This window comes from Balaenoptera ricei, chromosome 10 (assembly GCF_028023285.1).
Source record: "Balaenoptera ricei isolate mBalRic1 chromosome 10, mBalRic1.hap2, whole genome shotgun sequence".
In the NCBI taxonomy this organism is placed as follows: domain Eukaryota; kingdom Metazoa; phylum Chordata; class Mammalia; order Artiodactyla; family Balaenopteridae; genus Balaenoptera; species Balaenoptera ricei.
The window spans coordinates 46,823,034-46,957,179 of NC_082648.1; the positions used below are offsets into that span (position 1 = coordinate 46,823,034).

General features: G+C 49.2%; 10 protein-coding genes, 1 long non-coding RNA gene and 1 other non-coding gene across 37 annotated transcripts in view; 9 read left to right on the plus strand and 3 right to left on the minus strand.

Annotated features, from left to right (window-relative positions):
* The first annotated feature begins 2,481 nt into the window (after positions 1-2,481).
* ERBB3 (erb-b2 receptor tyrosine kinase 3) lies at positions 2,482-19,956 on the plus strand. 2 transcript variants are annotated; one of them, XM_059936146.1, is made up of 28 exons: positions 2,482-2,958; positions 6,434-6,585; positions 7,105-7,291; positions 8,011-8,136; positions 8,764-8,829; positions 9,003-9,121; positions 9,230-9,371; positions 9,744-9,857; positions 9,966-10,086; positions 11,692-11,765; positions 11,905-11,995; positions 12,242-12,447; positions 12,652-12,784; positions 12,993-13,083; positions 13,308-13,462; positions 13,866-13,919; positions 14,263-14,404; positions 15,006-15,125; positions 15,251-15,349; positions 15,540-15,725; positions 15,887-16,042; positions 16,289-16,364; positions 16,547-16,693; positions 17,006-17,103; positions 17,200-17,388; positions 17,549-17,620; positions 17,830-18,124; positions 18,311-19,956. In XM_059936146.1, exons 1-28 carry the CDS (start codon positions 2,877-2,879, stop codon positions 18,832-18,834), a joined length of 4,017 nt encoding a protein of 1,338 aa, XP_059792129.1. In that variant the 5' UTR covers positions 2,482-2,876; the 3' UTR covers positions 18,835-19,956. The 2 variants fall into 2 exon arrangements, with proteins under 2 accessions (XP_059792129.1, XP_059792130.1); XM_059936147.1 differs by lacking the exon at positions 6,434-6,585 and having other exon boundaries at positions 2,882-2,958.
* Positions 19,957-20,939: 983 nt separating this feature from the next.
* On the plus strand, positions 20,940-28,909 carry PA2G4 (proliferation-associated 2G4). Of its 2 annotated transcripts, none has more exons than XM_059936148.1 (14): positions 20,940-21,220; positions 23,022-23,150; positions 23,412-23,517; positions 23,611-23,680; positions 23,928-24,020; positions 25,506-25,569; positions 25,814-25,892; positions 26,045-26,123; positions 26,206-26,339; positions 27,003-27,097; positions 27,223-27,350; positions 27,513-27,566; positions 27,786-27,852; positions 28,689-28,909. In XM_059936148.1, the coding sequence occupies exons 1-13, from the start codon at positions 21,133-21,135 to the stop codon at positions 27,849-27,851; spliced, it is 1,185 nt and encodes a 394-aa protein (XP_059792131.1). In that variant the 5' UTR covers positions 20,940-21,132; the 3' UTR covers position 27,852; positions 28,689-28,909. The 2 variants fall into 2 exon arrangements, with proteins under 2 accessions (XP_059792131.1, XP_059792132.1); XM_059936149.1 differs by having other exon boundaries at positions 28,693-28,909.
* Positions 28,910-32,199: 3,290 nt separating this feature from the next.
* On the plus strand, positions 32,200-36,579 carry ZC3H10 (zinc finger CCCH-type containing 10). Of its 2 annotated transcripts, none has more exons than XM_059936155.1 (3): positions 32,200-32,282; positions 33,067-33,130; positions 34,589-36,579. In XM_059936155.1, the coding sequence occupies exon 3, from the start codon at positions 34,644-34,646 to the stop codon at positions 35,940-35,942; it is 1,299 nt and encodes a 432-aa protein (XP_059792138.1). In that variant the 5' UTR covers positions 32,200-32,282; positions 33,067-33,130; positions 34,589-34,643; the 3' UTR covers positions 35,943-36,579. The 2 variants fall into 2 exon arrangements, with proteins under 2 accessions (XP_059792138.1, XP_059792139.1); XM_059936156.1 differs by having other exon boundaries at positions 34,592-36,579.
* Positions 32,265-55,969, plus strand: ESYT1 (extended synaptotagmin 1). Of its 4 annotated transcripts, XM_059936152.1 has the most exons (34): positions 32,265-32,282; positions 33,067-33,130; positions 40,954-41,035; positions 41,365-41,768; positions 43,371-43,412; positions 43,583-43,717; positions 43,807-43,895; positions 44,012-44,084; positions 44,241-44,330; positions 44,502-44,557; positions 44,985-45,108; positions 45,193-45,369; positions 45,487-45,569; positions 45,864-45,912; positions 46,047-46,133; positions 46,236-46,328; positions 47,755-47,826; positions 48,007-48,093; positions 49,400-49,549; positions 49,873-50,028; positions 50,158-50,334; positions 50,488-50,570; positions 50,685-50,733; positions 50,841-50,930; positions 51,063-51,158; positions 51,430-51,501; positions 51,594-51,680; positions 53,653-53,793; positions 53,903-54,057; positions 54,164-54,262; positions 54,342-54,473; positions 54,551-54,656; positions 54,895-54,944; positions 55,140-55,969. In XM_059936152.1, the coding sequence occupies exons 4-34, from the start codon at positions 41,385-41,387 to the stop codon at positions 55,177-55,179; spliced, it is 3,324 nt and encodes a 1,107-aa protein (XP_059792135.1). In that variant the 5' UTR covers positions 32,265-32,282; positions 33,067-33,130; positions 40,954-41,035; positions 41,365-41,384; the 3' UTR covers positions 55,180-55,969. The 4 variants fall into 4 exon arrangements, with proteins under 4 accessions (XP_059792135.1, XP_059792136.1, XP_059792134.1 ...); XM_059936153.1 differs by lacking the exons at positions 32,265-32,282; positions 40,954-41,035 and adding an exon at positions 40,757-40,953; XM_059936151.1 differs by lacking the exons at positions 32,265-32,282; positions 33,067-33,130; positions 40,954-41,035 and having other exon boundaries at positions 41,278-41,768.
* Positions 47,224-61,562, minus strand: LOC132373291 (uncharacterized). Of its 5 annotated transcripts, none has more exons than XR_009505400.1 (6): positions 61,444-61,562; positions 60,036-60,099; positions 58,487-58,604; positions 50,143-50,445; positions 47,981-48,606; positions 47,224-47,698 (listed from the first exon to the last, which is right to left on the minus strand). It is a non-coding gene; the product is annotated as an uncharacterized LOC132373291 (long non-coding RNA). The 5 variants fall into 5 exon arrangements; XR_009505404.1 differs by lacking the exon at positions 60,036-60,099 and adding an exon at positions 60,704-60,870; XR_009505402.1 differs by lacking the exon at positions 61,444-61,562 and adding an exon at positions 61,290-61,430.
* Positions 61,563-63,100: 1,538 nt separating this feature from the next.
* Positions 63,101-65,897, plus strand: MYL6B (myosin light chain 6B). Its single transcript, XM_059936157.1, has 7 exons — positions 63,101-63,344; positions 64,063-64,090; positions 64,303-64,446; positions 64,676-64,849; positions 65,380-65,457; positions 65,612-65,649; positions 65,788-65,897. Exons 1-6 carry the CDS (start codon positions 63,147-63,149, stop codon positions 65,638-65,640), a joined length of 651 nt encoding a protein of 216 aa, XP_059792140.1. The 5' UTR covers positions 63,101-63,146; the 3' UTR covers positions 65,641-65,649; positions 65,788-65,897.
* A 298-nt stretch (positions 65,898-66,195) lies between these two features.
* Positions 66,196-69,374, plus strand: MYL6 (myosin light chain 6). Of its 2 annotated transcripts, XM_059936167.1 has the most exons (7): positions 66,196-66,273; positions 66,544-66,571; positions 67,428-67,571; positions 67,778-67,951; positions 68,049-68,126; positions 68,433-68,477; positions 69,183-69,274. In XM_059936167.1, the coding sequence occupies exons 1-6, from the start codon at positions 66,271-66,273 to the stop codon at positions 68,459-68,461; spliced, it is 456 nt and encodes a 151-aa protein (XP_059792150.1). In that variant the 5' UTR covers positions 66,196-66,270; the 3' UTR covers positions 68,462-68,477; positions 69,183-69,274. The 2 variants fall into 2 exon arrangements, with proteins under 2 accessions (XP_059792150.1, XP_059792149.1); XM_059936166.1 differs by lacking the exon at positions 68,433-68,477 and having other exon boundaries at positions 69,183-69,374.
* A 1,360-nt stretch (positions 69,375-70,734) lies between these two features.
* SMARCC2 (SWI/SNF related, matrix associated, actin dependent regulator of chromatin subfamily c member 2) lies at positions 70,735-89,241 on the minus strand. 7 transcript variants are annotated; one of them, XM_059936164.1, is made up of 30 exons: positions 89,072-89,241; positions 86,868-86,987; positions 86,165-86,250; positions 85,631-85,712; positions 85,443-85,535; positions 84,776-84,845; positions 84,476-84,545; positions 83,702-83,777; positions 83,401-83,532; positions 83,180-83,295; positions 82,389-82,513; positions 81,322-81,381; positions 81,127-81,164; positions 80,727-80,857; positions 80,371-80,442; positions 78,513-78,626; positions 77,921-78,074; positions 77,154-77,246; positions 76,801-76,917; positions 76,647-76,709; positions 76,056-76,314; positions 75,656-75,817; positions 75,319-75,383; positions 74,992-75,127; positions 74,749-74,915; positions 74,216-74,350; positions 72,829-73,210; positions 72,419-72,502; positions 72,080-72,145; positions 70,735-71,523 (listed from the first exon to the last, which is right to left on the minus strand). In XM_059936164.1, the coding sequence occupies exons 1-30, from the start codon at positions 89,180-89,182 to the stop codon at positions 71,447-71,449; spliced, it is 3,456 nt and encodes a 1,151-aa protein (XP_059792147.1). In that variant the 5' UTR covers positions 89,183-89,241; the 3' UTR covers positions 70,735-71,446. The 7 variants fall into 7 exon arrangements, with proteins under 7 accessions (XP_059792147.1, XP_059792146.1, XP_059792142.1 ...); XM_059936163.1 differs by having other exon boundaries at positions 76,801-76,920; XM_059936159.1 differs by having other exon boundaries at positions 72,080-72,502.
* Positions 89,242-90,096: 855 nt separating this feature from the next.
* Positions 90,097-90,178, plus strand: TRNAS-CGA (transfer RNA serine (anticodon CGA)). The gene has a single exon. It is a non-coding gene; the product is annotated as a tRNA-Ser (tRNA).
* An 8,482-nt stretch (positions 90,179-98,660) lies between these two features.
* On the minus strand, positions 98,661-125,051 carry RNF41 (ring finger protein 41). 6 transcript variants are annotated; one of them, XR_009505405.1, is made up of 8 exons: positions 124,481-125,051; positions 121,295-121,478; positions 106,931-107,043; positions 103,141-103,412; positions 102,306-102,441; positions 101,792-101,895; positions 100,465-100,990; positions 98,661-99,509 (listed from the first exon to the last, which is right to left on the minus strand). XR_009505405.1 is itself a non-coding variant. In XM_059936169.1 (8 exons), exons 4-8 carry the CDS (start codon positions 107,018-107,020, stop codon positions 100,639-100,641), a joined length of 954 nt encoding a protein of 317 aa, XP_059792152.1. In that variant the 5' UTR covers positions 107,021-107,043; positions 109,297-109,392; positions 121,295-121,478; positions 124,481-125,051; the 3' UTR covers positions 99,614-100,638. The 6 variants fall into 6 exon arrangements, 5 of the variants coding, with proteins under 5 accessions (XP_059792152.1, XP_059792153.1, XP_059792151.1 ...); XM_059936169.1 differs by lacking the exon at positions 98,661-99,509 and adding an exon at positions 109,297-109,392 and having other exon boundaries at positions 99,614-100,990; XM_059936170.1 differs by lacking the exon at positions 98,661-99,509 and having other exon boundaries at positions 99,614-100,990; positions 124,511-125,051.
* Positions 124,753-130,655, plus strand: NABP2 (nucleic acid binding protein 2). 3 transcript variants are annotated; one of them, XM_059936173.1, is made up of 7 exons: positions 124,753-125,035; positions 126,756-126,857; positions 127,264-127,402; positions 127,503-127,574; positions 127,751-127,832; positions 127,927-127,990; positions 130,127-130,655. In XM_059936173.1, the coding sequence occupies exons 2-7, from the start codon at positions 126,779-126,781 to the stop codon at positions 130,324-130,326; spliced, it is 636 nt and encodes a 211-aa protein (XP_059792156.1). In that variant the 5' UTR covers positions 124,753-125,035; positions 126,756-126,778; the 3' UTR covers positions 130,327-130,655. The 3 variants fall into 3 exon arrangements, with proteins under 3 accessions (XP_059792156.1, XP_059792159.1, XP_059792157.1); XM_059936176.1 differs by lacking the exon at positions 124,753-125,035 and adding an exon at positions 125,066-125,382; XM_059936174.1 differs by lacking the exon at positions 124,753-125,035 and adding an exon at positions 126,262-126,362.
* A 192-nt stretch (positions 130,656-130,847) lies between these two features.
* The window catches only part of SLC39A5 (solute carrier family 39 member 5), a 5,406-nt gene continuing 2,107 nt past the window's right edge, over positions 130,848-134,146 (plus strand). The window contains exons 1-6 of one of the 2 annotated variants that reach the window (XM_059936178.1): positions 130,853-130,916; positions 131,615-131,683; positions 131,985-132,339; positions 132,545-132,728; positions 133,545-133,707; positions 133,864-134,033. In XM_059936178.1, coding sequence (XP_059792161.1) covers positions 132,056-132,339; positions 132,545-132,728; positions 133,545-133,707; positions 133,864-134,033 — 801 coding nt within the window. In that variant the 5' untranslated portion in view covers positions 130,853-130,916; positions 131,615-131,683; positions 131,985-132,055. Of the gene's footprint in view, positions 130,917-131,614; positions 131,684-131,984; positions 132,340-132,544; positions 132,729-133,544; positions 133,708-133,863; positions 134,034-134,146 lie in introns of both variants that reach the window. The other variant, XM_059936179.1, reaches the window with a different exon arrangement.

A 134,146-nucleotide genomic window follows, 5' to 3' on the forward strand; every position in this document is an offset into this window, starting at 1 on the left:
AGATGGTAGATATTACAGCACACTTGTATGCTAATAGGAATTATCTAGTAGAGAGAAAAATTGATAATACAGGAGAAAGGGGATAATACAGGAAAAAAACAAGAAGAAATGGACTGACGGGGCTTCCCTGGTGGCGCAGTGGTTAAGAATCCGCCTGCCAGTGCAGGGGACACGGGTTTGAGCTCTGGTCCCGGAAGATCCCACATGCCGCGGAGCAACTAAGCCTGTGCGCCACCACTACTGATCCTGCGCTCTAGAGCCTGCGTGCCATAACTACTGAGCCCACGTGCCACAACTACTGAAGCCTGCGTGCCTAGAGCCCAAGCTCCGGAACAAGAGAAGCCGCCGCAATGAGAAGCCCGCGCACCGCAACAAAGAGTAGCCCCCGCTCGCCACAACTAAAGAAGGCCACGTGCAGCAACGAAGACCCAATGCAGCCAAAAATAAATAAATAAATTAATTAATTAATTTAAAAAAAAAGAAATGGACTGAGGTGTAGAACTGGAGGGTGGGGGTGAGGGTGGGGTGAGGGATGGGAATGGGAGAGTGACAGTTAGCTTAAATAGCAGCAATGACAATTCACTGAAACAAGATGGAAGTCAGAATACGTAAGTGAGGAGGGAGGTAATTTGGCCAGATTGGTGTTAGATAGATAAGAATGTTTTCTTTTGATTACTTTCACAGTAAAACAAGAATCAAAGTTATCATCTAAGAGTAAGGAAAAATAAAGGGATGCTGGATAACTGCAGAGAGCGTTCGTAAATAAAGCGTCCCTTCCTTCATTTATTGAGTCAGGGCAGCACCCAACAGAGGTGGCCCCTTACTTGTCAGCTTTATCCAGTGTTTACGTCCCTGCTGTTTAGCATAATGTATTGAAGAATGGATATCAGCAAGCACACCTGGGTATCTAGTTGGGGAGGGTAGGGTTATGGTTGGTGATAATAGGAAGAAATACAGCTAGCTTTCAGTAATGAAGACCTCCCTGTCTTTTCTCAGTAAATACAGATGACAACCTTTAAGTAAATATGACTGCTCTACAAACAAAGAAACTAAGGAGGGTTTCCTCCTTCAGAACCAGAGCCTGAAGACTAACTAGGTCAAGGTGGATGAGCGATAAAATGAAAGGTCCCTTAAGTGGTATTAGCTCAGTTATCACGGGAGTTTGATTCTGAGCAGGTGATGCTCCAGTCTCGGAGTGACATACGAAATCCTAGGCAGAAACCGGAGTCCCTCCTTCTGGTCACCTGATCATCTCAGCATTGTCACCGGGTGGATGACCTTGGAGTAGTCCCACATTTCCAGTTCTGTAAACTAGAGTGATGTCCCCAGCTCACATAATTTTTATGTTAAGTGAAACATTCTCTAAGTTGAGGAAGCACTTGAAAACGACGTGGTATATGTATGTATATGTTAATGTTGCTATTACTATTATGACTGTTATGTAAGTGGTCAGGGCAAGATCAACGCCCAGAGGGCAAAGGTAGCCTCCAGAGAGGTAGCCTCCCCAGAGAATGGGCCCTCTAGGATGCAGATCAATACAAAGCAAGTTTAAAGAATTTTAGCCAGTAATCTTTGCTCGGAGTGAGAGGCGGGATTTTTCTTAATCAAAGTTCAAATGTTCTTGAAGTCTTCAGGCTTGAAACTCCGGGGAAGATACTTAGGCTCTCTGGGCAAGATCCGGAATGCAACGCCGTGTGGGGCCTCACTGCCGCCGGTTGGGCACCAGGGGGTGCCCGTCGGATCCACTTGGAGTCTGGCTGGGTTTGGGGCAGCCCCTCGCGGTGCGCCCCAACGCCTCTGGCCAGAATCCCGGAGCTGGTGCTGGAGGTGCCCAGGGTTCATGCCTTTCGGGGACGCAGTCTCTAGTGCCCTCTCCGCGTCCCCCTCCTTCTCCTCTCCAGCGAGAGCCCGGGCCCGGAAGGCCTGGGAAAGTGAGCGCCTGTGGTGGGAACGCTGGCCGCCCCGACGGCGCGGTCCGACCCCAGTGTGCAAGGGGAGGCAGCTGTTCTCCCAGGCGGCCTTGGGGGGCAGCAGAGGGGACGGCGACAGGTGCGGGAGCCCCTCCCGGAGTGGAAGTGAAAAGGCGGGCTTCGGGGTCTGTTCCCAGGCTGGAAGCCACCCCCGCCCCCCAACCAAATCCCCGGGAGAGGCCGGGCCGGCGCCGGGTCTGGAGGAGGAAGCGGCCGGAGACACTGCAATTTCACGCGGCCTCTGGGGCTCGGGTTCCTCGGCAGGGTGCATGAGTTATGGGGTTTCGAGGCGGTTCCGGGGAAACTGAGGTGGCCTGAGCGGGCGGCAAAAACACCCTCCCCCTCAAAAACACACTCGGAGAGAAACATTCACATTCAGACGGAAAATCCCCCAAGTGACCCAACCGGCTAGGGGAGTTGAGTGATTTGGTTAGTGGGCGAGGCCAGCTTGCAGGGGGTCGGGCTTTGGAGCGCTCTCCCCACCCCCATTACCTTTCTCCTTTGGAAGCATTTGGGGGCGTTTGGAATCTTGGCCTCCCCTTACTTCAGCTCCCGGAGAAAAATTAGGGCGAGACCCGTCCTGGATCTGCGCGGCCAAGTTGCCGGGCACTGGGGCGTGGGGCGCGCTCGGGGCGGGCCGCCTAGGCTCCAGCAATCGCTACTCCAGCCTCGCGCCCGAGGGGGCGCGGCCGAGACTCACCCCCTCCCCCTGCGCTCCCTTGCAGACTACACCCCTCCCCTGCCATTCCGCCCCAAACTCCGGCTCCGGCTCCGGTTGCAGTTTGCAGCCTCCTCTGCCGCCGCTACCAAGTCTCCGGCGGCTCAGGTGGCTCCGCTTAGATGTCCTAGCCCAGGGCCGCCCCCCGGCCGGATTGGGCTGGGCTCCCCTCACTCTCCGCTGGAGTCATGAGAGCGAACGGGGCTCTGCAGGTGCTGGGCTTCCTCCTCAGCCTGGCCCGGGGCTCCGAGGTGGGCAACTCGCAGGCAGGTAAGCGGCGCGGGAGCACCGGCAGGCTCGGAACCTGGGATTCCGAGCCAAATTCGCGGGGTGCCGGAGGCCAGGGGCAGGAGCTCGGGCTGTGCGAGGCTGGCGGTGCGGAGCCCCGGCGCGCTGGGGCCCCCTGGGCGGAGACCGTCAGGATCAGGTTCTCGGCGTGGTCCGGGCGGGGACGGGATTCCCGGACCACTACCTTGCCCCGGCCACCTCCTCCCTGCCGTGTCGCGGACCCTCTGATTTGTCTCTCCAGATAGGGCTGATGCTGAAACAGTTCACTCTTCTGAGGGGCCCTGCAGGGAGGGGAGCTGGGACCTCCATTCTGTAAACGTGAGGGGATGATTGGAGGTGGAGATCTTGGAAAGAGCGGGGCAGGGAAGGGGGGGGTCTCGGTTTGCTCCCAACCTCCTGCCCCCAGGGGCTCAAAAACCTCCAGTTTTGTTGTTTTGCCGGCAGGGCGGAGCTGTGGAAGGGGGGAGGTTGTTGTTGTCTAGTGTTGGAAAACAAGAGAGGCACCTCCTCTTCCGTGAGTGGGCCTGCCCTGTGGAGAGCTGAGATTAACCCAAGGGCCAAGTCCAGGTGACAGCAGGGTGAGAGGCCCTGCAGAGGCTGACTGGCCTCTTTCTCTCAAAATAATAAAGTTAGCTGGTCCCCGACTTGACCAAACTTTTATTGTCAAGACCCAGATCAATTCAACTAATACTTATTGAGCATCTACTATGTACAAAGCACTGAGCCAGGAGCTATAGGGTCAAGGACTTCCAGATGCTATTTCTCTGTCTTTTCTCTCCCCAACCTGAGGGCCAACAGAACACCTGTCCTGTCTTCTGAGCCCCCTGTCCTTGGGGGGGGGTCCTTCTTAGGCCCAGCGTCACCCCCACCCCCATTCTGTTTATTGTCTGGCTGTCTCTAGCAGTCTAGACGAGAGTCAGATTGCTCCTCTGTTCCTCCTCCCACTCCCATGCCAGCTGAGCCCACCTCTTTGGGGTGTCTCTGGGACCATGGACACCTGAGGGGTGCTGGGGTTGCTGGCATTGGAGGAACCCTGTTGATTTCCTCCCCTCCCCCCAGATCTCAGCTTGGGGTTTGGCACAGTCAGGGCCCCTTCCCCAGGGTGGGAGTGGGAGAAACACCTGTGCTTCCCTCACAGTTGCTGGGCCTAAATTTAGACCCTGGGATCTTGAGATGTGAACACTCCCAGCTGGTGGAGGGCGGGGGTCTGGGGATTGGAGTGGGAGAGACTGAGTAAAGTGACTGTATCACTGTCCCATCCAGACCCCTGGAATCTTCAGCTGGGAACCCAGGAGTCCCAGATCCTGGCCACCTTCCCTGAGGGAGACAGGAGGCAGGCATGGTTGGGTCTCTTTACCCTTTATCTGGATCCTGCAGCCTCTGGGCATCCGGCCCTGTCTCAGTCCTTCTATAGCCCCTTTGTCCTGGCTGTGATGGGGGGTGGGGGACTTTGGAGAGGAGGCCTCTGGTTAAGGAGGGGCTGGAGATTCTTGCTGTGACCCACCCCAGTGCTCTTTACCAAAGGGGGGTCTGTGCCACAGGCCCTCCCTGTGCCCCTAATCCCTGCGTATAGCAGGGACTTTCTAATTCCCCTACCCCTCCTCTCCTCCCCAGGCTGCCTGGTTCCTCCTCAGAGGTGTTGTTCATACTCTCTTCCCACCCAGCCCTTTGCTCCTATTTGTGTAATATGGACTTTACCCTCAGGGTGGCAGGGAACTGGGACCTCGAGCACTGTAGCCTCCCAAGCACAGACACAAAGTTTGCACAAACACATATGGGCAGGTGGAATGGATGGGGCCACCTGAAATACTTCCAAATAAGGAAACCCAAGGACAGAACCAGTGTAGATTTCTGGGCCAGTAGGGGAGCTGTGTACGTGTACGAGTACGTGTGTGTGTGTGTGTGTGTGTGTGTGTGTGTGTGTACACGCACACACCCCACTTCCCTGTGCAGAAATCTTGGCTCCTCCCTTATCTGGGGAGAAGGGTTGGCGCCTTGACTTGGAAGAGGGGGTGTCCTGCCAGGAAGGGGGTTGGGGTGGCGCTGTTCCAGAAACGACTAACCTCCTAGTCGTTTCGTTTTCAACCCAAGGACCCTAGAGTTCCCAGGCTCCTCTGGGAGCTCCCAGCCTGTTTACCCCTCTGCTGGGTCTAGCTCACCCCTTTCCCTTCATGGGGTGTGATAGGGAATGGGAGCCCTTCAAAGGTCAGGTGGTCAGACTAGGGGTGCATCTAGGAGGAGGGGTTGGGGCCTCACCAATCTCCCTCCCTCCATTCACTCCTGCCTCCCACTAGGCTGCCACTGCCTCAGGGAAGGGTGGCTGGGACAGGTGGTATCTACCCCCCCTCCCCGCAGTCTTTCACTGAGCCAGAGGAGAGACAGGGGTAGGGCTTCAGGGTCCAACATTTCCCATGGCCCCTATGTCCTCCATACTTACAAAGTAAAGTGAACCCCCAAGACTGACATGCCTCATGTACCTCGAGTCTAGGCTCTCCCTAATGTGAGTGAGAGTGCCATGTTGGAAGGCTTCTTAATGAATCTCCTCTGACAATGAAATTGGGTAGAAGGCTTAGAATGGAGGCAGTCGGCTGCTGTTTCCATCCGGCTTCTCTGTATTTGCTGAAAAATACTCTAGGGCTGGAAAGTGTGATGCTGAGGGAGCTGGAGTGGGCTGGGATGGGGAAAGGAGTGAGAGGAAAGCCAGAGTTTAGGAAGGGGGTGCGAGGTGGGCAGTCAGCTCCCTATCTTCCAGCTTTAAAGACAGAGCTCACACTGAGCCCCCCACACCACCACCAGAGGCCCCCTGCCAGTGAGGTCACTCGTCTGAGCCCAAGGCTTGAGGCGAGAGGGGGGCTGCGGCTGAGGACAGGGTGTCTGGGGACAGGGTGGGGCAGCCCCCTCCTCCTAAATAGAATCGCCTCATTGTGGGCTGGACCGTGGCCCCAGGCACTGCCCCCGCCCTCTGCCCCCATCCCACCCTCAGTAGACACAATAGGGGCTGTGTGCTGCCCCAAAGAGATATTTATTCCAGGACCTAGAGAGGCAGGATGGGGGTAGAGAAGTGCCCTGGTTGGAGCGGGGGAAGGGAAGAGGAGGGTAACCAAGCTGTGGTCCTTTTCTAACTTCTTTCTAGGGAGGGGAAAACAACCCCTCATCCTCCTTGATTAACTCCTTAGCACCTAAAGTAGTACCCAGTAGAGGCACAGAGGAGGCCCAGGTGGGAAAAGGAAATCTCTTCACCTTCCTGTTCAGGGGGCCAGTGAAGGGATTCTGGGAAAAGAGGAAGTTTAGGCTCTCAGTCCGGCCTTGGCATCTGCCTCTAGGGCGGAGGGTTGGAGGCAGCTGCCTCTGATCGTGCTAAATGTTACCGGAAGAGGGCAACCAAGGGGTGGTCTTGGGGGATGGGGCTGGAAACTTGTGTCCAGGCCTCTGCCATTCTTACCTCCACTTGGAACAGTGTGCCCTGGGACTCTGAATGGGCTGAGTGTGACCGGCGATGCCGAGAACCAGTACCAGACACTGTACAAGCTCTACGAGAGGTGTGAGGTGGTGATGGGGAACCTGGAGATCGTGCTTACAGGACATAATGCTGACCTCTCCTTCCTGCAGGTTAGAGTGCAGACCTCCTTCCTCGACCTCTTCCCCCTTGTCCTCCCTACAGAAGCGTCTTTCCTGTCCTCAGGGCTGGAGTTGAGCATTCCTAAGACTCCACGGTTCCTAAGATCCAAGCCAGTGTGTTTATGGGGCAATGATTGGAGTCTGGGGCCTGTGGACTGGTCGCTGTAGCCGGGGATGCACAGGGTCTGGCCCTGAGAAGGAGGCAGGGGCAGGGTGGGGTTCTGCACCAGGGACCAAGAGGCACCTGGGGAGGTGAGGAAGGGATAAGCAAGGACCCTCCTGGCCTGAGGAGCCCTGAGAAGGAAAGGCTAGGAGCCTAGAATTCCTCGGTCATTTCTGCAGCTTGTCTTCACTTGCAGAAGTCGTGTGGCACCTGCTACTCCCTACTCCAAAACAGGACTTGGTAAAAATTAGAGCAGTTAGAGCTTCCTCAGTGCCTTAGGGAGGGAAAGGGGATTGAGACTTCTTGCCCCGCTCTCCCTCTCACCCACACGATCTGCTCCATCACAGTGGATCCGAGAAGTGACCGGCTACGTCCTTGTGGCCATGAATGAGTTCTCTACGCTGCCACTGCCCAACCTCCGAGTGGTGCGGGGGACCCAGGTCTACGATGGGAAGTTTGCCATCTTTGTCATGTTGAACTACAACACCAACTCCAGCCATGCTCTGCGCCAGCTCCGCTTTACTCAGCTCACTGGTCAGTTCCTGGTGATTCCTTCCAGGCCTGCCCCTCAGCCAACCTGCTGACAGGTGCCTCTTTGATGATGACCCAAGACTGCTCCCTCCAAGTACCCCCGTTCAAGGTGCCCACCACCTTGACCACCACGGTCTAAAGGTCCACTCCTCCTTAAATGATAGAGGGCCCTAACAGGGAGCTGAGGCATCTGTCCCCGGGGAGGGTCCTTATGTCCTGGTGGGGCTGCATTTGGAGCTGAGGCTGTTACACATTCCTCTGACTTCCCAGTGCAGTGTCCCTTGATGTCCCTCCTTCCCTGGGGATGGGAATCCTCCCTCCCGCCCTCACAAGTCGCCCCAAGCTGGAGGACTAGAGGGGTTAAATACCGCCTGGCCACCGTCTAATTCTGCCTGCCCCAGTCAGTTGAAAAACACACAGGTAGGGCACGCGGGGGTGGGGAGGTGTGGATTTGAGTCAGGGATCTACTCTCCTTTCCCGTCCCCTCCCCCACTCGCTAAACCGGATCTGGACAGGTGTCTGAGGAGGCAGGACTTTCTTTTGGCCTGCTCCTCCTCTTACGAGGCGCGCCTCCTCTGCAGTTTGGATTTAATTGGACATATCCGTCTGCCCCTTGTCCTCTGCTCCTGACTCGGGTGGCCTTTCAGACTGGTGGAGAGGCAGGGAAAAGGAGGACTTCCCTGACTAGCCCTTGACCCTGGCACTTCTCTTCCCTACCTCAGAGATTCTGTCAGGGGGCGTTTACATTGAGAAGAATGATAAACTTTGTCACATGGACACAGTTGACTGGAGGGACATCGTGCGGGACCGAGACGCCGAGATAGTGGTGAAGGACAATGGCAGGACCTGTGAGTGGCCGTGATCAAGACTGCCCCCCTGCCCCCACCCAACCAGAGTGGCTCCTTTCCCCTCATCAATATGTCCCTAATGTGAACCCAGCTGCCACTGAACAAACCTCAGGCTCTAACCCAAGCAGCCTGCCAGGAGGGAGCAGATCAGTCCCCTAGAACGCGAACCGCAGAAGCAGCGTGCGAAGGAAAGGGGCTAAAGAGCGCTGTGCTCTGAGTGGGAAGCCAGGTCTCTGGACTCCACATCCACTTCTCTTTCCACTCCAACATCCTTCTTTCTTGGAACCTACCTAGCCCTGACCGCAGTCTGCCGCTCCCTATCCTCTCACTCACACATATTCCTACTGGGTTTAATTTGCCAAGAACCAAATTCCTGGGTTGGGACTGGGCTGAGTGAGGCATGTGCCCCGGGCCCTCCCCTCAGCTGCCCTGTGGGTGGTTTGGAGGCGCGGCTCCACCCCTTGCTGACAGGTTCACTTGAGCCCAGCCCAGCTCCGCTGGGGCAAGGAGGGATGCTGCCCTGGCTCTTCGCTTCCCGGGACTGGGTGCCTGTGTGCTGACATCATACCCTGTTGATTTGAGCAAGGCTTTTTGACAGCCGCTTGTGCTACTTTCCCTCCCAACCAGGTCCCCCCTGTCATGAGGTCTGCAAGGGGCGATGCTGGGGTCCTGGACCAGAAGACTGCCAGACACGTGGGTTTACTTCATTTTAAAGACTTCAAACTCATATACACTTTCATATCCTTGCCCACCCCAGCCTGTGTCGACACGGGGGTAGCGATGAGCCTATAAGGCAAGAGGGTGAGAGATAGCGTCAGAATACAGTCCCGTGAGCCCTGACAGCTGTGCTTTCTCTCCGTCCGTAGTGACCAAGACCATCTGTGCCCCTCAGTGTAATGGTCACTGCTTCGGGCCGAACCCCAACCAGTGCTGCCACGACGAGTGTGCAGGGGGCTGCTCAGGCCCTCAGGACACAGACTGCTTTGTACGTACTGTTACCACCGCTTGCCTGTTCTGAAATGGGATGTGGGCTTTGGGGAGGAAGTAGGGGTCCATATGTAACATGAGTCTTATGAGCCTTCTGTGTTCCTAGGCCTGCCGGCTCTTCAATGACAGTGGAGCCTGTGTACGCCAGTGTCCACAGCCTCTTGTCTACAACAAGCTAACTTTCCAGCTGGAACCCAATCCCCACACCAAGTATCAGTATGGAGGAGTTTGTGTAGCCAGCTGTCCCCGTAAGTGTCTGAAGGGAAGGAACAATGGTAGTGGAACCAGGATTTTAGATGAAATTTTAGGAGGCAAAATGGATCAAGTTGGGTGGTTAATAGAGGATATAGAGGGCAATTGGTTGTGATCATCTAGTCACCCCTAATGAATGACCCCTATGTCCTGTTCCCGCATCTATCTCCCCATGACTTCCAGCAATTGCTCCTAGTTCTGCTTTTTGGATCCAAAGAGCAAAGGGCCTTTCTAATCCATGAGACAGCACTTAAGGAACCTCGGGTGGTCGATTGGAACAAATGCAGTGCAGAGCAGGAGGAAGGAGGTTCAGTTGGTAGTTGGCAGTGTTCCTCCCTCATCTCTAATGGTGCCCTCCTCCCTCCTAGATAACTTTGTGGTGGATCAAACATCTTGTGTCAGGGCTTGTCCTCCTGACAAGATGGAAGTAGATAAAAATGGACTCAAGATGTGTGAACCTTGTGGGGGTCTGTGCCCCAAAGGTGAGTAAGAGATGGTAAGGAGTTGGTGAAGAGATACCCTTTCCCCTGAGACTACTCAGACTCCACTCGCCACACCCCCTCCCCAGTGAGCCTCTTCTGTGTTTACAGCTTGTGAGGGGACGGGCTCTGGGAGCCGCTTCCAGACTGTGGACTCAAGCAACATTGATGGATTTGTGAACTGCACCAAGATCCTGGGCAACCTGGACTTTCTTATCACTGGCCTCAATGGGTTAGAGATTCTGCTTTCATCCCCTGACCCCCCCACCCCATCCACCTGCTCACGGTTCATTGCATTGGTTCAAGCCTTCGTATGTGGAGCTGATCAGGAATCTAGATCATAAAATCTTAGAGGTCACAAAGGACCTGACAGTGCTGAACTCCCCAGCCAGGGCTTGAATCCCCTCAGAGATACCCGTAAGCAATCCAGCCAGCTGAGTGGCAAGGGACAGGGACACTGTGTCCTCCTTCTTAAAGGTTTCTAAATGTTCTTACTTAAATTAGATAAAAATCTCTCATGACTTCCAGCTGTTTCCCCTAGTTCTGCTTCTTGGTTTGGAGCCACAAAGAGCAAAGGGACATTCTAATCCATAGGACAGCATTTACAGTGAGTGAGTGAGTGTGTGTGTGGGTGTGGGTGTGAGTGTGTGAAACGTTAGGGCCACCTGTCTACTTTGGACAAAATTTTAGATCTAAAGTTGCAAAAAATGGTATAAAGATTTCCCATACACTCTTTATTCAGATCCCCCAAATGTTACCAATGTACCACATGCTTTATCATTTGTCTCTACACACCACACACACTATACATGCTCTTGTTTTTCTGAACCACTTGAAGGTAAATTTCCAGACATGGTGTCCCCTCACCCCAGTTGCATTTCAGTGTGTATTCCTTGAAAACAAGAACATTTTCTTACAAAACCATAGTACAATTGTTTAAATCGGGAAATTAGCATTGATATAAAATGTTATCTAATCTACAGACCTTAATCAGATTTCGATAATTGTCTTGCTCATGTCCTGGATCATACATTTACATTTGGTGTCTCTTCAGTCTCCTTTAATCTGTCACAGTTCATGACCTTGACATTGCTGATGAGTATAGGTCAGGTGATTGGTAGTATGTTCCTCAGTTGGGGTTTATCTAATGTTGCCTCACACTTAGATTCAAGTTATGCATTTTTGATAGGAATACTATAGATGTATTTATTCTCAGTGCATCGTGTCAAGGAGGCACATGATGTTGATTTGTTCCATCATTGGTGATGATACCTCTGGTCACTTGGTTAAGGTAGCATCTGCCAGCTTTTCTACTGTAAAGTTACTATTTTCCCTTTGCAAATTAATAAGTATCTTGTGGGGAGATATTTGCCTGAAGCAGTTTTTATGAGAATTGCCAAATGATGATTTTCTAACTCCATTATTCCTCCTGTATTTATTTGTTGGCATTCTCGTGTTAGGGAGAGCCTTCCCTTCCTGTTTATTTACTTACTTGTTTGTGTGTTTAATCTGTGTGGATACTTGTTTTAGTCAACATTTCAGAGTCTCTTACAATCGTTATTCTAGTTGTCCTTGGTCTGCTCATTGTGGGGCCCCTTCATGATGGCTCCTGTGTTCTTTGGGCTTATACCCCTCATGCTTTGAGCATTTCCTTACTTTTTTGCACAGGATGCTGTAGGCTCATGTTATATTTCTCCTGCCTCAGCCATTTCTCCCAAGAGTCCTGTTTCCTTTTAGTGGAGAACGCTATTTGGAAACAAAGTTCTGAGGCTAGGCGTGCTCACTGCTACTTGGTTATGCCTCTACCTTGTTGACTGGTTTTTACTGTTCTCCTCAGAGACCCCTGGCACAAGATCCCTGCTCTGGACCCTGAGAAGCTCAGTGTCTTCCGGACAGTGCGGGAGATCACAGGTGAATGGGAGGAGAGGCTGCCCTTACTGAGTATACCACTTGAGAAAATCATGTGCCAGGCATCAGGGGAGGGACCAGGCAAACCTGAGGAAGGAAGGAGAGAGGCTTCCCACTCATATGCCCCTCTCCAACCCCTCAGGTTACCTGAACATCCAGTCCTGGCCTCCCCACATGCACAACTTCAGTGTCTTTTCCAACCTGACGACCATTGGGGGCCGAAGCCTCTACAAGTGAGTAAGGGGTGTGGAGGTCGTCACACCTCCGGCCAAAGAACCCAGTTTCTCAGGCATCCTTGAGTGAAATACAAGGCATGGTCTCATACAGTGGGAGTTTGATGGGGCAAAGGCTAAAGGAGGGGGGAGTCCCTCTGAGTGGGTTGATTAGCCCAGAGCAAATTTGTTGAATGGAAATGAATCCACTGTGTGCTCAGTTTTTCCTCTGTAGTCTCCCCTCTCATCCAGTCTCCTTGTTCTCAGCCGGGGCTTCTCACTGTTGATCATGAAGAACTTGAATGTAACATCTCTGGGCCTCCGATCCTTGAAAGAAATTAGTGCTGGGCGTATCTACATAAGTGCCAATCGACAGCTCTGCTACCACCATTCTTTGAACTGGACCAGGCTGCTTCGGGGGCCTTCGGAAGAGAGACTGGACATCAAGCATAATCGGCCCCGCAGAGACTGCGGTGAGGGAAAGGGCCCACGGACGGGGCGGTGGAATCAGGCAGGAGAAGGGTATAAGGGCTGCTCTGCCCTGCAAGTGGGAGTAGGGATGGGGGACAGAGCCAAGGAGAGGGGGACATTAGGCTGGAAGCAGTAACGAGCAAGAGTTCAGGAAAAGGCTTGTTAGGAGACCTCAGACTCCTCCTAACCCACCCCTTCCTTTCCAGTGGCAGAAGGCAAAGTGTGTGACCCACTGTGCTCCTCTGGGGGATGCTGGGGCCCAGGCCCCAGTCAGTGCCTATCTTGCCGAAACTACAGCCGAGGAGGTGTCTGTGTGACCCACTGCAACTTTCTGAATGGGTACAGTGAGGGGGGAGAGTCAAGAAGGGGTTGGGGGAATGGACCCGAGGGATGGAGCTGTTCAGGTGGCACCCGAAAGCCTTTAGACAACTTTCTGTATATGCTTTGGTGGGAATTAGGTAGGAGGCCCTGTGGTTGGGGGATCAGAGCATAAAGGTCAGGCCTTGGAAGTGACCCCCCTCCCTTTACCCCCGGCCCCCCACTGCAGGGAGCCTCGTGAGTTTGCCCATGAAGCTGAATGCTTTTCCTGCCACCCGGAATGCCAACCCTTGGAGGGCACTGCCACGTGCAATGGCTCGGTACAGTAGCAGCACCAGGATCTCTAAGGGAGAGAGGGTGGGGCAACACTGGAGGGTCTAGGGAATGATATGGCCAAATTTCAAGGCCATAGAGAGGCACAGGGAGGCCAGATAATGCTAGGGTCTGTGAGTGGAGGATCCTAAATGGCTGGGCTAGTTCTTGTTGGGAAGTATGGAATTGATCTTGGAATACCATACTTCCTGACCTTCTCTCTTCCACCCAGGGCTCTGATGCTTGTGCCCAGTGTGCCCATTTTCGAGATGGGCCCCACTGTGTGAGCAGCTGCCCCTTTGGAGTCCTCGGTGCCAAGGGCCCCATCTACAAGTACCCAGATGCTCAGAATGAATGTCGGCCCTGTCATGAGAACTGCACCCAGGGGTCAGTGATGGGATGATAAAAGGGTGTTGGTGGAGGGGTAAGAGTACAGACTAGAGGGAAAGAAGAGGGTGAGGGGAGCAGAAAGAAAAAAGGAACTACGACTTAAGAACCACTCCCAGCTGTGTAGCGAAGGATTGGAGAAAGGGAAACTCAGTAACAGCACAAAATGACGCTACAATTTGGGGAACCTGGAATAACCTCAGCTCAGGGGAGTTTCATTCAAGAGAGGGACGCAGGGAGGATTGGTGAGCCAGAGATGGGAGCCATGTCTTGGGATATGCTTTGGGCTTCATGATGGGATGCCATGGTAGGGTCAGAAACAATGTACGTTGAGACTGTTGGAATTGAGCTTCCCGTGGAAGTCTACCAAGCTCCCATTTAAGGAGGTGACTTTCTTTTCCAGGTGTAAGGGACCAGAGCTACAAGACTGTTTAGGCCAAACACTGGCACTGATCAGGTATGGTGGGCTTGGAGATTTAGGGAGCTGGGAATATTTGGGGAAGGGCCGTTACCTCCTGGGAAGAGTTAAGTCTCTATTCGTTCTGGCCTTCTATATACAGGCTACTGTCACTGGACTTGGGGACACAAGAATACAGGCTTCTGGTCTTCCCTTCCTAAGATTAACTTGCAGTAGTCTTGGGGTGGAGATTGAGGTTAACCCCTTCGTTGCTCAAGGATATATGTAGATGTGAATGTTAACTTCTTGCCCCAGATCTGCGCTATACCTTTAGTACAGGTGTAAATGACATTTGTAAGGGAAGTGTAGACCCAGGATAATTCTGGGCTTCTCTGTCCCACAGCAAAACCCATCTGGCAATGGCTTTAACAGTGGTGGTAGGATTGGCAGTGATTTTCCTGATCCTGGGCAGCACTTTTCTCTATTGGCGTGGGCGCCGGATTCAGAAAAAGAGGGCTATGAGGCGCTACTTGGAACGGGGTGAGGTTAGTGCCTAGCTTACCCTTGAAACATACCCTATACCATCACCCTTTTAAGATCCTCTTCCTTCCCCAGAGCTTTGATCCCTTTCTTCAAGGAGGTAGTATGGTCCATCAGAAAGGACTCTGGCCAGAGAAATGGGAGACATGAATTCTAGTCCTGATTTTGCCATTAATTTGCCGTATGACTTTGAATAAGTTAGCTTCCTTCTCTGTGCCTCAGTTTATGCATGTATACAGAGGAAATAATAACATTCATCCTTACAAGATGGCTGTAAGGGTGAAAGGGGATGATGTATGTGAAAGTGCTTTGAAAAACAGAGAGAACTGTATAAAAGTACTCAAGGTGATAGTACTACCATCTCTCTCCCATCAAAGGGAAAACCTGACCCTCTTGATTTCTGGTCTCATGAACACAAACGACTTCCTCAATCCTCAGGTCTTTTATTCCCCCATATGCCTGCAATGCTTTCCAAGACTAGAGACATTCCTCTTCCTGCTCCCACCCCTTTGGGCTTTGCTGCTCTTGGCATCCACCTATGGGGAGGGGGTTGGAGAGGGACATGGGAGTGGGCTTTCCTGAGTACCTCCTTCCCATCTGTTCCAGAGCGTAGAGCCTCTGGATCCCAGTGAGAAGGCTAACAAAGTCTCGGCCAGAATCTTCAAAGAAACAGAGCTGAAGAAGCTTAAAGTGCTGGGCTCGGGCGTCTTCGGAACTGTGCACAAAGTGAGTGGCCCACAGGAAGTCTGGGGAGGTGGGAAAAGGATCTAGGGCAAAGGAGAGAAAGACTCAGAGACAGGACTAGCCTGGGGAGAATGACCTTAGGCTGACTCCTACCCAAAATTTCCCAGGGTGTGTGGATTCCTGAGGGTGAGTCGATCAAGATTCCAGTCTGCATTAAAGTCATCGAGGACAAGAGTGGACGGCAAAGCTTTCAAGCTGTGACGGACGTAAGTGAAGGCAGGGTGTTCTGTGTGCCACTAGGAGAGGGTTGATATTAGATACAATTATGTAGAAGCACAGTCTTGTGTTAGCAGATACTGTGTTAGCCACGTTGATGTCTTCGAATGTTGAGGGAGCCCTGGTCTGGTTTTATGTGACCCTGTTTGTTCCCAGGATGACCTTTCTTGTGTCTCTTAGCATATGCTGGCCATTGGCAGCCTCGACCATGCCCACATTGTACGGCTGCTGGGACTGTGCCCAGGGTCATCTCTGCAGCTCATCACTCAGTACCTGCCTCTGGGCTCCCTGCTGGATCATGTGAGACAACACCGTGGGGCACTGGGGCCACAGCTGCTGCTCAACTGGGGAGTACAAATTGCCAAGGTGAGTGAGAGGAGAGTGGAGGAGTTCTAAGATGAAACTGCCTGCGGGCCCACAGGGAGGGACCAGGAGGTTCAAGTGTTGAGAGGTGCCTTAGGGTTTGAGGTGATTCTGAAGCTCAATGACCAATTTCCCCAACCTTGAGAATACTTCCTTCCCTATAGGGAATGTACTACCTTGAGGAACATGGTATGGTGCACAGGAACCTGGCTGCCCGAAATGTGCTACTGAAGTCACCCAGTCAAGTTCAGGTGGCAGATTTTGGGGTTGCTGACTTGCTGCCCCCTGATGATAAGCAGCTACTGCACAGTGAGGCCAAGGTAAGGTGACACAAAGGCTGGGTAAGGAGGCAGGGGTGGAGTGAAGCATGGGGACGGGAAGCACTCTGTGGTCTCTTTGAGAGGCCAGCAGATGCTGCAGGATTAGTCCAAGGAGAAGAACCTGGAGATGCCAGAAATAAAAGTTTAGAGAGCAACAAAGAAAAGAACGATGGAGAACATGGGTTTAGAAATGCTAAGAAAATGTGTGGAAATCAGCTGGTGACGCCTTTGTCTTTAATCCCCCAGACTCCAATTAAGTGGATGGCCCTCGAGAGTATCCACTTTGGGAAATACACACACCAGAGTGACGTCTGGAGCTATGGTCAGTCCATCTGGATGCCCACCATACCATCACTGGCCCAAATTCCAAAGATGCCTTTTGAGACCCTTTCTTAGAATCTCTAAGCCCTTCAGATCCTGGGTCAGATCAAGTTCTGCCTTCCCTTCATCTGCATGCCCATGTCTACTATTTTGCCATCAACTAGTCATGTCTTCCTATACCAGGAGTGACAGTTTGGGAGCTGATGACCTTTGGGGCAGAGCCCTATGCAGGGCTGCGACTGGCTGAAGTACCAGATCTGCTGGAGAAGGGGGAGCGGTTGGCACAGCCCCAGATCTGTACCATTGACGTCTACATGGTCATGGTCAAGTGTGAGTTACCTGCTGATCTCAGCCTTTTTTTTTTTACTCCATTATTGCTTCATTGGACTGAAAACCTAAAAGGCATGGATAAACAATGCTCAGTGATGAAAAGTGAATAGCCAGAACAGCGGTGCATGCCCCAAATGGTCTCCGCCCAATAAACACTAAGCACTCTCCACATCATTTATGCCGTTGGCATCTACGTGGATGTCAGGCTCCCCACACAAAGATGAGGGAACAAAGCGTCAGCTATTTTCTAAGTAGCTTCCCTCCCTACTCCACTCCCCTCTTATCGCTCTCCTTCCTACATCTTACCCCCAGGTTGGATGATTGATGAGAACATTCGCCCAACCTTTAAAGAACTAGCCAATGAGTTCACCAGGATGGCCCGAGACCCACCACGGTACCTGGTCATAAAGGTGAGTGGGGATTAGGAGGTGCCAAGGAGATCTAGAGAAAAGGGAACTTGGCTGGAACCAGGATATACCTTAACAATCAACCACCTGCCCTCACAGAGAGAGAGTGGGCCTGGAATTCCGCCTGGGGCAGAGCCCCCTGCTCTAACAAACAAGGAACTGGAGGAAGTAGAACTGGAGCCAGAACTAGACCTAGACCTGGAGTTGGAGGCAGAGGAGGAGAACTTGGCAACCACACTAGGCTCTGCCCTTAGCCTGCCACTTGGAACACTTACTCGGCCACGTGGGGTAAGATTTTCCAGTTTTCCAAGACTTTCTGCACCCTAAGCCCTCTGTACACCTGCGCCCTCACGAATCCCACAGATGTCCATATTAACTGTTCAAAGGCTGCTGTGGTGAGTAGATTTCTCTCTTAATCTAAACTTCTTCCTCACTTTTTTCATCCTAGAGCCAGAGCCTTGTAAGTCCATCATCGGGATATATGCCTATGAACCAGGGGAATCTTGGGGAGGCTGCCCAGGTAAGGTCTGTCTCTTTAAGAGGATGCCAAGAGGCTGGGTGGCAGTGTCTTAGGATTGATAGGGGTAGTGTGGGAGACTTTAAAAACCTCTGAGGTTTAATCAGTGTCCTACAAAACAGAAGGCACTGAACAACCCAAGCTCCTTCTAAACAAATCTCTCTTCTTCCCTCATTTCTGTATAAATCTCCATGTATTATTTTCCTCCTTAGAAGTCTGCAGTTCGTGGGTGTAGTGAACGGTGCCACCATCCAGCCTCTCTGCACCCAGTGCCACGGGGACGCCTGGCATCAGAGTCATCGGAGGGCCATGTGACAGGCTCTGAGGCCGAGCTCCAGGAGAAGGTATCCATGTGTAGAAGCCGGAGCCGGAGCCCACGGCCACGAGGAGACAGTGCCTACCATTCCCAGCGCCACAGCCTGCTTACTCCTGTCACCCCACAGTCCCCACCAGGGTTAGAGGAAGAGGATGTCAATGGTTATGTCATGCCAGATGCACACCTCAAAGGTGCCTGACTTTCTGTAGCGCTTTCCTCAATCTTTCTCTAATCCTCCTTCCACAGGCTCCTCTTAATCCTTCTGTCTTCTCTGATCATACCCCTCCCTATTCATTTTTTCCTAAGACTCCCCCACTCCTCACTGCCTATTACAATGAAGTAATACCACATACCTAGCCTCTCTTCTCAACCCTCAGGTACCTCCTCCCGGGAAGGCACCCTTTCTTCAGTGGGTCTCAGTTCTGTCCTGGGTACTGAAGAAGATGACGACGATGAGGAGTATGAATACATGAACCGGAGGAGAAAGTGCAGTCCATCTCGTCCCCCTAGGCCAAGTTCCCTTGAGGAGCTGGGTTATGAGTACATGGATGTGGGATCAGACCTCAGTGCTTCCCTGGGCAGCACACAGAGTTGCCCGCTCAACCCCGTGCCCACCATGCCCAACGCCAGCACAACTCCAGATGAAGATTATGAATATATGAATCGGCGACGTGGTGGAGGAGGTCCTGGGGGGGATTATGCAGCCATGGAGGCCTGCCCAGCAGCTGAGCAAGGGTATGAAGAAATGAGAGCTTTCCAGGGGCCTGTACACCATGGCCCCCAAGTCCATTATGCCCGCCTCAAAACTCTACGTAGTTTAGAAGCCACTGACTCTGCCTTTGATAACCCCGATTACTGGCATAGCCGGCTTTTCCCCAAGGCTAATGCCCAGAGAACATAACCCCTGCTCACTGAGGTACTCAGGGAGCATTTGATGGCAGCTAGTGCCTCTGGAGGGTACCCCTCTTCTCCTTAGTCCCTCTCCCTCACAGATCTCAGCCCCATTTCCCTAGTCCTAGACAATTCCAATCAACCTTTGGAGGCCTTAAACACTTGGACACAAAATTCTTGTGGTATTAGCCAGCTTTGCACTTTTTCTCTTTCCCAAACCCAGGAAAGGAGATGGTTTTCCCTATTTTATGTGCTTTCCCAATCCCATTCCTCAACTTCCTTGGGGGAACTCCCTGGCGATATGAAGGATTACTCCCCATGTCCCTTTCTCTTAGACTCTGACTTGTTGAGACTAGGCTTTAAAGTGTGACTTTGTTTCCCATCAGACTTTTAAGGAAGAGGAAAGGCAGGAACCTGGCAGGGGAAAGCAAAATTCTGGCTTGTGACCCTTAACCCCCTAGAAAAAATGAGAAGCTTAAAATCTTGTGAAGAGGTTGGGAGTAGATATTAATGATTACTATTAACTGAGCATTTACTATGTGCTGAGCATCATGCTAAACTTTACCAACATTATCTAACTTAATCCTTGACACCAATTCTGTATGCTAGGTATTATCCCATTTTACAAATAAGGAAACTGAGCCTTAAAGAGATTAAGTAAATCAAGTAGCAGGTCCAGATTCAAGATCTTCCAATGCATGTGCTCTTACTGTAAAGTATCAAGGAAAACTGATATAAGTCAGAGCCCCTGAAGGGGCATTGTCTTCTTGTTTTTGCACTGAATCAAGTCTAACTCCAGCAACTACAGCCTTCTCCTACACCCAGACTTCTTATCTCAGGAGGTGGGAGTAGGGGGTGGTCAGAAGGAAAAATAACTGGGCATCTCTGTGTAAACCATAACCTGCATGTGCTGTATATGATCTCCACCCAAGGGACGGATTCACAGTGGTCCCAAGAGCCACTTTTAGGAGCTATTCTCATCCAGTAGTGGGAAGCTTCCAGTTGGCATAGAAAGAGGACCCAGCTTCAGACCTCCGTCCCCATGGATGGGAAACTGGGGGTATCTGTTGTTATCCCTGAAGTTTTTTTGTTTTGTTTTTATACGTCTGAATAAAAACGCCAAAGTTTTGCAGCTTCCTGTCTGTCAAATAAAAACCTTTATAGTGTGTGAGGTAGACCACCCCTTTTCTCTGTCCCTCAGCGGTGGATAGCTACCACTGTATGCTGCTTTCTCTGTCTCCTGATAGTCCTACTCGGCCCCATGTAGCTTTCTCCAGCCCTACTTTTCCTTATTCCCTTAAGACAAGTATAGGGCACAGTCCTTTTCATTTAAGGGTTTTACTAGTAATCTCTACCGGGCAACCAACTGGGAATAACAAAACAAGCAAAAACAACACGTTTAGGGAAGTTAGAAAAAGCCCTAAGAGGTGGAATACTGAAAACGCAAATGTTTTAGAACTCTCATTCTCTTAAATCTCTGTGAACACTTCCCCAGGTGCCATCAAAGCCTGTTGTTAAACAATAGTGCCATCTTCAGTGGGAGTCCGGTCTCTAGATTGGGAGGCTGTAAACGGATAATCCTTCATAAGTCTGGCTGCTCAGTTAGCCCCTGCTCCACAGACTCCTGATCTCCTTCCACACCCGCTCTGCCCCTCCCGGTTCTCCCAGCACCTGAGGACGAGCGGACTGGCCGGGCCGGTCCCTCCTGCCGCTCCAGGGATCCGGGGAAGGGCGTACCCAGCCTCCCCGCCCTTAACGCAATCTCCCCGACTCGCCTCAGCTCCACCCTGCCCCGCAGCCTCCAAACACATTTCCCCGCCGTAGGTCCGCCCCTTCTCCCTTAGCCCGTCCCTCTCTCTTACGGGTTCTCGCTCAGCGCTCCTGGTAATTGTGGTTTTTCCGGGAGAGACCACGCTTCCCCTCACGCTCTCCAACGGCTCCGCCTTCCCGCCGGAGCCTGACCCTTCCCAGCGTGCTCGGCGATTCCAGCGTGCGAGGCCCTCAGAGGGCAAGGCCCCAGGGCCTGGCTTAGGGATGCGAAAGGCAGGCTGGGAATGGTAGTTTGATAGCCCGCGAGGGGGGCTAGAGGCTGGCGGTAGGAGGGACTCGTTGTCCCAGCGTGCCCTGCACCTCAGCCCGCGCGCTCGCAGTTTCTCGCTCTCGCCCGCCCTCCGCTCCTTAGCTTGCTCGCGCTTTTGCTCGCGCTCTCCTCGCGGATCGAAGGGACTGTGGCTACAGCCTGTGGCTGGGAAGGGCGACAGAGGCGGCGGTTCAGGAGAAACGAAGCTGCAGTGGTGGTGGTGGGAAGATGTCGGGCGAGGACGAGCAGCAGGAGCAAACTATCGCCGAGGACCTGGTCGTGACCAAGTATAAGATGGGGGGCGACATTGCCAACCGTGAGTGCGGCCTCAGGGGTCCGGAGATCGAGGCTGGGAGGGAGAGGCAAGGGGGACGGTGTTGGGCTGGCCCCCGAGGGCCTGGAGCGGTGGGGTCATACAGTGTGGGCTAGTGAGGGCCCCGCGCAGGTCTGCTGGAGGTGGCGTGGTGGGGAGGCTCCGTGTCACGCCTGGGACCTGAGAGGCTAGGCCTGGGCTGGAGTCTCGAGATGCAGGCGGCCGGGAGGGGCGGAGAGCTGGGCCTTCGGCCGGCTCCAACCCTAGGCGGTTGGTAAGGAGGCGAGGCGTATCTCCTGCTCCTCATCCTTCAGTCCGGATCTCTGTCTCTGATTTTGGCAGCAGCGAAGCCACCTCGAAAAGGAAGCGCCCCTCTATTTTGTCGCGGCTCTCCGCCGTCAGGAGCCTAGCCGGCACGTGTTGCCAGGTCCCCTGCGGATCGCCGGCTCCCTCCGCCGTGGTCCCTGACACCAGCTTCCCTACCACGTGCTTTGTTGTAGTTTTTCGTTCTTTACTTCAGCTCCTTCCTTGGTGGGGGCCGCCTTCTACTCTTGGGCCAGCTCAGGGACCGTTGGAGGGCACCCCATAACTCTTGGAGATGTATCTCACTGTTCTCAAAGTTATTCATCACTACCCTCAATCTGCGCAGATGGCTTTAGTTAGTCGTCAAATTTGATTGTTCTCAAGGGTTTCACAACTTTAGGAGTGTTTTGAGGTCCTTCTCACCCCAACTAGGCAAACCTGTGAATAGTACTGTTAAAGGGGGGGACTGATGTTAGAATATTAGGACTGTGCTCTGACTTACTCAGCTGCCACTTACTCAGTGGCAGCTGCCTGCCACTCTGGACAGATGTCTCACTTTCTGTCTTCTCTCTTTCCAATTTAAAACCCAGTTAGGGGGACAGAAAGTGCTTGTCTTTGGGCTTTTAAATGGTTTTGACAGTAAAGATAGGCATTTAGGATGCCTTTGATCCTATGGCTGAAAACCTGAGTTTTCAGACTTCCAAAGAATCACCAAAACTTGATCACAAAAATCAAATCTGAAGTCCAGGATGGGCCATGGAGAGGGTATCCGGTGAACAAAACAGTGCTTTATAACATAATTGACATGTAGTGGTTTGAATCAGAAAAAAAATTTTTTCCCTCTTGCAGTTTATAACTTCTGAGGCACTTGTGATTCCAGATACCAGTTTGAAACTCTTTTGGGTCACATACCTCTTTGAAATCTGCTAAGAGCAGAGCTTGCTGAAGCCCAGGGACCTTAGTTTAAGTCTCCTTGACTTGTTATTTGAAGAAATAAGTCTACATAAATTGGGATTACTAACATCTAATTGGGGTGTCTGGGAAGGGAAGAAGGTAGCATTTAACAATGCATCAGCTTGGAGTCAGCAATTGTATGTCTACCTCTCTGTTGTCCCTGACACCGACAAATTTCCTCCAGTCTGCTTTGCATGTATGTTGGATACCTTGGTGAGAACCCCCTTGAAGTTCATAATCCTGTCCTACCACACCACAGATATCATCTTTGGAAAGTCTCCCTTGCCTAAGGAGACAGATGGTGCATACCCAGTTGTCACACTATATAAGGGAGGAAAGGGAGTGTTGGCTTTTTTATTTCAGGAAAGGAAGGTAGAGATTTAGAGATTATAGGGAGGTACATTGCAAGAGACAAAACTTATTCCCTCTTTCATCCTTTGAGCAATGGCACTAGGGAATATTAGAAACTCTAAGTCCAACTTCTAGGTGTTTCTTGGACGGTAACTTAGACAACACATGCAGGACTGATACGGGGTTCTGTTCCCAGGGGTACTTCGGTCTTTGGTGGAAGCATCCTGTTCAGGTGTGTCGGTACTGAGCCTGTGTGAGAAAGGTGATGCCATGATAATGGAAGAGACAGGGAAGATTTTCAAAAAAGAAAAAGAAATGAAGAAAGGTAAAAACAATCCCCCATGAATTTCCTAAGTTTGACCCTTATTCAGTCCTGTTTGTTTTATTGTAATGATGCAACCCCTACCCTAGCACTCGTTGAGATATTTGGAAATTTGGAATGGCAAGGGGGATTCAAGTAGTTTCCCACCCAATCCAAACTGATCAAACTTAAGCAAGACCCTGAAGAAAATCCACTCATCTTTCTGAGGGGCAGCAGGGCTCCAAGAGAGTGAGCAAGGCAGTAAGGCTGATTGTCTCTTTACAGGTATTGCCTTTCCCACCAGCATTTCAGTAAATAACTGTGTATGTCACTTCTCCCCTTTGAAGAGCGACCAGGACTATATTCTCAAGGAAGGTGACTTGGTAAAAATGTAAGCTTAAAACTATTTTAGAGCACTTGTCTTTTTCCTAAGCATTCACAGTAGTGCCAGTTGCTAATGCTGTACTCTGCTCTTGCCTTTCAGCGACCTTGGGGTCCATGTGGATGGCTTCATCGCTAATGTGGCTCACACTTTTGTGGTTGATGTAGCTCTGGTAGGTGGACCACTTTGAACTCTGTTCAGCCGGTGGGGAGTGGGGGAGGGCGCACTGCTGCTCGCTTCTTATCCCCAGCCCCACCACCACGCAAGTTTTGAGAGAGTATCTAGAGAAATGAAAGGGGAAAGGGTGTTTTCTCTCCTCACCACTGGCTGCATAATGGACGCAAACAGATACTAACTGAAAGACCTGCTGAGTTAAAGAGCTTTCCAGGAAGGCACTCACTGCATTTCCTTATCTACAGGGGACCCAAGTAACAGGGCGGAAAGCAGATGTCATTAAGGCAGCTCACCTTTGTGCTGAAGCTGCCCTACGCCTGGTCAAACCTGGAAACCAGGTAAGCTGTTGAGTCCAACTCCAAAGCTTGATAGAGCCAAAGATACATTAGGCATCTACAGCTATTCTGTGCTGAAAGAGAAGAGGCAGGAATTAAAGAGTAATACCAAAGAGCAGTTAAATCTGAGTGCCTACCTTAGGTGGTATCATGCTAGGTGTAAGGGGATATGTGGTCCCTTTCTCGTGGAGCCTATAGAGATCCTTTTTCATGTTTTGGATGTGCATCTTTCCCCAAAATAATTTGAGATAGATAGCTTACAAATAAAACACAGATACCACAGTTTTAAAACTCAATTTTAAAAGCTTATAAAACAAAAATCTTAATAGTACCAGTAAATTGGTGACAAAGAGGCCAAAGCCCCTTGCAAGACAATATTAGGAAGCCCAGGGATCATAAACTGCTCATGAATTAATACAATTTAGTGTGTTAGACTATTAGTGGAGATTTTTCTCAAACACTTAGATTTCAGAGACCTGTTCAATACTTAAAGCATCCTCTTTTTTTCTGTGCTGTCTTCTTTACACTTTTCATCAGTTTGTCCCCATTGTTACTTAACTGCATCATTTTTACTTAAAGCTCTGTTGTAGGTTTCTTACAGCGGTACCTACTTCATAGAGCTACCATAAAGTATTTTGAACAGTACTTGGCACATAGTAAGCCCTTGTGTCAGCTATTATTATTTTGCACATTAATTATTTTTAGTATTTATGTACTTACTATTGTGTCTTTTCACTGGAAGGTACTGTTAATATAGTGGCTATTGTCTAGCTATGACATTAGACTTTCTGGATTCTTACCCTGTTGCCACCCCCTCCTGATTTTAAATAACTTCAAGTTCAAATTTCCTCATCTGTAAAGTGGGAAAAATTAAATTGTGCCTTATTATCACATGGCTGTGAAGATCGAGATCATCCATGTAAAGTGATTATCACAGTATGTGGCACAGTTTAATAATAGCGTGATTGGTAATTCACTTTCCTTTTTTTCTTAAGAACTGTAGTTTAGGTGAGGATCAGATCATGTTTGAAAGAGGTAAGAAGTGAAAAATAAAAGTTTCTATACCCTTTCAACAGGTTAGAATTCCAGGTATAATGGACTAAACACTATGGTCAGAAAACCTGGGTTTATACCACGTTCTTTTGGTTAACTGGTTTAACCCTGGGCAAATCATGTAACCTTCCTGAGCCTCAGTTTCCTCCTCTAGATTGGGATGTAGATCTGCACTATCCACCTTACAGAATCGTTATCTAAGTAGACCATCTTCGTGAAAGTGCTTTGTAAAATGGTATGCAAATGTAATTTCTAGGTTGTAGGGATGATAGGGCCTATGAAATGAAAAACCAATGAGAATCATTGCACTTGCTTGAGGATATTAGATCTCTCAGTTCTTTTTTTTTTTTCTCAGTTCTTTTATGCTTCTTGTTCTCATAGTAGACAACTCCCTAGTCCCTGTATCTTATCTTTTATTTGATCTTGTACTTCTAGAACACACAAGTGACAGAAGCCTGGAACAAAGTTGCCCACTCATTTAATTGCACACCAATAGAAGGTGAGACCTCAGATAGTAGGGTTGGGGGTCTAAGTATGAGTGGTTTTGCAGAATTAAGACTTTTGCTCCCTTGAGGATCCATCTTGGCTCTGACATAATCCAAGCCAAAAACCTCAGTGCTCTGTGTTTCCATAGCCAGGCACTTTGCTCTCATTGTCTGCTCCATGATTCTACTTGGGTGGGTGGGTTGAAAACCTTTTGGGATTCTAGGTGAGTGGTACCATAGACTTTGTCCTATCTGCAGGTATGCTGTCACACCAATTGAAGCAGCATGTCATCGATGGAGAGAAAACCATTATCCAAAATCCCACAGACCAGCAGAAGTAGGTGCCCTGTATCCCACCCTGTACCTTCTGTCATACCAGACTAGTCATGAACTTATCCTTCCATATTCCAGGCTAATCTTATCTACTTTCTACTCTAAACTCCAGGAACTACTTATTGCTCTTTATGGTTTCCTTTCTGTTCCTTTTAGGAAGGACCATGAGAAAGTTGAATTTGAGGTACATGAAGTATATGCTGTGGATGTTCTCGTCAGCTCAGGAGAGGGCAAGGTGAGGAATGTAACAGAGCTAGCAGGGGGGGCGGCTGAGGGTGTGTTCCAAGAGCACCAGACCAAAATGTGATCTTTTTTAGGCCAAGGATGCAGGACAGAGGACCACCATTTACAAAAGAGACCCTTCTAAGCAGTATGGCCTGAAAATGAAAACTTCTCGTGCCTTCTTCAGTGAGGTTGAAAGGCGTTTTGATGCCATGCCCTTTACTTTAAGGTACTACTGCACTTAGCAAGGAAAGGGCTTGGAACCATTCGGACCCATATACCACACACCCAGAAGCACTCTTTTTTTTTTTTTTTTTTTTTTTTTATTTATTTATTTAATTTATTTATTTTTGGCTGCGTTGGGTCTTCCTTGCGTGCGTGCTTTCTCTAGTTGCAGCGAGCGGGGGCTACTCTTCGTTGTGGTGCACGGGCTTCTCATTGCGGTGGCTTCTCTTGTTGCAGAGCACGGGCTCTAGGCGCGCGGGCTTCAGTAGTTGTGGCTCGCAGGCTCTAGAGCACAGGCTCAGTAGTTGTGGCGCACGGGCTTAGTTGCTCCATGGCATGTGGGAACTTCCCGGACCAGGGCTCGAACCCGTGTCCCCTGCATTGGCAGGCGGATTCTTAACCACTGCGCCACCAGGGAAGCCCCCAGGGGCACTCTTCCTTCCCCCACCTTTCTCTCCCTCTCTCTCCTCTCCTGCCTAGACTTGTAGCTCCAGCCTGCGTGCATGCCTTCTCTCCCTCTCGCCATCTCCCTCTCATAGAAGGTAGTGTAAAAAAGCAATCCTACGCGTGATTTCTGCCTGAGGGTAGGAGTTATTTAAAAACATGAGCAAAATGGTAAGACATGATAAGGAGATAAGGATACCTGAATTTGTCTCTCTCTCCCCAGAGCATTTGAAGATGAGAAGAAGGCCCGCATGGGTGTGGTGGAGTGCGCCAAACACGAACTGCTACAACCATTTAATGTTCTCTATGAGAAGGAGGGTGAGTTCTAAGAAGAGAGTTGTACTTTGGAGCCCCTGATTATGGTCCCCTCCTCCCTATAGCTCACAGAAAAGAGGATGGATGACAAGGGAACATTTTATCAAAATACTTTGTTTCTCTCATAGGTGAATTTGTTGCCCAGTTTAAATTTACAGTTTTGCTTATGCCCAATGGCCCCATGCGGATAACCAGTGGTCCCTTTGAGCCTGACCTTTATAAGTCTGAGATGGAGGTCCAGGATGCAGAGCTCAAGGTTAGTGTGGGATGGAAAGGGGCAGGCACGTGGCACTTGTCTTGGGAGTGAGGAATAAGTGATGGGAAAGTCCTGAAGAGAGCTACAGTGCTGAGAGTAGCACTTGGTGTTTGCTCCACATTCCTCAAAATTTGTTTTCCTTCTTCCTTCTATATGTTCCAGGCCCTCCTCCAGAGTTCGGCAAGTCGGAAAACCCAGAAAAAGAAAAAAAAGAAGGTTCGTTAACAATCATCCCTCTCTGGCAGGGTGAACTTGATCCCTCTTTATTCCACCTTCCTGGGTCATGGTGGTTGTATAGATTTCTGTATGTCCTTATTTCTCCCCATCTCAGCCCTGACCTAGAGAATTAGGATATTTTTGTCCTTGGTCCCCCAGACACTACCCTAAGTTGTTGGAAACTGACATGTCTTCTCCCTCTCCTTTCCATGAATGTAGGCCTCTAAGACTGCAGAGAATGCCACCAGTGGGGAAACTTTAGAAGAAAATGAAGCTGGGGACTGAGGTGGGTCCCATCCCCCCAGCTTGCCACTCCTGCCTCATCCCCTTCCCACCACACCCCAGGCTCTGTGAAGTGCAGTTCGTCTTCTCCACCCAGGACCACCAGCAGAGCGGGGTCTCCCTGTCCTCATCCCAGTCCCCCAACCCAGCCCCCTTCCAACAACAACCAGCTCCAACTGACTCTGGTCTTGGGAGGCCAGGCTTCCTAGCCATCGAAGACTACTTTAAATAGAAAAGAGAAATTGAATAATAAAATCAGGAGTCAAAATCCATCGTCTTCAAGCCCCTCTTTCTAGCCTTTTTCTACTATTCTCTGCTTGGTCAAGGTTTATGACCCTACAACAGAACGGGGAAGAGGCTAAAGTAGCCACCACCACTAAAAACTCAGCTGAAATTTTTTTATACCGCTCCAGTGTCAGCATTTTCCCATCTGTTGGGGCTTGTTCCTCTCTCTTTTCCCACTCTCCCCAAGTATTTTATCAGGCCTCAAAATAGAGGAGCTATTCTTCAGACTGTTTTTCTTCACATGTGGCAGATTCCTTTTATGATCCAGGCTGTCTAGTCAGGCCCCTCCCATTTTTAGGAGCTGGAGCCTGCGTTTACCAAGGGATTCTCATCTATCAAATGGATCCTCATTTGTAAATCTTTGTAGTCCATTTTGTTCTGCAGGACATTTTTTTCCCCCTCCACAAGGCTGTAAAGAAGTAATCCATCTCAACCATGTCCATTTCTTTGGAGTCAGTGGGATTCTTCCCTTGCTCTATCTTAGAAACCTGAGTTGGAAGCTCCACTGTGGTTTTGTTCCCTGTTTGAAATATTTTGACCTCCCTTTCTTGAAAGAAAGACCTGGAACCAGAGGAGCAGACTGATTGAAGAGACAAAACTCCTGGCTTTCTGAAGCTGTGGACTTGGATGAATTGCTAGGGGTTTGGAGAGAAAGGTGACGAATTTCAGTACCTCTGGCATGCTGTCCCAGGGAACTAGGGCTCCCGCTAACTTACAAGGTTTTTAAACATATTGAAAATGACATGGCATTAAAATAAATTTGGATTTGCTCATAATCATGTGTCTTTGTTTGCTGCTCTTAATTGATGGCGGAGGGAGAGTGTGAGTTGAAGTGATGATCATTTGGAACCTGTTTTGTTGTGTTTTGTTTTTTTTGGCATGCAGAATCTTAGTTCCCGGACCAGGGATTGAACCCATGTGGAATCTTAACCACTGGACTGCCAGGGAAGTCCCTGGAACCAGTTTTCTATAGCCATATTTTACCTTTCTAAAACAAGGAATACCTTGGGTTGGGGAGACATAAATCTTGGGTTCTCTGAAAAGAGTACCTTTTCTATGGGAGTTTGTGATTTAGTTTTCTGAAGTTAAAAACATACACCTTGCTGCTGACACTGTTCAGGACATTAATGTTTACTGCAAAAAATAAGAACACTGTATGCAAGTGATTATCTTGATTTAGGAAGCAAGGAAGAATGCATTTAGTGTTATGCAATTTTTCAGGGCCAGCCTGAGATTGGATGGGTAATTTGTATTAGAGCATCTTACATATGAGGCATTGCTGACCTGAAGATACTATGCTGAACGAAACTGAACACATCCCTTCATGAGAACTTATAGACAGTGGGCAATCAACAGGTGAGATCCCAGTGGATTTGATATAAAAATAATCCTAGGGTTTTTTGTTTTCAAACACATTACCTTCTGCTGGTGACAGTACTAGAACTGCTTAAGCACTTGGAATAAGGGCCCTAAATTTAGAAACCTTGTTTTTCCAGAGCTAAAAAAGGTGAAATTTTATAAAGGGAAACCACTAAAAAAGGGATTATAACAAGCTGTACTGTATCTTACAGTGAATAAGGTGAAGTCTGTATGATGAAGGGTTCTCTTTCATACTTCATAACTGTAGCCAAATATTTGGGTGTCTTTTCCGGGTACTTCTGACCTAACCATACCGTGAGACTGGGAAGTTGTCTTGCCACCAAATACCATTCTTGCCCTAAAGAAATGTGTAGCTCATCTTGCTTCCCCTCTATCCATTGATTTGATCTTCGCCCTATGCAGAAGGAGAATCACTTAAGTTTCTGAACAAGATGCATCGTGGCCAGGAATATAGTGACATTCTGCCTCATGCATTGTAGAGAAAGACCGGACTTGGCTAGGAAAAGAGTTTATCTTCGATAGTGACAAAGTTCTCTGTAGTATGACAGCTTTCTCAACTCCTCACTTTACATCCTTTCAATGTTCTGAAATCTTAGGACCTTTCTAAGTTCCAAGATCGAATCTCCCTGCAGCAATTTAGTTTAGAAAATAAGGTAAACCAGTAAAACAAATCAGGAGTTTTTGTTCAATCTGCACCTATCCATAGTAAAATGGAGGATATCGCCAGGCAACTGCAACTCCCATGAAGCAATGAGAGGGAAGGCGGAAGTAGCTGTCCTTTGCTCGTTTGCACCTCTAGGTCTCTTATTGTAAATATGTGCTCATATTTAAAGAATACAGTATCCTCATAATAAAACTGGGGGAAGGGGAATTTTATAACTCAAACTCAAAATAGTGTTTTCCAACAGAACTTTCCTAATTCAATCACGTCTCAGGTACCTAAGGCCGAAAGCTATTGTTACTCCCCTCGGGCAGCCCCGCCCCTAGGGGCAGGGCGAGACAGCGGAAATGACGGCAATGAGCGTTCCATTAAATATCCGTAGGCGGGCCTCTACCCCTCTCTCGGCCTTAGCGCCATCTTCGGAGGTGAGTGTCTGAGTTGCTGTGTTCGGATTCCGAGTACAATCCATTAACATCTGATCTCTGCACTTACCATCGTTATAGCAAACTAACTGCAGACTTTTTTTCTTTCCCCGTAGAAACCTCCGCGCCATGAGAGCGAAGGTAAGCAGTCCCTGGCAGTGAGCTGAGGCTGTTAAGAATTGGCGATTGTTGGGGTAGACCTTGGCAAGGGAAGTCCGCCATCGTTCCGGGATCGCTGGGTTCTCAAGGGTGCCCAAGAGATGTTGGGAGAGGAAGGATAGTTTGGGGAGAAGCAAAGGAAGTGGTGGGTAAGTGCTGTGGTGAGAGAGGCTGGGAGTGCGAGAGAGGGCGGGAGTAGAAGAGCGCATGCGGGCTTCGGGGTTTTACGTCTGGGATCCGGGTGGGAGTCCAAATTGTTGATGTGGTTACTCATATAGTGCTCTTCATATCCCTGCCTAAACTTGTTACTAAAACTAATGATACCTTGTTTTATTCTCTGCCTCTGGTTATGATCGGTTGCCAGTGGAGGAAGAAGCGAATGCGCAGGTATGCTGATAAGTTTCCAGTACAGGAGGGGGGAAGTGGAGCGCGCCTTGGATAAAACTTGGGAGGAACATTTGGTTTAGAAATCTAAAACAACTTTAGGTGAAAAACGTTATGAGCATTGACTGGCCAAAGCCAGGAGTTGGGACACAAGACGGTAGCATCGTATTGTTCGTTGATTTTACCCGTCCCTTGTATTGTGTCTAGATGTAAAATGGGAGGGAAAGACTGAACTCGGGTTTGTGGGCAGGAGGTGTATTCTTATGTCTGGTTTTCAGGCTGAAGCGCAAAAGAAGAAAGATGAGGCAGAGGTCCAAGTAAACTTGTACACCCATGGAAGCCACAGGAGCAGAAACAAGGGAAGGCAGAGGACAGGGACGCTGGTACAAATTGTTGGACTGCTTGCCTACTGTCTAGAACTTGTCTCAGTGGATCTGGAACATCGATGGCCATTCTGATCGCCTCGACCGCCTTTGAGAGACCCACCTTACTCGTATCAAAACGGTCCCTTTTGGTCCTTTGCCCTGGACCTTTGACATACTGGACTAGTTCTATTCTCAGTTGTGGCTGAATGTAACGTGTAACAATAAATCATCTCTTTTGCTGTCTTAGCTGAAGAAAAAAATTCGTCTTGTGTGTTATGTGGTTTTTATGGTTCCATTGGCTGGGGATTCTGTACCAGTACAGTCGACCTCTCTACCCCGTGATGTAGAGGAAGTCAAGCAAGCTACTTAGGCTGCAAGTCGGGTGTGGGGGTTCCGGCCCTCGGAGCTGCTGGAGCATTGGGTGGCCCTTACTTGCTGGAAAGGGTGTTACACACGCCAGGGACAGTTTTCAAGTTGATCTCGCGGGCATAGGGGCAAAAAGTGGTTCCCCTCCTCCCTTGTCTAGGCCTGCATTACAAAGTCTCGCTTTGGGGACTCTTTGCTGTTGGGTCGGGTTGCCATGGTGACACGCAAAGCTTGCTGGGAACTTCCTGCGGCTTGTCGCGCAAGTACTTCACACACCATAGAGTGTGGTTCCGGGTCTGGTGGCTAGAGTGTCCTTTCTTCCGCAGGAAGCGGAAGGGCGATAGGATAGGCGGCTCTTTGTCGAAGCTAGAGGACCGGCAGGCGGCAGCAGCAACTACGGCGGCGGCAGCAGGTGAGGGAGGCGGGAGACTTAGGTGGAGGCCGCGCCCGGAGGGGAGGAGTCGGGGCCGGCCCAGCGGCTGGGCTCGGCCGGGCTACACAAGGCCCCCCAGGACCGACTTGGCTCTTCCTCACGTATCAGGGCCGAATCCCTTTTCTGACTGACCCCGCTTCGCGAGCAAACGCCAGCTCCGTGACGTCACAGCCCTGCCCATCCCCTCTGCTTGATGTCACCCGGAGTCCCCTTCCTCGCTTCACTAAGTGCTCCCTTTAGTGTCCTGTTCACCTGGTCCCCGGCTGAGCTCCGGCGGCACTGCACAGAACCTGCCAGGCTAGAGACATGCTGCGGTAAACTCCTAGGACTTTTTTCGCAAACTCTGGGGTGTTGCGAAGCGTCACAATCACCGCTCTCAAGTCTAATCCGCCATCCCATTGCGCTGTCAGTCGCTGCCCTTGCACGGCTCCCTGTTCGGAGTTCCTAACCCCAACCCTAGGCCGGGCTTTGATCCCCACATCCTCCTTCACCTTGAGACAGGGTGCCCCTCACCCTTTGTTCACTCAGGGCTGGTTTTCCAACCCGTCCTCCTAGGCTCTCCAAATTAGTTCTGTTCCTTACTACTCTCTTCTTACTGGCGGCTTCTCCCTTTGACAGGGGAAGTTCAATTTGAATCCTAAGGAAATCTTGACGTGCCCAGAGCTCTTGCCATTTTGTCAGACTTCATTCTTATAACAACCACCCCGTAGTTCTCCATTCTTACCCCTTCTCACACCCAAGTCTCTGTTTTTCTCCTGTTCAGAACCCAGCAGTGATGTGGAGGTGGAGACCCACAGGAGCCCCGGACTTCACCTGAGCTACCTCAGGTATCAAACAATCCTGGGAAAGTTGGGTGGGGAGGAATATCAGATCTGATTATCAGCTTCTGGTGGGACTTGTAACACGGGTCAGGCTTGGATAGATGCCATTTATTTTTCACCAGGTCATTTCCCTTTTATTGAAAATTTGTGTCTTCTCTTTTCCCACTCTTTTTTCCTTGATTGTTTCTGTCTTTCTGAGACTACCTCCCTTTGGAGGAAGATGACCCCTCTTTTACAGATTTTCTTGCAACTCTGGCCTGTGACCTAGTCGGTTCATTTTAGGGTTCATTTTGCCTTGAAGACAAAGTCAAGGCAATGGACCGGGTGGTTGGGGGCCGTCAAGGCCAAAGAAATTGGAAAGATTCCCTTATACTCAAGGGGAAACAATATGAAGTTTTCCTATATGAACAGCAGGGGGAGCCTGGAAAGGCTTAGGAGGTCAGACACGTGGTAGCAGGGACTCCTAGTCTTGTTGGCGGTGGGGAGAGGAGAGTGCTAGAACCAGGGCAGTGGACTGACGTTCTTGAGCTCTTTGGGGAAAGAGGAGATTTTAAAAGCTTTTATAGAGTCTGTAAGTAAAGAGTATCTTTATAGGGCGAGGAATGGTGTGGTTTGATGTCAGTGGGATCTTCCCATGGAGGGGTAGGAGGGGTATAGAATGGGGAAAGAAAGATCACTTGTTCCTGTGAAAGTAACTCCTTCCTATTGCCTTGATCTTGCCACAAATGGTTTTGTCCTTTTGAGGTCTATAAGTAGAGATTCCAGCTGTAGAACTCTTCCCCTGAAATGGAGGGGGAGGGGGCTGACCACCCTAGAGTTGACAATAGTGGTAATCCGGGAGAGAATACCAAAAAATGACAGGTTTAGGTATTGCTCTCAAGCTGGTGATACCAGTCTTTTTACTCAGGATTTCCTGGGGTCTAGAGATCTGATACTTCACAGAGTCCTCACCTGAGATCCCATGGAAGAGGGGGTCAGGGAAGTAATGTCACCAGTGCTCCATTTTCCACAGCCCTTAGTAGCTCACCAGCTTATCTTAGCCACTGTTCCCAGTCTCCTCTTAGCCTAATCAGACACCAACAGCAGTTTTAATTTTGATTCCACAACTTTAATAAGGTAGTTCAGAAGGGGAAATAAAATCCAACACTGTTCTCTCCCTGCTCCTTCCTTGGCGTATCATCGTTAGTGAGATGAGGTAGCTTCACCCCAGCTCCCTCCCTCCGACAGGCAGGCAAGTGTGAATCATGCTGACCTAGACCGGGTGCACAGGGCCTGGGCAGGACTTCTGACAAGCCAGCCAGTCCAGGCAGAATTCTCATCCGTTAGATTCTCCATCTCCAGAGCCATTGTGCCTCTGGCCTGCCTCTTGCTGGCCTGCCTCTTGCTGGACTGCCTGCCATATAGTCAGCAAGAGTTTGGCCCCTCTGGAGGACTCCTGTTTGACACAGCTCTCCTCTTTCCTAGCAGTCACCAAGGGTGGCAAGAAAAGGAAGAAAGCCCTGAGTTGGGGGGGACCAGGATGCCTGACCGGGACAGCTATGCCAACGGCACTGGGAGCAGCGGTGGAGGCCCTGGAGGCGGTGGCAGCGAGGAGGCCAGTGGGACAGGGGCAGGCAGTGGCGGGGCCAGCTCAGATGCTATCTGTAGAGACTTCCTGAGGAATGTGTGCAAGCGAGGCAAGCGTTGCCGCTATCGCCATCCGGACATGAGTGAGGTGTCCAACTTGGGGGTGAGCAAAAATGAGTTCATCTTCTGCCATGACTTCCAGAACAAGGAGTGTAGCCGCCCAAACTGCCGATTCATCCATGGCTCCAAGGAGGATGAGGATGGCTATAAAAAGACAGGAGAGCTTCCCCCTCGGCTGAGGCAGAAAGTGGCAGCCGGCCTGGGCCTTTCACCAGCTGACCTACCAAATGGGAAGGAGGAGGTCCCTATCTGCCGTGACTTTCTCAAGGGTGATTGCCAGAGAGGCGCCAAGTGCAAGTTCCGTCACCTGCAGCGGGATTTTGAGTTTGATGCCCGGGGTGGAGGAGGTGCTGGTGGTGGGGGCTCAACAGGCCCAGTTCCCCCAGGACGACGTCATGACCTCTATGATATCTACGACCTCCCTGACAGGGGCTTTGAGGACCATGAGCCAGGCCCCAAGCGCCGGCGAGGTGGATGCTGCCCCCCAGATGGCCCCCATTTTGAATCATATGAATACAGCCTGGCTCCACCCCGAGGGGTGGAGTGCAGGCTGCTAGAGGAAGAGAATGCCATGCTCAGGAAGCGGGTAGAGGAGCTAAAGAAGCAGGTCAGCAACCTTCTGGCCACCAACGAGGTACTGCTGGAACAAAATGCCCAGTTCCGCAATCAGGCCAAGGTCATGACCCTGAGCTCCACTGCACCAGCAACTGAGCAGACTCTGGCCCCCACCGTGGGCACTGTCACCACTTTTAACCATGGCATCGCCCAGACTCACACTACTCTCAGCAGCCAGGCTCTACAGCCTCGCCCCGTGTCCCAGCAAGAACTGGTGGCCCCTGCGGGAGCTCCAGCTGCTCCCCCAGCTAACGCTGCACCGCCTGCCGCTCCACCACCCCCACCCCCACACTTGAACCCAGAGATCACGCCACTGTCGGCTGCTCTGGCTCAAACAATTGCCCAGGGAATGGCACCCCCACCTGTTTCCATGGCTCCTGTGGCTGTATCTGTGGCTCCTGTGGCTGTATCGATGGCCCAGCCCTTGGCAGGAATCACAATGAGCCACACCACCACTCCCATGGTGACTTACCCCATCGCCTCCCAGAGCATGCGTATCACAGCCATGCCACACTGATGGGGCTAATGGACACTCCCCTGGTATAGCCTCCCAGGGCTGGGGTCGAGGGGCCCTTACCTACCCACTCGCCTAGCCCTCCCAGGCCCTGTCCGAAGGGCTCACTCATGAACTAGGACAAGAGAGACTACAAGGAGTTTGCTTCTGAGCAGGGGTTGGGTTGGTGTGTTTTCTCTCACCTCCCTTTTATGAGGGTCCTCTTGTCCATCTTCCTTCCAGCCTCACAGAGGGGGCTTGCATAGGAGTGCAGACTGAAGCCAGCAGAGGAAGGACTGACTGAGGGGCTATGTGTTCTCTGATGGGAATTTGGGGGACATCGTTGGTCTTGTCCTCTCTTCTGCATGGCACAGGTTCCAGCACTGGCTTTGGAAGAAAAAAATACCCTGCCCAGAGGGGAAGCCAGGAAAGATTGGGAAGTGGGTGGCCAGGAGAGAAGGCCTGATAGAAGCCATCAGACAATTTGGGGCCTAGCTGAGTTGGACAATACAGGAACTGCTCCTGGGCCCATGGGAAGGCGGGGACCATAGTACTCCAGCCCAAAGACTAGGGGAGCATTCATTACCTTGGCTTGGCCTGGACATCCATAGGGCAGGGCCCACCATGTTCCAAAGAAATAAAAAAATATATTTTTAACAAATGGAGGCAGTGAAAACTTGCTTAGATATTCTGCGTGGAAGATGGGAGCAGTAAATAGATCTGCCAAAATGAAATAAAGACCCCACTCTCACATAGTAGTAAGGATGGATGGAGGCCAGTGAAGAAGGGTAGGGACCCAGAACAAGATCAGATGGGGCTTTGGGGAAGGTACTTTGTGAGGTAAAAACATTGGAGCCACCTAGTCTTGTTTAAAAATAGTCCCATTTGTTTTGGTTTCTATCTGCACATACTATTCCCAGGTTGCCTTAGTAACCAGGGCTCCTAGGGTCATTTAGGGGGCAGGTACTAAGAAGGGTGGATGTGCTGGGAAATGGGAATGGGATATGTATCAACAGATCCTTCCCTTATTCAAACAGAGCAGGGCAGGTGGCAGTTGCTCTCTGAGTTGACAGCAGTTGATGTAACTCCTACCCCATCCCTTCCTCAGTCACCAGTGCCTTAAGCCTTCAAGGCTTAAGAGGTGCTGGGGAAAGGAGAGGAGTTCCGGGGACACAAGCCTCAGGGTTCGTCCCTTTCTTCCCTCTGCCTCCACATAGAACCACAGAGGTTTTAAATCCAATTAAGAGTCAGTAAGGCCAAGGGTCCCAGTAGCCAAACCTCAGTTCCTCCTCACCTCATGGCTGATGGAGGGGAAACAACTCAGGTGTCTAGTCTATGGGACAGTGGATTTGGGGGTAGAGAGAGTGATCCTGGTTTGTTCTTTCCCCATCATATCTCCTGCTACCTCTTACTCTCTTGTCTGGTTGATCACTCAGGTTACACCTGGGGTTGGAGATGGTGGGCTAGGTCAAGGCCAGTCATTTAAAAAAAAGGGGGGGGGGTTGCGGCACGAATGACTAAAAATGGGCAAATACTGAAATATTGTTTGTGGATTCTAGAAACCACACATTGATAAGCCTAATGTTGATTTTCTGGCACAATTCTGGTTTATTAAAAGAGATGGTTTATGAGCATTTAGACAAATGTGATCATAGATATCAACATGAATTAATCCTAGCCAAACCCTGACAAGCTAACTTTATTATTTTTTTGCCAAGTATCTCTAAAGAGGTAGATTTGGGAAACTGTGGAGGTCGTATGTACTTTATTAACGTGCTCTAGCCAAAGACCACCAGGAATACACCTGCAGTTGAACAAGTTGGGTTTAATGCTCATTGCAGTGATGGAGAGAGGATGCCATTTGGAACCACGGTGTGTCTTGCAAGAGGGTGTTAGAAAGGACCCTACAGGACTTGAACTTCATTAAGTGAGTTGGGGGAAGGTTCAAGGAAGTGGAGCTTCACTCTAAATTGAGTGCTGTCAGGGGAGCAGGGAAAATTCTATAATTGCGTATCTTTATCTTATCTAGAAAAAGGGCAGTCTAAAGTGAAGCTGAAGCTGCATTAGCTGGGAGAGGGGGATGTTTGGTGTTTTGTGGTTTGCACACTGACCTTGTCTAGTGCTTAAACAAAATTGTGAAGTGATCTTGTTTTTTGCCTCACTTCATCACAGTCACTGAGTACTCTTGTCTGATATTGGTGTTTTGTGAGATTGTTTGTGTTCAACAGTACCTGTGAGCCCAGGTCAGCTCCTAATAATTCCAAAGCCTAGCTGTGTCAGGCCAGTTCCCAGATGTCAGGAACTGCTTTCCTCTTTCTCACCTGCTAAGTCATTGCAGATAAGAGAATAATTATGAGTCAGTTAATAGTAGAGTTTGATGGAATCAAAACTGAACATTTGTGCCTAGTAAATGTTGATTAGCACATTGATGTTAGAGAAATCTCTAGTCTCTAGTGATATACCCAAGGGCTATGTTTTTTTTTTTAATTGTATAAAAATATGAAAAGCCCAGTTACCAACAGTAACACAAGGAAACACTAAGTAATATGGAAATTGTCTGTAACTTGTATTGACTAAATTAATCCAAAGGGTCCATTTGGATTGACCGACCTTCCCTCTAAAAATTGCTTGAGCCTGTCTGAGAAACAAATGCAGAGATCTATATTAGCAATAATTCATGTGAGAACAACATGGGACTTCCAATTGGCTGCAAAAATTAAAATCTTATTCTTCATAATATGTCAGTTAATAAATATCAAGAGGCTGCTATGTTCTAGGCACCTTTCTAGAAACTCCATAAGGGTAAAAGAACCATAGTTGTGCATTGTAAATATAGTAGTTCTACCACGTCTATCTGAGTGGAACCAGTTCTAAAGTATTTTGTGTTCTTCTAAATAGTTTTTGCAGAGGGCCATTGACAAACCAGTGGGGTATCTGAAAAAAACTGGCAAGAGAAGACTGAGGGTAGACCCAATAGATGTCTTCAGATATATGAAGGGCTACCTAATGGAGAAAAAGGTCCTGTGTTGCTGCATAGGAAATAAGCAGAGAGTTCTAGAAAAATTGCTAACATGTGAGTACTTACTATAAACCAAGGTACTGTGCTAGGCACTTTACATGCAATATTTCACTGACACAATGGGCATTATTATTATACTTGTTTTGCAGAGGAGAAAGACTTAAAGAGGGTAATCAACCCAAGTCTCCACAACTAGTAAGGAATGGAACTAGGAATCTCTTCAGGCAGTCTGACTCCAGACTTGGCATAAGAAAGTTCTAATGATAGCCATCCAGCAATGGGACCACTACTTTCCAGTAACTTACAAGGAATAATACAGAGGAAGTTTCCTCAAATCCCGTTGCCCCTTCCATCTTGGAGAGTAGGCTGGGACCAGATTACCACATCCAACCCTGGGAGGCAACTGTAGTTTACATATAAATGCAGATTGCAAAACCAGGAAGTCTAAGTGCTCTCCTCTAACAAATGGCCATCCTTTTTCGTGTTACCCATTTACTGCTTATCACCACCAGGTGGCACCTCGGCAACAGAATTGTCAATGGGCGGGGACCCATCTTGTTTACTTGTTCCGGTGCCTTGCAGCTGCTGATTCTGTGGCTCCTGGGCCCCAGCTGGGAAGAGACCTTCCTGGGGATGAGCTTTTGTCCTCCATACACCATCTTCAGTAGGAGGATCTGATGATCTAGATAGGATGAGAAAGGGGAAAAGTTTGAAAAGGAACTTCCATAGGTCACCCTCTTCATCCCCCAGCCTAAGGGATCCCTTCCCCTACTCCAGTGTTTGGCAAATTTCAGTTTATAGGGAGGTTTCCCTCTGAGGATGTTCATCCATTTTCCTGCTGTAGTTCTGGTTCGTCAAGTTGGTGGGCACTCACCTCCTCCAAACTCCTTGAGCTTTTTTACCTGTTCATCTCTCAGAATACAGAGAACATAGGAGGCAGATGGAAAACTGTTCCTTACACAGTTCTGCAAACTGAAAGAAGCAGTTTAGATACTGTTTCAGAGAAGTAGAGAAAGGGAAGTGAGAAAATTTAAGATTAAGGGAGGGAACCTGGGCAGGGATAAGTTTTAAACAGCTTTGATGAAACACAGCCTGATGAAATCTATGCCCTGCAGAGCCAGATAAAATTTAACAGCTGTAAACCAAACAGAATAACACTAGCCCCACATACATCGCATTAGAAGGTAATCATGACCAATCTGTCCCTCCTGGGCTTCCGATCAGTCCAGTTTCTAAGTCCCTGGACAACACTACACCTCTAAGTCCAGTTAACTGGTAACGAGAGTCATCATCAATATACCCTGCATTTTTTCCTTCCTAAACCTACACAGTGCGATGTAGAACTTAGTTCTACATCTGACTGTATTTTAAACCTTCCTTATAACCCAGGCAAATGAGAAACAGAATTGTCTCATTACTCTTGATTTCCCATTTTAGTGTCCTAGCAGTTCCTCAGGGTCAGGAATTCTTGGAAAATGTAATCATTTCGGCTGCAGCTGAGACCCCACCCCCCTTGGAGCCAATTTAGTTTTAATGTGCTCTTTAAAATAGAGATGACTAATTCTTGGAGATAGAATGAACTAACTTGGAGATTTCTAAAGAGAAATAAAGCCTCACTTCCTATTCGCTCTGCTTTTTCCCCCCTCCCGCTTGCCTGAAGGCTAGATTATCTCAATTCTGTAATTTTCGGGTTCTCCAGTTTTCTCTAGAGTCTGTCGTTACACTGCATAGACAAAGTAGAGGACTGGGAACAGGATAAACAGGGTCGGTCATCGAACACTTTCATTCCAAATAGGGTAATTTCCTTTCCTTTTGTAAGGACAACCAGCAAGAAAAAAAGTGGAAGGATAAGGAATGTGCTTAAAGTATGAAAACGTGGGAAAGGAGACAAATGAACATGTAGGAATCGCAGACCAAATTCTGCCAAACCGTCTGAAGGGAGTGGAAGGAAATCCCGACGCTCCACAACCCCTCAACTTCGCAACTCCAGCTCTCTCTAAAACAGAGTAATTGCAGGTGCGGCTCTGCATGACGTCATACCATAGGCACTCCAATCCCACGTGGGGGAGCTCCTGGTCCCGCCTCTCCTCTTGAAATGGTACGCCGCTCCTCCTCCTCTTTCTGGCTAATCACATGCTGCTCTTTAGCCTTTTTCCTCCTTTTCCCGCCATCCCAGACCGCCCATCTTGGCACTCCGGTCCAATCAGGAAGGTTCTGCCTCTCCCGAGCCCTTTCCTCTCCCCGAGGCAGGGGGCGGGGTTTCGGTCTTTTGATTCCACCTTCATCTATGCGGCACGGACCAACCCGAACCGTCAGAACGAAGGGGCGTGGCTTTAAGTCCCCTCCCCCATTCTGGGGTTTTGGTTTGTAGAGGGGGAATCTGGTCGCCGAACTAGGCAACCTCTAGCTGGTCTCTGGGTCGGGCAGGTCCTCCCAGAGGTGGCAGCATGGACCGCTCTCCTGGAGACCGCCCCAGCGCAGTGGACCAGCCCTACGCTCCCTCCGACCCCCCTGACCAGCCCCCCACGGCTCACGCAAAGCTGGACCAGAGTTCTGGGAACCAACCTGCCGGCCCAGGCGCCGCGGGTGAGGCCTTGGCGGTGCTGACTTCGTTCGGGCGGCGGTTGCTGGTGCTGGTGCCGGTGTACCTGGCTGGGGCAATAGGACTCAGCGTGGGTTTTGTGCTCTTCGGCCTCGCCCTCTACCTGGGCTGGCGCCGGGTCCGCGAGGAGAAAGAACGGAGCCTTCGAGTAGCGCGACAGCTGCTGGATGATGAGGAGCGGCTCACGGCGAAAACTCTTTACATGAGCCATCAAGAACTACCTGCCTGGGTGAGCGACCATCTTCAATCCTCAGTGCAGCATAGTTCCCTTCTTGCCCGTTAGTTCTCGGGCTCTCCCTCCCTATCCTTAAAGTCAGCTCCCCATCTTGGGACGATGGGCCCCAGACTTTCCCCTTTGGCCCGCTAGCCTCCTGCCTGCAGGGACGCGCCACTCTTGGGACCGACTATCCACTACCCGCCCCCCTTCCCCACGCCCAGATCCCGATTCTTCCACAGAATCAGGACTTCTTCATCTACGCTTGGGCAAGAGCAATGATAACATCTGGGGAGCCCGTCTCAGCCGTGGCTCTTCCTCCAACCAAACCGCTCGAACGCCCCTCCTCGTTTCTGGTGCCACTCACACTGCTCCTGGGCGTCCCTGTTCCCGTTGCCGCTCAGTGGGTTCCCTCCATTTTCCTGTCCTCCCCAAGACTTCTTTTTTTTTTTTTTTAAACCTCTTTAAGGCCATAAGTTTCTTCTCCCTTTTCCCGCTCTTATCCCGAGACCCTCCCCGGGAGCATTGCCCAGTCGAGCCCCCGCACCCAGACGGACCCTCCGGCCCTAGCCTTCCAGCCTCAGGCGGCCTGGCCGCAGCTCAGCGGAGGCGGCTGCTGGACAAAGGGCGGGGGTACTGGGGGGAGGGTAGTGTTACTGCTGCAGTGCCCGCTGCCCGCACTCCACCGCCCCTGGCCGGCCCCACCCTTTTCCGGACTGCGGGCTGCGCCTGCTGGGTTGGGGCCAGGACCCTATTTCTACGCCCCCTCTCTTGTGGTAAGGGGCCCCGATGGCTTCTCTCAGGCCTTGCAGATGCCGAGCCCGTTACCCGGCCCTTCCCGGCCCCTCCCTTCCTGCTCCTCCCAGCAGAGGTGCCTGTCTGGGGGAATCAAAGTTGACGCTAGGCAAACACAGCTATGCTTCCCCGACCCTGGACTGGGGAGGAGAAACGGGGAGAAATGGTCCCATGGGACTTGTAGCCCAGGCAGCAAGAGTCTCTGTTCTTCCTACTTCTCATCATGGAAAATTATTTTCCTCCTAAAGCAACTACCCCTTCTCCTCCCCCAGTACAAAGCACAGGTGTCCTTCCTTCCCATCAAAAGAGTCACACCGATTAAAAAGAAAGAAAGAAAACACCAGCCTGGGCCTGTATAGCTCTTCTGGCCCCTCCCTAACACAGGAGCCACGTCCTGCTTCACCTTTTGGTGTAGAAGCCCCAGTTCGAGGGGCAGAGGGAAGGCTGGTAAAAGGAACCAGGACTTATCCAATCCCAGGATTTCCTCCTCAAACTCTGATTTGTCAGGACCTCCCCCTCCGGAAAGAATGTGCCCTTCTCTTCCCTCCTCCTCCTCTCTGCCCCAGCAGCTGTCATCATTTCACATCCCTGAGCTATCCGCAAAGCAACTTTGTGTGGCTGACACTGTCAGCTCCCTTTGCCGAAGAGACCTCAGGGCCCCAAACCCTCTGGAGGAATGAATCCTCAGGACATCCCGGCCCCTCCCCTCAACCCCTGGGTGTCACACTTAGGTTTCCTTAGTGAGTATCCACCTGGCATCTTAGTAGGAAGCTACGGGCGGAGGATAGTGCTCCTCACTGTCTCCATGTTCTCCACCTCCAGGTCAGCTTCCCAGATGTGGAAAAAGCTGAGTGGCTAAATAAGGTGAGGGTTGCTTGTCTTGGGTTTTGTTTTTCCTGAGGGGGAATGGGGTTCGCTCTCTTGCCAGACCCTGCCACGCTTCAAATCTAGCCTCCCCATGGGGAGGAGTCTGAAAGAACTTGCCTTTAGAGGGAAGGCAGCACTCTCCTATGACAAGCTCCCTTTCCTCCCAGATTATGGCCCAGGTCTGGCCGTTCCTGGGCCAGTATATGGAGAAGCTTTTGGCCGAAACTGTGGCCCCAGCTGTTCGAGGATCTAACCCCCACCTGCAAACATTTACATTTACACGAGTGGAATTGGGTGAAAAGGTACGTGTGTAGGAGGGAAAGTAATGACAGGGAAGAGATGGGGCAGGGGAGATGGGTGGCCCAAAGGGGCCTTTCCCTCCCCTCTCAAGCATTCATCTCTGCAGCCACTGCGCATCATAGGAGTCAGGGTTCACCCTGGTCAGAGGAAAGACCAGATCCTGCTGGACTTGAACATCAGGTAATGCCACTCACCACTCTTCCCGATTCCCTTTCCTGGTCACTCTGACTACTTCACTCCCCTTACCCACGTCAGCCTAGTGCTAACCCTCTGTTCTCTTCCTCACTAACTCCCAGCTATGTAGGTGATGTACAGATCGATGTGGAAGTGAAGAAATATTTCTGCAAAGCAGGAGTCAAGGGCATGCAGGTGGGGCAGATGTCAGGGGCCTCCATAAGAAGCCTTTGCCCTAAGTTTCATTAGATATGGGGAAGTGGGAGGTTGGGAAAACCAAGGCTGGGGAGGTCTGGGAGGGAAAGAAGACTGTTTCTGAAGAAAGGCTTTGTTCGTCTCTTCCTGCCCCAGCTGCAGGGTGTCTTACGAGTGATTCTTGAACCACTCATTGGGAACCTTCCTATTGTGGGGGCTGTGTCGATGTTCTTTATCCGACGCCCGGTAAGGGAAAACGTTGAGGAGGGGTAGGGAAGCGGGGGAAGCAGAGAGGATTGGAAGCTATGGGGAATGGGGGAGGGAACTGACAAGTAGGCTGAGGGTCTGGCAACTGTTGGATGGGCGTAACCATGCCACCATATGCTCTGTCCCGATCCCCCTGCTCTTTGCTTCCAGACCCTAGATATCAACTGGACAGGGATGACCAACCTGCTGGATATCCCAGGACTCAGGTATGAAGGATTTATCGAGCACCTGTTAAGTGTTCCAGCCCTGGTTTGGGGGTTTAAGGGATACAGAGCAGTAAAAAATGCAGCTGGTGCCCTCCAAGAGCCTTGACCCTAGTTGGGGAGATCAGACAAATACCCCTGAAAAGTTTCATACTGTGATTTTTCTTCTGTTGGGGGACTGTGCATTTTGGTAGAGAATGAAGTGGGCTACGGACTCCTCAGCCGGGGCAAAGGGAGAAGGAAGAGATGCGATGGCAGTGAGGAAGGGACAGAGCAGTAGGTGGGAAATCAGGGTAGAAGAGAAGCAAAAAGGTATTTTCAAGAAAGGACTTCCCTCTAGCTTTAGGTCTCTCTTGGTTGTGGGAAACATACTTGGCGGTGGGGAAATATTGACACTCACACTCACCTCCTTTTCCACTCCCCCATTCAGCTCCCTCTCTGACACCATGATCATGGATTCCATCGCTGCCTTTCTTGTGTTGCCCAACCGATTATTGGTGCCCCTTGTGCCTGACCTTCAAGATGTGGCCCAGTTGCGTTCCCCTCTTCCCAGGGTATGGTCTCTCCCCTATTAGATCCATCTCTTGGGAACCCTGTGGTGGGTCTTTAATTTCTCAGGATCTGATTCCTACCCTCAGGGCATTATTCGGATTCACCTGCTGGCCGCTCGAGGGCTGAGCTCCAAGGACAAATACGTAAAGGGCCTGATTGAGGGCAAGTCAGACCCCTACGCACTTGTGCGAGTGGGCACCCAGACATTCTGCAGTCGTGTCATTGATGAGGAACTCAACCCCCAGTGGGGAGAGACTTATGAGGTGGGAGAGCCAACGAGTGGGGCTGTGTCAGATGGGGAGGCTCCAGGAGGTTTTGAGAGAATATGCTGATTGGATGATCTTCACACCTGCGGACCCTTATCCCTCTGTGTTCTTCAGGTTATGGTACATGAGGTCCCAGGACAGGAAATTGAGGTGGAGGTGTTTGACAAGGATCCAGACAAAGATGACTTTCTGGGCAGGTGAGACTCTGCCTGTGTTAGGATTCTAAATCCCCAGGGCCACCAAGGTCTCAGAGGTAATTATAATCCTTTTCCAGGCCTGGGAATCATATTATCATTTTCCTTCCCAGCCTTCCCACCCCTCATACCCACCACGCACACATGCATATATATCTCCCGAGGGTAAGAAGGGAGTCTGAGATGTGCCAGTTATTTCTGTGTGGATGAGAAGCGGGCCAATGAATGACATGTTGCTAATTATAACACTCCCCTCTTTTTCCTTTCACTGCCATCATCACCACCACCACCCCCCAGAATGAAGCTGGATGTAGGGAAAGTACTACAGGCTGGAGTAATGGATGAAGTAAGCTGAGAGAAGAGGAAGGTGGAGGGTGCTGTCCCCCATTGTGTAGACGGTGGTTGCTACATTGGTGGGGAAGAGATTGGGTGTGTATATGATGTCTACTATACCTCACTTTCTTCTTCCTCTTCCTCCAGTGGTTCCCTCTACAAAGTGGGCAAGGCCAAGTTCACTTAAGGCTAGAATGGCTTTCACTTTTGCCAGATGCAGAAAAACTGGAGCAGGTAACTAACACTGAAAACAGGAAGCTAGCAGGGGAGAAACAGGTAGCTAGAAGTATGGGGGGCTGGAGGGATGATGGTCTGACTACTACCACCCCACACCAGGTTCTACAGTGGAACCGAGGAGTCTCCTCCCGACCGGAGCCCCCATCAGCTGCCATCTTAGTTGTCTATCTGGATCGGGCCCAGGATCTTCCTGTGAGTGTGGCTTCTGAGGGCAGGTGAACAGGAAGCCATGGGTGCAGCATTCCCACACCCTCCCTTGCCCCAGCCCGCTCTGCTTCCGTAGCAACAACATGTAACACAAGGGTTCCAAAGAGGGGATCACAGTCACCTCAGGGGAAAGATTCTTTTTTTTTTTTTTTAATTAATTAATTAATTTTTGGCTGCGTTGGGTCTTCATTGCTGTGTGCAGCCTTTCTCTAGTTACAGCGAGCGGGGGCTACTCTTCGTTGTGGTGCGCGGGCTTCTCATTGTCGTGGCTTCTCGTTGTGAAGCACGGGCTCTAGGCGTGTGGGCTTCGGTAGTTGTGGCACGCAGGCTCAGTAGTTGTGGCACGTTGGGCTTCAGTAGTTGTGGCTCGCAGGCTCTAGAGCACAGGCTCAGCAGCTGTGGAGCACGGGCTTAGTTGCTCCGCGGCATGTGGGATCTTCCCGGACCAGGGCTCAGACCCGTGTCTCCTGCACTGGCAGGCGGATTCTTTTTTTTTTTTTTTAATCTCACTAAAATTCTTGAATTGGTTTTAGTGAGTTGTATTTTTTTTTTTTTTTTTTTTTTTTTAAATTTTTTATTTATTTTATTTATTATTATTATTATCATTTTTTGGTTGTGTTGGGTCTTCGTTTCTGTGCAAGGGCTTTTCTCTAGCTGTGGCAAGTGGGGACCACTCTTCATCGCGGTGCACGGGCCTCTCACTGTCGCGGCCTCTCTTGTTGCGGAGCACAGGCTCCAGATGCACAGGCTCAGTAATTGTGGCTCACGGGCCCAGTTGCTCCGTGGCATGTGGGATCTTCCCAGACCAGGGCTCGAACCTGTGTCCCCTGCATTGGCAGGCAGATTCTCAACCACTGCACCACCAGGGAAGCCCAGTGAGTTGTATTTTTAAATTATCTATTTAATCGATGTTTTCTAACTTTGTATAAAGTTGTTCATAATATTCTCTTATAATCTTTATTTAATTTATTTATTTTTGGCTGCATTGGGTCTTTGTTGCTGTGCGCAAGCTTTGTCTAGTTGTGACGAGTGGGGGCTACTCTTCGTTGCGCTGCACGGGCTTCTCATTGTGGTGGCTTCTCTTGTTGTGGAGCACAGGCTCTAGGTGCACAGTTTCAGTAGTTGTGGCTCATGGGCTCTAGAGCGCAAGCTCAGTAGTTGCGGTGCACGGGCTTAGTTGCTCTGCAGCATGTGGGATCTTCCCGCCCCAGGGCTCGAACCTGTGTCCCCTGCATTGGCAGGCAGATTCTTAACCACTGCGCCACCAGGGAAGTGCCGGGCAGGCGGATTCTTAACCACTGCGCCGCCAGGGAAGCCCCAGGGGAAGGATTCTGATGACAGCCCGCCTTCCTTCACTGAAACAAAAACAAAAACAACCAAGATAGTGACTTCTGAATTCTACCCCCCACAGCTGAAGAAGGGGAACAAGGAGCCCAACCCCATGGTACAGCTGTCAATTCAGGATGTGACCCAGGAGAGCAAGGTGAGGGCCAGGACAAGGATATCATTGTGCCAGGTGTCATGTGTGTGTGGGGACAGGAGGAGGGAGGACTGTTCTTGGGATGAAGCGTTCCCTTTAGGATGCCTGTAAGAGGAAGGGTTTTCTGGAGAAACAGGACTGGGACTGTGGCGTGTACCTTGATCACATCCTGCACATCTCTAGGCTGTCTATAACACCAATGGCCCGGTGTGGGAGGAGGCCTTCCGGTTCTTCCTGCAAGACCCTCGAAGCCAGGAGCTCGATGTGCAGGTGAGAGAATCCCTCCTGGATACCCTATTCTGTCTTCTCAGATCTGCACCATTTCTTCTCTCCATCTTCTCCTTTGATCTCTATTTTCTTTTCTTGTTTTTTTTTCGGCTGTGCCGTGTGGCTTTCGGGATCTTAGTTCCCTGATCAGGGATGGAATCCAGGCCCTCGGCAGTGAGATCACGGAGTCCTAACCACTGGACCACCAGGGAATTCCATGATCTCTATTTTCAATCCATCTACCTAGACTCTCCACCTCTTCTACTCTCCACGGTTCCCCACCTGTCTCTCTAGAATCATTTTTATAACTAAGAATTGTGCACTTAAAATGAGTGATTTTTGTGGTATGTAAATTATGCCTCAAAAAAATTATTTTTTAAAAGAAGAGAAGGAGACTTCCCTGGTGGTCCAGTGGTTGAGACTGCGCTCCCACTGCATGGGGCACAGGTTCAATCCCTGGTCGGGGAACTAAGATCCCATATGCTATGAGGCACAGCCAAAAAATAAACAAAAACCCTGTTAAAAGAAGAGAAGAACATATTGAGCACCAGCTAGACACCGAGCACTTTTTTTTTTCTGGTTTATTTTTATTTTATTTTAATTTTTAATTTTACATTGGAGTATAGGGTTAGCACAACATTGTGTTAGTTTCAGATATACATCAAAGTGACTTAGTTATACATATTCATATACCTAATTCTTTTTCAGATTCTATTCCTATATAGGTCATTACAGAGTACTGAGTAGAGTTCCCTGTGCTATACAGTAGGTCCTTATTGATTATTTTACATAGAGTAGTGTGCATATGCCAGTCCCAGCCTCCCAGACGTCTAGCACTTTTAAGGTCATAGAAAAAGCACAAAACACAGTATCTGCCCTCACGAAGCTTACTGGCTCGTTTCAGAGAGGAGACAAACATATATAACCATCTAAGAATGAGTCAACATTAATCATTGGGAGTAAAATACCCATAGTATAGTGCTTAGGATGGCCAGAGAAAAGTACAGAGGCTGGAGTAACTAGAGTGTCTTTGTGAAGGAAGTAGGATATTCAGAGGGCCTTAAAGTATCAGTAGGATTTAAATAGGCAGAGAAGAGCAGAATGAGAACTTTCCAGGTAATGAGACCAGAAAGAGCAAAGGAGGAAGGGACTGTAGAGTGGGCAGAGGACTGTAAAAGGATGGCCTGGAGTGGAGCAAAAGGTTTGTGATTGGCACAGAGAGAATGAAGCTGCAGCTGTGTCATCATTTCCGCAGGCTACCTCCCTTTTCCCTAATCCCTCACTCCATCCCCTCTTCCTGTGCCTATAGGTGAAGGATGACTCCAGGGCCCTGACTTTAGGGGCGTTGACCCTGCCTCTGGCTCGCCTGCTGACTGCCCCTGAACTCACCCTGGACCAGTGGTTCCAGCTCAGCAGTTCTGGCCCAAACTCCCGGCTGTACATGAAACTGGTTATGAGGGTATGGAGGTGGAGGGGAAGGGCCTTGTGGATTCCTTGTGGTATTAAGAGTAAGGAAAGGGGATCCTCTACGATGAAATGAGCTAGTGTATCTGGAAGCATCTAGCAGATGCACAAAAAATGTTTGTTGATCTAACTGGGGGAAGACATGGTGTCTGAGTAGGGTGAGTGTGGAGTGAACCCCCCAGAGATAAGCACAGCCAAGGCAGGGACCTAGTTTCCCTGTCAGAGCCCCTGCTCTGCCCCCACCCCCACCCCCACATACCTTGCCTGCTGGTGGCTAAATGCACTGCTTTGATTTGACAATCACACTACCCTTCCCAGCTCTTGTACTTGGATTCATCAGAAGTGCGCTTCCCTGCTGTGCCTGGTACTCCTGAAGCTTGGGACCTGGACGACGAGGGCCCCCAGACAGGCAGCAGTGTGGATGCCCCACCTCGACCCAGTCACACTACTCCTGACAGTAACTTTGGGACAGAGGTAAGTCTATATCTGGAAAGGACTGGAGTCTGTTTGCCCACCCTACGTGCGCAAAGCCTGTTTCAGGGCTGGGTCTGACAGTATTCTCTCTTTGACTGCCACCTGGTGCCGCACCTGTTCCTTTTGCAGAATGTGCTTCGGATCCATGTATTAGAGGCCCAGGACCTGATTGCCAAAGACCGTTTCTTGGGGGGATTAGTGAAGGGGAAGTCAGACCCCTATGTCAAACTAAAGCTGGGAGGACGAAGCTTCCGGAGCCGTGTTGTTCAGGAAGATCTCAATCCCCGTTGGAACGAGGTCTTTGAGGTCAGAATTGAGGGCTAGGACTCTTCCCAGTCTTGCCCCATTCCTCCCCCAGCTCTGAGTGGTCCAAAAAACTTCTGGGGTTCCGTTGATTGGGGGAGGTGTCCAGTCATTCTGAGAAGAAAAGGAAAGGATCCCATTATTTTCTCCCACTAGGTGATCGTCACATCAATTCCAGGCCAAGAGCTAGAGGTTGAAGTTTTTGACAAGGACCTGGACAAGGATGACTTTCTGGGCAGGTGAGGGTGGGGGGCGCGTCCAGCGGGGAAGATGGGCTGGGCCTCTGTAGACCTTGGAGACAAAAGACTTGGCTCTTGACCATAGACCTTAATTTTAATCTTTCTCCTCTACAGGTGTAAAGTGAGCCTCACCACAGTCCTAGACAATGGCTTCCTTGATGAGGTGAGCATGGAATTAGAATCAGCAGTCCCTCCTGATCTTGATGCATGATTCATTCTCATAGTCCCTGTCCCCGCACCCCCAAGTCTTAACCCTGCCCGCTTCCACAGTGGCTGACCCTGGAGGATGTCCCATCTGGCCGCCTACACTTGCGTCTGGAGCGTCTGACCCCCCGTCCCACTGCTGCTGAGTTAGAGGAGGTAAGGAAAGATGCTGGAGGAAGGAAGGGACCCAAGATGGGTCAAGGTAAACTCTTCTATGAGCTTTTAAGGCATATGCCAGGCCCCAGAATGTCAGTTACCACTCCCCAGCTCCCATGTGTCCTTCCCCAGGTGCTGCAGGTGAACAGTTTGATCCAGACTCAGAAGAGTACAGAACTGGCGGCGGCCCTGCTCTCCGTCTACCTGGAGCGGGCTGAGGACCTACCGGTGAGATCTGCTCCCCACGCCCCATAGCTCCCTGGCCCTTCTTCTACATCCCTCAGGTTTGGATGCTCCTAGTGTATTTGGGATAGTAAATTCCAAATTCCTCTCTCCCAGGGTGGTGCTGGGGTGGGAAGAATTGTCTGTTCGAGGCCAGGAGGGTGAGGGCTGTCAAGTGATAATGAGGACATGGGCCATTGGCTGTGGATGTAATTTGTGAGAGGAGGGGCGAATCTGCCTAACTGGTCCAAATTTAAGACTAACATTCTCTCTCCAGCTCCGAAAAGGTACCAAGCCTCCCAGCCCTTATGCTACTCTTGCCGTGGGAGATACTTCTCATAAAACTAAGGTATTAGGAAATGCTGCAGGACTAAGAATGGGAGGGATGAGAGGCGTAGAGGAGAAAATGTCAACACTGATCATACCCCTCATCTCCACCAGACTGTTTCCCAAACGTCAGCCCCTGTCTGGGATGAGAGTGCCTCCTTTCTCATCAGGAAACCACACTTTGAGAGCCTGGAGTTGCAGGTACCGTAAATTCATTCTACAAACATTTTGCAGATTGCTGTCACAGGCCAGGCACTGAACCAGGCACAGGGCATTCAGAGATAAAAGATGTAGTTCTTATCTTTTTGGAGCTCACACTCTTCTTTTGGGAGAAAAATAACCAGAGAATACTTCCTGACTGATAACTGCTGAGGTAAAGGCAGTGTAGGGAAAAAAGGAGGGGTTCTAACTCAGACAAGGGAAAAGGTGAGGTAAGAAAGGCGTCCTTAGCTTAAGGGTAAATAGGCCCTGACCAAGAAAAGAAGGACAGGAAAACTCTTAAGGCTGAGAAGGGAATGGAGGAGAAAGAAGGCAAATTATACATTATAGAGGCAGGAAAGAGCAAGATCACAAAAAAATTATGCTAAGAATTTGGATTTTATCCTAAAGGCATAGGGAAACATTTGAAGGAATGAGAGGTGGCATCCAGATTTGCATCTTAGGAAGATGGTGTTGACATCAGGGTAAAAAAATGAACTGGACGAAGGCAGCACTGGAGGCAGGTAGGTCACTTAAGAGACTGTTAGAGTAACTGAAGCAAGAACTGACAAAGGCCAGATAGTGTTTGGCGTTTTATTTTGACATGGAGGGGGAAGAGGAACAAAGAACAACTACGTGTTAACTCCTGGGGTTTTAGGGTGGATGGACAGATAAAGGTGCCATCGCCAACACGGGGAATGCACCGAGCAGGAGTTTTTGAAATTGAGATCTCTGAGGGCTGTCCAAGGGGAGACAGCCATCTGGAAGGTAGATCTGTGGCCCATCGTGGTGTTCCTCCCTCTCCCTCTTGTTTGAGCATCATGAGCAAGCAACAGGTAGCAGCTGTAGTCACAAGCGTGAGTGAGAGCTCTCAGGGCGTGTGTAGAGTGAAAAGAGGACAAAGGTTGGACATGCTGGGTGCTGCAACAAAAGGGCAGATGGAGGAAGAAGAGCACTGAAGTGTAGCCAGGGTGGTGGGATGCTCCCCAGGAGAGAGTGGATTCCAGAAGCCAAAAGAAGAGTGTTTCAAAAGACAGGAAGTGGTCAAATGTTACTGAGAGGTAAAATTAGGTGACTGAAAACTATTCACTGACTTTGAAAACTAGGAGGTCACTGATGACTGGAGCAACTTCAGGGGCTGGAATGGAGTAGAAACTAGATTTCAGTGGGTCGAAGGGTGACCGAAAAGTGAAGAGGTATGGGAGGTGGGGAGAGGATGGGGGAAGGTAATATAGGAGTGCTGGCTTTCTCTACATGGAGTAAGGAGTCAGATACCTTCCAAAGTTGATAGAACAGTAAGTAGAGAATTACATGAATAGAAACCAACAGAATTTCAAATAATGTGACTATTAATAACACTGGCAGAGGTAGAGAAGAGATGTAAATGAGCTCAATTTGTCATCTTGAATAGCAGGGAATCAGTAGATATTAGAGTTGGCAAATTATGAAATAGAGATATAGACATATTAGTTAGAATTATGCCAGAACAAAGAAAATAGGAAGGGCTCATTACATTTGGAGTATGGACATGAGGATAGGATGGGCAGGAAACAATTTAATTCTATTTTTACTGTTCTTTTTTCTACCCTGTGCAGGTATTACTGGGATAATTTGTGAAAGCTTAGGAAGTAAAGATAGTACAGTCTACTCTGGTTAAGAAAGAAAGGGAAGCAGGGAAGTGGGACCAGCAGCAACTATTACCACGCTCCCCTGCCCTTCACGAAGGAGAGTCTCTCCAAAACCACTCAAGCGTCCAAGCATTTGGACCTGGAATGCCAGGATTAAATCACTTCTCTCTCTCTTTCCCCCCCCCCCCCCGGCCTCGCTGTGCGGCTTGCGGGATCTTAGTTCCCCGGTTCCCCGACGAGGGATCAAACCCGGGCTCTGGCGGTGAAAGGGCCAAGTCCTAACCACTGGATCGCCAGGGAACTACCTAAATCACTTCTCTCTTGACGGCAGTCCTGTTGCTCCACAGGTTCGGGGTGAGGGGACTGGCGCATTGGGCTCGTTATCCCTGCCCCTCTCTGAGCTCCTCGTGGCTGACCAGCTCTGCTTGGACCACTGGTTTATGCTCAGCAATGGTCTAGGGCAGGTGCTACTGAGAGCACAGCTCGGGGTGAGTGCCAGGAGACAGTGGGCAAGGGGAGGGAGGGCGGGAGCAGAGGGCCGTGTCCTTCTAGCCCGAGAGCGGAAGGACTCTGCGTGCCGCTTTCTTGTCTGCCTAGATCCTGGTGTCCCAGCACTCAGGGGTGGAAGCTCACAGCCACAGCTACAGCCACAGCTCCTCATCTCTGAGCGAAGAACCGGAGCTCTGGGGGGGACTCCCTCACATCACTTCCCCAGCCCCAGAGCTCCGGCAGCGCCTAACACACAGTGACAGGTAAAGCGCTGGGACAGAACCATGGGACTCAGTCAAGGGTATAAAGGATAAGCTACAGACTCCCGGGGCACTACCTCCTCCCACCGCTATCTCCATCTCTCCACAGTCCCCTTGAGGCTCCAGCCGGGCCTCTGGGCCAGGTGAAACTCACTGTTTGGTACTACAGTGAAGAACGAAAGCTGGTCGGCATCGTTCACAGTTGCCGGTGAGACTCCGTCACATCCTCCAGGTTCTCCCCATCCCTCCCCTCAGGTTGCCTCATCACCTCCTTCCTCCTGTCACAGGGCCCTTCGACAAAATGGACGGGATCCCCCTGACCCCTACGTGTCACTGTTGCTACTGCCAGACAAGAACCGGGGCACCAAGAGGAAGAGCTCACAGAAGAAGAGGACCCTAAATCCTGAATTCGATGAACGGTCAGTCAGTGAGCATTCAAGTGAAGAGATGGCAGGCTCGGGAAGGGCCCCTGCCCCTAACCTCAGTCCCTCCTCAGGTTTGAGTGGGAAATGCCCCTGGATGAGGCCCTGCGGCGAAAGCTGGACGTCTCTGTGAAGTCTAGTTCCTCCTTCATGTCAAGAGAGCGTGAGCTGCTGGGGAAGGTAAGAAGAGGGCAAAGGTGGACCAGGCAAAGGTGAGAGTTAGAAGTTGCTGGTGGAAAGGCTTGTAGTCCCTATTAGGGAGTAAGCACCCTGGTGACACTACTTTACAGATGTACTTTACAGTACTTTACTACCCAATTACCTCTGCACTGGTTTGGGACCAGGAGTGTGTCAGGGTAGGACGTGGTCTTTGGAGACATCAAAAGTAACATCTCACCCCTACTATCCTCCAACACAGGTGCAGTTGGACCTCGCTGAGATAGACCTTTCCCAGGGTGCAGCCCAGTGGTGAGTGTCTGATGAGCTGGGGATGGGCCTGGATGCTTAAGTAGGAAAAATCCCAATCATAGGAGGGAAAAAGGATGTAACCCAAGCTGAGAACCAGTGATCCTCTGAAGTACAAGAGCCCTCAGATCTTGTCTCATTCATAAGAGGACACAGAAGTCATCTTTCTACCTGAGCCCTCTCTGCTTGTTCCCACAGGTATGACCTCATGGATGACAAGGACAAGGGCAGCTCCTAGGAGCCGGAGATTACCAGCCTGACTGCTCTGTCTCCTTGCCTCGCCTCTCGCTGCATCACCGCCTCAATGTGATGAGCCTAAAGGTTGGGGCCCGAGGGCAGAGCCTGCACCCCTCAGCCCTCTCACCTCCCAGGCCCATGCTAGGGCCTTTGCGTGACCAAAGAGGAGGACCGTATGTTACCCTTTACTGCACGGCCTTTATCCTTCTGGGCTTCTGCGGCAGGGATGTGAGCTGGCTATTTCCTGCTCTGCCTGCACATTCTCCTTTCCGCCCAGCTCCTCAGGGCCTTCTGTGTCTGTGCCTGGCCACTGGCAGCACTGGCAGTGGCATTAGCTCATGCCAAATACAGCTTTTTGAAAGACCTTTTTTTCTCCTTCTTCCCAAACAGCAGTCAGGGAGGGTGGAAAGGCTAACCACTCCAGCTGAGAGCCTCTTGGACTACTGCATGCAGCAAATGTACAGCCACCCAAACCCCATGTCCAGTTCTATACCCACTTTCCTCGAGCCTGTCCTGAAAATTACACCTGCTATGTTGACTAGGGCCAGCCAGTCTCTTGAATCACTCTGAGAACAGTAGATTCCATCAAAGCCTTCAGGTAGCCAATATCAGTCTTGGTGTGGGGCCTCTAGCTGGTGCCATCCAGAGGGCTTTGGAGGACCCAGGACAGCAGGGCCAATTTTTTGTCCAGGTGCCTAGGCTGTTAACTCACTGACTAGAACTGAATCTCTTAGCTTTGTACCAACTCTGCCAATCCACTGTATCGTACATTAAACGTTACACTCAAATCATCTGTGGCTCTTTTCCTTAAGGGCAGAGAATACAGCCTACCCATCAGGTGTTTATTCCAAGTGTCAAAAGCCTTTATTCAGTTCACAAATGATGTCTGTTTATATTTTTATCAACTGATTATCAGTTTATTAAAAAAGTTGATTTAAACATCTGCCATGGTGACTTCAACCTTGACTCCTGGCTCAATACTGATGGAAGTAATCTTATTAACAATTGCAGAAGGACTGTGCGTGCCAGTGAGTCGCTGTGGCTCCTCATCTGAAAAATGATCCCAAGTCCTAGAACCTTCACCACAGGAATTTTCCTTGTAGTTATCCTCACAGTCTTGGTGGGCATCCATCCTTTCCCTTTGAGAGTCTTTTCCTTTGCGCCTCTGATCAAGTCGGCACATACCTTCTCCAAAGACATTATGATGCTGCAGCTGCTTAGCGTAATTCTAAGTCAGTCAGTGAATCTCCACCTCTGGTTCTCAGAGTCTCTCTTTAAGAGCCAGGCCGTGGTGCAGCTTCCTGACCGACTTGTTCCTCCGTGAGAACCAACAGTGGTGAGGCAGGCGCAGGTGAACCCGAGCTCCCTGCAGCTGAGACTGCTTCTTAGAGATTGAGTCAAGTTCATTAGTGGTCAGAACCTACTGTGGTTGCAGCCACCAAGATTGTTGGTAACGTTGAGGGTGGTCAAGGGACCTGTGTGAATTAGGTGCTATTGAGTTTCTGGTGAGATTCATTCCCAGTCACAGTGGTAAAGTCTGTTACCAATTATCATCCTCTGGGCTTTCCAGGGAAAGGATTCCTAAACCTGGTGAACTTGGAAGCTCTGTGCCACAGCACAGGGTCACAGAGTATCAGTGGCATGTTCAGCCACATCCAAAAGGGCTTAAGGCCCCACCCAATGCGCAGCTACGTGAGAAGTATTTTATACCCATTCAGAGCTGCTCACCCTGAACTCAGCTCCTTTCAGGACCCTTCCTGGAATGCAAGCTAGAAAAGCTGTGCCCTATCCCTTCTAATTACCACGTGAAGGGAGAGCGAGATGGAGGAAGAGTGAACTACTGAAAACTGAGTCACTGGAATAGAAACTTGGAGATTCCATAACTGCCTCAGGGGGGCTTTATCATCTTCTCTGGAACTTAAGATGCTGTCCACTGGGAGAAGAGGAAAGGCTCAAGGGAAAGAACTAAACTTAGCTTCCAAGGAGTTGTCAAAATCCACCTTAGCAAAAGCTGAATTTAAACTCTATGCCATAGGGACTTCCCTGGTGGCACAGTGGTTAAGAATCCGCCTGCCAATGCAGGGGACACGGGCTCGATCCCTGGTCCAGGTAGATCCCACATGCTGCAGATCAAGTAAGCCCGTACGCCACAACTACTGAAGCCCGCGCCCTCTAGGGCCCCCGTGCCACAACCACTGAAGCCCGTGTGCCCAGAGCCCGTGCTCCATGACAAGAGAAGCCACTGCAATGAGAAGCCTGCGCACCACAACGAAGAGTAGCCCCAGCTCGCCACACCTATAGAAAGCCCGTGCGCAGCAACGAAGACGCAACACAGCCAAAAATATATATATAAATAAGTAAAAGAAACTTTATTAAAAAAATAAAAATAAACTCTATGCCATCAACTAACTCAGCTCCTAATTTTTTTTCCCAATAACTCCTTGGTACTCACTGCTGGTTCTTCTGCCATCTCTACTTCCTTCCCATCAACTTAAGAGCCTTGGCCGTGAGCAAGAAGTCTCTGTTGCCCTTCCCCAGACCCAAAAACTGAAGGGGTGAAAACCCCCAAAACACAGGGCAGAGGAACTTATATTTCTAAGGTCTCTCGTTTTATTATTCAATACTGGGCATGTAGCCCAAGGCCTGCTGTTCTAGCTGGCTTCAGAGATCCTGCAATGTGTGACTTTAAGAAGCACTCTTTACCTAGTTCATCACTTCCAAGTAATTACAATTCCAGAAAACTAAAGGACATGGCACAAATTCTTCCATCCCAGAAGGGTCCCTACTCTTTCCCAACCTTTTCAAGTTCAGGATACATAACAGAAGAGGTACTGATCTACATATTAAATACAAGATGAGACACAACTCAGTATACTGTTGCTCTTACACAAAGATGAAGTAAACTAAGGGTCATTAATCACAGGAATTAAACAAATGCTAATTTGTTATTTCTCAAACAGCTGGTCTTTGACACTGGCACATGATGCCTACCTCTTCCAGAGAAAAGCAGAGATGATGGCATATGGGTACATTGTCACTGATGTTTACAAATACTGCCCTCTTGGAATGTGGCTTTATTGGCCCAAACAACATGCTGTAGTTAACTGGGTGTGGCAACACATTTGTCTACCCGCCATTTGCCCCTCTTCCCTACATACAGAACCCCAGAGCATTCTTAGTGGCAGTGTGCCAGCCCCAAGGGATTAATCACAATCCTCTTTGCTAGATGCTCACTTTCCCAGCCTCCACTGCAACTCAGAGTGGCTCTATGACCCAGCTCTGGTCAATAAGATGTAAGAGGAAGTCACCTGGGGATGGAGCGTCAACAGAAGAAAGTCCTCGTTGCTCCCTTCCTTTCTGCTTGGGTCATTAGTGGGAAGATGTGATGCCTGGAGCTGCAGCAGCTTTCTTTAAGGCCTGAGGTCACTAACACAAGGAAGAAAAGCTAACATGATTACATGGATACATATTTTATAAATTAGAGGTATATTATAACCTGCTTTTTTCACTTAACACACAAGCATTTTTACACTTCATTAAATATTCCTTGAAAATATAATTTATAATGGTCACAATGTGTACAGTTCCTTAGAATGACTGCCCCATAGTTTAACTGATTCTCTATTGTCAGAAATGAAGGTAGTTCTGCTTTGCTATTCACTGTGGGAACACAAAAGTATACACATCTCAAATGATTTCCTTAGGATAAGTATAACTGGTGGGTCAACTTATGTACTTTAATGACTTTTTTTTTTTTTTTTGGCCATGCCACGTGGCTTATGGGATCTTAGTTCCCCAACCGGGGATTGAACCCGGGCCCTCAGCACTGAAAGTGCAGAGTCCTAACCACTGGACCACCAGGGAATTCCCTAACGACTTTTATTTTTTTCAATTTTTCAATTTTTATTTTTTTTTATTTTTGGCTGCGTTGGGTCTTCGTTGCTGCGCACAGGCTTTCTCTAGTTGCGTCAAGCAGGGGCTACTCTTCGTTGCGGTGGGCAGCCTTCTCATTGCAGTGGCTTCCCTTGTTGCGGAGCACAGGCTCTAGACGTGCGGGCTTCAGCAGTTGTGGCATGCGGGCTCAGTAGTTGTGGCTCGTGGGCTCTAGACCGCAGGCTCAGTAGTTGTGGCACACGGAAGTCCCCTAACGACTTTCAGTACAGTCTTCCAAAATACATTCTAAGGAAATTATATGAATTCTCTACTCCCACCAGCATTACACAAAAATGTTTTCCTATATTCTCTCTTGGATATTACAAGTTAAAAAATCTTTGCCAAATGATGGGCAAAATTTTGCCTAGTTTTACAGATTTTCCTGTCTCTTCCCTCACTATCAGATTACCAATTGTCATTTCTTGGTGAAATTAGTAAGCTTTCTCTCCAGTAGCAGTCCCCCTACCTGTCAATTTTCTAATCTTGGGCAGGAATTCAGAAAACATTTGTGGACCATTGCACTAGGAAGGTACTACTGAAATGTAAAGGTAAGACTGCCCTAAAGAACTAAAAACCAATCTGACACCCAAAGCAAAGGCAACAAAAGCAAAAATAAACAAGTGGGACTACATCAAACTAAAAAATTTCTGTATAGCAAAAGAAACAATGAACCTACTGAATGGGAGAAACTATTTGCAAATCACTTATCGGATAAGGGATTGATATCCAAAATATATAAAGAACTCAAACAACTCAAAAGCAAAAAACCACAAATAACCTGTTTAAAAAAATGGACATAAGATCTGAATAGACATTTTTCCAAAGAAGACATACAGATGGCCAATAGGTACATGAAAAGGTGCTCAACATCACTAATCATCGGGGAAATGCAAATCAAAACCACAATGAGATATCACCTCATACCTGTTAGAATGACTGTTATCAAAAAGACAGGACTTCCCTGGTGGTGCAGTGGTTAAGAATCCGCCTGCCAATGCAGAAGACATGGGTTCGATCCCTGGTCCAGGAAGATCCCACATGCCGCGGAGCAACTAAGCCTGTGCGCCACAACTACTGAGCCTGCGTGCCACAACTACTGAAGCCCACGCGCCTAGAGCCCATGCTCCGCAACAAGAGAAGCCACCGCAATTAGAAGCCCGCACACCGCCAGGAAGAGTGACTCCCGCTCGCTGCAACTAGAGAAAGCCCGCGTGCAGCAACAAAGACCCAACGCAGCCAAAAAAACAAAAACAAAAAGCAAACAATGATGCCACAACTAAGAGGTGGTGCAGCTAAAATAAACAAATAAATATATTTTTTACAAAGCTAGAAAGTCAGATGCCATAACCACTTCCACTTGGCAAACTGCCAAAAGGCAGCCATAAACGAAAGGAGGACTAAAAAAAATCGGATAAACCACATCTTCGAAATCAACTTCTGTGTAAGTGATGAAAGACACTAAAAGGCATCTGTTGTGCCCTCACCCAGTCTTGTAACCAACCATATTACACAACACATTTCTGTTCTTCCAAGCTTTCCCCAACCAGCAAACATCACTTCTGCACTGCCCATAAAGTTAACTTATGCCTCACCTTTCTGACCTCCCGAGGGTTTTCTACTCTGACCCACTGCCTGCAGGCCCATGCAAGCCCCAATGTCCAGCACGGTATGCCGCCAGGGCATTTACTGATCCAGCAAGTGAAGTTGGGCCTGCCTGGGCTGGTTCCCTCCCGACACAGATGAGACCTTTGATGAACATCTGGGGGATGTACAACACAAGGAATATAACCAATATTTATAATAACTATAAATGGAGTATAACCTTTAAAAACTGTGAATCACTGTTGTACACCTGAAACTTCTGTAATACTGTACAACTATACCTCAATTTAAAAAAACAAAACAAAAAACAGATCTATAAAACAAACAGCCATCTCCGGAAAAGAGATGTCCGATGCTGGGAAGAGATGTCTTAGAGTCAAGGGCTGGAGAACCCAGTCCTCCACTCCAAGGAGACCTGTGAGGAACCGACGAGGTGGCTGGCGCATACGCGGCGCAAAATGGAGAAATCTCAACTTAGAGACTGGGGCAGGTGACCCGGCTTAATTCCAAAATTTAACATTTACTTCAACTACCAGTTCATTTCAAAAACTGTTCCAAGTCACTGTTCCAACTCACACGGCAGCTCAACAGCTTCTGTTCTCTTTCTACCAAACCGCAAGAGGAAACTAGAGACCGCACCACTCTGCCCCGGGCAGTAAATGCTTCCTACTATTTGACCTCCATCCGGCCGGCTGCAACTGCAGCCTTTCCCCTCGTTCTGCGTTCTCACCAGTGGATTCAGGAAAATATCCTCGCCCACACTAAACGCGCAACGCAGGCCTGAGCAAGGGAGATATCCTGAGGGACCGCGCGCGGTTTTAGGGTCAGGGAAGAGGATTGTAAAGTGCTCATTGCCTTTCGGTTCCGGGACAACAATCACGTCCCAAAGATCGTGAGTCGCCAACCGCCGCCGTGGGCCGGAAGTCACTGCGCCGGCGTCCGCCCTGCTCTGTAGGGCGGAGTTTCCCGTGAGCCCGCGGGCGCGCGAGGACTACGACTCCCGGCATGCTCAGAGGCCACGGGAATTAACCCTTCAGGGTCCGCGGCTGCCCTGCGCCCCGCCTCCGCCCCTTACCTGGACCCCGCAGGGTGAGTTTTGGGGCGCTGGGGAGGGACTCTTTCCTTTATTTAAGGCTTAGGGGTGTGTGTGTGTGTGTGTGTGTGTGTGTGTGTGTGTGTGTGGTGTAGTCCCGGCTGGAGGAATGATTCTGACTTTCCTAAAATGAGACAATTTGCAGTAATGATACTCAAATGCTTTTTTTGCGAGTGGGAGACCCAGCATCAACTCTCTGAATCTCAGGGCCTAAGAGGAATCACTACTATCTTCCTCAGAATGCTATCTAAATCGTCTCCTTCTTTACTCCCAGAACAAAAGTAACCAGCAACCCATCCCCTCTTCTGTACGCCCCCCATCGACTTCCACCCTTCCCCAGCGCCCCCAGCAAGGTTTGTAACCTGGCTACCGAGTCAGGGTTTTATTATCCCTCCGGTTGGGTGTGAGTACTCATGGAGCCCAGGGGACCTCTCATATCCCTTTGGATTGAGATTTTAGAAATTAGGCCCCTTGCCTCTCAGAGCCTGCCCTTCCCCCTAGGTGCCACCACGGAGTCCCTGCAGGTTCAGCAGGCACCCTACCTTTGTCTGACTTGAATGACCATAGGCTTGTGGACAAGGGTTCCTTCCTTGATCCTTGCCTCCATCCCCACTTCTAAAACAACACTGGGCACAGGGGACAATGAGGGGAGGGGGGGTGTCACACTCTTCTATTGCTATTCTTTCTCTATATTGTGCACAGTTCCAGTTCTGGGCTGGGAGGGAGGGGGTTAGGGACTTGAGGTATTGAGGATTATTCGGCCGTGGGGTCAACTACCCTGCTCCTCATCCATGGTAAGAGGGAAATGGAAGGGCTGCTTGTTTTCTTCTCCTTTCACTACTCCCAGACTCCACTTGAACAATCCTAGTTCACAAGGCCCCCATCCCTGCCTCAGCCTTCAAGAGTCTAAAGCTGCTAGGAAAAAGGGCTATTCTGAGTCAGGGGGTTGGGGGCCTGAAATGCCTGGATGCCCTTCTTTGCCTCATCCCTATTTCAGTGTTTGTCACTGGCAAGCATCCTATCCTCACCCTGGAGGTTAACTGCCCCATTCTGGGCAGTCTCTGGCCTCCTCCTCCTCCCCCTCCCCCCAAAGGGGCCATTGTTCTGGTCAGCATTTGGGGCGGGGTAGACAGAAGGGAGAAGACCTTGGAGCAGGAGTCCTGAACCGTAGGAGGCCAGGGGAGTGAGGGCAGGCCGTCATATCTCTCCTCTATCTCACCCTCCCCACAGCCAACTGGCTCCCTGCCCCTGCCCCCGCCCCTTGACATCCCAGACTCCCTGGCTATTTAAACAGAGATGGGTGCCCCCATCAGCACACTGTCCTTTGGCCACCGGACATCATGCCTCCCAAGAAGGATGTTCCCGTGAAGAAACCAGCAGGACCCTCTATCCCCAAGCCTGCTGCCAAGCCAGCAGTAGGGGCCCCTCCAGCCAAGACCAAGGCTGAGCCAGTGCCAGCACCAGTGCCAGCTGTCCCTCCAACCCCTGAGAAAACTGCGAAAACCCAGGAGCCCCCCATCGATCTCTCCAAAGTGGTGGTGAGTCCCTGGAAAATGAGAAAAGAATTTGGAGGGGGTGGTACAAGGGTGGGATACACCTAGGGGACTAGGGGTATCTAGAAGGTGGGGAATCGGTAAGCACTGGATAACAGTGGGGCTTTCTCTTAGTACCCCATTTGGAAGCATCCAGGCTTATGACCCTGCTGTTGTCTTTGTTGTCATGTGTGTGTATGTACACACCCACACCCCCCCCCCCCACCTTCTCACCTAACCTCCTGCTGGAGGCAGGGCCTGTAAGATGGGGAACATCTGGGTTCTGAGGACAGTTTCAAGGTGAAGGGAGGGAGCTGCTGCCTGTGCCTGGCTGACTATTCAACACTAAAGGCCACAGCTCTGAACCCCAGGAGGGAAGGCTCAAGAGGACAGACTTGTTAGACAATCACAGCTGGGGGCCAGGGGTAAATTTAGCTTTTATTCAGCCCCCAGTTATGTGAGGGATGCAGGGCTCAGGGCAGTAGAGGGAGGGGAACAGGTGGCATGGGATTAACCCTGTTCCCTGGAAACCCTCCCCCCAATAATTCCTCCTCTTGGGATTCTCCCAAGGTCTGGAGCTGGGAATGGGACTGAGGTGGCTGGGCTCCCAGCCTGGTCCCTTTGGGCCCCTCCCCAGAAGTGGCTGCCAGTTGGTCGGGAGGAGTGCTGGAGAGGGATTGAATGAGCCCTGTCATCTCTCCTCACCTGCTCTTTTCTTCCACAGATCGAGTTTAACAAGGACCAGCTGGAGGGTGAGGCGAAGCCCCTGAGCCCACTGTCCATCCCAAGTCCCTCTTCAGATCCTCCTTCTAGTCCCCTAACTCCATTCCTGACCTTGAAAACTCCCACACTAGTACTCTTTGTGTTCCCTGTTCTGCTCAGCTCAAGCACATAGTTTCTGAATCTCCTTTCTCCTGGTGGTGATGGGACCCCTTGTCAACACTGACCCCTCCTTATACTTCAGAGTTCAAGGAGGCCTTCGAGCTGTTTGACCGAGTAGGGGATGGCAAGATCCAGTACAGCCAGTGTGGGGATGTGATGAGGGCCCTGGGCCAGAACCCCACCAACGCCGAGGTGCTCAGGGTCCTGGGGAACCCCAAGAGTGATGGTGAGGGGACCTCTGTGACAATGCGGGTTTTCAGTTTGGTGGTGGAACCGAGGAATGTTGGTAAGGTGACAAAAAATGCTGAGGTGGGTCCCAGGACTTTAGAAACTGTCAAACCCAGGGGCAGAAAAGCATCGTGAATGTTGAACGGATAAAACCCTTCATGGTGGGTATGGGAGCTGGGTCCTGGGTGACACTACAGTGACCTCTCCTTCACTTCTCTGATCTCCAGAGCTGAAGTCCCGGCGTGTGGACTTTGAGACTTTCCTGCCCATGCTCCAGGCAGTGGCCAAGAACCGGGACCAAGGCACATACCAGGACTACCTGGAGGGGCTTCGGGTGTTTGACAAAGAGGCGAATGGCAAAGTCATGGGAGCAGAGCTCAGACATGTCCTCACCACCCTGGGTGAGGCAGGGACCAGAACTCCTGTGGGGTTGAGAGGAGGGGGTGAACTAAGAAGAAGGTTGGCTAAGTAGGCAGAGCCAGGGAGGGATTACTTTCCTGTAGGTCATGGGCAGGAGACTGAGAAGGTCAGAGGCTTGGGTACAATCTGAAGGTCTTCCTCCTGCGGAGGCTAAAGTGTGTGGGCTGCAGATGCCTCCCAAAGGGCAGAGGAAAGGGGATGAGGTGGGAGATTTGAGTTTCGGTTTTGGAAGAGATGGTCGTACTCTATGATATGGTATGTCTCTTAATCCTCTGGAATTCAGTTTCCTTATCGGTCAAAGCTTTCACCGGGTGTAATTGAGGTGAAACGGAAAGCAAGATTCAGGGACACATTCAAGGCATGCTCATTACAGGGAGAGGATTCTCTTGGGGGACTGTTGCTGTGGGCAAGTCTCCCAGGGTGGAAGAAGAGGAGGTACCACTCAGAAGAAAGAGGCCTAGGTTGATGAGGGAGGGAAGGCAGGGGCTAAAACGCTGTGTCTGGGGCTCAGGAGAGAAGATGACTGAAGAGGAGGTGGAGGCAGTTCTGGCAGGACATGAGGACAGCAACGGCTGCATCAACTATGAAGGTGAGGGGCCAGAGGAGCAGAAGGGACAGGGGAAGGGGGGAGGCAGGAAGTTAGAGATATGTGGGTGAGGCACCCTGGGACCCGTATTATCTAAAGTCAGGTGGATCATCATCAGGCCAGCTTCTGCAGCCCCTCTTGCCTCCTCTCTCTGCAGCCTTCCTGAAGCACATCCTAAGCGTCTGAGCTCCACAGGTAGGGCCCTCCCACTTCGCCTTGAGAGGCAAGCCTCCTTCCCTTCCCTCAGCCAGGGTGGAAAAGCAGGGAAGTACGTCTGCATGTCCTGCTGCGCGAGAGCGCCAGGATTTGGCAACTTTTCATCTTTTTCCACAGGTGCAGTGGGGTCGGACACTGCCCCCCGACCCCGTTCTCCCGCAGGCGAAAGCAAGTTCCTGCCACTAGGAGGCTATTGTTTCAAAATAAAGAGACGGTTCCTCCCTTGGTCTCCGACTCTTGCTTTCTTTATAGGTGGGGGAGGGAAGGAAGGAAAGGGAGGGCTCTCTTCTCCCCTCACCCCTCCCCAATCCGACATCCTCTAACTTTCTTGCTTCTCGGAGGAGCAGATTCCTTACGCCCCACTCCACCCTCTTCTGCAGTTTCTGTGCCCCAGATAGGGCTATTCTGGAGAAATGAACAGCAGTGGGCCCCGCCCACCTCATTACTAATATAGCAGCGTCATCTGCATAAGCCCGGGCCAGGATTCCTATTGGCTGGGTCGGCTGGGGGTGACGTCATTGGGACGTACTAAGACTAGGGTTGGGCCAGGAACCGGAGCCATTACTGCAGGAAAAGGTCCCGCAGAGCTGAGCAGTCAAGATGGTGGGGCCCAGCGCTGGGAGGATGAGCGGGATTTGGGGCGAGAGGCGGGAAGCCGGGGATAGGGGGCGGGGAGAAGGCAAAAGGTAGGGGGTAAAGGAACCTGAGGGCCTCAAAGGTTGGAGGTGGGGTTGGAGTGTCGGGGATCCTGTCCTGCTGGGAAGCGGGTCCCCAGCATGGAACGGGAGTTTGTGGTTCAGAGTTCTTGGGACTGGGGTAGAAGCTTGGGGGATTGGAGTTAAGATGCTGACCGCTCCCCTCTTCTCTGAGCAGTGTGACTTCACCGAGGACCAGACCGCAGGTAGGTAATCTGACCCCTATTGAGGTCATGCTTAGGGAGAGGGACACTCCCTCTAGCACCCTCCAGCCACCCGTCTTCTCTTCAGCACCCCCAGGGGAGTACCTAGTGGATTCCCTTCTCCCTCCTTCTGGATCTTCCATTTTCTTTTCTCACTCTTTCTTCCTCCCTTCCCTTGTACTCTAGATCTGAGCCCCAAGCACTGGGTGAGTTTTAGGTGGTGTGGGCATGTGAAACGACTTGGTCACTAATGCCTGTTGTGTGTGGGGCTTGGGGACTGTGTATTAAGCTGCCTGTGCTCCTCTGTTCCTTAGTCAGCTACTTCTGCTTCTTTTCTCCTCCTGTGATAACTTTTCCCCTCCCCCAGCTTGGAATTGTGAAGGCTGTAGACAGCAGTGACCTGTTACTTTGTGAAAATGGAACAGGGGAGTTTGCTGAGGATACTTCTTTGTAGCTGAACTCTCTGAAAGGTCTCTGTACTGGAGGGGTGGGAAGTGGCAGGCTGGGATGACCCCAGTCCCAGGCTGCTGCTCCCACTTCCTTATAAGGACAGGGCCCAGACAGGGCGGTGGCAAATCCCTGCCCTGAGTAGTGAGGTGAGGAGGCTGGGCAGGCTGCTGCAGGCAGAGGGTATGTAAATGGCTGGTACCTCTGCCAAGGGGAGGAAGGCCGGGTCTTTATGTGGGACACCTGAGTCGGAGGAAGGGCCGCTGGATCCCTCTTAGAGGGTTTGGGTGCACAGCGGTATAAATATCTGGTTTCCTCAGCATGATCAAAGTGGAATGGGCTGCAGGGGCTGTAAGGGAGGGTTTGGGTCAACCCCCACGTGCCCACTGCTGATGTTTCTCTGAATCCTCAGAGTTCAAGGAGGCCTTCCAGCTGTTTGACCGAACAGGGGATGGCAAGATCCTGTACAGCCAGTGTGGGGACGTGATGAGGGCCCTGGGCCAGAACCCCACCAACGCCGAGGTGCTCAAGGTCCTGGGGAACCCCAAGAGTGATGGTGAGGGTCCTTCAGAATAACTCTGCAGTGTGGTAGTGGGTCTGCAGTCTTTAGCTAATAGCTTCGCTTTATCTTCCTAGGCCCTGAACTCAAGCAGCTCTTGTCTAGCAAATCCCACAGATAGAGTTCTCCTGCCTTGAGTGGGAACCCCATAATCCCCAGTCCTGAGAATGCATGTGACTTTGCTTCCACCTCCTTTATGGCAGAGATGAACGTGAAGGTGCTGGACTTTGAGCACTTCCTGCCCATGCTGCAGACTGTGGCCAAGAACAAGGACCAGGGCACCTATGAGGACTACGTTGAAGGCCTTCGGGTGTTTGACAAGGAAGGGAACGGCACCGTCATGGGTGCTGAGATCCGGCATGTTCTTGTCACACTGGGTAAGGCTCTGCCCTTCCTTCTTGAGCTGAGGTGCCACCTGATAGACCTCATGTGTCACCCAATTCCAGAACGCTCACTCTTTCTCCCCCTCTGCAGGTGAGAAGATGACAGAGGAAGAAGTAGAGATGCTGGTGGCAGGGCATGAGGACAGCAATGGTTGTATCAACTATGAAGGTGAGGGACTAACTGGGGTCTCACGGAGGAAGCAGCCATACAGGGCAGGTCAAGCACAGCATTTGGGGCTTTCCCTGTCCCTGGATTCAGGCTCCAAAAAGTGCCAAGAGGCAAGGGGCAGGGCCCAGCCCAGCCCAGGAGTGGGAGGCCAGGGGGGGTGTGACAGGAAAGGAAGGGCTTATGTGGCATGAAGGGTGGGAAAGGGATGGGAAGTAAAATAAATGGATGTCTAATCCCTCGCCGCCTGACCCCTTCACCCCATGTCTGTGTCTTGTCTTCACCATTAATGTCTCTTCCTTCCTGCAGCGTTTGTGAGGCATATCCTGTCGGGGTGACGGGCCCATGGGGCGGGTACGGCTCCTCCCAGCCCCCCTTCTCTAGTTGACCTCCCCAGTGTTTTTCTTCCCAGCCTTTGCTCTCTAGCCCCTGCCCTTCCCCTACTACCATCTGACTTCCTCCTGGCATGTCTCTGCATGGAGCTGACTGGGGAGGGGAGGGGCTCCTCAAAGAGGAAGACAGCCTGGGGGTGTGGTACCTCCTTCTCTCCTAGAATGGGCTCTGAGGTTTTGCTTCTTAGGGCGCTGGTGTCTGGGAACTCACACCAACCTATCCCAGTCTTGCTTCATGGTCATCCTTTAGCCTGGGAGCACGGGCAGTTGGCATAGGGGGCTGGGTTGCCTGTCCCACTGTGCTGCTGTAGCTGAAGTCTCTTCCCCGTCCTTCTGCTGGGCAGCTCGGAGGTACCCTAACCCAAAACTCTGTCTTCTCCTCCCGCCAATGGCTGACAGTAGCTGTAGGTGTAGTTGAGAACTCTTCTGCCTCTGCTGTGTTCTTGCTGCTCAGGGCGGGGTGGGGAAATAACAGCTGGTGGGAGGGGAGCCAGGGGCTGAGAGGACTGGTCAGACTCAAGGTGGCCCCTCTGCAAACTGACCCCAAGGTTGGTTGCTGTGGGCACATTCCTTCTTAGGCTACCTTTGTGGTCTTGTGGTCTCCTGGCCCCTGGTGGACCCCTCCCCTTGGCCCTGCTCCCTGGATCACCCCCTCTCCTTTCCGCAGAGCTCGTCCGCATGGTGCTGAATGGCTGAAGACAGTCCCAGTGTGCACGGAAACCACGCCTTCCCTGTGCGAGACTGTGTATGTAGCCCCGGAGGCCTCCTAGGTGCTCTTGTCACAGTATTTTTCCCAGATTGTCTCTCTTGGATGATGTTTGCCATCAGCATTCACCAAATAAACTTGCTCTCTGCCCTACATGCGGTTCTGCTTTCCTTCCTGAGCAGGGTGAAGGGGAGGACAGTCGGGGGTCAATGGACCAGAGGCTGGGGAAAGCCGGCCGGCCAAGGGCCTCTGGGAACCATCTTTGCCTGATTTAAGAAATGCTGGCCTTAGTTATTGATGCGACAAAGGCTACCCCTTGGGGATTAGGAAAGCCATAAATCCCTGTAGTACCAAGGCTGGCCACCCTTGGGCCATGCCATATGGCGCTGAGTCCTCTCCTAGCCCTCCCCGGCACTGAAGGCCTTTTGTCGGGGAGCCCGGGGAGTGTTTATTGGCGCAAAAGCCAGGCCATATTAGCACTGCCTGAGCCTGTCTGTCACTTCAGCAAGGCTAGGGGCCAACAGTAACAAGTAGCTGAGATGCCTGCCTTCTCCCCACCTAATAAGGGAAGATATGAAGCCACCACTTCTGAAAGGATAAATAGACAAAATCTCTGGGATGTGAGGATGTCCTTCCAAGTCTTAAATGGCTATTTTGAGGGCAGGTGAGAGCCTCTGCCCAGTCCCTGCACCAGTTGTACAGTCCGGACAGCTGTGCTGCCCTCGGCCTGTTTGTTTGGGAGAGAGGCCCAGTGCCTCTCCAGCCCCTCCGAGCGCCACTGGGAAGGACTCCAGGAGTGCTGCCCCCAGCCCGATTCCCCCCGCCTAACAGCCATAGGTAAGAGAACACAGAAGCCATCCACAGATGGAACTGAAAGCCAATTAATTTATAAAAAAAAAAAAAAAAAAAAAAAAAAAAGAAGAAGAAGAAGAAAGAAAATAGAGAAAATTTACAGAAAACTTTTGAACAGAAGAAAGGTGCCAAGACGCAGAGGAAGAGAAATATGGGGACACAAGGAACACAAGGCCTGGTGGGAGGGACCAGGAAGAACTGGTGGAGAGCCTGGAGTCACTTTTGCCTTCACACCAAGGACGAAGAGGGGAGAGCTGGTACCGGGGGCACTGGGATCCGGGGAGCAGAGCCGAGCCGTGCGCTGCAAGCAGGGGGTCGGCACTACCCTAGGTCGGGCACCCCCTCCCCGGCTGCTGCCCCAAATCCCAAGGAATCCCTAGCTACTGCCAGCCACGGTTCTGATGGTCTTGGTGGGAGAGGGAAGAGGTGAGCGGGGTGACCCACCAAGCCCTAAGAAGGAGGTGCTTGCTTAAGTGCTTTTGACAATTTCACGTTTTTAGGACTTCCCATCCTCTTAGAGCCCCTCTCCACATCTTCTGGGAGCCCGCTCGCTGACAGAGCCCAGGCAGGAGGCAGCATAGCCCCGAGCGCCCTTTCTTCCTCTACTACCTGCCACAGGAACCCCCAAAATGTGTCCCCACCAAATACACATACGCTGACATCAACTACGCAGGAGACTTTAAAACAAAGCTGACATTCAGAGGGAAAGGGGCCATTGGCTGAGCTGGGGTGGCCTAAAACAGCAACACCGAGGAAGCAGCAGGAGAGATTAGTGGGAATAAACTGGGGGTGGGGTGGCCAAGGGAGTTCGGGAGCTGCCTCAGTCACTAACGAGGGGCTGGAGGAGACAGATTTCTGCACCCTGTTCTATCCCCAGAGCTCTCCCCAGAACCTAAATTCCCCTTTCCTAAAACTCACCTCCCTCCTCAAAATATGTAAAAGTTGGATTTTTTTCCACTGGGTGGAGGGAGCTCCAATGTGCCTTTTTTTAAATCTCTACTTCCTTTTAAAGAGCTTCACTTTTTTTCAATCCATAAAAAATGCAATAGTTTTGAGGGGATGTACCCTTAGAAGTGGTTAATTAGAACCTTGTATAAACACTTCCCCCAGCCCTTCCTTTGAGGGCAGGATCCCCATCCTATCTTCTCTCCCAGACATTAGAAACATCTTTTCAACAGAAGTCCTTGAATAATCCAATATAAAAGTGCATGCCCCTGACAGGCATGGTGGGGGCTTTGGAGGGGCAGGAGGAGCTTTCCTTACGTAGTGATGAACTCTCCAGGCTGGGGAAGGGTCCCAGTGGTGGGGAGAGGGCTGTTCCTGGAACCTTGATATCCATGGGGGGTGAGGGAGAGAGATGTCTGGCTGGCTCCTCACTGTGTGGGCGGCACAGGGGTGACTGTGCCTGGGCTCGGGGCCGTGGGGTCTGGAGGCAGGGGGGTGCCTGGGTCTGTGGAGAGAAGGGAGCTGCATCAGCTGGGGTGAGCAGGAGAGAGGGCTCCAGACCCAGGCCACCAGACAAACAACCGGGCATGGCATGCAATGGACAGGAGATGAAAGAGTACCCACGGTGTACAACTTCCTTTCCCCGACACCCTCTCCCACCATACGCTGGGAAAACTGGGATACCCCAAATCCTCCTCCTGCCCCCAAGGGAACTCTCTAAATGGGGCACTTGAACGTGACGGGAACAAGCAAAGGGAACGCCAATCATCATGCAGACAAGTAGCCGTTTTTCCAGTTTACAACGGAGATGCTCTGTGCCACAGGACTCCTCCATGACCCACCAGTGAAAGGCACCAGCGTCATCCCAGGGGTGGCAGCTGCCAGGCTGGGGAATGGTGGAGGACAGCCAGAGAGGCCCTTCCCTCCTGTGTTCTAATTTTACCAGAGCGTTCAAAAAGGGATCGTGGAAGCTCTAGTACCTGAGCCCCTCCCCACCTGCCCTCCAGCCCTCCACGTGGACCCCTCTCCCTCACCCTTCTCCCCTCCAGGACCCTTCTCACCTGGCAGTGGGCTGGCACTGGGCAGGAGGTTGCCCTGAACAGCTGCCACAATGGCAGGGCTCTGGGCTGCGGCGGATCCGAGCCCCGGCCCAAGAGGCAAAGAAGATGGCATGGTGGTGGTCGCCGGCAGGTTAGGATGTAGAGGGTTCGCCATGGACACAGGCAGGTTAGGGGCGGGGAGAGTGGCCGGGGCGAACGGGAGATGGTGGTGATGCCCATGCAGGTTAGGAGGAGGGGGGAGGTTAATACTGATGGAGTCGGCTAGGCTACCAAATGGGATGATGGATGGAGCAGGGGGGGGAGGCGGCATGCCAAAAGGCAAACCCAAAGGAGCATTACCCGCCACGCCTGGGTGCCCGCTGCCTGGCACTGCCCCTGGCATCATTGAGGGAGGAGTTTGTTGGTTGGGGAACGGTGAGGGGCCTGGGAATGAAAAGGAGAGATCAAGAAGATTAGAAGCATACAATCTCACTTGCCAACTCACTTTCACAGCAAGGATAACCTCGTCACTCCTAGGTGCCACCTTCCTTTTTCCTGATACTAGAGTAAATGGTAAATCCTTGGAACAAAATTCCCAAAGTCTGGGATTGGGGAGGGATCCCTGCTGGCTTAGGGATATAACCAAGGTCAGTCTGTCGAAATCGAGGCTGAGCCTCATCTCCAGTCCTATCCCATATCCCCTCTGAGGGGAACTGGAACGTTCACCCGGATCCCTCCAGTCAGCGAGAGTTTCAGAACCCATCACTCACCGTGGGGTCCAGGGGGGGGTACCCCTGGTGGGACTGCCCCAGCCTGGGGGGCTCCAGCTGCTTGTTGCTGCTGTGGCACTGCAGTTGACCCTGCCTGCCCAATCTGTTCAGAGGGGCCCAAGCTTCCGGGAGGGGCCCCACTGCCCGCAGAGGCAGGGGCCACGGAGGCTGGAGCCAGAGCCAAGCCGTGGACAGCGGGTGGCCCAGCAGCGCCCGCAGGTGGGACAGGCTGGGAGCCAGGGGGCAGGGCTTGCGGGGGCGGCTGCTGCTGTTGGTGCATTTGCTGGAAGTGCTGCTGCCGGGCCCTCATCTCCGCGTACTTCAGCTGCTCCATGTGGAAGGCTTGTCTGTCGGCCAGGAGCTGCTGCCTCTGATACTCTAGCTGCCAGGACCAATGAAGAACGGTTACTCGGGTTCAGGAGACCCCAGAGGTGAACGCCTTGTCCCCTGCTTTGTCTTCTGACAAATGCAGACTCTCGTTCCGGCAGTTCCCCAAGCCAAATCTCACCCTTGTGCTTGGCTTCCTCGGTGTCCGCCCCCCGCCGCCCTCGCCTCTCCAATTCCCCCCACCAGGTCTTCTGGCTGCCCACTGGCTTCTCACTGCAGTGGACTTAATCTGGTGGCAGCCCTTGCTCATTTCAGCTCCAAAGCTTTGAATTTGTCATTACTTTAATCTGGAAAACCCCTCCAGTTCCTCCTGTCAAATCATGTTCTTTGCTTCCTTCAAAACTGGAGAAAAACTCACCATTCTTAGGAAGCCATCCCAGATCAACTCCCTAGCCTCTGAGCTTTCGCCTTTATTCCATTCTCTCTCAGGACTTTTATTCTTAATTGGAAACCTCTTAATTTGCATTTGTCAGATACCTGAAGCATTAACTGGTTTTGATGTCTCCATGTTGTATGTCTGATATCTTCAATTGAGGAGATCAGGGTCAGAGTCCCTGTCTTCTATTTCTTTTGCATCTTCTCAAAATCAAAGTGATTCAACACCTTGTCCATCCCATTCCCTTTCCAAGTTCACCTCCTGGATCTGAAGCCCTTACCCTCTCATCATGCCTTAAACCTGTTCAATCACTCAACAAATCTTTATTGAGAGTCTACTATGGGCCAAGCACCCTTCAAGGACCTGGAGATGCAGCAATCAAAGAACCAACTAGAACGTGACCCTGGAGCTGACATTCTGTGGGACCTCGGTCTCCAGGCTGCAACTGTGGGTTGCTTATCCCCAACTGCCTGGGCTGGCTCCGGCCCTGGCCTGGGCTAGCCCGCTCTGCTGTGATGGCCCGTCGGCCTCAGGCTCTCTGCACTGCTACTCCCTCCATCCTAAACTGGGGCCCAGCCCAGTGTCAAGGTGGGACCCCACCGACACCCAGGGGACACAACTCACCGCTTCTCGCTCCCGGTCCATGATCGTCTCTAGCTCCTCAAAGTGCCGGAGTTTGATTTCCAACTTTTTCATCTGGGTCTCCACCAGCAGGGCCACCAGAGATTTGATCTTCCTCTCCTCAACGGCAGCCAAGTGCTAAGGAAGGAGGGGTGGGGCGGCCCGTCAGTGGGAGGACCCAGCTGAAGACGTTCCGGGACCGAGAAGGGTAGCGTGGAGGCTGCCAGGTTTCAAGAGAGAACTTGCTGTGGTCACAACCCAGAAAGTAGCACAGGCTTGACCGATATTTTTAAAAGAACATGAAGAGAGAGAGAGAGTGGCAAAGGATAAGACAAGGTCAAATAATTAGAGGGTGAAAACAGGCCCAATGGTAAAGGCTTAAGAAAGCTTAGAGAAGAGATGACCAAGTCTCCCTCTCACGATCAAAAGGGAAAGGAAACAGACCAGCGTTGTTTAAGGATGACAAGAAAGGATTTCTTCCAGGTGACGTGAGATGAGGGAAGGGGCACCTCCTCCCCTGGGTCTCTGGTCCTCACCTTGGCCTTCACGGCAGCGGCAGCCAGGGCAGCGGCCGCAGCGGTGGAGAGGTTGCCCTCGCCGATGTCACGCTCCACCTTCGTCTTCCTTTCCCCCTCCGACTCCACCACTTCCTTCAGCACTTCCTCCTGCCCTTCCTTGGGCTCCTTCTCCTTCTCAGGATCAACTGGGCCAGGAAAAGGGTCTTGAGCCCTACAGTCTCGCTTCCTTCCTGGACCCCAACCACCATGCTCGAGGCTTACCTATCGGGTCCCCGTCACTCTTCTCTGACTCCTTCTCGCTGTCGCCGTCTTTCCCTTTCTCGTCATCCTTCTTGGGCGCCTCACTGGTCTTCTCCTTTGCTTCTTCCTCTATAGCCCCAACTCCTTCTCGTGGTTCCTGGAGTCCCGGGAAAGGGGGGAGCATCAGGGCGCTGGTACGCACACAGAGGGCCCAGACCAGGAACTGAGTTTACGCCTCTTACTTGGGAGGTCCAGCCCAGCCTGCCTGAGCTGAACGGAGCCGGCTCCCCCCACCGCGGTCCACGCCTGTCCCCTCTGCCCTCCCAGCCTGTGTGGGTCCCGCTATACCTTGGGCTCCTTCTTCTCCTCTGTGGCCTGGCCCTCCGCCCGCGCCTCGTCAGTCCCGCTCTCCTCTGGGCCCGGGGAAGAGGAAACGGGAAATGTCTGACACAGTCTGGCTACAACGCTCTTCCAACAGCCCCTTCTCCTAGCCAAGATCTTACTGAGAGGACCAGTGGGGAGCCGCGGTACCTAAGGTAAAGCCCTGGGAAAAACAAAAGCCCCACCAATTCTCCCCATTCGTCTGGTGCTCTGAGGCCAACTGGATGCAGGGATGGTGTGGGGAGGCCAGGTGGCTCAGGCTCTTGGTAGAAAGGGAAGAGTCCGGGAACATGCCAGGTCTTACCAATCCGCTCAGGTTCATCAGAGGTGGTTCCTGCAATGCCACTGCTTTCCAGACCAAAGGCTGGGTCTGCTTTGCCTGTCACTTTGGCTGCTTCTTCCACTTTCCGAACGTGGGCCTCCACCAAGGCTGTGGGTACCTCTTCCTTCATTTTGGAGAACTCTTCTGTAAGACCCAGAGAGGGTGAGGCTGGGAGCGGGTGGTAGGCAGTTCTGGCTCTCCCTGTGAGAGCTTCCTCACAAGCCCGGCTCTTCATCTACACCTTCATGGAGCTGGACAGGTGCCTGGGCTGATGCCAGCAGCAGACAAGGCCAGGAGGGCAGCCAAACTTGAGGGGGTTTCACGGCCTGAGTACCCAGCCCTTCAAACGCAAACCAGGAGGGCCAGGACCCCTCTGCATTACCTAGGGCTGACTTCGCAGCAGCAGAGGCCACTCGAGGGTCGACGACAGAGGCCAGGAAGGCAACGGTGCTCATCACAGGGTTGCCTGACTGGCTGAAGGGGATGGGCTGGTAGGCCAGGGGGCCCAGGGAGGCCTCTGAGTCCTCCAGGTACGGGTCTTCAATGGGAAGCCGAAGAAAATGCAAGATGCATTCGTCCTGTGTGCGGCTTCCCACGTGCTCTGATACTTTGTTCCAGTCATCTTTGTACATTTCCAGTGCCTGGTGGTGGTGGAGACACAACCTCACTTAGCCACTTTCCTTGAAGGTCAACACCCCCATCCCACTAAATGGAGCTGCTTCAAAGCTCTCTGGTTTGTGGTATTTGTGTACTCTCCTGGGTCCAAGGGGGATCTGCAAGTAGCACTAAGAAAGGACAAGGGGTTAACGAAATGGTCCCAGTCCCTGGCCTGGAGCTGGTCCTTGGGGCAGGTGCAATGGGCGCCAGGAAGGAGAGAGACTGGGGCAAGATCATGCTCTCCCCACTCACGAGTGTGGCCGGCCCCCTGGCCACTTCCGTTTTCATAGGGCTCCCCTTCCCTTGCCCTACTTACCTCCAGGAGTAGCAGGGTCTCCTGTTCTGTCCACTCTCGAGTGGCACTGGCCGCAGCTTTGCTCTGCAGGGGAAACACAGGTGGGTCAGAGGGAGGAGCCCGCAGCCTCAAGGAGCGAAGGTGCACCACCCCCAGGCGGCCCGCACCTCCGTACCTTGGAGGGGACGTTCTTCTTTGTGTACATGTCTGTGCGCAGCCCAAAGTTCTGCATGTCTGTCGGTTTCTCCTTGCCTTTATCAGGGAAGTTGAGCATTTGCTGGGAAGCAGAGGTCTGCTATTTGTGGAGGGGAAAGAGAGAGGTGAGTCCAAGTGACCACCAGGAGCCAGGGGCAGACAGAGAGAGAGGACAGACAGAAGGAGCTTCCTTCCCACAGCCAGGGACACCCCTGGGCGGGACTTCCTCCCTCACTGCTGTAGCTCCTCTGCTCTCATGGCTCTTCTTCCCGGGCAGGGGCCCCCCAATAAAGGGGCAAATAAGAAGCCCAGCGGGGTCTACACCCCACCTACCAGCTCTGGCTTGCCCTTAGCCGTCTCTGGCACCAAGTCATCCAGCTCTTTGCCCTTTCGCCCAGCCTTGGTATCAGCATCAACCTGGCGGCCCTGGGGGACAGAGCTTGGCGTCATGGAGGCTGGGCAGGAAAAGACCAGGCCGAGGCCCTGGAGGCCTCAAGAGCAAATGCCGGGCAGCTCGCAAGCTCGGGGGGCACTCATGCCACTGTTCCGTATTCCCTTAATGATTATTTAGATCTGTAGTTGGCATGATATCCATTTGTATTCACATGGATCTTTACAGGTTCTCTTAGGAGCTGGACCAGTAGGCTCTAACCCTACATGTGTGACCTTGGGCAAGCCACGTAACTTTTCTCTTCTTAATTTTTGTAATGTATGAAATGGAAGTGGAAAAAAAATGGAAGTGATAAAAATTATGAAGCAAAAATGAAAAAATGTTGGAAACGTGACAAAGTTAAAAAATTTCATGCAACTTAATTTTAAGCCATTTTTCTCTATCTGCTCCGTCCCCTAATTAGCCTGTCTGCTCCCCGAGAACAAGAAGCATCTCTTCTGCCTCAGCAAGTCCTCACAGTCTTGGGCACACAGGCTGAGAGAGGGTGCTAAATACATGGGGCTGATTCCTGTGGCCCTTTGCATCCCCTGGGAAAGGAAGAAGCCTCAAAACACTCCTGAACCATTATCCTAAAAAACCAGAAAAAGAAAAGTGCGAAGAAGCCCCATTTTGCCCAATCCCACCCTGTCCCCACAGCCCCTCGCCCTACCTGCGGGGTCTTGGGCTGCAGAGGCACCAGCCCAGATGGTGTGTCCGCCAAGACGTGGAAATGCGAGGTGGGCGGAGGCCCCATTGGTGTTGGTCGACTCTCAGCATCCACCTGGTAGTTAATAAGACCCCACTGTTCTAGGAAGGCATGGACTCTGTGAGGAGAGAGGCAGAGACAGGGTCACACACGAGGAGGAGGGCTGGGGGTGGAGCTGGGGCACCCTCTTCTCTGCTCCTCCCACTCCCTGGGAAATACGGTCTCCTCCCAGCACCTACATGCCAGTGACACCCACGTCAACATCCACAGCGGGGGCCTCTCTCCATACCCACCCAGCTACTAAACATCTCTTCTTGCGTATCTCGCTGGGTAGGCTCCTTCACTACAGACGCGCCCCTCCTCCATTCCTCCACACTTCCGAGAGTGCCCCTGCCATTCCCTAAGTCACCCGTACCCGAACCTGAACTTTGCCTTTCTCTAGAGATGTCCTTTCCTGCTCGTCCCCTATGCTCCTTGCCGGCCTCTCTACTTCAGCCAAGAGACATCTGTGGGCATTCATCCTCAGGTACCCGCTGCCCCTCAGCTGCAGACCCACCTCATGATGGCACAGACATCACCCGCCAGGTTCCTGCGGCAGGCGGTGGACGTGAGATACTCTTGGGGGTTCAGCCGGTAAGTGTCGATCATGAAGTTTCGATAGGCCAGGTAGCTTAGAAGAGAGAGAGATGAACGATGAGAGGGCTGAAGGGTAGGAAAAATGATAAGAGAGCTAAGGACTCCTCCTGTGTGACAGAGACAGAGAAGAACACCGCAGCTGACTCAATACACACTGAGGGTCACTGTGTGCTAGACACAAGGGGTTCAAACCTTTGATGGGGTTTTTAGTTAAATGAGTTATCTCCTTGGCTGTACTTGGGGATGTTTCATCCAACTTTTTTTGGCCGTGCCACTCGGCTTGCAGGATCTCAGTTCTCTGAGCAGGGATTGAACCCAGGCCACCGCAATGAAAGCCTGGAATCTTAACCACTAGGCCACCAGGGAACTCCCTCAATCCAACTTTTGAAAAAGGAATCAAAAGGTAAGAGAAAGTGCCCTTAATTCCAAAGGCAGATGTTAAAGGGAAGTCCTGATGGGTGCCTCCACCTACTCAGCATGGCATGGTATTGAGAACACGTGTTTCAAAGGTGGAAAGGTCTAAGTTCAAATCCTAGCTCTACTGTGATGGCCTTAAATTTTTTGAACCTCAGTTTCCTCATCTGTAAAATGAAGTGTCTATTGAGAATTAGAAAGGTCTATAGAGGTTTAGAACAGTGCCGGGCACACTGTACGAGCCCCAAAAATGGTAGCTATTGTGTGGTATAGTGTAAAATTTGAGAACATGAGCCAGACTAAAGGACTCAGCTCCCAGCTTTACTACTCACGAGCTGTGTGACCTTAAGCAAGTGACTTAACCCCTCTACACCTCAGTTTCCTTATCACTAAACTGAAGATAATAGGACCTACCTCTAAAGCTGACGTGAAGATTAAATTAGTCAAGGTATGTAGGACACTTAGGATAATGCCTGGGAGATAGTAAGCTCTCAATACCCGTAGGCAATTATCATTTACTATTTTACACCAAGAGTGCAAAGCGTAGAACAGTTCTAGTTCCAACTCTGCCTGCAGATCAAGTTGCACTCCTGTCATCTGTCACTACTTCCTCTGGAGAGAGTAAGGCTTTTTCACACACTGTTTTCCCCAGGAAGACGAGGAGAAGAGAACCATACCAGGCTTCGGGGAAAGAAACATGGTGGAAGGGAAGGTGGCCCCGGAGCAGGGAGTGGGGAGGCTGAGGAGCAGCTGGGAAGCCAGCTGGTTCAGTCCTCAGGGGGGCCTGGGCTCAGCACGAAGTCTCACCTGCCTCACCATATATATCCCGGAGCATCCCTAACCATGGAAAGCACCAAACTGAAGCCGGGCAGATTTGGCCCGAGGAGGAGCCTTGAAGGAGATGAAGACTTCTGAGCCCCAAGCCCAGATTTTACAAAACACGTCTCTCCATCCCTTAATTCACAGACTTGGGTCTTAATAGTTCCTCCTCCCATTTTTTCTATCAAAACCTACTCTAAGGGACCAATAGTAGTCAGTTATATTTTAGTCAAAGCTACTACTTATGCTAGAGATATTTGCATTTTAGACAGCATGAGTAATTATGGACGGAAAGGCTCTGCAGGTACCGGAGCAGATACTTGTTTTGAACAGAAGAGGCATATGCTTAATATGGCCCCCAGGCAAATCCTAGAGAGCAGTGGTCACAGTGCTGGGCCGAGGCTGCCTATGGGCAGAGACCATGTCTCTGTAAGCCTAGCACAGTGCCTGGCTCATGGAAGGAGCTCAAGAAATGTTTGCCACACTGGATCGGGAGGAACAAATGGGGACAGGAGGGAGAGAACCATGAGCTGAGATTTCCTTACATTTCTGGAGTCTTGGACTTGTTCTTGCCATTGAAGAACTCAGGGAGAGCCCTCCGCTCTATGGCGTGAACACTGCAAGACAAGAAAGGGTGCATTCAGAGGCTCTAGTGGAGAGATGAGACCCCAAAGGGAGGAAAAGCCTGGAAGATGGGGCAGCAGGAAGGAATGAGACGCTTGGGGAGAACTCTCCACCAGGGCTGGAAGACTCAGAGACCAGGAGCTTCCCTAAAACTGAACTGTACCCCGGTCTACCTGGCTGAGGAAGAGGTAACTTATTTGGAGGCAGGAGGAGGAACAACATGTTCATCTGTGGAGCAGGAAAATGAGGATTTAGTGAGAAGGTGGAGCACCGATACCTATTATAGTCAAACCAGGCAGCATAGCTTGGGATGATGATGTGATGGGTCTGTTCGGTCACGTTGTCCTCATGCAGGTCCGGATTCTTGGTCTGCTCTCCCTTGTTCCCCGTGCTGTTCTCATCCTCATCCTGCGAGGATGGAGGCTGCTGGACTCTCAGCATCCCCATCTTGCCCCTAGCAACCCCCTGCTTCTCCTACACCCCAGGAATGTGGGCACTAAAGATGGGATGGGAATGAACAGTTCTGGGCCCTGGGACTCAAAGCGTCAGAGTTTTGAGCAACAGCTAGAATTAGGGTGGGAGAAGTCTGGGCAGTGGAAAGTTCTGGGTAGAAGGAACTTTATAATCACAAGTCAGAATCACATAGAGAGGTAGGGGCCTCTCTAAACTGGCTCCACCTTGCCCGTGGTCTCCATGCTTTCATCTTCTTGTTCATCTGAAAGAGAGAGACAGCAAGATAGAAGGCTGGAGCCTCCTCAGGGGCCGCAGAACAAGTGTGTTTTCGGAAAGGCCCCGGCAGGCTAGGGGCAGGTGGCAGCCTCCCCTCCCCTCCTTCGGGCGTTGACCACCCTGCCCCAAGCTCCCCATCTTACCCAGGTCAGTCATGGTGCCTCCTTTGACCGGGGCTGACTCCGAGTCCTTCTTAGTATTGACTGCCAGGGGAGAGAGTCATTTTCACAGACAGGTTCTGCCTAAATCAAGCCGTCGCCTCTCCACTGCTAACAGTTCCAGAGAGCTCACTTTCTCCAAAAGCTTGCCCCATCTGATCACAAAACGTAGTAACTTCCTCCAGTCACAATCATTCTGCTGCTTGAAACTTTCTCCCCTTCCTGCCACTTTCTCCCTTTCCCCAACAAAAAATTCATTTAACTCAACTTTTTTCTTATAAAGAAGCATCTTCTACTCTATGAACACTCATCAATCATTCTTGTCTTTGATTGGCCCTTATCTCCATTCATGTGTCTGTAAGTTCTTCATGGACTGAGACAGAGTCTGACCAAATCACTCTGTAGAGGAGTAGTTGGATCTTAAACATTTTTGAAAACAGAGGACATTTTCCTCCACTGAATTCATACACAGAAGCTCAGGAGAAAACACAGATAGAGAGGAGAGCTGCTCTGATTGATGAGGGGGTGGAAGCCGGAACTCCTCTCTCTCAGTGGCCTCCCCTATCCTACTCCTGAAACCCACTCCTGGATGTCTATGGAATACAGACTGTAAACCAGTACTGCAGAGCAATGGTCTCCAAAATGCGGACGCAAAAGAGGGTCCACTGAAATACAGGCAAAGAATATCAGAACCTCTCTTTATATTTTTTAATCTTATCCTCTACATTTGCCCATTTTTAGATAATGTGTTTTATAACGTTCCTAAAGTAGTGGTAAACAGTACACGTGTATAATTTGTGCTCAAATACATTTTACTGATGTTGTGTGTAATAAAAAAGAGTTTGGAGACAGAGCACAGTCCACAACTCAGATACGGATATGAAGTTCGAGGACTGTCTGTGGTGATGAAAATGGTTTCAATAACCAGCTAAGCTGAAGGGAAAGACCCTCTAGACCCGGAGCTGGGCCTGGGAAGTCAGCCCACCCAGGGGGTTTGACACAGGAAGAGCAGGACAGGGAGGGGGGGCCCAGGAGCTTGGCCTGGCCCATACCTGTCTTGGGCAATGTCACCTCTTCCACATTGGGGACCGGTGAGGGCTCATCCATGTCCTTTGTCAGGTCTTCTTGCTCCTCTTCTCTGTGGCCACGCTTTGACTTGGTGTAAGGTGTTGAGGGACTGGGAAGGAAAGAGAGTGAAAGAGAATCTAGTCACCCCTGGACAAGGAATCCCTGGAAGGTGAGGTCCAACGGGAGGGAAGCAAGAAAGACTCCCAAAGGGACTGTGAGGTACAACATGATAAATAGAATTAACACTGCCGTATGGTACACATGAAAGTTGCTAAGACAGGAAATCCTGAGAGTTCTCAGCACAAGAAAAAAAAAGCTTTTTACCTATTTATTTTTCTATTTATTATCTACATGAGACGACAGATGTTCACCAAATGTATTATGATAATCACTTCATGATGTATGTAAACCAAATCATGATACTGTATTCCTTAAACTTATACAGGGCTGTATGTCAACTACACCTCAATAAAACTGGAAGGAAATAAAAAAGGGAGAGAGAATCCTGAGGGCAGAGCTGAGCAAAGAGAAACCAATCACTATAGAGTAATGGGAAGAGGCAAAGGCCTTTCATTTGGAGATTAAGCTCTCTTTGAGTTTACTAGTGGCCAGGATCAGAAGTATCCACTGGACAGCTAAAGAAGACCTCCTCATCCTCCCTCTCAGGCTCACCCAGGTCAGGGCCCAGTGGTTACGGGAGGGGATTTGTCCTTCCTTCCTTCACCACGCTGTGGACAGAGCAGTAAAGGCGGGGGCGGGTTAGGGGCTGGCCTACCCTTTCTTAGCATTCTTCTTCTTAGCTTCTGGGGTCGGTGAAGGGGATGGGGAGCGCTTCCTCTTCTTATAGTTGCCCCCCTTCTTGTCCCGTCGATCCGAATCTGGGCTGTTCACCTGCAGGTTGGAGAATTGGGGCAAACGTCAGCCAACAATCTCCAGCAAAGACCTGTTCTGAGACTTGCGCTAAGGGCTCAAGGAGAAAAGAAGAAGAGCTTTCACCTCATCCGTCAGTGTCTTGGCTGAAATCTTCTTTCGCCGGGAGACAGGGTTTTTGTCATCATTTACTTCATAGTCTTCCTCATTCATCCATTCATTGAAGGTGTCTGTGTCCAGGATCCACTTTGCATGAACCTGAAGTACAAAGGCAGACTGTCCTGGAGAGAGGCCTGGAAGCCCCAGTTCTGTCTGGGGATCCTTAACAGAGGAGCCCAAGGGCACAGGAGCCTCTGCTTCACCTCCAAAGAGTGGTCTGGCCCTGGCATTCTTCTTGGGGGAGGGGGGACGGACAAGAAAAGCTCACCTTCCTAGGTTTCTCAGGAGTCGGGGCATCTTCCACAGATGCTTCAATTTCACTGGCTGGGATCCATGTGTCGTAACTGCCACGGGAAATTGAGCGTAAAGCACAATCAGTGGGATAGAGTTGTGGAAAAATAAAGTGCAAACCTTTTACCTTTTCCATTTACAAAAAGTATGGGTTGTTGGGTTATTTTTTGGTATGATTATTTTTCCAATTAATATTGGGATTCTTTTCACTATAAAGTAATAAAAATGATCATAAAATATTTCAAAAATAGAAAAGAATCACTCTAACACAAGTTCTTGTGACATTCAGGATATATTTTTTCCCCAGTAACTTTTTTCTGTACAATTTTGTTTTTACATAATTGCATTGATACTAGATGTTATTTTACGTCCTACTTTTTGCGATATTTATCTACAAATCACGTGTTATCTCTATCAGTTTAAAGATTGCAAAATAGCCCACTGACTAGATATATAAATTTGCTGAAACATTTTCCCACTGTTAGATATTGAGATTATTTCTAATGTTTACTTACCAAAAATTATACTACGCTAACCATTTCACACAGAAAGCCCCAATCCTTTTAGACTAAGCCTTGTCCAGTAAGTCCAAGCTTCCCCCAAGACAGAGGATTCGTGTAATAGGTGGGAGGAGAACAAATTAACAGACCTAAAAATAACCCTCAAAGAGTGCCTTCTTGCTTTACTAGATGTTCTAGGGCTTCTCAGTCTGGCTCTTGTACTTAAACCTGCCCCAGGAACCCATCCTCACCTGTCAGGATAGTAGCCCCAGTGCAGAAGAACCTGCTTATCCCTCTTCATGACTGGCCGTACCCATTCCTCTGGGGATAGAGACAGAGCAGAGAGAAACATAAGCTAAAGGGATATACACACAAAATAACTCTGTACACAACTCCTGTTGCAGCAGGGGATCTGGAAATAGGAACAGAGGTGGTAAGAGGATTCAGGGCTGAAAGGAGAGAGGAGCCCAGGCACTGCACAGGTGCTGAGCAGTCCTCCACCTCCTAGTCCAAGCTGTCCACTGCAGTGACCAAGAAAACCCAGGTCTCACCTTCCTCCAGGTTCCCTGGGACAGGATACACGACATGGGAGGCATTGTTCTTATCCTCAGTGACCGTTCCCTGGATGGCACAAGGAGAAGCAGGTAAGTATGGTCCCCTCTGAATTACTCATGGATGTAAATAAACCAAAGTAAGGTTTAACCACAGATCTGCCTTCCTAATCATATTTTGCTCAGAATGGTATCAAAGTTGGTTTGCATTCTCTAAGCACGGATCAGCTAAGTGGCAGAGAGAAACAGCTGGGATTGTGCAAATAATGGAGACAAATCAAAGAATTTTAAGTTGCAGATAATCCTCTGAGAAGATAATCTGTCACACATGGGAAATGTACAGTCGATTTTATGTCCCTGTATGTCCTAACAACATCTGCTTGTTATTATAGAGTTCCAAAGAGCAAAGATTTCATTGATCTGAAATCAGGCAATCTCTAGCTCAGTGGAAGTAGATGCTCTTCCCCCAGGCGCATGCACTCTCTAGGAACAGTGATCCAAATCTGCCAAGACTGGGAAATGGGAGGAACAGAGAAAGAGAGGCTCAAGGCTTTAATTCTAATACTTTTCCAAGTAGGCAGGGCTACCCCAGGGCTGCTTCTTGTATGGAAAACTTCAGAAAGAGAGTCATGGAGTTTCTAAAACCTCTCCTGACCCACCCACTCACCTGATGTCTCTTGATAATGTCTTTTAATTTCCCTAGCAGTTTGGGTTCAATTTCTGGGCACAGAAAAATGTTAGGTCGAGACAGGCAATTATTCTGTAGGGAGAAGAAACAAATGGGATGAGATTACAGGGAAGGGGTTTCGGATTCTCACCAAGGGAAGGGAGAAGGATGGAGGAGGTTCCTATTACCTGCACCAAGGATTTCTCAATGGTCATGAACATTTCCACGTTGCGGTCCATGCGTGATGGATTCTGGAAATCGTAACGCCGCCTTGTAAAGAGGCAATAATCTAGTGAGTGGTATAGCTCAAGTCTGGGGATGAGGTCAGAGTATGTGACTTTTTTAACATGGGAAATTAGGAGGCAATCGTGCCCTCAGCTTTGCCAAAATCACCTGGGATCTGGAGTTCACTGATCATAACTCCATGAATCACTTTGTACTTAGTGCAAAAGGACAAAGAAAAGCTTGAGATGCCAACCTAAGAATCCCTTTTCCTCTACAACACACACACTGATGCACATACACATACTCACTCATTCTTGGAGACTGTTTTGGCTCTGACTCCCAGCCAACCTAGCAGGTCAGGCCTATTGACCTAGCAAAGTAAGAGACTTGCAAGAATGTCTATGCTCTCCCACCCCACAAAGACCCCAGGGAATCATAAAGGGGGATTCCCTCTAAACTAAATGTAAGAAGCACAGAGAGAAGAGAAGGCATCTCACCATCCCTGGTCACTCTTGAATTTGTAGGCAGCTGCAAGTATGTGGCACAGGGAGCCTCCTGCTTTGAAATCTAGGAAACATTTGATCTACAAAATTGAGAAGGGAAGAAGTATGTGAGAGTTACATCCTAAATTCTCTTATGACTTAACAATCCTTTCACAAAATCCTATGCTGAATTGATCTCCCTCTTGAAGCTGGAATTCTTTAACCCCTGTGCCATTCTATCATGAGGCCTGGAAGAGAGGAGAGAAAGAAACCAATATTCACAAAGCCCCGCTATGTGCTTTACTGGGTTACCTCGTTAACCATTACAGAAACCCTACAAGGTAGGTGTATTAATCCCATGGAGAGATGAAGGAACCAAGACTCAAAAGGTATAAATGGCTTGTCCAAGATCACAGAGACACCAAGTGGCAGAGCCAGGATTTGAACACAAGCTTGTACAAATCCAAATCTCATGTGTTTTAACCATGCCATGAGTTTCATGACTGAGCTTAGACACTGTGAGATAACCTGTTGCACAGAATATTACTAGGACAAAGGGAATGGTAAACTGCAGACTCTGCTAAGCCAGTAACACCCCAACCAGGGAAAGGGATGGTAGGAAATCACCCAAATCTCAAAAATTACAAATTTACAAAAACACAAAAAAACAACTCCCTCTCGGGTTTGGAGGCTTTGCCCCCGTGCTTTTTGCACTCACCGGCAGTTTAGTGAGCGGTGCATTGCTGACATGTTTGCCAAAAACTTCTTCCTGAAATTGTAGCAACTGTACAACCAGGCTAGACAGGGACTTGTTGGTAGGTGGTTCAGCTTGTATATACTGGGGAAACAGGGAAAAGGAAAGAAAAATAGATCCCAGATCAATTACCCACCATCTCCCTTATTTCTTGCCCAGGAGCTCTGGAAGCATCTGGGGCAGAAAGAAATAGTGTCTTCTTCCCCCACATGTCTAGTCTCTAAAAAGAAAATGGCTGAAGGAAGGCCCTAGATGCCCCTCACCAAGAAGTTGAAATTCTGCTGCCTCCAGCCTAGGTTACCAGTCTTTGGTGCTGGAGGTAAAGGCAGTCTCCTACTCTCCCTCAGCCAACAACCTAAAAATGGAGTTGCAGGACCCTGATCTCTAGCCAACGGCACTGAGAGTTGTAAAATTCTGAAGATTCACGGAGTTCAGGCCACAGAAGCAACATCTTCAAGGCTCTAAGTGAGACAACAGTCTACTTCTTGGGGTAACTTTGTGGAAGGTCAAGATTCCCCCGATAATACAGCCTAATAAAAAAGATGCAAGGAAGTAATAAGGTAGGGCAAACGGACTGAGAGAATAGTTTGTACATTCTGCTTCTGCTAGGACTGGGCACAAATGTCTTCACAGGCCTTGCTAGATGGAAAAAAAAGACCAGCTACTACCCAGCCTGGTGGGAAATAGCAAGACAACATCTATCCTTTCTGAGGAAACTGTATCGGAGACAAGCAACCCTGGGCCTTCTTAAATATTTCCATATTATGCTACCTAGCATCCTAGCCTTCTGTTCTCATTTTAAAACTGTGCCAAGAGGCTAACTTTCTCTTTACCTTTTGACCCCTTTTTCCTCAACCCTGATCACAGAGAAAAGCGCACCTTTCAGTGGGAGGTGTAAAGAGATCCCTGAAAGAAAAAGCAAATGACAGAGAGCTAAGAGCTTGAAAGCTGAACCAGGTCACAGGCTGTCAATCCCCCCAGGGCCAGAGACTAAGCCCCTAGACTGATCTCCCTTCCAAAAGGTCAAAGGTAGATGCCTGGGAACCAGAGCCTCACGCTGGGGTACAGACAAGCCACAGACCCAGCAGCTGTTTGTCAAGATCCTGACACCCAGAGAGACCTCCCAGGCTCATGACCAGGATCAGGGGGGCATCCTCCTAAACCACCCATCACACTTCTGACAGGCTGCAAAGCTGGGCAGGAAGAACTGGGGAGCTGAAGGAACGTCAGAAAGAGAACCCCTAACTGGGGGTAGTGAGAAGGAAGAAAGGCAGACCATCTCCAGAGAAAAGCCCTATGTAGAGATGTTCCTTTCAACCAGGCCTATAGACAGACAAAGACACCACCAGGAAGAGGTCTGGTAGAAAAGACAGGTAAGGCTTGAACCCTTTGTTCACTACCTTGTATCTCCTGTTATGAGATGGGGGACTATGGACATAAAGTGTGTCCCAGACTCTGAACCCCAAACCCAAGGCAATGCAAGGCCAGGTGGTGGGGTGACTTCAATGTGAAGCTGAGGAATGGTTTTAGAAGGGCTGCCCAGGAACTCCTTTACCCTGACTCCCAAAGAGGTTCTGTTGCCCCTTGTACGGAGATGGGGGACGAGCGGTAGACAGGTGATCCCGGGGTGGGGGCCTTTTTCAGGCTGATGAGCAGTCGAGGGCCTGCTCTGTAGCTGTTTACCCTCCCGCTTTCATCATCTCTCTCTGAACACACACAAAGCACCGGGGAGGCCTCAACCCTGCTGGTACCTGGCCCCGTGGGGAGCTCTGGCGGGCACCGTGCCGGGCACGCTGTGTGTGTGGGGGGGGGGGGGGCGCGCATTCGGCACCCCGTCCACCCCCGGCCGTCTCTCCCGGAAAAGCCCGCAAAGCGATGGCTTATGGAGGGTGGGCAGCTGGCACCGGGACCCGCCGGGCCAGCGGAGAAAAACAAGGGGCAGAGGGCGCAGCAGTGGGGGCGGGGGCTGGAATCAGAGGCTGGGGGGGCGGTAAAAGAGGCTGGAGGAGGGGCGCGGGGCGGCGGAGGGCGCGCTGGGGCCGCTCAGGACGCCGCGGGGGAGGGGCCGCGGGCCGCGGGCCGCCGGAGGGTGGGCAGGATCCGGGGGGGCCGCGGGGCCTCGGTCCCTTTGTCCCGCCCCCGGCCCCCGCGCGGCCCTGCCCGCGTACCTTCTTGTAGTTCTTGCCGAGCCAGAGCCGCACGTTGTCGAACTGGGTCACGGTGTCCGCGGCCTCGTAGTACTTCACGTTGGGGCCGCCGTCCTTCTTCCGCACCGCCATCTTCTCGGGCTCGGGCCCCGCCGCCGCCCGCCCCGCTCAGCTCAGCTCCCGCCTCCTCCTCCGCCCGCCTCCCGCCGCCTCCCGCCGCCGCCGCGGCCGCCGCCTCCCGCCGCCTAGGCTGGCCCCGGCCCGCGCAGCGCCCCCTGCCGGCCGGCCGCACGCGGCGGCGGCAGAGCGCGGGGCGCGGGGCCGACCCTGGCGGCCTCCCCGGCGGCGGCGGCGGCGGGAGCGGCCGGAGCTTCGGGGAGGAGGCTGTTTCCTGGAGGGGGCGCACACTCCCCTGAGATCGCCCTTTACCGACCGACCTGAAGCCTTTTCTCTTCTTGCCTTTCAGCCCGGGAAGTGGGGTACCTCTCTATCCTACCCCAAGGGGATGCCCGTGGCATGAGAAGCCCCCAGCCCATAGCTCCGAGTAGTCCTCACCTTGCCCATTTCTAACCCCACGGAGCCCTTAATCCCAAGGAACCCCGGACCCCTTTCCGTAAGAAGTTCCTTCCTTTCATCCATCCGCAGGAGTTCCCCGTTTAAGCTCTTTCTGAGCCTCCTTCGCCCCTAAGGCCATGTCCCAGGTCCGCCTCTCACTCCGTAACCCGAGGAGTCCCCTAGCCGCTACCCTGGGGGCCCAGCCCCTCCTCTCCAACTGCTTCCTCTGCAGGCCTCACCATCGCCTCCTGAATAGCTTTACGCTCCTTGAGACCCTCATCTTCGTGGGGTGGGAGACCCTCCGTCCTTGGGTCACCCGGTCCACCAGACTCTATTCCTTTGAGCGGCGTGGAGGAAGAGGTAAGGAGCGGGGCGGGAGGAGGTCACAGGGTGTGTGTGTTTGGGCCTGGCCCGGCTTCCCTGTGTCGCACTCCCTCCGGGTCGCTGTGCGGACCCCTTCTGTAAATGCGCGGCGAAAAGTGGTTTTGGAAGTCACGGTGGCCGAGTGGTTAAGGCGTTGGACTCGAAATCCAATGGGGTTTCCCCGCACAGGTTCGAATCCTGTTCGTGACGACCGCTTTTTTTTTCCTTCAAGGGTGTGTGAAGGGAGCCCCTTGTCTTCCACGTGTCTTTCGTGCACTTCCCTTTGTCTCGGAAACAGAAGCCAGAAGGTCTCACCTCTGGATTTGGGGGGAGGGGGGCGGGAATGAGGGTGACCATGAGAAGCGTAATTATGCACAACTGTATTGGCTGCTAGGATACAAGGCACTTTCAGAGTTCTTTAACTTCAGCTTTGCAAGCACAGTTTTGGCATACCTTGTTTCATTCTTTTGGGAGGGCATAGCAAAGGATTTGGTTGAAGAAAGGTTAAGTTTTGTTCGGGAATGTGAATACCTGTTGTGCTATAATAGTCAAAACTGGAGTTTCCAGGTAAAGAGGGCACCTCTGGATTTCATGACCAGACGTCACATCTTGTAGGTCTGATTACAATGAAGACCCAGGAAACAAGGCATTCTCTCACTGGGATTGCTGTGAAGAGCTGCACCTCAGGTATCACAGGGCTAGTGGGGAGTAGCCTATTGAATCATGAACGCTGCCAATCCAGCTGGAGCCAGAGTGTGCGAAGATAACTCACTTTTTATTGAGTGCTCATTATGTGTTCTAAATTCTCCATGTTCCAAGTTCCTAGCTAGGGGATTAATCCTTCTCTAACCTCTAACCCTCCTGTACTCACCTCAGCCGGTTCTTCCTATTCCCAGTTGCTCACTGTGGGGAATATCTAGGATACCTGTTGAAGATGTTCTCTTTGTATTTTATTTCTTGCACAGCCACATCTCCAAGAAGGTTCCCCAGAGGGCAGGGGGTTCAAAGGTAATTCATAGAGCTTTTTACACATTTACACTTTGGAGTTTCCCACCTTCCTATCATTGCTCATGCTGTTTTTTCCACTCATGCTGTTTTTGCCTCACCACTTCCTTCCCCCTGCCCCCCACACCATTATTATTTTCCATCCTCCCCGTCTTTTTACCCCTCCTCTTTGAGGTTCTTGATTACAACAGCTAGAGCCTACCATCACCATCCACTAGGTTGAATGCAAGGCATCTCCTTTGACACGCTTCTGCAAAAATTAATTAAAATAAAATAAAACAAGTTACATTACTCTACCTCATAAATAGTCTCAACTGTGTCCACTTTTCTCAGAGGTGAGTGCAGGCTGGACCCACCACTTGCTGGAGCCTTCATGTGGTAGGTAGGGGTACTTTTGAGGACCACATGAGTTGATATATGTAAAGCTGCACTAAAGCATCCACACTACCCCGGTTTAAGGTAGCCGGGGACCGTAAACCCTTCCATGGTTGCTTTTTGTGTTTCATGATCTGGTCCCTCTTTTTCTCCCCACTTTTTCATATTCACTACATTTCATCCACTGGTATTCTGTTAGTTCCTGGCATAGTATTTTTCTGTGTTCCTGCTGTTCTCTGCCTGAAATAATCTTTCTCATCCTTACCTTCTTCTCAGTCTCCACTTAAATGCTGGTTCTCCTGGGAAGTCTTCTGTAACCACCTGTCTCCCACCATATCCTATTCCCTAATCTTTCTATGTGAAATCTTTCTTCCCCCATAGAATATACACTCTTGGCACATATAAGCCACTCCAAAAAAATCTTTTTGCATACATGGATGTTTTTTAACATAGTCATGTGTACATGTTTTAATCTTCACTCAGACTGGACTGTAAGCTTCTTGAGAGTAAAGACTGTGTATTTTATTTGTTTGTACCTCCTCTACTAGGCCTTAGACATAGATGTGATAAAAAAATGTACTGAATGAATAGAATCTAATAGGTTCTGTACTGGACTGCCTACCAAATCCCATTTTGCACATACTCTCAAATTTAAATATCTGAAGAGCCAGGACCAAAATTGACCAGCAGAGGGCAACCGACAACTATGTTGTGAAGAGAAGGCCCCCATGGTTTACAAAATGGAGGATCTGGATCCAGAATAAGCTGGCTGAGGTTGTTTGGTACCTGAGATACTACTTTTCACTCTCAGATGCTTCCCTTGTAACTCTGGGGGTGAGAGGCCAAGACTTTGAACCTTCCTGTACAATAGATAATTTCAAATTTTAACCATCCCCACAGCCCACCACCCACAATTCCTTCACCCTTCCATCCCAACAAATCCTATCTCTCTATCCTTATATTTTTCTTTGTGTTGCATAACCAGGCCCCCTTTCTCACTATTCTTACGTATTTACTACATTCTACCCACTGGCATTCTTCATTTTCTGGTTCAGTATTTGGCCTTGCTCTTCTGACCTGAAGTTACCTTCTGCACCTTGGCTTGCAGTCCCACTCATTTCAACCTCCTAAGGAACCTTCCATGAATATCCTTCCGTAACAAGTTAAAATTCTCCTACTCTACTCATTCAATCCTTCATTAATTTAGGACAAACAAAACTATACCTTCACTTGACACTTCCAAATCACCATGTTGTTTTCTACTCTTTTTTTTTTAATAAAATGTATATCCTCTGGGACTTCCCTGGTGGTCCAGTGGCTAAGACTCTGAGCTCCCAATGCAGGGGGCCTGGGTTCAATCCCTGGTCAGGGAACTAGATTCCGCATGCTGCAACTAAGACCTGGCACAGCCAAATAAATTTAAAAATAAATAAAATAAAATAAAATGTATACCCTCTGCCTCCAGCTCCATGCTATCTTTAATAGCCTGTGGTAGAAAACTTTGCTACGTTTGAAACCATTGATTTCTTATTGGGCTTGAGAGACATTGTACTTTCTTGCTTTTCTCTTAGAACACTGTTTCTCCATCTCATTTATTTTCTCCCTTCTTCTCTGGAGTTTTACTAAAGCTTCATTCTTCTCCCTCCTCCTGAGAGAGAAGCCCCAAGCTACCATTCCAGACATGGCCTCTCAGCCACACCATCGTCCTATATCTCCAGCTGCCTATATGTCTGCACAGCTGACCTAATGTCACCTAAAACAGCAGTCCCCAACCTTCTTGGCACCAGGGACCGGTTTCACGGAAGATGGAAGATGATTTTTCCACGGACAGGGGTTGGGGGGGATGGTTCAAGCGGTAATGTGAGCGATGGGGGGTGGCAGATGAAGCTTCATTGGCTTGCCCGCTGCCCACCTCCTGCTGTGCAGACCCTTACCGGTCCCAGGCCTGGGGGTTGGGGACCCCGACCTAAAACACAAACAAAACTTTTTCTTTCCCAGAATCACATTCTCAACTTTTTCCATTTGTTAATACTATTCTCTCAATTCCATCTATTTCCAACCTTAAGAATTATCAGGGGCTTCCCTGGTGGTGCAGTGGTTGAGAATCTGCCTGCCAATGCAGGGGACACGGGTTCGAGCCCTGGTCTGGGAAGATCCCACATGCCACGGAGCAACTGGGCCCGTGAGCCACGATTACTGAGCCTGCGCGTCTGGAGCCTGTGCTCCACAACAAGAGAGGCTGCGATAGTGAGAGGCCCGTGCACCGCGATGAGTGGCCCCCGCTTGCCGCAACTAGAGAAAGCCCTCACACAGAAACGAAGACCCAACACAGCCATAAATAAATAAATTAATTTAAAAAAAAAAGAATTATCAGACATTTTCTATTCTGCCATGCCCATCATTCATCAATCATTGCTTCCTCCATCACATCATCTATTTCATGCTTGTGTTACAGTGGCTTTCCAGGTGCCCCAGTTTCACCACACTTAAATCTCTAAAACACTGCTTTCATCTTATTAATCCCCTGTCTAGGAATTTCAGTGCCCCATCTGTTCAAACACATGCTCCTATTATCAATATGCTCTGCCTAAATCACCCGTTTTTTTAATCCTTCATTCTTTCCAGTAAGATACCCTAATCTAATCAGGCTGGGTGTCTCCACATCACAGCCTAATTCCTTCCTTCTGTCTCTTCACCTTAAAACCAATGACTAGCTAATTCCACCCTATACTGATTTTTTCAGCTACAAATTCTTAGATCTTAATCAAAATTGCTTTTATGTGACTAAAAAGCTAGTGTGGGGAAATCTAACACACAGGAACTTATTATCCCCTTGCAAGTTGTTGACTTGTTCCAAATGTTAAGAGGCTTGGATCTCTGCAGTTTATCCAGTAAAGCAAATCATGAGAGGACTTGAGCTGAAATGATCTCAACCTACACTTATTTCAGGAATGCTCTCATAGCACAAAACATTTCTGGAACTCCTTCACAGCTAGTTTATGAGCCACATTTAAATGATTCATTACTTCAAAATTACTTAAAAAAAAAAAGCTGAGCACTAGCCACCCTTATCATGCATCTGTTTTCCAGATTTTGTTCCAGATTACTTCTGGAATTCCCTAAGTTCGCATTCTTAGCTTTCTTCATGTTCTCTCTAGTGGCTGAATTCATTCCTGGAATTTCTTGATCACCTTTGGGAAGATAACTCCCAAATCCACGTCTTTAACCCTAACTTCTTGCTCTTAAGCTGTAGACCCACATTTCCTTTTTCTGGCTAACCCCCTCTTATGGGGAAGCACTTCCAACCGATTGTTCCCCAAATGAGCTCATTACTTCACCCCTGAAACCTGCTAATCCTCTTCTCTCTATTCAGGTTAATGACACTGTCCTCTCATTCACAGACTAGAAACCTCTGTCTTTATCTGTGACTCATCTTTAGTTACATGCCCCTTGTTATGTGCACTGGTTGGGAGCCCAGGCTCTGGAATGACTTTCTGGGTTCAAATCCCAGTTCTTACTATTAGCTACGTGAATTTTGTCCGTTGTCTCAGTTTCCCCACATAGAAAATGGAGATAATAATAGTCTTTTTATAAAGCTGCTGGGATGACTAGATGTTTAATATTTAGTTCGTGACTCACAGTACACGCTCAACCTGGCTGTTAGCCCCTTTCCTCATTGCCAATATCTGATCCTATTTGGAACTCAGCTCCAATGATTCCTGAGAAAACTTCCCTCCTGCATCCCACCAGGTAGATAGTTGACCCCTTTCCTCCTGTTGTCCCATTGTACTTATTAATTCCTACCTATTAGCAATATGCTATTCTGTATTTCCCGTTATTTGTTCAAGTGTACGTCACCTAAGCTTTAAATTCCTTTCAAGGAATATTATTTGTGTATCTCAAATGCCTAGAACCATGTCTGGCACTTGACTGGTATGCTGTAAATGTTGGCTGAGTGAATCTGGTCAGTTACTAAGGCCTGCTGATTTTTCTCCCCTCATGTCTCTGTCCTCTTTCCTGGTCTATTTCAAGCTCTAATCCTCTCGCGTGAATTACTGCAAAGCTTACTAATATTGTCACCAAATTTTCATTGTTTTCCCATCGTCATCAGAATCATGAATTGGAAGTCACTCCTCTTCTCAAAAACTTACCTGAAAAACTAAAGTAAGTCCAAATTCCCTGCCATGTATTCAAGGCCTACCAAGAATTGGCCCCAAATTATCTTTAGTTTTATCTTCCATTACTTCCTTCAACAAACTCTATGCTTCAGATTACACTAGTCTCTTCCCTCTTCAACATGTCCTTCACCTTCACTTGTTTTTATTCATGGTATTATCTCAGCCTAAAACAGAGGTTGCAAACTCTGGTCGACTCTCAGAGAGATGCAGTACCTTACCCAAGGTTACACATCGCAGAGCTGTTGTCCTTGAAGTCTGGGCTCCTAGCCACTCCACTATCTTGCCTTCACATCTCCGGACCAAAACATCTCCAAATATGGCCCACAGGGACCAGAAGCATCATGTGAAAAATGCCAGTCTCTGAGTATCGGGCCCACTAAGCCCCACTCCCAGGTTTATTCTGAGGAAGTATAGAATTAATGACCTCTGCTCTAGAAATGGATCTTCCCTGACCACCACATCTAGGGCAGAAACCCTGCTTTGTGTCTGTCCTGACCCTTACCCCAGTTTGTAATTACATTAATTACAGTTTGTAATTACATCTCCCTTTTTCCCAATTTATTTTTCTCCTAGGACTCTTGCTACCAAACATAACATGTTTTTCTTATTATCTTGTTTCTTGTCTGTCTCCTCAACCAGAGTTTTACAGCCAGGAGGGCAGGGGCTTTGGTTGCTTTGTCACAGCTGTATATATCTCCAGCACACAGGACAGTGCCTGGAGCTCCATAAGTATTGGGTTGAATAAACTGATGAGTAACTAAAAAAAACAAAAAACAAAAAACTTGTGGATCCTATGTTTTTGTTTTGTTTTGTTCTTTTTTTGGCCCACATTAAAAAAAAAAAAAATTGAGCCAACATTTAAAAGTTGTGACATTAGCATAAACATTAGGATGTCCATAAGTTCTTGAAAAAATAATAGGGGCAATGTTGGGCCCCTGTTCTTGTATAGCAGTGACCAATCAGAGCTGCACTGCCAGCTGCCCATTCTCTCAGGGCACATATTTGTCACCTAGCCAGTTTCGAAAATCTCTCTCAACAAATACAAGCGTACAGTGAAGAGATTAGGCTAATGGTGGGACAACTGGGCCTATGTCCTGATGTTACACAACATAAAGAACATCTCTCCTGTGATGTCTTTTATCCCCAGAACTGGTTAATTTGAATCTCTCTGACTCTAGGGGATTCGCTGGTGGTCCAGTGGTTCGGACTCTGTGCTTTCACTGCTGAGGGCCCGGATTCAATCCCTGGTTGGGGGACTAAGATCCCACAAGCCACGCAGCGCGGCCAAAAAAAAAAAAAAGAATCCCTCTGACTCTAGATTAATCCTGTTACTCTAGATCTAATCCTGTTTAGGAAAAATAGTGGTTAGAGGAATAAGTTAAAGGACGCTGTGAAGAAGCAGTCAGTCGAATCCGAGACCACTCTCTAAACAACTGGCCCAATTCTCTTCAACAAATAAGTGTTACCAAATAAAGGTTGTTCCAGGAATCCAGACTAAGAGAGTTAAAACACATAACCTGGTGTAATGGCATGGTTCCTGGATTGGATCCAGGGTTGGACAAAAATCAGCTCTAAAAGTACTTTTCTTAGACCAACTGGGGAAGGGTGAACATAGATTTGTATTAGATTAAGGATACATTGTTAACTTTAAGCATTTGTTATTTTGGCAACGTAGAAAAATGTTCTGAATTTTCAAATGTATATACTAAAGTAAAAACAAACCCTCTCTACTTCCCTGCCCATTGTCCTGACCTTAGAAGTCTAGAACAGGTTGGCACATTTTCTGTAAAGGACCAAATAGCACATATTTTAGGCTTTGTGGTCCATAGTTCTATGGCAACTACTCAGCTCTACTGCTGTAATCTAAAAGCAGCCATAGACAATATACGTAAACACAAATGGGCATGGCTGTGTTCCAGTAAAACTTTTTTCACAAAATCAGGCAGCAGCAGCATGCAAGCTGTAGTTTGCCAACCTCTGATCTAATACACCTCTTGGAAAAGTCTTTCCTGGAACCCATCAGAATCAGTGGCTTTATCTTCCCTCTGCTCACATATTGCTTGTGGTAAGATCCACTTCCCGCATTTATGATGTCTTCTTATACACTCATCTCAATTAGGGAGTAAGTTCTTTGAAGGTAGGTGCCATTTTGCTACAAGAACCACCCCCCCACAGCCCCACCCTAGTGAGTTCTTGCCGAATAGATATTCAATGAATACTGTTTCCAAAAAACCAAATCTACCTTAAAAGGAAGATTTGGCATCATTCATGACATTCAAAAGAATGAGCAGCAGGTTCTGAAAGTAATTTTGAAGAAGCTTAAAAAAAAAAAAAGCACTACTGGTATCATTAGAGTACATATATTGCCACTTGTGCGCTATACTGTGATACGTTCATCGGTATCTTCTAATCAGACCTTGTATGTATGAAAGTGTAGTAGATTCAGTGGGCACAGGAATGTCCTTATGCTTTTTTTTTTTGGCGCCCCTGAAGTATCTAGAATGCTATTAGATTCGTGTTAGGTGCACGATAAATGCTCAACAAATTTATAATATGGTACACTGTGGTAAAAGAAGATTTTTTTTCTCATGATAGGGAGGAGGTGGCAGCAAATGCCTACAAAAGGGTTTATCAAGATTTGACAACCACAGCAGGTGCAGTCATTCCAGGTTCCTTTCCTCATGTGTACTTTCTTGGTTAGGAGACACTGGGGGTGGAGGCTTCCCTGCCTGCAATGGAATCCCAGATTCCAAAGCAAAGGTGTTTGTGGGACAAGGGGGAAGGTACTTGCGTATCGTCTATAGAAAATGTCCCCAAATCCCAGAACACATAGGGAAGACATGGATTTGGAGCAAAGGTAAGCCCTGCAAAGAGCACAATTCAGATGACTGGTGAGAGTGCTTCAGCTGTGCAGAACAGGAGTCAGGAGGGAAGGATGCAGGAGGGCACACAAGGCAAAGGAGCTATGAGGTGCACACTCCTCCCAGACAGAACTCCTCCTAAAACAGAGGTTAGTTCTAAGACAAGAGTAGGTTACAAAGCAAGGAAGAAGTCAGGGGAATTAAGGTGAGAGAAAGGCCAAAGCAGAGGAGAACCTTCATGAGGGGAGTGATGTGAATTAAGAATTGAGAGAGTTGAGTAAAAGATTTATTAGTGCAGTCAACACCATGGAACAGCACATATATAACACAACTAGCAACCTGCAGAGACACTAGTGCAAAGGGTAGGGAAGCCTTAACTGAGCTTCCTGGCTCCATCTGAGGGTGACAACAGGAGGGAATGGGCCTGGGTAAGGCAGGCAGGGGCAGAGGGGAGTGGAAGAAATGTAGTAACCAGACTAAGTATAGCAGCGTTTTCAAATTCCTGAGCACAATGTCCTGGAGCTGGAACATATGACTGTTCCTCACCCCCTTCAAGCTGTATTCCCTCCTCCCCACAGTTCCAGTGGAGCCATGACCCAGCTACCCAGACCTACAGCAAGCTGGCCTGGAAAAAAGCTCCAAAAAGAGCAGCTTTATGGCCATCTCTCTCCAGCCCACTTCCACCTGCATATCAAGACAATCATACCCACTATCCCTCCCCTTCTCTTATTCTTCTAGTCACCCCAGGGATTAAGGAATGCCCTGGGCATCCCGAAATGCAGCTGAAGTCCTAAGGGGGTATGGGTGAGACAGCACAGCTTGTACTCAGAGACATAATTTCTATCCCATCTTGCCTGATGAAGCTTAGAACCCAGCTATATATCTCCAAGGAAACCGGGTGTTGGGGGGAGTGGTGGGCAGGATTTCTTCAAAATTAATACTCGAAGTCCAGAGTTTTACAGTGAGACCCTAGATGGGCTGGGAGCAAAGTTCTCCAGAGGGCACAGTCATTGATGCTGGACTGTCACATCCATCACTGGAATAGAGGAAGCTCCTCATCTCAGATGGGTTATGGAGGATTGGGGCAGACTTCAGTTCAGCCAAGGACTCCCTTGGCCTTTCCTATATTAAAGCCAAAGGTTGTGCTGAAAAGGAAAAATATAAAACAGACCCCATCCCCGTCCCACCCTATCCAAAAATCCCCACAATAGGAACAGCAAAAGAAGTTTTAAGTTTTGTTAATTTTTTTTTCTTTTTCCTTTCTTAAAAAAAAAAAGTAAATAAATTAAATTGCCAACAATGTGGCTGGGCTGGAAAAGTGGGGTAGCCATAATCAGGCCATTCTTAAAAAAGAAAAACTGTGAGGGAGGGAGTGAAATATAAACAAACAATGGCCAAAGAAAATTATCAAAATAACTAGTTACAATCACAGGGCTGAGAGAGAGGGGACTATGGAACTATTATGGCCTGTGCCAGAGGCAGTGCCTACACAATTTCAGCAAAAGCCAGAGAGCTGCTTCCTGCTGAGCATATTCACCCCAATGGACTAACCCCTCACCCCCAACCCTGTCATTCCCTAATCGTGAGAAAGTGTAGGAAAGAAGAGCTCATCTGGAAATTTTCGGCATCCCCACCTGCACACCTGCAGACCCAGCGGGAGCCCACACCTTTAAGGTGGGCTGAACAGGGTATTGCTTGGCACAGAGGTCCAGTCTTCCTCTAAGGGCCACCAGCGATGGCCTACTGGCCTCATTATTTCTAGGGTTTTGTTCCATCCTTACCATTTCTTTAGGATGTCTGCTCCCCAGAGCCGCCCTCTAAATGCTGTTTATAGAGTCAATAGGCCTGCCTGCTCTAGATTCCCTGGTTTTGGAGGCGGGGAACAGTTAGAGATGCCTCACTCCATCCTGATCCTCTAGAGAAAATGAGTATCTCTGTGCTTTCTGAAAATATCTGGAACCAGGGACCCTAGGCAGGAAAACAGAAATAGAGGTGGGGACTTTCCCAACCAGATGGAAAATATACAGACATTGTAGGGGAAGATATTAGGCAAAAGGAGGGAATCTGGGTTTCCCACCTGAAACGCTGAGCAGAGTGCCCTGGGGCCCTCTTCAGTGGCAGAAGAGCAGGGAGATGTGTGGCTCTAGCGTTAGCCACAGTATTAAGGAAAGTGGGGAGGACTCAGGGCCCCGCTGCTGGAGTGACAGGATTTTCCGATTTTCATCTCTTCCAGATAGCCCGTCGAGATCTCCTATATCTCTTCCACGCCATGCGCAAATATCATGACAAGTCCTGGCTCCTGCACCATGTCATCACCCATGTGCTGGTTCTCACAGGCCATCACGACAACAGCCTGCTTGCCAGGGATGCGCTTGGCCACGTAGTTCTCATAGTAACGCCGGTTCATCTGTCTTGTCTCTAGAGTGGCCAGACCCTGGGGCCAGCTACGCTCATGGGCATTTTCGATCAGCTCGTTGACAATAGATGCAGGACAGCCACTCTCCACCAGGGAGCGCTTGATTACAGCCTGGAGTACAGCATCTGGGGTGGAGATCATCCCTCCCCAGCGGGTCACTCGTGCTGGCTGCAGGGAGTTCACCCACCTGTGTGGAGGGAGTTGGAGGTGGTCAGTCCAGCTCGTCCCCTTTCTCTGCATTGGCTTTTCTCCTAATAGGAACGACTGCCTGCTCTGCACTCAACCTAACTCGATTCCTCCTTCTTTCCTTCCATCATTAGTTCAGAAACTCCAGATCTTTCCCTAGTTGGTCCCATCCAAGTGTCAGCACATGTTACTCACCAGATTAAACTCCACGAGAGTAGGGTTCCTGTTATTTTTCTTAAAAATCCCAATACTTAGCACATGGTGCCTGGCATGTAGTAAGTGCTCAACGAATGTGTACTGAATGAAGCAATTATTCCTCTATACTGTGTCCCTCGCAGCACTATTTGCACTATACAGACTGACTCACAGTTTAGTCTATGAACTATGCAGAACTCCAGAACTGAAAGGGATCTTAGACTTCGCTTGTTTACTTCACTTGTTTTTGCTGTATTTTAGATCACTTTCCTGGATTTGTACTCTCTTCTTCTCTGAACAGTAAGCTCCCTGAAGTCAGGGACAATATCTTCTCTTTTTGGTCTTCCTAGCACTCCCACAGCCTTTAATACAGGGCTTTGTACATGTGGGTACCCATCTAACTCTTGGGTAAGCTTTCCCTTCCAACCACCCAAAAGAATATGAGATCCTCTGCTGCGGTTGAAGGTTATCGCCTTCTCCTCTGGCCCTGTTCTTCATCCCAACATCTGAGAAGCAGTGGCCTCAGCCCAGGCCTCTTCTTACCCTCCCCCCAGGTCTCAGTGCCAGGACGTGGGATGAATGACTCCACGTCCTGAGTGACACTCACTCTAGGATCTCGTTGTACTCAATCGTCTCCTCCAGGCTCTGAAGGTTGGGGTTGACACTGCGAATTGCACGCATGTACGCCTTGAGCAGCTGGATGTCTCGCTTCTGTGGGGGGGAAGGAGAACAAGGAATAATGGCTAAGACAGACAGTAGATGAGAGACAAAAGTTTGTCTGAGAATGAGGGAAATGGACAGATCTGAGGAACAACCAGAGTGGAAGCTTCATGAAGACAGGGATATGACTGTATCATTCCCAGCTGTATCCCCAGTGCTTAGCATAGTGCCTTCAAGGGAAGGCATTTGATAGATGTTAAGTAAATGAATGCCACTGATGGTATGAAGGGAAGCAAGAAGAGCTCCAGCCTGATTCGCTGCTATGCACAGGCAGAGTATCCACTGACCAGGCTCTCAAGCGCAGGCACAGATCTGCTGCTCACATTCACACCTGCCACCCACAGGCGCGAGGTTATCTGCATATGAAAGACGTGTTCTGCCCTGTGTTCTCTGCGCCCTACCTGCTCTGCCAGCTGGTGTTTGTGTTCTGCTGAGGTCTTTTCCAGCTCTGCAATTCGTGTCTGCTGCTGCTGTACCACTGAGCGCAGGTGCTTAATGCAGTTGTGGTTTGGCAGCTCATCTTTGGGCATCTCCAGGCTGCCACCCAGGGTGGGAAAAGAACAGGATAGGAGAATTAATGGGACATGTGAGCAAAGGCAGATAACTGCTGAGAGAGCTTTTTCCTACCTGAAATGACTAACATTCATTCATTTCCAAATTCAGGCCCCCTCTTGCTTATTGCCTTCATTTCCTTCTCCCCAGCTCCCCCTCGTCCCTTTGCTGTCTACTTCCTCTGGGCCTCTTTCCCTCTCTAAGACAGTGTTTCATCTCCCACGTGGCTCTCCTTTCCTCCTACAGATTCTGCCTGTGCACTCATTCCTTCTGAGAAGCCCTAGATTCACAGCCCTAGCTATCAGTATTTAATCAAATATTTCACACCCCAAAGAAAGAAAAAATAGGACAACAGGGAACATGAGAAGCCTGGAAATTAGAGCAGTCAATCTGACGAAGAGAAAAGTAGTACTGGATGAAAGGGAGGAATAAAGTGAATCAGTCTTTAGTGGTATCACAGAGATTGCTGAATTGCTGTCTCCCTTCTTTTATTAAAGCAAGAGCAAAAAGATCGTAGCTCAGAAAGCAGCACAGAAGTGAGATCTTGGAGCAGGGAGCCAGGGAGGCCAGGAACACTCGTTGCCTGCAGGAGACCTCTTCAGCTAGTGAGCAGGGGATCCAGAGACAGGGGTATAAACGGGAAGGCCCTTATCTGTGTGGGCAGAAGAAGGGCAGGAATCTTACCCACAGCCCTGTTCACAGGTCACAGGCCGTTTTGGGTTGTGCTCACAGTCACTGAGGTGAGACATGAGGTTGTCAAGCCGGACAATAGCACTGCAGCCAAACACAGCGTTGTCGCAGGCGATCTGCAGCTTTGACAACATGTTCCGCATGATCCGAGGTACTGGGCGCAGGTGGGCGACCGTCACAACACTCCGGTCCACCGGACACGTCTGCTGCTGAGAGAACCACTGGGTGATGCAGGCGTTGCAGAAAGCATGCTCGCAGTGAGGCGCCTAGAAGGGAGAGCAGGGCAAAAGGGGCACAAGAGAATTAGCAGGAGCTAAGAGCCTGGGTACGATAACTCCGCAAAGCCAATCAAGCCTCTGCGCAGCTTCTAGGACCAGAGGTCCCTGGGGTTACAGCAAAGTATAGATCTACTATGGGCAAGGCAATGTGGGGGACAGGCTTCAGATATGTTTCCTGTGCCCAAGATTCCAAATGGATTGTGACATAAGACAAACAAGTAAAAAGTTATATAACAGTAAGAGATATAAATAATATTCCAGGACAATGAGAGGACATAAGGTAGTCAATTATTAATTACCAACTGGATTACATACACAATAATTGCCAAAGAAATCCAGAGGAGGGTGAGATCTTTCCAGTCTAGGTCAATCAGGGCAAGTATTTATGGACAGGACAGAATTTGATATGGGTCTTGAGGGATAAGTAGAGAGGAGGCGGGGGCAGAGATTTACTGGCAAAGGTTCAAAAAAAATTTTTTTTTGGCCACACCACGTGGCTTGCGGGATATCAGTTCCCCGACCAGGGATTGAACGCGAGCCACAGCAGTGAAAGTGCTGATTCCTTAACCACTAGACCACCAGGGAACTCCCTCAAGTTCTTATTTTATGAGGCCCAACCTGAGGCGTTGCCCTGAGTCCCAATGACCAGGGCTACCCTCCAAAACAGGACTAGATTTTTGTAGCATCACATTCTTTTCAGTTTCATAAAGATCGTATCTCAGCCTACTTCCTTGATAATGCAAAGAGAGAGGACTCTCTGGCCTCTGTGGAGACACAATCTGGCCTCCAGCATGGGACAAACACAGCAGGCACTCACTAGATGTTGACGAATGGATGAATGACTCGAGCACTTATTATGTCCCAAACATTTTGCTACGTGCTTAAGATAAAAAAAGATAGACAGTTTCTGCCTTCAAGATGCTCACAGACACCAAAGACTGTAACACAGGAAGGCTTCATAAGGAAAGAAGTCATTCTCAATATCATTAATCCAACTGTCAGTACATTTTTATTTTTCACTTAAAGACATAATATTTGATTCTTTTCAAAATCTTATAGACCCTCTCTCCAAAAAAAAAATCTTCAGTTCGTCTATTTTTCCCCATCTGTACTGCCACTAACCCAGTTCAAACAATCTTCTCTCATCTGTATTATTAAGTATGTCTTCTAACTGGTTTTCCTACTTCTACCTTGCCTCTTTATAATCCATCCTACATTCAGCAGCTGTGATCGTTTAAAAAGGCAAACTAGATCATATTCCTCGCCTGCTTAAAATTTTACAATGGTTTCCGATTACACTTAAAATAAATCCAAACTCCTGCTCAGGATTTATAAAATTCTGTTTGATCTGGCCCCGTGCCTCTGGCCTCTCCTCACCTCACATCATGCTCCCAGCACTGACTTCAGGCCATTCTGGCTTTCTCTCTGTTCCCTGTCCACACCCTGCTCATTCCTGTCTCTGGCTTTTGCTGCTCCCCTTTGCCAGAATGGCCCCTTATCATTCAGATCTCGGCTCAACTGAACCTCTTTTGTGACCTTCCTATCTAAACCTGCCACCCCTGCAGAAGTATATAGAATGCGGTACCTTTTGTGTAAGAAAGGTAGGCAAATATACATGTACATTCATACTTGCTTGTATCTGCCCACATACACACTGGAAGGGTACCAAATAAACTAATAAACATGGTTATCTACGGGGGGATTAGGTGGACTGGGACAAAGATGGATGCAAGACTTGTCACCATATATCCTTTTACACTGTTTTGATTTCTGAACCATATGAATTTATTATCTATTCAAAAAATAAATAAATATGATACAGGGAAATCAGTATTCCTAGCAGAGGCTTTCTACCCTTGGAAATGTGTCTGGAACCTGGCCTGCTTCTCAGAAGGTAAAGCCTGAGTCGGCGGGGGGTGGGGGGGAAGGTTCTGCCTTAGTCACCAACTGCCACTGACTTCTCCACATGTGACTCACCTCAAATGATAGTGCTAGAAAACAGACAAGGCCCCAGGGTGGGGAGGGGACTGACATACCCCATGACCTCTTGACACCACCAGGAGAGCTTGCTCCACACCCAGCCAATCTGCTTCTAATGGTCCAGGGCTAGCTGCCACTGGAATGCAGTCTGATTTTCATTCAGCTCAGGCATCTGTTCTCCTTTGGGTAGTTGAAAACTGGAGAGTAAGAATAAACTCCAAGAATCAAGGGGAGCCCCAGGGAGTTGTATTAGCAGTGAGTGGGGGAAGGGTCATGCGACCTCACTGACCAGTGTCCTGGTTTGGAAAATGGGATTATCTCCAGCTAGCCAGGAGCGGCAGAGGATTAACTGGTATTTACAGAGTATAGGCAATAAGGACCATGCAGAATGGTGTCCCATGAATACAACGGTTAAGAATTCATCTCACTCATTATACTTGCCTGGTAATCATGAGCTTCTCCTCATACTTGCCCCAGGAAGATACAATTATCTCTGGTCTGGCAAAGCTGGTAGAGAAATGACCTAGTGAAGGTGGCAGCTTTCATATCAAAATGCAGAGTACATGGCTGCATCAAAAACTTTTTTTTTTCAGTAAATCCCAGGGAGAAACTAGGTCAGTTCACACAGTTCCCCACTTCCTATTTGTTAAACAGTAGGCAGGCCTGCAGGAAGACTGGCTGATTACCTGAAACACTGCATCATGAAAATGAAGAGAGAACTTATTAGGAGAGTCCAGAAGTTCAGTCATGGGTAGGAAGATGGAACCTAGTCAGAGCCCCTGAAGAGAAAAAGAAGCTACCAAACTACTGTCAAGAGGACAGAAACAAATAGCTGACCATTTTACAGCACGGAAGTCTCGCAGTGACCTCTGAAGAAAATCTGAACCACTGCGCTTCTGTGGTGTCCACCTCTAGACAGATTCTGGAAGGCCCTATTCCTCTTGTAGCTGCCACTGCTCCTTCGCACCAAACCTCTATTCTGCGTGTGTCAGGAGTGCAGGGAGTGGGGGAAGGGGGGCCTGAACACAGTGACTTCCCCATTGGCCCCATTTCCTATTAATATATATTTTTTTAATTTCCGAATTTTCCAATTATGTTTTTCTTTTCATATATATAAATTTATTTATTTATCTATTTTTGGCTGCGTTGGGTCTTCATTGCTGTGTGCAGGCTTTCTCTAGTTGCAGAGAGCAGGGGCTACTCTTGGTTGTGTGCATGGGCTTCTCACTGCGGTGGCTTCTCTTGTTGTGGAGCACAGGCTCTGGGCACGTGGGCTTCAGTAGTTGCAGCATGTAGGCTCAGTAGTTGTGGCTCGCGGGCTCTAGAGCGCAGGCTCAGTAGTTGTGGTGCACAGGCTTAGTTGCTCTGCAGCATGTGGGATCTTCCCAGACCAGGGATCAAACCCATGTCCCCTGCATTGGCAGGCGGATTCTTAACCACTGCGCCACCAGGGAAGTCCCTGAATATTCTGTACTAGCTCCACTGCCATCTATTGCCCCACCAAACCTGCCATCAGACCGACTCACCTGGACTGGCTCCTCCAAGACTCCACTGCAAATAGGACAGATAAGGTCTTCGTCAACATCCCCCTGGAAACGGGTTACATCATACCCCATGTCTCATCACTGAAACCCAGGTCCTGGAATGAACAACAGAGGAAAAAGAGGCCAGTTCAGAAGATTACAGATATGTGCCAACTTGATCTCATTGCCAAGATTCGTTCATTTGTCCAATAAATATTTATTGAGAACTTACTATGTGCCAGTCATTTGTGGGCGGGGGGAAGCTGACTCAAGAAATTTAATTCTAATGGGAAAAGATTTTATATAAATATACACTTAAAATATGAAGTGATAAATGCTTTCAGGGTGAGCACAGGGCACTATGAGGCCAAGAGATGTGGATACCTGACCCAGGCCGAAAGGAGAGGGAGGCTGAGAAGTTTTCCAGGACACCAGTGGGACGAGCAAGTAGTTAGCTAGGTTGTGTGTGGGGGTGGGGGGAGCCAGGGCAGGGTGGGGCATTAGGGTTTTAGGCACATGAAAGAGCACATTTAAAAGCCCAGAAGGGGACTTCCCTGGCGGTCCAGTGGTTAGGAATCCGCCTTTCAATGCAGGGGACGCAGGTTCGATCCCTTGTCGGGGAACTAAGATCCCACGTGCCCTGGGGCAACTAACCCCGCGCCGCAACTACTGAGCCCATGTGCCACGACTAGAGAGCCCACGTGCTCTGAAGCCCACGCACTACAACTAGAGAGAAGCCTGCACACCGCAAGGAAGAGTCTGCGTGCCACAACTAAAGAGTCCATGTGCTGCAACTAAGACTTGACGTAGCCAAAAATAAATTAATTAAAATAAATATTAAAAAAAAAAGGTAAGAGAGGATATGATGAGTTCAGGCAACTGTAAGTGGTTCAGAAAAAGTTCGATCTGAAGGGTGCAAGAGAGAGAGTGTCAAAATACAAGGCTGGAAAGGCACCAGGCCGTGAGAAGTCTTATGTAAGGAGTTTGGACTTTATCCTGAAGCCTATGGGGAGCCACTGAAAGACTTAAAAGGAATGATGTGATAAAAGTTCTTTTTTAGAATCACTCTGTAAACAGGGGTGAGATTAGAGACAGGAAGAACATCTAGGCAGGAGAGAAATAGTGAGAGTCTGAATTTAGGTGGTGGTGATGGGAGGGAAGTTCAGGAGAACAAAGACTCAAAGAGCAGCGAGGCTGCCATGCCCCTTCTTTGGGCTCCTAAGGGTCAAACCCAAACAAGACATCACTGAACAGTAACTGAAACTCCCCTGTGGACATCCAGCCAGTGGGCTAATTGGAGCAAGGATGGGCACCTGATATAAGGGCAGACTATCTACAGACCAGCCATCAGCTGTGATGTCCTGAAAAAAATGAGCTGAGTCAATCATGTAGTTCTCAGGAATTTAGAATCAGGCTGTTCAATTTAAAAGGGTGGGGAGTGGGGGATTTCCCTGGCGGTCCAGTTGTTAGGATTCGGCGCTTTCACTGCAATGGCCCAGGTTTGATCCTTGGTCAGGGAACTAAGATCCCACAAGCTTCGTGGCACGCCAAAAATTATGCAGAGAGGCCTTGATAGGTCAAGTGCAAGCTAAAGTACAGCACTGGACTGAGTCAAGACTGACTGGATTTAGATGCCCAGTTCTACTACTCATTAGCTGTGTGACCTTGGGCAGGCTTACGTATACTTCTTAAGCCTGCGTGGCTTTTTAAACAGATAAAATTGGTATAAGTAATAATAGAAGTGACTCACAGAGTTGCCCTCAAAGAAACAATACATATAAAACACTTAGCACAATGCCTGCTGGTACATACCAGGCACTCAATACACAAGAGTAACCATTATTTAGGTATACATTTTTTTTTTTTTTTTTTTTGGCCAAGCCACATAGCATCTTCGTTCCCCAACCAGGAATCCAACCCGTGCCGCCTGCAGTGGAAGTGCGGAGTCCTAACCACTGGACCGCCAGGGAATTCCCTATTTATGTACATATCTAATTTCTACTACTTGATTAAAAATTCCTTAAGAGTAGGAACTCATGTGCTACATCCAATTTAGCACCAAGCACAGTTCTTTACAAAACAGTAAAATGTTTGGTATGATTAAATGTTGCTTTAACTGGGAGCTTCCCAGCAGAGTACAGTGGACATGTATTTTGCCTACCTAACAGCCCATTTTCTGTAAACAGCATCACAATTTTCCTTTAGGAATCAGAACCTGTTTCCTAGTGGACATGTGACCCAACCTAGGACAGTGAGAGAGATGCCTGGGACTTCTATTGGAGCCCTCATGGGGTTTGCATAGCTGGTAGGATGTACAATTCAGAGTGGTCAGTGACCATCTCTGCCATTAATGAGGACAGCCTACTTACAGAATGACGTCATAATTGGGAATTCCCTGGTGGTCCAGTGGTTAGGGCTCTGCGCTTCCACTGCTGGGGGCACGGGTTCAATCCCTGGTCGGGGAACTAAGATCCCACACGCCACACAGCATGGCCAAAAAAAAAAAAAAAAAAAAGAATGACGCCATAATGAAGAAAGCAGAGCTGAGAAATCAAATTCAGCTGAAATCATTTGAGGGCCTGGATTCAGCCATGCCTGAAGCCACAATCACTTTCTGAACATAAGTTACATGAGTCAGTAAGTTCCCTATTATGTTTAGGCTGGTTTGAGCTGGGTTTTTATCTCTTTAAACTGACAAAAATCCTGATTAATATAGGCTAATGGAGACAAGAAATCACAAGGTTCACTTTGGAACCATTTATCTTTCTTTACCCATTTTATATAGGAACAACAATACCCAAGGACACTGCTACAATTACACTGACCTCCATCACCACCATTTCTCTGTATTCTTGTTCCTCCATCTCTAGGGCCTAAGTTCAGGGCCTTGGGCTTACTAACAACCCCTCTGAAATTGACACTCTAAACCACCTTGGTCTGGCTATCTTCCTCTAAAATAGGGATATCCATCTATGTGTCTCTCCTCAGACCTTTGAGCTTCTGTTCTTATGCCAACATTCCCTTGAATAATCCATCAACAGTAATGGATTAGAGTGAGTATATGAAGGGTAATATTAAAGACATCATAAAGTGAAATGTGAAACCCAGAACTAAGGCCCCTTGTGATTCTCCTTGTTGCAACTCACTGAACTGGACAATGAGGACAGTGGTAAGAGAGCCAAGAGCAGTCCAGTGTCACTGTCCTGTGGACCTCCACTATTGAGAGCTGTAGTGCAGACCATGGAGTTGTTCACTTTAGGAATTCTACTCCCTTTCTCTCTCATCCACATGGCTCCAAGAGAAGCTGCCTCACGAGTACTGAGACTTTAACCTAGGCAGCAGCTGACTGGGACAAGGGTGAGCATGCAACCCAAGCCAGGCCAACGGATCCTATCTCTGAGAATTTGAGCTTGACACCAAGAAAGATGAGTTGGTCTTTCTTTGCCTGTCATGTGGACTAAGGAAGACAAATCTACAGAGGAAAAGAAAAGACTGAAACAGACACAGTGAGAAAGGCCTGGATGAGAGCTGGAAAGTCCTGAGGCTTCAGAGTGACTGGTTTGTTCCCAAGACCTAGTTGCCTTCCTATCTTTGGCTTCTGTGAGACACCCTGTGTATCCTCTTTTTGCTTAAGCTTTGAGTTGGGCTTCTGTACCTTTTTAAAAATTATTTATTTATTTATTTGGCTGCACCGGGTCTTAGTTGTGGCAAGCGGGACCTTCGTTGCCGCGTGCAGGATCTTTAGTTGCGGAATGCAGGATCTTTTAGTTGCAGCGTGCAGACTCTCAGTTGCGGCACGTGGGATCTAGTTCCTTGACCGGGGATCGAACCCAGGCCCCCTGCATTGGGAGCACGGAGCCTTAACCACTGGACAAGCGGGGAAGTCCCTGGGCTTCTGTATCTTACAGCCAAAAGAATCTTGGCTCAAACAACAGCAAAGAGACAGCATATAGCATTAGAAGTTTGGAGAGGGATGGTTTAAATTAGGAGTAATGAAGGCGCTAGGACACTAGGATTAGAATTAATCTGAAAGCTATGGGAGTACCTGAAGGATTTTTGTTGACATAAATTTACAGGGTTTAATTTTTTTATCTTGACAATTTCAGACTTACAAAGATCCCATATATCCTTCATACAGACTCCTTAAATGTTAACATTTAACCACATTTATTTTATCATTGCTATATATATACATTGATAGATGGATAAAAATTTTCTGAACTGCTTAAGAGTAAACTGTAGACTTGATGCTTTTAACCCTAAATAACTTTACTGTGTACTGTATTTCCTAAAAAGAACATTATTTTATATACTGATAGTAAAATTATGAAAATCAGGAAATTAACATTGATGTAATACTATATTTACAAACCTTTTTTCCAATTTTTCCAACTGTCCCAATAATCTCCTTTAGCAAAAGAACATTCAAGATTATGTTGAATTATGTTATGCACTGAATTGTCAAGTTTCTTTAATCGTTTAACTGCAAAAGTTACTAAATCTTTTTTGTCTTTCATAAATTTGACATTTTTTTTTTAAACATCTTTATTGAAGTATAATTGCCTTACAATGGTGTGTTAGCTTCTGCTTTATAACAAAGTGAATCAGTTATACATATACAATATGTTCCCATTTCTCCTCCCTCTTGCATCTCCCTCCCTCCCACCCTCCCCATCCCACCCCTCTAGGTGGTCACAAAGCACCGAGCTGATCTCCCTGTGCTATGCGGCTGCTTCCCACTAGTTATCTGTTTTACGTTTGGTAATGTATATATGTCCATGACACTCTCTTACCCTGAAATTTGACATTTTTAAGAATACACACCAGGTATATGAGAATGTTTCTCAATTTGGATTTGTCTGATGTTTCCTCATGATTAAATTCAGGTTTCATTTTGGGCAAAAATACAAAGGAAGTGGCATTGTGTTCTCAATGCATCATATCAGGAGCACATAATGTTGATTTGTACTGTTCCTGGTGATACTAACTTTGACCCTTTGGTTAAGTGCTGTCTATCACGTTTCCCTACTGTAAGAGTTATTATTTTTTCCTTTGTAATTAGTATAAATGTTGTAGGGGAGATTCTTTAAGTGTGTGTACACCTGAAGGATTTTTAAGAAATTGACATGATCAGCTTTCTGTTTTAGACTGGCAGATTCTGGTAGCTGTACAGAAAATATAGGGGGTAGGGAAGATTAGAGAAAGTGAGACCTTTGTAGGAGTTTATTGTAAAAATTCAGATTAAGAAAAAGTATAAAGGCTCAAACCAAAACATTTCAGAGAAGGAATCAGGAATCAAGCGGTCCAGTGGCTGGGACTCTGCACTTCTACTGTGGGGGGACCCGGGTTCGATCCCTGGTCAGGGAACTAGGATCCCACAAGCTGGGCAGCGTGGCCAAAAAAAAAAAAAAATAACATAAATAAATAAAGATTTAAAAAGAAGGAATCTGAATCTATATTGGTTCAGGAAGTAATAAAAAGATGACTCTTTTGTTTCTGCCTTGGATAATTAGTGGTGAATTCTTATTTACCAATATAAGAATTAAAAAAAAAGATCTGGATGGGGTAAAAAAATAATGATCCTAGTTTTAGACATGTAGAGTTTGAGATTCCAAGTAGATATCCTGAAGGTAGTAGCTGATGGGTTTTCAGAGGCCACACAGGGAAAGTATACAGAATGAAAACAGAAAATGAGGGTTGGTCTGAAGACTATAGAACCCTGGGGAGCACTGACTCTTTGCTTTATTTTTTAGTTTTTCTTTTTTCACAAGTATATATGACTATATTTTCATTTTAAAAAAATACAGCCTCTCGGGACTTCCCTGGTGGCGCAGTGGTTAAGAATCCGCCTGCCAATGCAGGGAACACGGGTTCGAGCCCTGGTCCGGGAAGATCTCACATGCCGCGGAGCAACTAAGCCCGTGCGCCACAACTACTGAGGCTGCGCTCTAAAGCCCGCAAGTCACAACTGCTGAAACCCGCACACCTAGAGCCCGTGCTCCACAACAAGAGAAGCCACTGCAATGAGAAGCCCGTGCACCACAACGAAGCCCCCGCTCACCGCAACTAGAGAAAGCCCATGAGCAGCAACGAAGACCCAAGGCAGCCAAAAATAAATAAATAAATAAATAAATCTATATTAAATAAAAAAGAATATAGCCTCTCTTCCCACCTTCCTCTCCCCATCCATTGCTTGGTGAACATTCATTCTTTCAATTGCCCTTCTTTGCTATACAGATTCTTTTTTCGGCTGTGCTACATTGCATGGGGGATCTTAGTTCCCCAGGGACCAAACCCGCACCCCCTGCAGTGGAAGCACGGAGTCTTAACCACTGGACCTCCAGGGAAGTTCCACAGATTCACGTATGAGTAAGACAGATAAGGTTCTTTCTCTCATGTAGTTTATATTCTAGTGGTAAGAATTTCCAATCCACCAGTCTAAGCCTTGATTACAACATATTCTGCCATTACCCTCTCATGACTGAAGTTTGCCTGATTGCCACTTTTTCCCCTGAAACAAATCATGTTGCAATTAACACCCCTTGTAACAAGATTTTTTGGAGCACAAGAACAAATATCTCTCCTAGGACAGATTCCACTGAGAGGTGGAATTGCTGCACTTGAATCATGTGCCTGCTATTTGTTTTCCTAGACACTTCCATACATACTCTGGAAAGGCCTTTTCAATTTACACTACCAACAACAGTGCATGAAAATACTTTATCAGTGACATTTAAAAAGGGGGACAAAAAGGAGCATGCAAAAAAAGACTGAGAAAGATTGGCCAGAGATAAGAGAAAATTGTGGAAAATCCTGGAGAGAAGATGGTCACAAAATTTAAGGGAGTTGGGGGTGTAGGGAGGGGGAGGGAAAGGGGAATGCTTATTTCATGAGTAGAGTTTCAGTTCTGCAAGATGAAAAAGTTCCAGAGATCTGTTTCACAACAATGTGAATATACTTAACATTACTGAACTGTATACTCAAAAATGGTTAAGGTGGTAAATTTTATATTATGTGTTTTTTACCACCCACACACACACACACAAAAGCTAAGGAAGTGGAATGCTTAGTGGGAAAAGAAGTGTCAAAAACTGCAAACACAAGTCAGATTAAAAAAAGCAAAAACTGCCAGGATGTGGGACTGTGGACACCACAGCAGAAGGCGGTTTCATGGAGTTGGGTGGCACTGTGGCGAGCAGTTTCAGTGAGGCATTGGGAGTGGAAGACAGACTGCAGTGGCTCACAGTGAACAGGTGAGACAGAGAGATGGGGACTGAAGACAACCCTGTCGAAAGCTTGATTTCCAAGGAAGGAAAAGAGAGAGAACCATCTAGAGGAGCACTGGAGGCTAAGGAAGAGGGTTGTGTAGGGGTGTTTTTCCTTATGATGAGAAAGGCTTGAGGATGTTTATGTACTGAGAGGAAAGCACTAGTGAAGAAGGAAAAGTAAAGATGGGAGAGAATCTGGTCACTGGGGAAAAAGGTAGGAAGGAGATCTGGAATTATGTTAAACAGGAAGAGGGACACACTTAAAGCAGGAAAAAAGAAGGGATGGTACTAAAAGAGGTCCAGATAGTTTTTCAAAAATCACACCCGTAAACTTTTAAAAATCAGATAATCACTTATTCATTTAAGTGAACAGTGAAGATATAGTTATGCTTAATTATGGTAATGTAAGCCCATCTGATGGAATAGCATATCTATTTTTAAATGATGCTTATGAGGAATATACAGTAACATGATACAATAATAGATGAAAAAAGTAGGACACAAATTTGAATACAGATCTGTTTAAAAACGTATATAGGGCTTCCCTGGTGGTGCAGTGGTTGAGAATCCGCCTGCCAATACAGGGGACACGGGTTCGAGCCCTGGTCTGGGAAGATCCCACATGCCACGGAGCAACTGGGCCCGTGAGCCACAACTACTGAGCCTGCGCGTCTGGAGCCTGTGCTCCGCAACGGGAGAGGCCGCGATAGTGAGAGGCCCGCGCACCGCGATGAAGAGTGGCCCCCGCTCGCCGCAACTAGAGAAAGCCCTCGCACAGAAACGAAGACCCAACACAACCAAAAATAAATAAATAAATAAAAACGTATATATTTATAAATAATCCATGCACAAAGAAACCAGAAAGAATTATCAAAATAACAATTGTTTTATTTAGGTGTAGGACTAAGAATAATGTTTTTCTTCTATTTTTAACTATCAAATGTTTTATTGAGCATACATTTTTTTTGTCATAATTCAACTTTAAACAGTCTTCCACAAATACGGAAAAATATTTTTTTTAATTTAGAAATTACTTAAGAGTAAAAAGTATAGGAATGCTTTTACTTTTGAAGTTCAGGAATAAAAGATGACAGAATGTGATCACACCCAGAAGTTTTCCCTATTGACTTGATTCAGACAGTCTTATTTTTGCAGTGAGAGTTAGAATGGACCATAAGAGACCATCTGGTTTAACATCCCAGGCCTGGAATCCCCTCCACAGTACCCAACAGTCACTCACCCTGTGCTTAGACAGTCCAGGGAAAGGTCAAGATAGGGTGCAGAAGGAGCACAGATGAGAAATATCTAGCCTAAACTCAAATCTCCCATAGCATTCTAGAATGCCTATGTCCTTCTAAAACAGGGTACCCGGAGCTTCACCTGTGGACTGACCAATATGAACACAATGGGACTATTACCACCTTTCCTCTCTACTTCAATTAATGCCACCTGACACTGGTTAGTGCTGTTCTGGATGATAGCTACCGCCACGCTCATAGTCAAGACAAACACACAGAGTTGGGATGAAAGGAAGGCACAAGAGAAAGAGTCAAGAATAGGTGCTACCTGAGACAACCGCTACATGATAGCAAAAATATCACCAAATATCCATAATTCACCTGTTGAACTGCTGACTTTACAATATCTACCTCAAATAAACAAATTGTAATCTGGTTTCTCTACAATAGCTATTAATCAGAGGAAAAAAAAATTATCGCTGCCTTAAAATGAACCAGGTATGAAGTCTTCCAAGATACACCGCTAAGAGAAAAAAACTACAGTATATAATAGTATATGTAAATGTGCCACCATGATGTGCCACATAAATGTGCCAAAAATAATACGTATGTGACTATGCTTTCATATGCATGGAGCTCTCCACAAGGATATATAGGAAACTGCCAACAGTGGTTGCTTCTGAGTAAGGGTCATTAAGGAACAGGAACAGGGGGAAAATTTTAATTTCCTCAGTTATCCCTTTGTACCTTTGAAAAAGATTTTCTCTGTGTGTGTACTCAATATTCAAATAAAGAAATAAATTTATAATTATCCTAAATTGTGAAAGTATCAATATTAAGATTAAATCAAAAAACATGTCCAAAATACTCAATGTCACATATACTATATATGTCATTTATGTCATATAACATATACAACATACACATATAACATGTAATATACTATAGCAAGGTCTGGAAAAAATGTACTCTTGCAAGAAAAAGTTAATCAAGGTGAATCATAACAAAAAAACCAATGTCCTAAAAAAGTATATTTTTTACCTTTTACCTAGCAATCCTAATTCCAGTAACTTAGCCTAAGGAAATAATTACACAAGTGTACAAAACAATATACTAGGTTGTTTATCTAAACATTGTTTATAATAGCAAAAAAAAAAAAAAAACAGAAATGACACAAATGTCCAGTATAATTCCTTACATCCATAAAATGGGATACAATGTAGCATTAAAATAACTTAGATATATTTGTTTTTATTAATATTTATTTATTTAGATTATTTAAATTTATTCATTATTTATAATATAAGTAAAATAACATTTATACATATTATATATACTATAGTGCCATGTTTGTTAAAAAATTTTATGTGTGTACACACTTATATTGGAGAGCATCTAGAAGGATATATATTAGAGAAGCTGTCTCTAAGTGTAAAATTTTAGTACTTTTATTTTTTATTTTTATTTTTTCTCCATATTTTTAAAATTGAAGTATAGTTGATGTTCAATATTATATAAATGACAGGTGTACAATAAAGTGATTCACAATTTTTAAAGGTTCTACTCCATTTAGAGTTATAATAATATATTGGCTATATTCCCTGTGTTATCATAATATATTGGCTATATTCCCTGTGTTATCAGTACTTTTAATGTCACTCACAGTTTTGTTTTTGTTTTTTTAAAGGTTAGACTTTATTTTATTGCCTAGATTCTTTCTTTTTCTTAATTTATTTATGTATTATTTATTTATTTTTGGCTGTGTTGGGTCTTCGTTTCTGTGCGAGGGCTTTCTCTAGTTGTGGCAAGCAGAGGCCACCCTTCATCGCAGTGCGCGGGCCTCTCACTATTGCGGCCTCTCTTGTTGTGGAGCACAGGCTCCAGACGCGCAGGCTCAGTAGTTGTGGCTCACGGGCCCAGTTGCTCCGCGGCATGTGGGATCTTCCTAGACCAGGGCTCAAACCCATGTCCCCTGCATTGGCAGGCAGATTCTCAACCACTGCGCCACCAGGGAAGCCCCACAGTTTGTTTTTTGTTTTTTTTAAATTTTATTTATTTATTTTTGGCTGCGTTGGGTCTTCACTGCTGTGCGCAGGCTTTCTCTAGGTGTGGCAAGCGGGGGCTATTCTTTGTTGCAGAGCACAGGCACGGGCTCTAGGCACTCGGGCTTCAGTAGTTGTGGTGCACGGGCTTAGCTGCTCTGCGGCATGTGGGATCTTCCCGCACCGGGGCTTGAACCCGTGTTCCCTGCATTGGCAGGCAGGTTTTTAACCACTGTGCCACCAGGGAAGTCCCTCACAGTTTTGCTTTCTTAGTTCTTCTTCTTCTTTCATTTTTTTTTAAACAGTGATCATGTTTTACTTATACAATTAAATAATTAAATCAATATTTATTATTTCTATATGCTAGCCACAATTCTAAGCATTTCTCGTATATTAACTCAACTAATTATTAAAATAACTCTATAAGTTACTCTGTGAGGTGGGCATTACCATGATCCACATTTTACAGATGAGAAACAGATGCACAAAGGTTAAAAAGCTTCTCCAAAATCATACAGCTAACAGGTAGTGGAGACAGATTCCAACCCAGGCAGACTGGCCCCAGAGCTCAAGCCTTTAACTGCAGTGCTAAACTGCCTCTCAAACTGAAAAATGCAAGTTGCAAAAATAGTATGGTCCCATTTTGTACGGTATGGTCCCATTTTTATAAAAACTTTTTTTTAAGTGGTATATGTAGTGTACACATTTAAAAAATCTAGATGCTGAGATTATACTTTTGATCTATGTTATATATTTCTGCAAGATTTAATTATTTTTAAAAATCAGTTACTTTAGAGCAAGGGGCAAAAATTAAAACAATATCCTTTTCTTCCTTGTTGCTATGGGGCAATGCAGAAAGCAGGCTGAGAGCCTGTATTGTGCTTCACTGTGCTTTCATTTTAAAACAGTGCTAATAATGTTACCTTAAGGGGGAATACAAATTCTGAAAAGTTATCATAATGGGGTCTCAGGGGATCCTACATCGCCAAAAGAAACAGCAGAGAACTTCCCCAAAGAAAGTCTCAGTTGGTGCAGAGATGGCCAGAGGGTGTGGGAAGCCACCAGCCAGGCTTAGGAGTTGCAAAGTTCCTACCATAAAGTCAAGGTTTACAAAACTCTGCAAAGACGCTGGGCATTGTTCTTTCTAAATAGAAACCTCCACTTTATCTGCTTGGAGATGCTCCTGTTTTATCTACCCTCCTATAACTATATCCTTTCAGAGGTGTGGCCTCGAGAATTAAGGGGAAATTTAGATTTCGATTCTGATTAGGGCATTTCCTATTTGTCATCTATGGCAAACAAATGTTGAAGTGGTTATACACAGCCTTGGAATCTAGCTCCTTGCCTCGTCTTGCCCTGCCCCTAAGTAGACAGTCAAGCTGACAGGCTAGGCTCCTTGACTATTCCTTCTACTCTCGGGGACTCTCAACACTGCTGTAGGGCTGTCACTGGGGTGGGTTATCATTTCAAGGGGGATGCAGTACAAGAATTCAACCGCTCACTGCCCTAGGGACAGAAGCCTTAATAAAACTGAAACCACAGGGACCTCAAGAGTCACAACCAGTGACTACATCCACTGGAAGCAGAGTTTCCTAGATCTTCTCCTTGAGTTATGGAATAGGAAAAGGCCTTGGAAGGTTTCACTCAAGTTGGGGAGCTGAACTAAAGTAGCACTGAGGTGTCCCTTTAGACTTACAGGCGTTCTGCCAACTTCCCTGATTTGAACATCCTGAACCCAAACTGAAAACTGCATTCCCAGCAGGCCAGAACCAAACCAGGTAATTATGTTGCTATACTTCCTGTTACACTGGGATGTCTCTCTATATTCCTAGTCAGCATTATTATAAAAATGCGATAAGTTTATTAGACCCCTTCCTATACCCTTTTTTTTTTTTTTTTTTCCCCTATACCCTTTTAACTTACTGTTGCAGTTGTTTTCACTGTTCTACCCCTAGAGAGAGCTAGGAATTCAAAACAGATTGTTTCTGGGCTTCCCTGGTGGCACAGTGGTTAAGAATCCGCCTGCCAATGCAGGGGACATGGGTTCCAGCCCTGGTCCTGGAAGATCCCACGTGCCGCAGAGCAATTAAGCCCGTGCGCCACAACTACTGAGCCTGTGCTCTAGAGCCCACAAACCACAACTACTGAGCCCGCATGCCACAACTACTGAGGCCCGTGCGCCTAGAGCCCGTGCTCCGCAACAAGAGAAGCCACCGCAATGAGAAGCCCGTGCACTGCAACGAAGAGTAGCCCCCGCTCGCTGCAACTAGAGAAAGTCCACGCGCAGAAACAAAGACCCAATGCAGCCAAAAATAAATAAATAAAATAAATTAAAAACAAAACAAAACAGATTGTTTCTAACGGAGCCTGAACATTTATCCTCCCTTATTCAGGGTTTCTTGAACCCATGTACAGGTGTGCAAACCATGCACATTCACACACACACATATATACACACACACACACAGGCACACACACACGAAGAGAAACATTACAGCAACCACTCCAACCCATTTTAGAGTAACTGGGCATGCTGTCACCAACTCGTGGCAAAAGCATACAGGTAAAAGCCAAGTATATGTGCTGTAGTCTCCTTCTGATTCTCTCTCCTCCATGCCCTAAATACAGCAAAGGTGCAGAGGGCTGAGGATTCAGCCCAATTACTACAAATCACCAGACACATAGGAAAAGGGCCCCATAGCCTGCCCCAGTGTAATGAAACAGATGACTCCTAGGAATTTCACCCTGGTGAAGAAAGTAGCTGGTAGAGGGTGTCTCACAGGTGTCCCTAAAACATTTCATCTTATCTCCTTGTCTCCCAATAAAGAAATAGATCTGGAAAAAAAGAAAACTGAGTTGAGAATCTAGAAACCTGAGTCCTAGTTCTAGCTCTATTACTGACCAATGTGTAACCTTGGGCAAGTTACTTAACCTCTCTGGGCCTCAGTTCCCTTTACTCCACATAAAATGAAACATCCGAAACTACATAAATTCTACATAAGTACAAGAATAGGCTAAATTATGGGATAATTATATTACACAAGGTGCCCTGGCTTTATGAGAGCAAAGTCTGGCCTTGCTCTCTTTTGGCAACTCTCTTCACTTTCCAAGTGAAAAAAGTGGTCTTTTTCATTTAAGCAGTAGAATCCTTAGAGTGAAGTTACTCCCTCTCTTAGAGAACTGAGCTCTTAGGAACTCAGGTTCCTCATTGCCTCTAAAGTTCCATTTAATTCCAGAATGCTGTGATCCAGACTAGATTTAGCACAGGAGATTTTTAAAATTAGGCTTCTTCAACACATTTTAATTGGTTCAATTTAAAGAAGAATCCAGAGGGCACACAATTCTTCAAGAACGCCTAACTAACAACTCTAACACCTAAAGTGAGGCTTACCAGGCCTCAAAGACCAGCAAGGACCTGCCCCTTGGTCACCAGCACCAAGCACCATTTGTATGGTTACCCCAAACCTCATCTTCATCCTATATACACAGCCCCCCTGCCAGTACAGACATGTAAAAGAAACAGAAAAACACAATCCATGTCCTCAAACTAAGGTGTAGGCTTGAGCCCAATGACTGAGTACACAGGATATAAAACACATAAAAAGAGTAAAATTTACTAAGCAATTTACCAACAAATAAAAGTTAATAGTTCATGTAAGACATAAGTATGCAAAGAAGAACAGATTGATGTGGGTTAATCACAGAAAGTTTTATGCATAAAAGAGTTTTGAGAATCAGGTTTTCAAGAGCAGAAGGAACCCGGATTGGCAGAGAAGAGGGTTCTAGCCCAGAATGGGATTCTGAATCAAGGCTCTTTACCTTCCAAGTGTTGGGGGCAGGTTCCCTGTTCACAAGGCTCCAACCCCCTGATGCTTCCACTCAGTGCCACTCAGGAGACGCTCCCAGTAACCCATCTTGCTGGCTATTCTCCGACTGAGTCTTCCTTCCTAGTGACAAGCTCCATTGCCAAGGGGATGGATGTGATGTCACAATCAGGAGCACTCTATTAATAGGAACAAGGAAGAAAAAGGTGAGTCAGGAGAACTACCTGCACTTGGCAGTGAAACCGGACAGACTTGGATCTGGTGGTTGGTTGAGGAAGACGAGACAACTCCACTAAGAACCACAGGTTTCAAGGCTAGGCATCCAGCCTACCCTCTAAGGAGTGAGATCATCAGCTAAGGAATCACACACACGGGCCAGGTGATTGAAACATAGCTGAGAGGGGGAGAGAAAGGGACAAGAAGAAAGGTAGGGAAGAGGAGCTGTCTGAGATAGAAAAAGGTTCTTTTATTCAGCGCATACAACTAAAAGTAATGTCAGTGAGTCCAAATCTGTGGCTATACAATGCAGAGAGCCATGACAGCTTACATGCACAGTATGATGCTTTCATGTTTCCAAAGTGCTTTCACATAAATTATTTCATATAAAAAGAAATTCTGGGCTTCCCTGGTGGCGCAGTGCTTGAGAATCTGCCTGCCAATGCAGGGGACACGGGTTCGAGCCCTGGTCTGGGAAGATCCCACATGCCGCGGAGCAACTAAGCCCGTGAGCCACAACTACTGAGCCTGCGCGTCTGGAGCCTGTGCTCCGCAACAAGAGAGGCCGCGATAGTGAGAGGCCCGCGCACCGCAATGAAGAGTGGCCCCCGCTTGCCACAACTAGAGAAAGCCCTCGCACAGAAACGAAGACCCAACACAAGCCAAAAATAAATAAATAAATAAATAAATAAATTCTGTCCTACTCTCCGCTTGGAAAATACTGTTTCATAAGAAGATACTCAAGAATGTTGGTACAGGTGCAATTCTACTTCCAAGTCCAGAAATATTCCTGAGGGGATGAGGCTTTAAAAAAAAAAAAAAAAAATGAAGAGGCAGTGAATCAGGAAATTATTCTAGGGTAGGAAACTGGGACGACTAGAGGTAGCAGTATGATTAAGATGACCAGACTCTCATTACTAAAAGGATGAAACTAGAGGGAGACAAGGCTTCAGACGCAGAATAGAAACTATTCAAATTCTTTTCCTCACCTTCACATCGATCAATGTTAATGGCTATGTTAGAAAGGATGACGATTTTTATTTATTTATTATTTATTTTTGGCTGTGTTGGGTCTCCGTTTCTGTGCGAGGGCTTTCTCCAGTTGCGGAGAGCGGGGGCCACTCTTCATCGCGGTGCGCGGGCCTCTCACTGTCGCGGCCTCTCCCGTTGCGGAGCACAGGCTCCAGACGCGCAGGCTCAGTAATTGTGGCTCACAGGCCTAGTTGCTCCGCGGCATGTGGGATCTTCCCGGACCGGGGCACGAACCCGTGTCCCCTGCATTGGCAGGCGGAAGAATGACGATTTTTAGTCATAAAACAGAGACCATTTCATCCTGAGTCTGGTATACGTGCTCATTAGTTTACTATGTTCATCAGCCATAACACATTAGTGTGGTATTTTAAAACTAATCAGAGGATAAAAGTGCAAGGCCAGATCCACTTTCTCTTCCCTGTAGTTGGAGGTGGGGGGAAGTTGATCTGTCTCTCCCATCCATAATACAGAGGAGGGTATAATGCTTCTTCCATTTTGACAAGAGCAACAGCCTGACACAAGCACCTGCACCTCAAGAAATGCTCCCAGGAGCCAGTGCTGTTGGCTATGTTCAGTCTTCCAGTGACAAGTTCCAGACTCAGAAAGCAAACAGTTATCCAGCCTGGGAAAACCAATCCTCCTTCACTGCTCCCTTGACCAGAACAAAACAGGATTTTTCAACTGAGAGGAGGACCAGGAGTCAGGAGACTTGGGTTCTGGTCCCAGCTCTACCAACTGTATGACTTTTAACAAGCCGTGTATCCCTTTTGTAATTTTCAATTTCTTCACCTGTCAAATAGGGAAAATGATAACTGCCTTATCTACCTTACATATTGTCCAGGAAAATCAAATGACATAATAAATGTGAAAGCATACTGAATACCGCTATTCATAGGTAAGGTATTTGCAGTAACAGACTGCAAAATAAATTTAGAGTACTGAGGGCCCACGAGGAAATGCTTGAAAGAAGCCTGTTCTTTCTTTCCCATTACTGGGTACCAGGCACAGCCACAAAGTCGGCTGGACACACAGGGCAGTAACATTATTGCATCACTCAGATTCCCTACCATTCCTATCTGGGGACAACTATCAGCCTGCAACATTATCAGCTTCTTGCTCTATTGTCAGACTAAAACCACCTGTATAGGAAGGGATTAGACTATCACTACCACAGCCCAGTCCCCAGGAACAGTGATTCAGTAGTCTCTAACAGCCACATTTGCTACTAGGTAGAATGAAGTCAGTTTCTGAATGGAGAAGATGTCTGTCAGTCCCTCAGGCAAAACACCCTCACCCCTCTCAGCTTTCTGCTCCTTCTCCGGCCCCCTCCTTCCCAATCCTCAATTTCCTCTGCGTTCTGGTTTGGAGGCTTTTCGGTGTGTGAAGTGTGTGAAGAGGGACTGGCAATCCAGGGCAGGGATGTAAGGAATGTGAGATTCCTTCATGGAGGGGTGGGAGGGAGAGGGGGGAAGGAATGGAGGAGGAAGACAAGGCTGTCAAAGACAAGGCATGGGAGAGGAGCCAAGCTATGGCGCTTCGAGGGCGGGGGTTCAGGTTCCGCCGCCCCTGCCCAGACTGACCCCCAGTATGTTCCCTGCCTCCCTTTCCGGCCCGTCAATCACTGCCCATTTAAACACCACGTTGTTCCCCCAATTCCCCCTCCCCCCGTCCTCCAGCCAGCCCAGGCCCCCTCCCGCACTTCTTAAAGCTCCCCCACTCCACTGGACCTCCCCAACAACCCACCCATCAGCGCCCCTTTATCACCTCTAGACTCCTCCCTATTACTGCTCCCTTCCTCCATTTTTCATCTTCACTCCCATCCCTCCCCCTGACCTCCAATAGCTCGAACCCCCGCCCCAACCCCCCTGGGACCTTGCCCCCTCCCCTCCCACACCCTCTTTTAGGTGGGAGCTCGCGCAGGCGCCGTACGCACCGCCCTGGAAGCGGTCTGGACTCTCCGTACCCAGGCCTGGCTGGAGCTGAGGCCGCAGCGGCCAAGGGATAGCCCAGGTGCCGGGTCCCAGCTTTTCCTGGGAGGGGAAGGGGAAGGGGAAGAAGACGACAGATGGTTCCGACCACTCTTCGCGGTGTGGGACGGATCCCTTGCCCCGCCCACCGCTGCTGCGCAACCTGGCGGAAGCTCGTCACCAAACTCCGCCTCTTTGTTTAACTCAGCCCCGAACTAGAAGCCACAAGCGGCCAACGAGGCGAGTGGAAGGCTAGCCAGGCCTCCGCTCTAGACCGGAAGTCTTTATGGTCCCAGCGAGAACTGGATAGCCATTTGGGAGGGAGAGCTCTATGTTCTTCCCAGCGTGAACTTCAGCTGCAGAGCAGGAGGTCGACTCTCCCGGAACGCGAGACTTCGCTTTGGAGGGGTGCACGTGTTCGTGCCCTAAAGCTGATGCGGCTTGCTGCGAGATCGTCTCTAGGAGGCTGGCCTGCAGTGACCTGCCGTCTCCCCGGTCCCTCTCCCGTTTCCAGAGCCGTGGTCAGCATCCCGGAGCCTCCCGATCTTATGACTCATGGTCATGGGAGTGGATATGTAGTCAACAGGCGACCACGGGGTGGGGAACGGGGGAGTGTCTGACCGGACAACTTTGATCTAGGGTTGCCCGCCTCTCTCCCAGTCGCACTCCTGACGTCTTTACGTCGGCCTTGCAAACACTTGTACAGTTCCCTGAAACACCTAAGAGGAGAGGAGGGAGATAAAATGTCCCTCTTCCCGGGCTGTGGTTTGACTTCCTTAGGGTACAGCACCATGGCTGGGGGTGTGGGCGGGAGAGAACTTGAGCTCCGAGGAAAGTCAAGGTGGAGCCTAAAGCCCTCTAGGAGAAGGTAAGGGATTGATTAAGCAAACCAAGGCATTACAATTACATGGCCCCTTAGGCTAATCTGATAGTAAGCAGTATTTGATATGGATATTCGCTAAGCAAATGGTAATGCACATGTACGTATATTGTTTATATATATTTGGTTTATAGGCAACATTACAGAGCTAGCTGCCTTTTGTTGACTATGTAACAAGTCTCAAAGGGAACTAAAGGTTTCAAACTGTGAGAGAGTCTAATGCAAATGTTGCTTTCGGTGCCCCAGATTCCATTACTTCCAAAGGGGGAGGGGGTGAGTCTGCCTGTTGTCTGTCTCTGCTGTGAATGCTGCTTTTTCCAGAGATCTTGACCAAGCTGGATAGTGCATTAAAGTCGAGGACCCCAAATAAGGAATAAAGATGAGAGTTAAAGCAGTTGGAGAAGAGGAGGAAACTGCCTGCTGTGTGCTAGACACAGCTTCTTATATAACTTCGTTTTCTCGTCTGCAAAATGGAATCACATATTGAAGAACTGTCGAGAAAAGAAGTGATGAGCTGGGTTTCATACTTTTGTCCGCCGGATTCCAAAAACCTTTGGTCCTTTTTCCACTGGGTCACGTCTAGGAGAAACAAATCTTAGAGCTTTCTCTTAGTGCATTCTCCTAGTCAAGTGGAGGAAAATTGGTACCTGAGACGCCCCCTGGTGGTCGACGTGTTTTCTTGCGCAGCCAACCCTCTCCCGGGCTCCTTTAATACCTAAAATCCCACCCGCTTCGAGGCGCTTGAATCTCGGATCGCGATTGGCCGGGTGGGGACTGGAGGCGGGACGCGGGGCGGGGTGGGGAGGGGGAGGCGGGGCGGTGCTGATTGGCTGGAGGAGGCCCGCCGGGGGAAACTTCCGGGAGTGTTCACACTCTAGCGTTCCATTGGTCCGCATCCGGCGGCGGCGGGGCCTTTGGCTCCCCCTGCGGGCGGCTCAGTGGCGTGCACTGTACGGCGGGCTGCCTGGGTGGGTAGTGGGCTGCGGGTCGGGGAGAGGATGCACCGAGTACCCGGTTGTCCAGATGAGGGTTCGGGAGGGTTTGGCGAGTGGGATTCCATTCCTTGGCTTCGCACCAGGTTCCCTGCCCCCGTCTCCGTAGGCTTCCCTACGTCGGGGCTTGATACTGAAAGAGCATCCCGGGAGGGGGGCTTCCAGCCCGGAAGCAGTCTATCCAGAGACCCCTCGAATTCTGATCTTGAAGTTGGAAGCCCCTGGGGAAGTTCGTTTCTACCCTTTTAGAAGAGTTAGAGGGTTTGAGGCTGCCTGACCCCAGCCTAGTGTGATAGGTAGGCCTTGCGAAGTGGACATGGGGGCGAAGGCTCCAAGCGTTGAACCTTCGTCCCCTTATCCCCCTTCTAGTGGGGTGCTGAGGCTCGGGCAGCATGACGACGGAGACCTTCGTGAAGGATATCAAGCCCGGGCTCAAGAACCTGAACCTCATCTTCATTGTGCTGGAAACAGGTGGCTCTGCTGGCGCGGTGGGCCCCCTGCGCGCATTCTCGGGGTTGGGGCCCAGGAAGGGGGGAACATCACCTCCGTTCTTAACTTGCACCCGGCATGGCAGGGCGCACCACAAGACTGCTCACGCCCTGTCTCTCTCCTAGCCCCCACCCGGAGAGTTGCAGTGTAGGGTAGATGGATGGAACTCTTGCCAGATCCAAGCCTCCAGTGCCTCTTGGGCCTCTTCCCACTCAGGGCACTCTCCATGGTGCTGGCCCCTCCCTCACCTGCCCCAGGGATTTGACTTTGCCCTGTTTGTACACCTTTTTCCTCACTCCACCAATATCTAGACCTCATCCCTCTGATCACCACCACCCCCATTTATTTGACCATCCACCCCCCAACCCCATTGTTCTGTTCCCTCCAGGCCGAGTGACCAAGACAAAGGACGGGCACGAGGTTCGGACCTGCAAAGTGGCAGACAAAACTGGCAGCATCAATATCTCCGTCTGGGACGATGTGGGCAACCTGATCCAGCCTGGGGATATTATCCGGCTCACCAAAGGGTAAGCCATCAGGTGACTTCTGGCTATTCAAGGGCAGTAGCGGGGCGGGGGCGATTAACAGTCCCTGTAACTCTGAATCCTGCTTTTTGTGACCCCACAGGTACGCTTCAGTGTTCAAAGGTTGTCTGACATTGTACACTGGCCGTGGGGGTGATCTTCAGAAGATTGGAGAGTAAGTGCTGTCTTGGAGCTGGGGATGTAGAAGCACCAGGCCAAGGAGAGAAGTTTGAGGTTTGCAAGGAGACAGCATAAGGGTGTGCATTCCCTGTCCTGTACCTGGACCTTTCTGAGGTTTCCAGAGTAGCCTAGAGGTTGGGCCTGAGGCTTTGCCACTTTCTCCCCTTGCAGATTCTGTATGGTTTATTCTGAGGTTCCTAACTTCAGTGAGCCGAATCCAGAATACAGTGCCCAGCAGGCACCCAACAAGACGGTGAGCCCCATGGCTGTGATGTGTGGAAGGAGGGCAGGTCAGGCCAAGAAGCATGGTAGGGAGTAAGGTCTGAATGTGTCATTTGTGCCTTCAGGTGCAGAACGACAGCAGCCCTACGGCTCCCCAGCCTACCACCGGACCCCCTGCCACTTCTCCAGGTAAACCTGTTCCTTCCATCCACTGGTCCTCCTAGTTCTAATCTCCCCAACCTGGAAAGATGCATTGCCCTCATCCCTTTTCCAAATCTCTCTTCTCTCAATATATCCTCTTGCACCCAATTCTCCCAGTTCTTTTGCAAGTCCCTGGGGTGAAAAGATTTGGGGCCATGTTTCTATCACTGATAGAGCTCCCTTTTGCCACTACCACTCAAAGGCAAAACTGAGAGCAGTTTCTCCACAAAGACTGCCCTCTTTCATTCTAGCTTGTTCCTCTCTGCTTCTTCTCCGGCAGAACCTTGCCTTTTTTCCCCTTGCCTATTTTGATTCATTATCAGTTCTGATATACTGTTACTTACAGGACTCAGCATGGAGTCTTTAAGCACTAAATAGTTCCCCTTTAGGGTTGCCACTTTCTTGAAAACTAAAGGCCCTGCTTCTAGGCCTTGGCCCTCAGGATTATGGTTCTTCCAACTCAGAAGCCCCTGCTTCCGGTCTCTTGAGGAATTTGGCTTACTGCAGATCATCAGCTTTTGATTAGAATCACTCACCAACATCATTTCCTTCGTCTCCTGGCTTCTCCTTAGGAAGCTGGTTTTTACTGCTCTTTTCTCCTTCTGGGTCATCTCGCAGCTGACCCTACCATTCCTGGGTGTTTGTCTCTCTCTTGCCTCTGATCCATGCCTTATGTTTCTCCCTGTGACACTAGGCTTCAGGCTTCCTCTACCCTTCCTCAGTCTGTGTCTGCATCCCCAGTTACCAAGGTTTCCAAAATTGTCTGTGTCAGAACCACTCAGGGTCATGGTGTTTTTTAGAAACACCGTGAAATAACAACATTTAATTCCACCACAAAAAGTAGCATCCATGTTTTCAACTGAAAATATGACTATTACATATTCTCAGGTCTCCATAACTCCATAATTTATAAAAATATTTTAAGGAAGGTACACTTAAGCCTGTTTGTCCCTAATATTCATTTGCCAGATGTTTATTCGCTTTGTCATCTGCTAACAGGTACAGAAGGTTTTTTAAAAAACGTGTGGCATAAAAATGATGACTTTCTACATACTCCTCATTTTTTCTGTGAATTAAGGAAAGGGCTTTATTCTTCCATTTTGGCTGCAGATATCTTAGTCTGATGGAGCAGAAGGATTCAGCAGGGATATGGTTAGGGTTCATGACGCCCTGTGTATGTGAGAGGCAGGCCTCTGCCTTCATTTAACAAGCATTTATAGATGAGGAATGCCAAGGAAAAAACATAGCACTTGCCTTGAGGAGCTTGCAGTCCATGAAGGAAATAGTCCCACAGACAACAGTTGTAACACACTGTGGTAAGTGTGGTGATAATGATTTGCACAGCTAAAGTAGTTCAAGGAAACCATCAAACACTGAAAATATACACAAAAATGTTGTCTATTATTTTGGGGGCGTGAGAGTATGTATAATAGTTTTTTTGCTTACTCTGTGAGAGTATGTATAATAGTGTTTTTGCTTATTCTTATTTCTATTTTCCCAAATGAACATGTATCATTGTGATACACACCACACTTTTTTCTTTCTTTCTTTCTTTCTTTTTTAAGATCCTTCTTACATTTTAAGGTAGAAACTTCAGGCCTTTCCTTTCCCGATGCTTCTCCAGTTTTACAGTCACTTTTGGTCAAGGGATCTTTTGTCGGTGGTCCTTGAGCCTAGAACTAAACAGCTAATTCTAGATCTGACTCCTAATGATACAGAGATGGATAAAAGAGAAAAAAAAATATCGGGAATTCCCCACAGTCCAGTGGTCAGGACTCCGCGCTTTCACGGCCAAGGGCCCAGGTTCAATCTCTGGTTTGGGGAACTAAGATCCCACAAACTGCATAGCGCAGCCAAAAAAAAAAAAAAATTTAAAAAAAAAAAAAGAAAGAAAAAATATCATACGACAGTTCATGTAGCAACTGCCAAAATGATGATTGCATCTTCTCTGGGGCCCCATTCCTACAACTCACATTCTTTGCACTTGGTCCCACGGCATCAATGTGCAGTTGTGCTTGGCGGAGACTGTGCTGCCTGCTGGGGCTGGAGGGAGGCCTTGAGGATGGATGCCTGCCTACCTTAGTTCTCTAATTCCGGTTTTTCTTCCCCTTCTCCCACAACTAGCCTCTGAGAGCCAGAATGGGAATGGACTGAGCACCCCACCAGGTCCTGGTGGTGGCCCACACCCCCCTCACACTCCTTCCCACCCCCCCACCCCCCGAATTACCCGAAGCCAGCCCAACCACACGCCTGCCGGCCCTCCTGGCCCCTCCAGCAACCCTGTCAGTAATGGCAAAGAAACCCGGAGGAGCAGCAAGAGATAGCAAGACATTCTTCCTCCCCGCCACCAGCCACAACCCAGGTGTCTGCTAGAGAACACAGCTTTCTACCGGGCTGCTGGCTTTGGGGGGCAGGGGGTGTGTAGGAGTATTTTAGCCACTAAACTTCACTGGAGGGGTGGTGAGCAGTGGCCTTATCCGCCCTCAGCCCATCCTCCCCTCCTCGTCAGCTGAAGCGGCCTGTCCCCTGGGAGCCCGGGCCCTCTGCCTCCCCTCCCTCCTCTTTAGAAACGACGGTTACAGTCTGTTTCTTGTGTGTGAGATGTGGAAGTTTAATTGAATCCCTCCTTCCTAATAAATGTTACCACTCTGTACTGGACTCCTTTGCTCTCTGGGGGAAAATGAAGAGGTCGGCAGCTGGGCATTTGGGAGAGTGGGGTGTCCCTAGGAGGTGGAGGGGAGACAGGTTACAAGCAAGGCCTGGGCAAAGGAGACCTGCCCCTTTAAGGTAGTGCCCCTCCCCTGCCCCCTCCCTGCCGTGACCCTTGTCCGCCTGCCTGCCTACCCCCCACAGCTGGAACCAAGAAGACTGTGTCCCCCTTCCTCTGGGCGTCCTTCCTGTTTCCTGCTGTCAGGTAATGCCCAGCTCGACCCCCTGGACCAATCACCCCAGTCAGACTGTGCTCCCCAACCTTAAGCCAGGTCAGACATCCGAGGAGGCCCAGATATTCCATTCCTCTTCCCACCAGAGCGTCCCCTCTCGTGGTCATAGATTCCCAGAGTTCTGGCTCTTACTCTTCTGGGATGAGGAAGTGCTAAAAACAATTTCTTCCCCATGCATCTGGGGTTGCCACTCATCTGCCTCTTTACCCTCCTCTCCAGCTTAGGGACACCTGGGTCCAACTTTCCCAGGGAATGTGGGGATGGGGGTTGGAGATGAATGAAGCCCGATGCCATATGTAAGGTAGGTGAGGTGGGAGTATAGGCAGGGAGAGGCTAAGACGGTACCACCTGGGTTGGGGTGTGTGTAAATTATTTAGAAGAAAAGCCCAGGCCCTGGTTCTCCTTGGCCATGTGGCTTTTCCACGGGCAGAGGGTGGCCCCTCCCTAGTCAGGGGCCCAGCTAAGACTGACCTTTGACCCCCACCCCAGAGACCAGTGAACCATTAACTCCTCTCTGATGTAAGCTTTCCCACACTGGCACCTCCGTGGCCCCGCCCCCAGGCAGGTGGGCTAGGAAGCGGGGGCTTGTCCATCCCAGCCCTCTATCTGACATGGCCTCCGATCTACCTGGGCAGCTGGAGGCTGAGCCTGGCTCCCCTCCACAACCCAGGAACCTCTAAGTGTCCACAGCGAGGCCTCATGGGGACCTGAGGTGACGGCTCTCACACTGCCAGTGGGGGTGAGGCCCTGGGGATTGAGGGGGGATAGAGAGGTGGGGCGAGGTTGAGGGGTGGGGTCTGGGGGATAGGGGAGGGACAGGGAGAGGTCAGCTCCGGATCAGGTGAGGGGAGGGTTCTGGTTCCGGGAAGGCGCTCTAGGAGCTGGCAAGCAAGAGGCTGCTCAGAGGAGGCAATGGGGAGGAAGGAAGGAGGCTGCCGCTGCAGCGTTCGAGGAGGGGGCGGTGTGAGGGGTGCGGGCTCCCCGGGCCCTGGGCTGGACAGCAGGGCAGGAGCCCCAGCCCCTCCTCCTTGTTCTTCCAGGGCACGGTCCTCAGGATGTTCCTGGGGGAGTAGAAGCCGGAACCAGAGCCTCTAACCCTGTCCCCCCAATAATGGGGCCCCCAGTGAGTCATCTGCTGGCTGGCCTGTGTGTGTGGGTGGCCTTGGGCTGGGTAGGGGGCTCAGCCCCCTACCTGGGCCCTGCTGAGCAGGAGCAGAGCCATTACCTGGCCCAGCTGTTTGGCCTGTATGGGGAGAATGGGACGCTGACCGCAGGGGGCCTAGCGAGGCTTCTCCACAGCCTGGGGCTAGGCCGAGTTCAGGCCCTTCGCCTGGGACACCACGGGCCTCCAGCTGGTCGGGCTACACCCCCAGCTGGAGACAATTCCACGCACAGGTACTAACCCCTCTCCCCACCCCAAAATGTCACACCCCAGCTCTTCTCAGTACTTGGATCAGTCTCCTCCGGTTGCCTAGCTCTGGCTTCCTAAAATCAGATTCCTGGAATTACAGATTTTTCAGAACCTGATTCGTTATATCCTTTCAAGGCCCCTTTCTGAGAGAACATGAGTAAGTCTGACTTTGCTATCCATCCACTCTAGGCCCCAGGACCCCGAGCTGAGTGTGGACATCTGGGCAGGGCTGCCTCTGCACCCCTCTGGGTGGGGTGACCTGGAGGAGACCGAGGCCCCAGCACCACCCCATGGGCCAGCCCCATCGGGCCTGGGCCTCTTTCACAGGCTTCTGCTGCTGGACCATTCACTGGCTGACCATCTGAATGAGGATGTGAGTCTGATGATTTGTAGCGAGGGGAAAGGAGCCATGGGATTTAGATGGCCTGAAATGTTTAAAAAGTCAGTCATTTTAAATGGTTACTTAAAAAAAAATCCAGATGTGGTCTTAGGGTATGTTATTCCAGTAGTGAAATATGTCCCCTCTGGGCTCAGAGTAGATAAACCCATACCCCAAGCTTCAAGGCTTGGTTTAGGGGCCACACTTGGCAAAGCAGAGAATTCAGAGAAGCAGCCCAAGGTAGCCTCTGGGGCTGGTTATCTGGAGATGCGGCCTGCAGGCGGTAGATGGCTGTCTTCATCCAGAAAGTCGGTGAACTTGTTCCATGTACACCAGAGGGCAGCCAAAGCCAACCTGAAACAGGCCTGGTGAGGTGAGCACCCCATCCCAGGAAGCGTTCAAGCCAAGGCTGGTTGAACAAGTGACAGGGCTGCTGAGAGGACGGTTGGATGGCATTTTAGGTTCTTTTCCCTTCTAAGATTCCGCAATGGAGGGCTCTAGTTGTCCAACCAATTCCATCACCAAATTAATAAGACATCAGGGGCTTGGGAGGGAGGGAGATGATGGCGATGTTCACTAGCACCCAGTCTGTACTGAACTGAGTATTTGCATTGGTTTGAATATTCACTAATAATTAACACACACTGATTATACCTAACCGTCCCGAGTCCCTGATGCACCTGCCAGTGTGAGCAAAGGGGACCCTGGGAGAGACCCAGGAGCCCATGCAATGGAAGGGCAGACATTAAAGATCTGAGTCACAGTTCTCAGCAATTCCCCAATGTGTGACCTCCAACTCCACTTCCCTAGTGTCTGAACGGCTCCCAGCTGCTGGTCAATTTTGGCTTGAGCCCTGCTGCTCCTCTGACCCCTCGTCAGTTTGCTCTGCTGTGTCCAGCCCTGCTTTATCAGATTGACAGCCGTGTCTGCATCCGGGCCCCAGCTCCAACCCCCCCAGGGGATCTGCTCTCTGGTCAGTGGGGGAGAGCAAGTGGTGGGGCACCTGAATCCTGTAGGGAGTGGGGCCCAAGCCAAGGAAGGGGGTTCGTTGGGGGTCCCGCCTCCCCTTGCATTTCCTTTAAGGCCTCCCTTTCAGCCGTGCCTAACTTCAGCCCCTGATCCTCCCCAGCCCTGGTTCATAGCGTCCTGGCAGTCCTGCTGCTCAGCCTGCCTGCTCCCCTCTCCTTGCTGCTGCTGCGGCTCCTGGGACCTCATCTGTTGCAGCCCCTGCTGGGCTTCCTGGGGGCCCTGGCCGTGGGCACTCTTTGTGGGGACGCGCTGCTACACCTGCTGCCACATGTACGTGAAGCCCCTTTCCTGTCCCCCTGCCCCGGGGGTGGACAGCCTCCATGGAGCCAGTGTGTTCCCAGTCATAGGACATCCTCTCTCCCACCCCAGCTTCAGCCCACAGC

Bases quoted from the DNA above. Each gene is read 5' to 3' on its own strand.
- ERBB3 (XM_059936146.1), top strand. From the start codon at position 2,877: ATGAGAGCGAACGGGGCTCTGCAGGTGCTGGGCTTCCTCCTCAGCCTG. The intron at 8,137-8,763 runs GTGAGTGGCCGT...CCTCCCAACCAG, and splicing joins GAAGGACAATGGCAGGACCT to GTCCCCCCTGTCATGAGGTC. The intron at 11,996-12,241 runs GTGAGTAAGGGG...CCTTGTTCTCAG, and splicing joins GGGGGCCGAAGCCTCTACAA to CCGGGGCTTCTCACTGTTGA.
- PA2G4 (XM_059936148.1), top strand. From the start codon at position 21,133: ATGTCGGGCGAGGACGAGCAGCAGGAGCAAACTATCGCCGAGGACCTG. The intron at 23,681-23,927 runs GTAGGTGGACCA...CCTTATCTACAG, and splicing joins TTGTGGTTGATGTAGCTCTG to GGGACCCAAGTAACAGGGCG. The intron at 25,893-26,044 runs GTAGGTGCCCTG...TGTTCCTTTTAG, and splicing joins AATCCCACAGACCAGCAGAA to GAAGGACCATGAGAAAGTTG.
- ZC3H10 (XM_059936155.1), top strand. From the start codon at position 34,644: ATGCCTGACCGGGACAGCTATGCCAACGGCACTGGGAGCAGCGGTGGA.
- ESYT1 (XM_059936152.1), top strand. From the start codon at position 41,385: ATGGACCGCTCTCCTGGAGACCGCCCCAGCGCAGTGGACCAGCCCTAC. The intron at 51,502-51,593 runs GTATTAGGAAAT...CATCTCCACCAG, and splicing joins ATACTTCTCATAAAACTAAG to ACTGTTTCCCAAACGTCAGC. The intron at 54,058-54,163 runs GTAAAGCGCTGG...ATCTCTCCACAG, and splicing joins CGCCTAACACACAGTGACAG to TCCCCTTGAGGCTCCAGCCG.
- MYL6B (XM_059936157.1), top strand. From the start codon at position 63,147: ATGCCTCCCAAGAAGGATGTTCCCGTGAAGAAACCAGCAGGACCCTCT. The intron at 64,091-64,302 runs GTGAGGCGAAGC...CTTATACTTCAG, and splicing joins TAACAAGGACCAGCTGGAGG to AGTTCAAGGAGGCCTTCGAG. The intron at 65,458-65,611 runs GTGAGGGGCCAG...CTCTCTCTGCAG, and splicing joins CGGCTGCATCAACTATGAAG to CCTTCCTGAAGCACATCCTA.
- MYL6 (XM_059936166.1), top strand. The intron at 66,572-67,427 runs GTAGGTAATCTG...CTGAATCCTCAG, and splicing joins CACCGAGGACCAGACCGCAG to AGTTCAAGGAGGCCTTCCAG. The intron at 67,572-67,777 runs GTGAGGGTCCTT...CCTTTATGGCAG, and splicing joins GGGGAACCCCAAGAGTGATG to AGATGAACGTGAAGGTGCTG.
- SMARCC2 (XM_059936158.1), bottom strand. From the start codon at position 89,182: ATGGCGGTGCGGAAGAAGGACGGCGGCCCCAACGTGAAGTACTACGAG. The intron at 72,503-72,828 runs GTGAGTGATGGG...TTTCATTCCCAG, and splicing joins ACCCCCCCCTGGACCCCACG to GCCCCTCACCGTTCCCCAAC. The intron at 71,524-72,079 runs GTGAGAAGGGTC...TTCTCTCCACAG, and splicing joins CAGTGCCAGCCCACTGCCAG to ACCCAGGCACCCCCCTGCCT.
- RNF41 (XM_059936170.1), bottom strand. From the start codon at position 107,020: ATGGGGTATGATGTAACCCGTTTCCAGGGGGATGTTGACGAAGACCTT. The intron at 102,442-103,140 runs GTAAGATTCCTG...CCTGGGTGGCAG, and splicing joins ACCTGTGAACAGGGCTGTGG to CCTGGAGATGCCCAAAGATG. The intron at 101,896-102,305 runs GTAGGGCGCAGA...TCCCCCCCACAG, and splicing joins AACACCAGCTGGCAGAGCAG to AAGCGAGACATCCAGCTGCT.
- NABP2 (XM_059936173.1), top strand. From the start codon at position 126,779: ATGACGACGGAGACCTTCGTGAAGGATATCAAGCCCGGGCTCAAGAAC. The intron at 127,575-127,750 runs GTAAGTGCTGTC...CTCCCCTTGCAG, and splicing joins GATCTTCAGAAGATTGGAGA to ATTCTGTATGGTTTATTCTG. The intron at 127,991-130,126 runs GTAAACCTGTTC...TCCCACAACTAG, and splicing joins ACCCCCTGCCACTTCTCCAG to CCTCTGAGAGCCAGAATGGG.